We start from the raw sequence: 139,727 nt of genomic DNA, 5'->3' as shown, positions 1-139,727 counted from the left end.
GCCAGCCTTACAGGCCAGGCAACAATGACACACACCTTTAATCCCAGAACTAGAGAGGATATAAAATGGGAGACAGCTCTCAGGCTCAGTCTCATTCTGACATTCCAGGAGGCAGGATTGCCATTTTGGACTGAGGAGTCTGGTTGTTTTGCTTTTCTGATCTTCAGGTTTAACCCCAATTTCTGTCTGAGTTTTATTAATTGTGCCTCACATTCTGGTCCTTGTGCTTTCTTACTTTGTTTTGTTTTGTTGTTTTTGTTTGGTTTGGCATAGCTCCGGCTGCCCTGTCTGTAACTTGCTCGGTAGACCGGGCTGACCTCGAATTCAGAGACCCATTTGCCTCCGCTCCTAAGTGTTGGGCCATCACACCCAGCTGCTCTCTTTTTGCTTAAAAGATACAATCTGAAAAACTGCACGCAGCAGGCTCATGCACCGGCAAACAACTCACTATCTCTTGAAGGGTCCTGGTTATAAGTGCAGTGCAATCTTTCCAATCTCCTGGCTCCAAGAGCTCCAGGAGGCAGCAGTCAAGACTATAAAAGAGAAAGAAAACCACTGAAACTCGCGTCGCCCCCATGCCCAACTCCACCCATTAGTAATGGGGTGTGCACTAGGCAAACGCTGTCCCACCGAGCTACAACCTAGCCATCGGCCTTGAGCCCAGGTTGACCTCAAACTTTGGATCCTCCTGTCTCAGCCCCACCCCCATGCTAGAGCTATGGTACATGCTATTATGCTAGAAGCCAACATTTTTACTTATTTTTATTCTTTTGAGTGTTTTCCCTACATGTGTCTCTGCACCACATTCATGCCTGGTATCTGAGGTCAGAAGAAGGCATTGGAGCCACTGGAACCAGGGTTACAAAGATTGTAAGCTACGATGTGGGCACTGGGAACAACCTGGGTCCTGTGTAAGAGCAGCAAGCACTATTACTGCTGAGCCATCTCTCCAGACCCCTGAACTTTTGGCTCTCCTGTATCTACTTCCTGAATGCTGCAACTACAGACACCAGCCCATGGGTCCAGTCCCACCCTACTCTTATTTTTGCCGACATTTTTATTCCAAGTACCTATGCTCCAGCTCCAGCTGAGACCAGATAACTCGTGAGAGTCAGCTCTCTCCTTCCACCATGTGGGTTCTGGGCATTGAACTCAGGCCACCAGGCTTGGCAGCCAAGTGCCTTTAGCTACTGAACCACCTCGCTGGTCCCCCGGGTTTATCTTTGTTGGGTTGTGACCAGAGCTGTCCAGAGCAAAGAGCTCAGATCAATTGTCAAAGCACAACCCTTATCTTGCAACTTTCTTCTCACAGGGACCCTAACTTAGCGTTCTTCCCCTTTCTCCATTGCAGTACTGGTATGTTAGGAACTAGAGCGTCCAAGTTAGCCAAGTGAGGGCTGCTACTGCTGTATCCATGACACCGTCTTACCAATCACCAGCAATCTCAAACAGTAAAGATAAATATTGAGGGGCAATCTGGGCATCCTATGCTGACACACGGTAGCTGGTTGCCCCCCTGCTGCAGCCTCTCCCCCTGGGCGCCTCAGGCAGTGTTAGCGCAGACCTAGAGGGGAAGGAGGCCATGGGTGGGAACGGAGGGAAGCCAAGAGGCTGTGTCCAGCCCCACAAGCTGGCCTCTTTCCCCAGCCTAGAGGGAAAAGGTTCCACTTGCCCGGGACCTTGTAGTTACTCATTCAATAATAGTTCAGAAGTCTCAGCTGAACAACAAACAATTCAAATTTCAGGATGTTTTTCTGAAAATACATTTCCTCCAGCTGGTACCCAACTGTATTTATCTGTTCTCTTCCTCACTTTGAGACCCTATCCTTGCAATTCTCAGAAAACATACAAAAATAAAAATAAATGTAGAAGTCAGACCAATGTACCAAAACTATAAGGAGTTCCATTATGTTTTTTCTTGTTTTCCTTTTTGTTTTGTTTCAAGACAGAGTTTCTCTGTGTAACAGCAGTCTTGGAACTTGCTTTGTAGACCAGGCTGGCCTTGAACTAGAAATCTACCTGACTCTGCCTCCCTCCCAGTGCTGGGATGAAAGCTGTGTGCCACCACCACCCGGCTCCCTTATATCTTCAAGGGATATTGATAAATGAACTTACAACAAATACCAAAGTAAGAAACAAACACAATACTAAATATCCATACCAACTGTTATTTATTGCTAGGATTTAAACTTTATTTAAGTGTTGGAGAAGCAGGAAAAGACACCCACGGAGGCAGGGAGCAGTCTGATCACTTACAAAGTGCCACAAGGTTGGTAAATGCTGGGTGCTAATAACTGGAGTACTCTTGACAAAAAGGCGGAAACACTGAGTGCTCAGTGCAATGCAAAGAACAGCACACTCAGACAGCTATAGAAACACTCAAAGGGGACCGAGCTCTCGAAAACAAATGAACCGAACTTTCAGCCAACAAGCGAACTTACTTTAACACATTGGCCTTGGGTGAACTAGAGCTTCAGTTAATTGGACTAGAACCAAGTCAAACCATCTTGTTCTCTCCAGCTTCCCCAAAGCCTCGAGCTGTAGGGCTGTAGCAGATCCAATGCACGATCCCTTTAAGAGGTGGGCCTCAAATGATAAACTACTGCTAGGGAACTAAGTGTAAAAGTCACCTGAGAAAAAAAGGGGTTGCAGAGGGGGCTGCACACATGGATACAAATGTATCCACATGTGCTGGGCTAGGGCTAGAGGGCTCAGTGCACTTAAACCGCAGTGGGGCTAGCCTGAAGCTTCCTGGACATCCCACCCAGAAAGTATCACACACAGAGACCTGCTCATTATGTCTAGCAACTGAGAAAAACAGCAACCAAGGACAGGCCCTACTCAGCCTCCCCAGGTCCCTGAGAAACAGGCAACACAGGCAGCAGGCCCCCCAGAGCTGGTCCCCATCCCAGCAGACAGACGGGGAGCTCTCTAGTCTTTAGGGAGACAGCCGAGAAATGACTCATCATAGAGTCCAAGGCTTCCAGCCCTTCCTGCACACAAAGACTGGACACTGTGGGAAAGGCCTGGCTGACCCCTTTCCGTTGGGTACAACAGACTGGGGGTGGTTTCTGTGATGCCCCCTCGTGTGATCCAGCCAGCGCTGGAACGTTGCTCGACTTCTACAGAAACATATACTGGAAATATACACCAGAACCTGATGTTCAGAAAGTACTGACACCGCCCATGTGTCCTGGGGCAATCGCGGCAGCACAGGCGGCACACGACGAAGGCCAGTCCACCCTCCTGGCCATCAGAAGGCTCCTCCACAGCCTATTTGGAATGTTAGGATCTTTGGGTCTCTGGCCTTTGGGGCCTCCCCAGAGACCTCTTCACAAGGATTGCAGAGTGCATTCCTCGCCTCGGCTGGCCAGGGCATTTCTCCACAGTGGTGATGGCAGCAGCAGAAACTACAGCTCAGATATAGTTGGTAGGGGGCTGTCGGGCATTGAGTCGCTGCATGTGGCAGCCATGGCAGAGCAAATGTCCATCGAGAGGGAAACAGCAGCAACCTTCCTCGTCACTCAGCTGCATGCGGCAGTCCTAAGGAAGAAGACCATTAGTTCACAACAGCCCAGGCTTCCCCCCACACTGAGGCCATCTTGGGAGTCTATCCTGCTCAATGTCAGACTAGCCAATGACTGGGAGATGGTGGCCAGGCAGGGAGGGTGGAAGCAAAAACCCAAGAAGCCCTCTCTGCCTGGACACCAGGGGTCGCTGTTGTTGCAGAGATAATGGCACAAGCCCCACCTCCAGCAGTTAGTTCACTCTGGGGAAGCCACATTCAAAACCACATCAACAACCAGGACCAGGAAGAGTAGCTACTAGAGGACAAGAGAGATTGGACACAGGTCACAACAGTGTCCTCCATCACTTCCACAGATGCCCAGTTCCCCTCCCAAACCCCAACTTCCCTCCATCAGCCCTGAACACCCATACTGACCTCACAGTGGTAGCACTCAAAGTGATAATCACGGTCCATCGAGATCACCCTCACAATGTCCTCACAGCCCTGAAACACGTAGAGCCCCACGGGGGTGAGTGCAGCATAGTGTCCCCGAAGTCACCGTCCCATCCACAGAAACCCTCCCGCTCCAACAGGCAGATCCTACAAAGGCCTCTCTGCAGTTAAATACAATCCCATGTAGCTTTGAGATGTTTTAGCAGCTCCTACCAGAATGCACCCCTAACCACAGCACTGCTCCAGGACAGGAGCCTCCATGCGTTCGGCTCTCCCTCTATATAGGGGCAGGGCCTTCCCTACTCCTCATGTGTGTAGAGAAACAGGGAAACGGGGAGGAGTGGGGAAAGACATGGCTGGGCACAAGTCAGTCTAAGAAACAGGCCTTTGGCTTTTCTCCTAGGCATACCTCCTCCACACACAGCTTAAAGAATCTCTAACCCCATTTTTACCAGCTGAAGGATAATTTCAGTCCCTGTATCTGGTGACCTTGAGAGCCTTGTTCTCTGGACAGGGACAGAAGATATGGAGCCCGGGCCCAGCAAGACTATCGGACATGCCTGGGTCCGGAAGTTTAGGTCAGGGTGGTGACCCCAAGAGCAGAGTCACACGGGAATCTTCCGGAATGTACATTCCTCAGAAGTACCACTTCCCAAGGGAGGCTAGGCTGCATGTCCCCATCTCTTCCCAAGAGGCAGCAGTACTGGCTGCCCTGTGGAACTCAGACACACTGACCTCCGAGGGGAGAATGGGTTGTCCACAGGCTGCACATTTTGGGGCATAATTTCTGAAAGAGAGAATCATGATCAGCTGAGGCTGAGGGATCCCTGGGCCCAGGACCACATCTTACCGCCCCCCCGAGGGCAGACTCACTTGTGGTAGTCAGTGACGCAGTACACCTGGTTGGAGAAGTCCACTGTGAAGGGGACGCCATCCAGGCACTTGTTACAAACGATGCATCGGAAGCAGCCTGGGTGATAGGATTTCCCCATGGCCTGTAGGATCTGGCTCGCAGGGTGGGAGGAGGATCAGTCTCCGTTCTGTCTTGGGCTTCAGCTACCCATTATGTTCCAACCCCCTCCTGTCCTCCTAGAAGAATGCTACATAATTTGAGGGGACCAAGGAGTCTTAAAATAAAGGCAGAAAAAAAAATCCTAACAAAGGTCTCAGAAACTTCCAGGCCTGTGGATTTCTGTTATTTCTTGGAGACAGGGCCAAATGTATCTTAGACTGGCCTTAAAAACTGTAACCGAGGATGACCTTGAACTCCAGACCCTCTTGCCTCACTTTCATAAAATTGAAATAACAGGCATGCGTGTACCACCATGTCTGGGATGTACAGTGCTTAGGAAAGAGGAACCCAAGGCTGTTCACGTAAGGCATTCGCTCAACCAGCACAACTGCCACCTCTGGCCACACCTAACTTTTTATTACAACTTGCCAGAATTTTTATTTATTTTTTTTCTAACCCTTCCCAGGTATCTACTAGATGGCCATAGGTAGGAATCACCAATCTAGCCAGGCAGTGGCAACACACTTCCTTAATCCCAGCACTTGGGAGATAGAGGCAGTGGGATCTCTGTGAGTTCAAGGCCAGCCTGGTCTACAGAGTGAGTTCCAGGACAGGCTCCAAAGCTACACAGAGAAACCCTGTCTCGAAAAACAAAACAAAAATCCAGGGTTTCGAGCCGGGCGGTGGTGGCGCACGCCTTTAATCCCAGCACTCGGGGGGCAGAGGCAGGCGGATCTCTGTGAGTTCGAGACCAGCCTGGTCTACAAGAGCTAGTTCCAGGACAGGCTCCAAAACCACAGAGAAACCCTGTCTCGAAAAACCAAAAAAAAAAAAAAAAATCCAGGGTTTCTCTGTATAACAGCCTTGGCTGTCTTGGAACTCACTCTGTAGATCAAGTTGGCCTCGAACTCACAGAGCTCCACCTGCCCTCCAGCCAGTAGCTGGAGGGCAGGTTGTGTCTGTACAGTTGGGGGCGGTGTGGGGGAGGGTGGGGGTGGGAGTTGGGGGAGAGACAGATCACAGGCCCAGCAGGGTGACACCAGGGTTACAAATTTGCTCTCATGGGCAGAGGGGTAGCAACGCAAGACAGGACTGGGGACGAACGGTGAGAACATGGATCACTAGTGATAGGGTCCCTCAGCCGCCTTCTCTCATGCTTACGAAGCCACTTCTCCCCTCATGGCCAGGTCTCAGCTGAGGTGCCTTTCTTACCTTCTCTAAAATCAAGTGGCCGCAGACACAGCACTTCTCAGCTGCCTCCTGAAACCCTGAAAACTGGAGAAGGGACAAAAGGTGTCACCAAGATGAAAAACAATGGAACCCAACCCAACGGGTGGGCCACCACCCAAGACTGTCCCAGAGTCAGGCAGAGCGACACTCCTGGCTCACCAGATAATCTTCTTCACAGTAGACAGAGCCGTTGACGCTGTAGAAAGCCTTGCAGCGCAAAGTCCGTCCTAGGAACAGCAGAGAAGCCTAGGTTTGGGGGCCCTCAGGCAGAGCTTTTCTGCCTCTGGTCCCTGCTCCCCAGTGCTGCAGAAGACAGCTTTCCCTTCTAACTGTCTAGTCTTCCTTCCCAGACAAAAACACCATGTGCATGTGGAGACTGAGGCAGGAGGATCAAGAGTTTAAGGTCAGCTTGGCCAAAGAGGAAAAAAAAAACCATACAGTACAATTCTAATTGACTGTGGTCTCATTGTAGCCCCAACAACTTTTCCCTTTTTTCTTTTTTAAAGATTTTTATTTATTATGTATACAGTGTTCTGTCTGCATATACTCTCCAGAAGAGGACACCAGATCTCATTACAGATGGTTGTGAGCTACCATGTAGTTGCTGGGAATTGAACTCAGGACCTCAGAAAGAACAGTCAGTGCTCTTAACCTCTGAGCCATCTCTCCAGTCCCCCGAACAACTTTTCTATTCCCTGCTCCTCTAGCTCCTGCTTTCCCACACCTCCTCAGGGCCCAGTACACAGGGAGCCACTTGAGAGCCCAGCCAAGGTCAGGCAGGCTGGTGCGCTCAGACCAGGTTGATTTATTTGCCTGAGCACCCTTCCCAGACCTCGCTCTCTGGGACCTCTAACCTAGGTTCCTTTGTTCCCATCAGTATCTGGCTCTCACATCTGTCTAGCTCCTTCCTGCCACTTGCTGCCCTATGGCGGTCAGGACATCTGGGAGTTATGGCTTTGTATGGGAGCTCAGAGGAATGCAGGCATCTCCGGGGTCAGAGGCAGGTGGATCACTTCCCTTCAGACCACCATCCACAGAGCTACCCCCATACGGTCTAAGTGGTCACAGATAAGCAAGGTGTGTGGGGGTGGGGGAGGGTTCCGTCGGCTAGAAAAGCTCACTTAAATGACTTGGGAGAAGAAAGAAGAGGACATACCCGGAAGAGGCCCAATGAAAAAGACAGCCAGAACAGCCCAGAGAGATGCAGGCAGAAGCTGGGGGAGGAAGAGAAAAGCTGAGCGCTGGAGTCAGACGGCAGAGATAGGAGATTACAGGGTTAGCCAAAGAATCAGAATGGGTAAGCAGTGGAGAAGGGATAATGAGAGGTGAGGGAGGGTGTGGTGGGGGGAGCACCCCCACAGAGGGCCTCCTGAGCTAACAGCATCGGCAGACATTCCTGGAGTGTGATGTCATCAGCTTGGCATGGCCTGGTGGCCTCCACTCTAGTGAGGTGGCTGAACTCTGACCAGCCAAGAGAAAACCCTCCCCCCCCACCAGCTACCCATTCCCCCAGCCCACACCCGCCCTTCCCACATTCCAGTCTTTCACCGTCGCCCCAGGCAACTCTGCTGCCCAAGACCAAACCTCACCGAGGAGAGGTGGGGCGGGAGCCCAAGGCTGGGCCAGCAGGGAGGCACAAGAAAAAGGGAGGTTTAGAGAAGAGAGGAGGCTAGAAGACAAGAGAACTCCAAAAAGCAGACCCAGCTCAGGGAGGGAAGTCAGGTAGCACTCAGACAGGCATGCAGGAGCTAGGGCAGCTGCGTACCCTGACAGGTGTTCCTTTCCATGAAAGGGTCCAGCGGGGGGTGGGGCGGGGGTAGGGGGTGGGGGTGAGGGGGTGAGGGGGTTGCAGCAGGTGCACTCACCACAGGAGCAGCAGACAAAGCACTGGGTGTGGTAGAGGCTGTCCAGGGCCTGGCAGGCGTTGCTCTGCCCGTAGATGCCTTTGTTGCACTTGATGCAGGTGCCTGCGAGGGAAGAGCTGGTCAGTGGCTCGCCCCCAATTCCTCAGCACGGATCTAGGCACCCCAAGCTTGCTCAAATGCGCTTGACTGACTTGCCAAAGGACACAGCTCCCTTAGCGTTTGAGAAGAGAGGGTGATCAGAAACGGGACGCAAGCTCGACTTGTAGAATGCTTGCCTCCCGTGTTAAAGCTCAGGTTCCACCCCTGGCACCAAGGAAATGGCTATGATAGTTCACAGTGCAACCCAGCAGTCAGGAGGCAGAGGCGAGAGGGACCGGGAGCTCGAGGTTACTTAGGCTACACAACAGTTGAAACCTATGTTGAAGCCACGAGACCTGTTTGAGGACGAAAAAGAAAGAAAGGAAAAAATAGGCAGATCTTCTTAATTAGTGGAAATTCTCTGAACACTTTTTTTGCGCTTAGCACAGAACCTAATCCTAAAAAAAAATTGTTCAAGATGCTTTGTTTTTTTGGGACAAGTGCGCGAGAAGCGGCGGGCGATGGAGATGCCAGCACACGGGTTCAGCGGCACCTGGAGAAACTTCCAAGCAATCCAGGCCCACGAGGTAAAAACTTCAGTTTTTACCACCCATAAAACTCGATCTGGCCCAGCAGAGGGTCTTTTGTGCCGGTGGGCCATGTGAACAATCCTCTAGGGAAATCAATAAAAACACAGTTGAGGCTTCAGGGGCCAGGAATGTATAGGATGGGGCGGGGGAGTGTGGCAAACAGTATCACGGCCTTCCTGACACGTGAATCAGGGCTTAGCTGCTCTTCCCCGGGACTCTCCACTAACATGCATACACCTGGCTCTGGAACCAGCCTTTCCTGGGTGTGTTCTTCCTTCCCTCCACTCCCCAATTCCAGGCCCATGACTGAGGGCTAAGACCTGTCTTTGGGGAGCAGATCCCAACGGGCCTGCCCCACCTTTCCCCCTCGGCACACTGCCACACTCCCTGCCTGTCGGGGCCCATCCCAGTCTTTGCCCAGGGGGTTTGGGAGCTGGTGCGGCAGCTGCAGCAACTGATGGGCCCGGGCCTGTCCTGTTCCCACCCTCTGGCAGCTGGGCAGTGTTGAAGCCAAGAGGGCCCCTAACTAGAGACAACAGTAAAAGAAGGCCAGTCTACTGCAGGGGTTCTGTCAGCAGCAACCTGGCCTCATCTCAGTTCAAAAGGTGTTCGTTCTCCTTTCTCATGACCAGAGGAATGGCCAGTCTACTGTAGGGGTTCTGTCAGCAGCAACCTGGCCTCATCTCTGAGTTCAAAAGGTGTTCGTTCTCCTTTCTCATGACCAGAGGAATTTGCCCAAGAATGCCATGCCGGGGGGTCCCGTCAGAGCCAGGACACTGTGGAAAGAGGAAGCTGCTCGGGCACGTTTGCATCACCTCCGCTCACAGACCATCCACACCTAGCGTCTTCCTGCCATTTTACCGTGCTTTCTGTGGCTTTCTTTGGGCTCTGAGGGTTTAGCCAATGAGACTTCTTTTCCAACTCTCTCGTGGGTCTCCAAAGGAAATTGTTAAATGGACATCGCCACTGTTTACCTTGAGCAAAGTGATTTAGATCATCTGCTCTGCCCCCCTTTCCCGAGTAAGTCAAAAAGTGTGTGTGTGAGCGCGCGCGGCAGCGCGCTGAGTTCTCAAGCCCTTCCAGCCTACCTCGGTACTACCTTTGAACTTCTTCACAATTCTCCTTCTCTCTGTTCGTATTTCTAACCATGGGGAGGGGGGTGTGGAACAGAGGGTCCCTGGAAAACCTGAGAGCCCCAGAGTCAGGAGTGAGTTTCCTCCCGAATCAAATCAGAACTGCATCATATAATTCAGTAAGGTCTGTGGAGTTTGATAAGACCTCACCGCCTAGCTTTAACAACCGATCACTACTTCTTGAAAGGAATAGTGGAGAGAGGCTGTGGCCAGGTTTCCTCAACAGGAGCAGGGATGTAGAGTTACTTCTTCCTGAATGATGGTCAAGATTAGGGGGTACTCAAAGTCAGGTAATGCTTGGTAGTCACGCAAAGCAGGTATCTATCCAGGGGTAATGGTCTCCAAGCGGTCATTGATTTTGCAAGACTTCCGGAGGCTGGGGAAAACAGGCTGATAGGTACTCGCTGTAATACCGACATAAAAGTATTCCTAACATTGGCCTATTTTAAAAGGCCCCCGGCACACACCTCCACCACCAGGACTAGGGCGGACGGGACAGGGGACAAGACTTGAGTGCCCGCTTTCCATTCTAGGGAGTTCAGGCCTCCCACCCAGATTCCATTTCCCCGACAGCAGCCACGACTACGCCGGAGCTAGCAAACGTCCCCCAACGCGAGCCCAAGCTCCCCACCCCTCCGCCTGGCGGGCGCCGCCCACGACACCTGGAGCGCCAGGGCAGGAGTCGGCACGCACGCGGCCGCCCGCCCCGCCCCCCGCGCATTCCCTAAATTCCTACGGGCGGAGCACGGAGCGGGTGGGGGCGCGGCACGCCAGAGCTTGCAGGAGCTCAGCCGCGAGGGGGGCGCGGGAGGATGCTCTCCGGGCCCCGCAGCGCCTCCTCCTTACAAGGCCTCCTACTGCGACAAGCCTAGGTGCTCCGACGCTTGGGGAAAAAAAAAAAGAGACTCCCAAGAAAATCAGAATTGAATTTGTCAGGGATCAGTAGCCCGGTCCCATTAAAAACCTGGCAGGAACGAGCAAGTGTTCTAGGGTCGGCCCTCTTCCATCCCTCTGGCCTCTTTTCTAGTCGGGGGTCTCCGCCTGAAACCCCCGGCCACTGGCAATTTGGACCGTCGGGGTGTTGGGAAACCGCATGTGTTATCGGGTCTCTCGGGTCCCTAGCCTCATCTCTCCAACTCACCAAAGTAATCTTCTCTGGCCTCTGGCTCACGCATCCGGGCTCGGGAGGCCTCTGGAACGAAGGGACCAGGGGACTCCTCCAGACCCGACGGCTCAATCCCCGAGAGTTCCCCACGGGCACCGGCTTCTCGCCCACCGTGGGTAGCCACCGTCAACCGCAGCAATGCTGTTAGTTCATCCTGGTAACGGGCCCCCGCGGCGCAGTCCCCGTAGCCCGTAACTGAGTGCCGTCCGGGTTGTGCCCCACGTCTCTCCAAGGGCCCCGCTGTTCCCACCACGGCTCCGGCTAGTGCTCCGGGACTGCCCAGGGCTGGGGGGTACGAGTGGCGGCTCTCCTGGCAGCCGAACCCCACGGGCCGATGAGCGCACAGTCGGTCGAGGGCGGCATGGAGCTCCGGGTAGGCGGACGGAACCCCTCCAGAGGAGTAGCCCGCCGGGGCAGTAGTCAGGGGGAGGCCGAACAGGCACGGCCCCGCGGGCAGCGGGCTCCCGTGGCGCTGGTCGTAGCCCATGCTGATGCCGCTGGTCCGGTTGCTGCACGGCCGGCTACCTCCGGCTCCGCCGGGCCCCGCCCCGTCCAGCAGCAGGCTGCCCCGGGGACTCGACGGCTTGCTCGCGTCGCTGGCCGAGCTACTGGCGAAGCTGGAGCGAGGGCTGAGGGCCGGGGCCGTGGTCTCCAGCCGAAAATCAGGAGGCAACGACGGAGGTAGCGGCAAGGCTCGAGTGGGCGGCGGCCCCCCAGGAAAGGACCCTTCGAAGCGCTGCGCCTCAAAGGAGCCGCGTGCGTTCCGCTCGGCGTCCAGGGACCCTGGCTCCCTGGCCGGCTCCAAAGGCTCATCCCCGGGCCCCCCATTAGCTCCTCGGTGTCCTGATTTCCTAGGTCCCCCCAACCCACTCAGGCGCCCCTTGCCTGCTCCGGCGGTCCCATCAGACCCAGACCGGCTCGCTTCGCCCTTTCTGCGGCCGAACTTGGCGCTGCCGGAGTCCGAGAGTCTCAACTTTTCTAACAGGCGACTGGCTTTCTCCCCTAACCGCTCCATGCCCTCGGATCTGGGGCCTGCAGCCCCTTCCCCGCCCGGCACGCTGCAGCGTTAAGGCCCAAGGCCGGGCTTGGGTTCCCCGGGTCTCGGATTCCCGGGGTGCAAGAGACGCACGAGGGCTCAGCGGGCGGCCCAGGTGCCGGGCTCCCGCGATCCCGAAGCATGCCCCGGCGAGAGGGTCCGCTCGCGGCTGGCAGGGCCCACGGCAGGCAGCAGCCGTCCTCTAGTCCACGCGTCTGCTCGTGCCACCGCCCGCCCGCCGGCCGGCCCGCCCCCCTGGCTCTCACTCGCCCCGACCCAACTTCTCCAAACTTTTGTCTGCCTAGCCGGATCTACTTTCAGGGAAGGGCGGAGCGCGGTGTGCACCCGGGGTTGGAGTGTCCGCGCAAGGATTTCTGCATCACAGGAAGGACACTGCCTCCGAGGTGGAGGGCCGCCGGCAGGACGTGAAAAGTCAAGGGGCAGACTGGGCAGCTGCGACCATAAGATTCAAGAGTTAGAACAGGAAAGAGTTTAGGGGATGAGTGAAAGGGAACTCTTTGTTTACAGTTGGAATGTGCGGAGGGGCACTGTGAAATGTATCCATCACTGATGGGAAGAAGGGGCTTGTTCTACACAGACATCGCGACGTGAGGACTGAGGGGGAGATGGAGTGAGATGGCACAGGATAGGGAGCTAACCATAACAGGAAGATGAGAGGAGGCTATAAAGGAGGCTCAGAGACCTGCGTGTAAAGATAGCTCTGAGAGGATATGAATCACAGGCACGAATGTGGGAGCTGCAGGGACCGACGGATTCTTACAACAGGAAAAGGACAAGTTGGTCCTGAGAGCCTGAATGACACAGATAAACTACAATAAAAAGAACTTTCTGGACCCACGGTTCTTTGATGGTGCAGTGGGAGGATACAAGATTTATGTGCTCATGTGAAAAGGTGCAGAGAAAATGATTGGGGCTGATCCCTGCCTCAAGAGGGACAGAGAAAGATTTAGTGTGTGCTAACAGCACGGAGGAAAAGGTTTAGGACTAATGCACTCTTAAGGGAGACCAGAGAGAGAGAGAGAGAGAGAGAGAGAGAGAGAGAGAGAGAGAGAGATAAACTGGGAGAGACACCCCTGGTGTTGGGAAGTTAAACTTTTGGTAAATATTTTAGGTAGCTAGAGATCAAAAGTATGATTTTCAGGCAAGCATACACTAACTCTGATCCTCCCCCATGGCTTGGCCACAAGAGGTTGGTGGGGAAATGTATTAACATAGGGGGAATAGAAGATTTAAGTGATCAGGGTGGAAAGGAGAAAGAGGAGATAATGACCAGTAAGAATAAGGACAGAGAGCTGGAGAGATGGCTCAGCCGTTAAAAGCACTGGTTCACTTCCCAGCACCCACGTGGCAGCTCACAGCTGTCTGGCACTCCAGTTCCAGGGAATACAACAGTCTCACACACATTCATGCAGGCAAAAACACCAATGCACATAAAATAAAAATAAATATCTGCCAAGCATGATGGTGCACACTTTTTTTTTTTTTTTTTGGTTTTTCGAGACAGGGTTTCTCTGTAGCTTTGGAGCCTGTCCTGGAACTAGCTCTTGTAGACCAGGCTGGCCTCGAACTCACAGAGATCCGCCTGCGATGGTGCACACTTTTAATCCCAGTACTTGGGAGGCAGAGGCAGGTGGATCTCTGTGAGTTTGAGGCCAGTCTGGTCTACAAAGATTGTTCCAGGATAGCCAGGGCTGTTAAACAGAGAAACCCTGTCTTGGAAAAAATAAAATAAAAAAGACGCACTTGATTAAAACTGAACACCAGGCAGTTGATTTTTACCCAAAATAGTGTATGGGAGGGTAAAAGATAGGAAGTAGTGAAAAAATTCCCTTTCTTTGCTTTTTTTCTTATAAGAAAAACATTTGAAGTTGTTTTTTGTTTGTTTTATTTTGTTTCATTTTTCTCCTTTTTTTTTTTTTTTTTTTGGTTTTTTGAGACAGGGTTTCTCTGTGGTTTTGGAGTCTGTCCTGGAACTAGCTCTTGTAGACCAGGCTGGTCTCGAACTCACAGAGATCCGCCTGTCTCTGCCTCCCGAGTGCTGGGATTAAAGGCGTGCACCACCACCGCCCGGCATTTTTCTCCTTTTGAGACAGGGTTTCTCTGTGTACCTCTGGCTGCCCTGGAGGTCATTCTCAAACTTGGAGATCTACCCGCCTCTGCCTCCCAAGTGCTGGAATTAAAGGTATACACTACACCCAGCTTCCTTTTGTATTTGGTACTATGAAGATTACACACACACAAATCAATCATATTATTTTCATCTAAATATTTTGGACATCTTATATAATTTCAGTGACCATAGGAATATATTTACAACACTTAGAAGTCTGAATCAGGAGAATGACTAGGTTGAGGTTGGTCATTCTGGATTATGTAGTGATTTCTAGGACAGCCTAGGCTACCTCTCTCTCTCTCTCTCTCTCTCTCTCTCTCTCTCTCTCTCTCTCTCTCTCTCTCTCTGTCTCTCCTCTCCACACACACACACACACACACACACACACACACACACACACAAATAAGGCCAGGAAGGAGGCAGAGGCAAGAGGATCTCTGTGAGTTCAAGGTCTACCAGACTTACACAGCCAGTTCTAGACCAGCTAGGGCTACGCGGTGCCTCAAAACCACATCAAACAACATAGAAAGCGGGAAGGTGGTTTCTTTGTAAAAGCTGCATTTTCTCCCACAGCTCATTTCCCAGAGAGTCAGCCTGTCCCTGGTCAAGCCTACAGCTTTTCTCTCATCTTGAAAATTTCCTCCCAGGCTGGAAACATTAGGAATGAGGTAACGTATCAGTTTGCAACCTGTTATGAGCAACCTCTTAAAACCAAGATAAGGGCGCCGGGCGTAGTGGCGCACGCCTTTAATCCCAGCACTCGGGAGGCAGAGGCAGGCGGATCTCTGTGAGTTCGAGACCAGCCTGGTCTACAGAGCTAGTTCCAGGACAGGCTCCAAAGCCACAGAGAAACCCTGGCTCGAAAAACCAAAAAAAAAAAAAAAAAAAAATTAAAACCAAGATAAGGGCCGGGCGATGGTGGCGCACGCCTTTAATCCCAGCACTCGGGAGGCAGAGGCAGGCGGATCTCTGTGAGTTCGAGACCAGCCTGGTCCACAGAGCTAGTTCCAGGACAGGCTCCAAAGCCACAGAGAAACCCTGTCTCGAAAAACCAAAAAAAAAAAAAAGAAAAGAAAAAGAAAAAAAAAAAAAAACAAGATAAGGGTCCTACCCCACCCCCCTCCAGACAGAATGAGGATTTGGGTTCCTCCAGGTGTCTCTGAGCTGTATGCACACCTCTAATGTTTACAAGTTTTGGCCTTTGGGAATGCAGTTGAAAGTAATTTATTGTTATTTAATTGGTTTTGTTTTTTAACTATTTTTATTTTATGTGCATTGGTGGTTTTTCTGCATGTATGTCTGTGTGAAGGAGACACTGAGCCATCACTAAGCCATCTCTCCAGCTTGTTTATTTTTTTGAGAGTCTCTCTATGCTATCCTGAAATGATATGTAGATCAGGCTGCCTCAACCCACCGAGGTTCTCCTGTCTCTGCCTTCCAAGTGCTGATTAAAGTCACCCCTGGTGAAAGAGGAAATTTATTTATTTATATAAATATTTATCTATTTTATGTATATGAGTGCACTATCTGCATGTATGCCTTTATGCCAGGAAAGGCATCAGATCCCACTATAGGTGATTGCGAGCCACCACGTGGTTGCTGGGAACTCAGGACCTCTGCAAGAACAACCAGTGCTCTTAATCCCTGAGCCATCTCTTTAGCCCCCAAAGAGCGAGTCTTAGGAAAAGTTTTGAAGCTCCTAAAAAGACCCACTCAAAGGTAATAGTGGGGACAGCCGAGACAAACAGCTGTTCACGGGGATAACAGGAAGCAGAAACTAGTAAAAGGGCAGTGAGGTGCCCTGGTGGGGCGTGGCCCAGTAGTGCTCATGACCTCAGGAGGTCACCCTGTGGTCCAAACTGGTGCTGGAGCGCCACAAGCCCTCTTCTACTTTTCATTATCAATTTTTGGTGTGTGTGTGTGTGTGCGCGCGCGCACACACACGCGCGTGCGTGCGATCTTGTTTTGGTGCTCAGGTGAAGGACATCAACAGCTCTCTTGCTATCAGGAAGGTCTTCCGGTTCTCCGGCTTAGCAGCAGAGCCAGTAAGTCATCCACAGGGCCCTTTGTTTCTGATACAGGATTTGGTTGTTGCAAGCTGTCTTTAAATACTAAATCCTCCTGCCTCTGCCACCTGAGTGCTAGGATTACAAGCATGTGCCACCAGGCCTGACTTCTTTAAGCCTTCTCCAACTCCCAAACTACATATACAGATGGCTTATTAACCCAAATTAAAAACTCAAATAACGCCAGGCGGTGGTGGCGCACGCCTTTAATCCCAGCACTAGGGAGGCAGAGGCAGGCGGATCTCTGGGAGTTCGAGGCCAGCCTGGTCTACAAGAGCTAGTTCCAGGACAGGCACCAAAGCTACAGAGAAACCCTGTCTCAAAAAACCAAAACAAAACAAAACAAAAAAACCTCAAATAACTAGCCAGGTGGACCCTGTGTCAAGAGGGTCATAAGTTCAAGACCTGCCCAAGCCATGTAATGAGACCTCATCTCAAAATAAAAAGTAAAGAGAGAAGCCGGGTGGTGGTGGTGCATGCCTTTAATCCCAGCACTCGGGTGGCAGAGGGAAGTGAATCCCTGTGAGTTTGAGGCCAGCCTGGTCTATAAAAAAAAGTAAAGAGAGTGCTGAGGGTATAACTCACTTTGTACTTGGTCCGAAAGTCAACCTCCAGTACCACAAAAACAAGCCAATGACAATCACCCCACATTCATGCTAATGCCTCTACTTGGCAGCCTCAAAAGTACCCAATATTTTTGTTAACCCGGGGCCTCTCCTGGCCGCCTGCAATCACTCTCAAAACTCCTGCTGAACAAGAGCCTTAAACTGCTTGGCTGCCTAACGTAGAAACCTAAGTTTGACCCTATTCTCTCACTCCGCACCGCACCTCTCCCTCTAACTATTATTTTACTTAATGTGTATATCTGCACACCTTGTGCATGCCTGGTGCCCAAGGAGGCCAGAAGACATCGGATCCTTTGAAACTGGAGGGACAGGCAGTTGTGAGTTACCATGTGGATGCTGGAAAATGAACCTGGGTTGTTTGGAAAAGCAGCCGGTGCCAACTATTGAGCCATCTCTTCCTTCTCGACCTCAAACCTGACCCCGTCCTGTAAGTCACGTCGTATGGACTCTGCTTCCTAAACATGTCAGTTGTGGCCGCCACCACCTTTACAGCTAGGCTACCGTCAAGGCTTGCTTCCTCCAGCCACGCGCTACCCTGAGGCCATGTGATTCTTACACATAGAAATGATCGTCTCACTTCCTGACTTTAAAATTTTCTAGCCAGGCCGGGCGGTGGTGGCGCACGCCTTTAATCCCAGCACTCGGGAGGCAGAGACAGGTGGATCTTTGTGAGTTCGAGGCCAGCCTGGTCTACAAGAGCTAGTTCCAGGACAGGCTCCTTAGCTACAGAGAAACCCTGTTTCGAAAAACAAACAAACAAACAAAACTTTCCAGCCAGGGCTGGGGACATAGCTTGTTTGGGGAAGTATTTGCGTAGCGTGCAGGAGGCTCAGGGAGTTCTCACTGCTCCCTCAGCTCCTGTCTGTAGATGGCATAAGCTCTCCAGACTCTTGGCTCAGCATTGTGCCCTCCTCAAACCTGAAGTAGAAGGAACCATTGCCTGCGCTCACTCCTGCTCTGGACTTTTGTACTGATCTGTTTAGCTTGTTCTCCTGGCCTTTGCCCCTGCCCTGTCCTAGTTAATGCCTCCCCTCTTTCAGGTCTTTAAACATCACTGTCTGAGAGGCCATCCTCAACTGCTAAAGTACGTTAGCCACCCAGCTGTACACCACTAGCGTCCTCCGCCCTCCTCTGTGAGCACCCTTATCAGAGGTTTTCACCTGCTATCCTGTTGCCTTGCTTCCTCACTGTACAATGAAACCTAATGATCTGAACCCAGCAACTTTGTGTCCTTGGCCCTAACACAGTATATGACACCTAGTAAGGAACCAGCTTGTGGCTTTTGCTCTTTGGAGACAGGGTCTCATATAGCCCATGATGGCCTCAAATTGACTATATAACTGAGGAAAACCTTGGTCTCCTGATACCATTCCCTTTATCTCCCCAGGGTCCATCTCTGGTTGGTTGGTTTTTGTTTGGTTTTGTTTTGTTTTTCCCTGAGACAGGGTGTCCTCAAACTTGTGACCCTCCTGCCTCAGCCTCCCTCTTGCTGGAATTATAAGCATAGACGATCTCAATCAGTTTTAGTATTTGCTGCACGACAAAATGAGTTTAAAGCCATTTTACTTCTTAATCCATCTGTAATGCATGTGCGTACACCTTCCTCAAAATACAGCTTGGCCGCCAAGACTGAGAAATAGCTACAAAACAGCGTGTGCTTGATCACAAGAATGGAAGAGAAGCTGTCAGTGAGACATGGGAGTGGCTTTTTGCTTGTTTCCTTGTGTTGTTCTTGTTTTTGTTGAGAGAGGGTCTCACTGTCACTGCATAGACCAGGCTGGCCTGGAACTCACAGAGACCTGCCTGCCTCTGCCTCCTGAGTGCTGGCATTACAAAAGCATGTGCCACCATGCCTGGCTTGTTTTAGTTTGCTTGTTTTGCTTTTTGAGACAGGGTTTCTCTGGGTAGCCTTGGCTGTGCTGGAACTAGCTCTGTAGAGAAGGCTGACCTTGAGCTCACAGAGATCCCCCTGCCTCTGCCTCTTGCATGCTGGATTAGAGGCGTGCAGTACCACTGCTTGGCTTGGGCTTGTTTGTTTTTTTTTTTTCTTTTTTAGAGACAGGGTTTCACTCTGAAGCCCAGGCTAGCCAGGAACTCACTATTATAGCCCAAGCTGGCCTTGGACTCACAGCGGTCCTCCAGTTTCAGCTTCCTAAATGCTGGGATTCTAAATATAAGTCACTATGCCCAGCAACAAGAGAAATGTTTAAATTTTAATTTTATCACATGTAATATTGGAATAATAAAATTTTCTCACATAATCCAACAAATAATAACTATCATTTAAAAAATTCGAACAATAACTAGCACATCTAGACCCTAATTCCAAATAGCAGTAAACCCATATTCCCTTGCTCAGAAGAGAAAGCCCATGACTGAAACCTCCCACCAGGGGGCAGTATTACCCTGGCTGGTCTGTTCTGCTTCCAGGTCAGCACAGGATCCGCAGTGTTTCTCCTGAGCTGTAGGTACAATAAAGGGGGCGGAGGGGGGGGGTGAAAGGGGAGCAAACAAAATCAGAGATCGGGACATGTATCAAGGCCTCGCGTTTCTTTGGCCCATTCCCCTTTCCCATCCCAGGCTCCTCTGAGGCACTGTTTATACTTAAGGAAAAAGCATTTCCGGGTTTGCCATTGGTGCAGAGGGGCGGGGCCTCTCCCCTGCCTTCCACATGAATTCTGCTGTCTCACTAGAGTCTCTGGCTTCCACTTCGAGTAGACACTATGAGAAGCAGGAGGCACCTCATTTTTCTGAGCCAGAATGGTGTGTGGAGAGTGGCAGGAGCCAGAGGCACCCTTGTTAGAGACTGTATTCATCCTTTTCCACCTTGATTTCAATGAATGAGTTCAAATCAGGACAGGAGGTCTTGTGAGGCTGTTCAAAGGATGGAGAGACAGGCCCTTTCTCGTTGCCTCCGCCTCCTTCCTCTTCTTGGAAGTTGGGATTGTAAAGTTCGGGTGGAAGGAGCTGGGCTTCCACAGAAGGCAGTCTGTCTGAGGGAGGCCCATAAACACGGTTGGCTTTGGTGCCATGCTTCGAGTTGGCATCCAGATGGTAGCAGAGCTCTGTGAGGCGCTGGGCCCTGAAGCGGGGAGAGCGGGCCACCCACACACCTGGCTCACTGAGACTGTCCTCCTCATCGGACATCAGCTCTTCTGTCACAGCCTTCCACAGCTGTTGGTCCTCGGGGCCGAAATGCCTCATGATGCTGGATCGGTTGGCAAAAAGCTACGGTAAGACCCAGAGCAGAGATTAGGAGGACAAACAGACTGTGGGTTCGTAAAAAGAGTTTAGGTTGGGAGAAGGGACATGTAAAATCTGTGTCTAAATGTACCCAGTCCTCAAGTCAGATCTCTGTGCTAGCTCACCCTCCATCTGTCTGTCTGTCTACCCTCCAGTCTGTCAACCGTATTCTCAGCTTCTCTGGCATACTCTTCACATTACAGTTTATTCGTATCTAGGCTAGAGTTTTAAATCTCAAAAGGAAGGCCTAGAAACCTACCCGGTATCGGCGACTTCGAAGTTTCTTCTCCTCTTTTTCCTTTAGGCCTTTGAAAGGGTTGAGAGAGTTGCGGTACTCTCGCCTTTTAGTAAGGAAGTAGGCCACACAGGCTCCTGGGGGAATGAGACAACAAGAAGCAGGACCTTCAGCCAGGCAGAGATGGCAAATGCCTTTAATTCCAATACTTGGGAGGCAGAGGCAGGCAGATCTCTGTGAGTTCAAGGCCAGCCTGGTCTGGAAAGTGAATTCCAGGACAGGCTCCAAAGCTAGAGAAACACTGTCTCAAAAAACCAAAAAAAAAAAGAAAAGAAAAGAAAAGAAAAGAAGGAGGAGGAAGGAAGAAGAGGAGGAGGTTGAAGAAGAGGAGGAGGAGGAAGAGGAGAAGGAGGAAAAGGAGAAGCAGCAGCAGCAGCAGGGGTCCTAGCCCCCACACTGCTCCCAAGTGGAAGGTTAGAATCACCATTTGGCAGGCCGGGCTTTTAATCCCCTTGGATTCAGTGCCCTTTGCCCACCTTCATCTCCAAAACTAACTCCTGGGGCTGGAGAGATGGCTCAGAGGTTAAGAGCATTGCCTGCTCTTCCAAAGGTCCTGAGTTCAATTCCCAGCAACCACATGGTGGCTCACAACCATCTGTAATGGGGTCTGGTGCCCTCTTCTGGTCTACAGGCATACACACAGATAGAATATTGTATACATAATAAATATAAATAAATAAATATTTTTTTTAAAAAAAGAAAACAAAACTAACTCCTCCCAAATATCCCTCACCGCAAAGAGATGACTCCAACTGCCTCTGCGCATCAAGTCTACTGCTCTCCTGCCAACGAATCCCTATAGCTGCCGCAGGGACAGGTGACAGAGAGGAAGCAAAGCAGAAAACTCAGAGCATAGTGTTTATTTTCGAGATTTAATTTTATGTGTATGGGTGTTTTTGCCTGCATGTGTATCTGTGTACCACATGTGTACAGCGCCCTCGCAAGCCAGAAAGGGGATCAGATCCCCCTGGAACTGGAGTTACAGACTGCTGTGAGCTGCCATGTGGGTGCTGGGAATTGAACCCATGTCCTCTGAAAGAGCAGTGAGTGTTCAACCACTAAGCCATCTCTCCCAGGACATAGTACTCAGGGACATCCTGATGACCCTGGGCCATCCCTGGAAGCACCAATCAGCTCCCACAAGTTGTCCTCTGAGTTATACATGCGCACTATGGAGGATGATTACACACGGGCATTTGTATGCACATACAATACACAGACGAAATACATACATGTAATACATTTTGTTTTGCTTTGGTTTTTTTTTGTTTTGTTTTTTAAGTCAGGGTTTCTCTGTAACTGTCCTGGGTGTCCTGGAACTCGTTCTGTAGACCAGGGGATTAAAGGTGTGTGCCACCACTGCCTGGCATTGTAATATGTTTTTTGTTTTTTTTTTTCGAGACAGGGTTTCTCCGTAGCTTTTGGTTCCTGTCCTGGAACTAGCTCTTGTAGACCAGGCTGGCCTCGAACTCACAGAGATCCGCCTGCCTCTGCCTCCCAAGTGCTGGGATTAAAGGCGTGCGCCACCACCACTCGGCTGTAATATGTTTTCTTTTTTTTTTTATTTTTAATTTGTTTTTAATGACTTATTTAACTTTATTTTATGTGCATTGGTGTGAAGGTGTCAGATCTCATGGAACTGCATTTTCAGACAGTTGTGAGCTGCTATGTGGGTGCTGGGAATTGAACCCAGGTCCTCTGGAAGAGCAGTCAGTGCTCTTAACCGCTGAGCCATCTCTCCAGCCCCCTGTAATATGTTTTCTTAAAGGAGTGGGGCTGGAGAGATGGCTCAGCAGTTAAGAGAACTGGCTTGTCCTCCAGAAGACTGGATTTGATTTCCCAGCATCCACGCAACAGGTCACAGCCATCTGTCCTTTCGGTTCCTGGGCATCCAGTGCCTCCTGACCTCAGCAGGCTCGTGCACACAGAGATATGCATGCACACACTCAGATGTGCAAACACATGCAGCATAAAACAAAGAAATATAAATTTAAACAACAACAACAAAGTCAGCACACCTTTAATCCCAGTACTTAGGAGGTGGGTCTCTGTGAGTTCAAAGCCAGCCTGGTCCACATAAACAGTTCTAGGACAGCAGGTGACAGAGTGAGACCCTGGTCTAAGAATAATAATAATAATGATAATAATAGCCTGAGTCCTGACCTCATATTCATTCAGTCCCTATGGAAGCACAATGTGTAAGAGAACTCTAGTCCTTTTAGTATTATCAGTCCAAACTGAGTAGGGGAAGAAGGCAATTTGAAGTAATCCTTAATAAATTCTAGATGAAAACATTAACAATAAGGTTTTTAAATGCACAAGCACTATTTTCTTCTCCTTCCTTCCTTCCTTCCTTCCTTCCTTCCTTCCTTCCTTCCTTCCTTCCTTCCTTCATTTTTTCATAGCTCAAGCTGTGCTAGAACTCTGTATATAGCCTAGATTGGCCTTGAACTTGAAGTGGTCCCCTTGTCTCAGTCTCCAACCCTGGGATCACAGGTGTGAGGCACCATAATTAGCTGCCATGTGCTATATTAATACCATCTCAACCATTCCCATGCCTCCTCCCTCCCAGAAAGAGCCGGGGAGTAGAAGGGGCAAGCAGAGAGCATGCGCAGAGGGAAGGCGGGGCCCCTACCTTTCAGCTCCTTATCTGTGTAATTGTGGGGACTGGTCATCAGTTCCTGCTTCAGCTTTTCCAAAAGGAATTTCACTACTGAAATATTCCAAGAGGACTTAATGCTGTCACAGAGGAGGAAAAAAAATAATAATAATAAGGCAGACAACTTTTGAGGAGCCAGAGGAACCGGACACACCTGGACTGAATGAGCTTTGTTGCGAACTCCTTGGTCTGACAGAAGCCAGCAGCCACCCCCAAGCCCACTTCCCTCTCAGCACAGCACCCGGTGAGCTGTTTGTCCTCGAGAGCCCGTACCTTTCAGATCCATTGAATCTCTTGTCATTGGTGATGTGGTTATGCACATTGTGGACCAGTTTCTAGGGGAGGGAGAAAGAATCAGGTCAGGAGTAGACAGGAAAACTTTCCTGTGGTCCCCGTATGTGGGTTCTTCTCTGTCCCAACCACACTATTTCTAGTTCCTAGGCACCATTGTTTTTTGGGTTTATTTGTTTGTTTGTTTTGGAACTCACTTTGTAGACCAGGCTGGCCTCGAACTCACAGAGATCTGCCTGCCTCTGCCTCCCAAATGATAAGATTAAAGGCATGCCACCACCACCCGGCTTCTAGGCACTTGTCTTGGTTAGGTTTTTATTGCTGTGGAGAGACACCAGGATCATGGCGACTTTGAATTGTGGTGGCTCCCTACAGTTTCAGAGGTTTAGTTCATTATCATCATAGCATGGAGCTTGGCAGACATGATTTTGGTGACATCTTGATCAGAAGGCAACAGGAAGTCAACTAGGAAACCTCAAAGCCGGCCCAACAATGATGCACTTCCTCCAACACGGCCACACCCACTCCAACAAAGCCACACCTCCCAGTAGTGACACTCCCCGTGAGATTGTGGGAGCCGAACACCTTCAAACGGCCACAGCACTATTGTTTAATATGTCCTTTCTTGACCAAAGAGCTATCTAAGGCTGTATAATTTTAGCTTTTCTTTTTAACCAAAGTGTCACATACCCCACGCTGACTTCAAATTTCCTGTGTGGTCCTAAACTCCTGCTCTTTGTGCCTTTGTTACCTGAATGCTGGGATTATAGATGTGCCACCACATCCCTATAATCTGTGTTTCTTTGAATATAAGTGTATTCTGAAATTACCTATTAAACCCAGTAGTCATGTGTGTTGGCACATGCCTTTTTTTTTTTTTTAAGATTTATTTATTTATTTTTTGATTTTTCGAGACAGGGTTTCTCCGAAGCTTTTTGGTTCCTGTCCTGGAACTAGCTCTTGTAGACCAGGCTGGCCTCAAACTCACAGAGATCCGCCTGCCTCTGCTGGGATTAAAGGCGTGCGCCACCAGCGCCCGGCAAGATTTATTTATTATGTATAGTGTTCTGTCTGCATGTATGCCTGTGGGCCAGAAGAGGGCATCAGATCTCATTCCAGATGGTTGTGAGGCACCATGTGGTTTCTGGGAGAACCATTGGAGGAGCAGTTAGTGCTCTTAACCACCGAGCCATTTCTCCTAACCTCAGTATCCAGAAGGCAGAGGCAGGTGACTATCTGAGTTTGAGGTCAACCTGGTCCTCAGGGCAAGTTTCAGGACAGTCTGGAAAGACAATTAAAAATTCTTACAAGTCTGGGAAGTGCACACATGAGTCTTGACAACAACAGAAATGGAAACTGGAAAGCGCCCTGGACACAGCCAGCACTTCCCTGGACACGGCCAGCACTTCCCTGGACACAGCCAGTACTTCCGTTCCTTCCTTCCATGGCACCAAGCAGCTGTTTTCCTCATACACATCTATTCCCTTGCTTTCAAAAAATGTATGGCTTGACTTAATTGCACATGTTTGTGTGTATGTGCCTGAGTATACGTATGTGCATTACATGTATGCAGGAGCCCACAGAGGTCAGAAGAGAGAAAAGATCTCCTGGATCTATTGTTATAGATGGTTGTGAGTCATGTGGGTATTAGGAATCCAACCCACACCCTCCGTAACCCTGAGCTGTCTCCCAGCCGTCTGTCTCCTTCCTGAGCCAGTTATTCTAATTGGACATTTGGGGGAGAGCAGGATCTGATTATGTAGCCCTGGTTGGCTTGGAACTCTCTATGTAGTCTTGGCTAGGCCCAAACTCATAGACATCCACTTGCCTCTGCTTCCCTCGCACTACCACAGTGAGCCTATGGCATATTTTTTTTTTTTTTTTTTTTTTTATTTTTTATTTTCGAGACAGGGTTTCTCTGTGGTTTTGGAGCCTGTCCTGGAACTAGCTCTTGTAGACCAGGCTGGTCTCGAACTCACAGAGATTCACCTGCCTCTGCCTCCCGAGTGCTGGGATTAAAGGCGTGCGCCACCACCGCCCGGCTGTTTTGCTTTTTTGAGATAGGATCTCTCTACATATATATCCCTGGCTGTCCTGGAATTCACTATGTACGGTCTCAAACTCACAGAGATCCACCTGCCTCTGCCTCCTGAGTGCTGGGATTAAAGACGTGCCTGACCCTCAAATGAACATTTTTAGTTTTATGGGAGGTTGGAGAAATGGCTCAGTGGTTAAGAGCACTGACTGGTCTTCCAGAGGTCCTGAGTTCAATTCCCAGCAACCACATGGTGGCTCACAACCATCTGTAATGAGATCTGGCGCCCTCCTCTGGTGTGTGGGCATACATGGAGGCAGAATGTTGTATACATAATCAATAAATAAAAAAAAATAAATTAATCTTGAAAAAAGGGGTGGGGGTCGCCGGGCGGTGGTGGCGCACACCTTTAATCCCAGCACTCGGGAGGCAGAGGCAGGTGAATCCCTGTGAGTTCAAGGCCAGCCTGGTCTACAAGAGCTAGTTCCAGAACAGCTAGGACTGTTACACAGGAAAACCATCTCGAAAAAGCAAAAAAAAGGGGGGGTGGGGGCCGGGCGGTGGTGGCGCACGCCCTTAATCCCAGCACTCGGGAGGCAGAGGCAGGCGGATCTCTGTGAGAGAATCGAAACACTAGCTGAGGACCTGGATTCCCCAGCACCCACAAGTCCAGACCTGGGGATCCGGCTCTTTCTTTTGTTTTTTTGTGGGCACCAGGCTCACATACGGTGCACATACATATATGAAGGCAAAATACTTTACCACATAAAAACAAATAAATCTTGCCAGGTGGTGGTAGAGCACACCTTTAATCCCAGCACTTGGGAGGCAGAGGCAGTCGGATCTCTGAGAGGCCAGCCTGGTCTACAAAGCGAGTTCCAGAAAAGCTAGGACTGTTTCACAGATAGACTCTGTCTTGAAAAATCAAAGGAAAAAATAAAAGAAAGAAATCTTTAAAAAACTGAAGTCCAGCCGGGCGGTGGTGGTGCACGCCTTTAATCCCAGCACTGGGGAGGCAGAGGCAGTCGGATCTCTATGAGTTCGAGACCAGCCTGGTCTACAAGAGCCAGTTCCAGGACAGGCTCCAAAACCACAGAGAAACCCTGTCTCGAAAAAGCAAAAAAAACAAAAAAACAAAAAACAACCAACCCCCCCCCAAAAAAAAAACACCAAAAAACAAAAACTGATGTCCAATGCTGGAGAGATGGCTCAGTGGTTAAGAGCACTGCCTGCTCTTCCAGAGGTCCTGAGTTCAATTCCCAAGCAACCACATGGTGGCTCACAACCATCTGTAATGAGGTCTGGTGCCTTCTTCTGGCCTGCAGACATACACAAAGACAGAATATTGTATACATAATAAATAAATAAATAAATAAATAAATAAATATTTTTATTTTTATTTATTTATTTTTTTTGGTTTTTATTTTTTTCGAGGCAGGGTTTCTCTGTAGCTTTGGAGCCTGTCCTGGAACTAGCTCTGTAGACCAGGCTGGTCTCGAACTCACAGAGATCCGCCTGCCTCTGCCTCCCGAGTGCTGGGATTAAAGGCGTGCGCCACCATCGCCCGGCTAATAAATATTTTTAAAGAAACAAATACTGAAGTCCAAATGTAAGCAGTCACAAAGGAATAGGTGAACAATTTCATAGAAAGTGAGACATGTGACTTCTCAAAGAAAGAAGAGGAGTTACCTGTCTTTTAAGACAAGGAGGTTGGAAGAGATCAGGTGATAAAAAAAATCCAACCAGGCTTGAAGTACAAAGGGAAAGTACTCTAGACAGTAGAAACAGTAGGTGTTAGGACTGTAAAGGCTGCTGGCTCATCTGTCTCCTGAGTGAGCTAAAAATAGTCTTCCCCTAGGGTGGCTGGCATCCGCACCATTCCAAAGAGTCAAGGATACTGGTCTGGTCCCTGGGGTCCACAGGGTCCCTTGCAGCACATACAAATAAATCTTTTTGTTTGTTTGTTTGTTTTTTGAGACAGGATTTCTCTGTAGCTTTGGAGCCTGTCCTGGAACTAGCTCTTGTAGACCAGGCTGGTCTCGAACTCACAGAGATCCGCCTGCCTCTGCCTCCCAAGTGCTGGGATTAAAGGCGTGCACCACCACCGCCCCGGCTCTTTCCTTTTTTGAATGCATTAAGAAGGGCTGGAGATAGGCTCAGTAGTTAAAATCCCTTGCCGCTCTTCCAGAGGACCCAGGTTCAGTCCCTATACTCACAACAGCATATACCTCTGGCTCCAGGGAATATACCACCTTCCGGCCTCTGACGATTCCTGCACACATGTGGTATACACTCACATACATACAGATACAATTGAAAAACATTAAGAATCTATATTAAGATCCAGTTTTGACAGGTGGCAGTGGCGCACACCTTTAATTCCAGCACTAGGGAGGCAGAGGCAGGCGGATCTCTGAGTTTGAGGCCAGCCTGGTGTACAGAGCAAGTTACAGGTCAACTAGGGCTAATGTAATGAGCTCCTACCTCTTATTAATTGATTAATATTTAACAAACTCTAACTGCTACTAAATAAATAAGTAAATAAACTCAGAGTGTGGTGAATAGAGTGGTGTATATGTTTATAATTCCAACACTTGTGAGTTCAAGGCCAGTCTCAGCGGTGTGTAGTGACTTTGAGGCAACTCTGAGTGTCACAAGATCCTGTTTCAAACAAACAAAACAAAGCCCCCAAGCCCCACAAAGCTCTTGCACTCACAGTTGATCCAAGACGCAGAAGAGGTCTCCCAGCCTCTACACTATTGGCATGTTGAGCTGAAAGGTACATTGTGGAACATGCCATAGAGTACCTGGTGTCTACCCATTGGATATAAGCATTCTCCCTCTGCCTACCGACCGGCGATAACAGTCTAAAAAGTGGCTACTGGTTATACCTGTCCCTGGAGGGCAGCTCCTTCGAACTGAGAACCACTCCCCCACCAGTTAGTTCTTCATGGGCCTCTCAGCCTCTCCAACAAGATGGCAGGTAGTCTTCCTAGCAAGTCCCTTCTTCCTCCAAGAGCTTTGTGGCTGGGCAGACGGCACTAAGTTTGGTGGCTCAGTGCCTCTGTGGGGCTTGACACTGCTTCAGGACAAGCTAGCTTTCCCAGAGAAGATGTCCCTCATCACTTACCCTGCACACTGGCTAAAATGTGACCCTTTAGTGGTCAGTCTGCTCAATCCTTTAAGATCTTCCCATCAGGACTACGAGAATACTAGAGAGATAATTCTCTTCTCTTTAAAGGGGAGACACCATTCTATCTAGACAAGCCTAAAAGACGAGGCAATGGAAAAGGCTCTGCCCATGCTCAAGGTTATGGAATAATGTCTCTTTTAATCCTCCCCATTCCAGTAGGATTTAGGACACTATTCATTCTATTTGGAGGCTTAAAGTCAACCCACTCTTTCAAATTCAAGAAAAAATGATTGAAACTGAGCTCACTTACGGAGAGCACCAGATCACGCTTACGCCTGGAATTTTTCTGCCCAGTCCCACGGATCCTGCATGGGGAGCCGATAAATCCCATAGAACGGCTCAGTTCCCCAGTGCTGCCCAGGCCCGACTCTTCCAGGGCGTTGTCCAGTGATGCTGAACCGAGCATGTCCTCGGGACGGGTTCCTGGGAGCTTGGCTCCATTTTCTGGTCCTGTCTCTGAGGATGCCCTCTGGATAGCCAGCTGTGTGGCTGGTGAAAGTTGTTTGGCATAAGCAGGGACCAACACTCGTTGTATAGCACCCTCAGAGGCTACATAATCGTCCGCCATCTAAGAACAAGAAGAACAGTCTATTAACAGCCAGGCAGAGGGGGACCTGCTTAACCACCATTCTCGGCCAAGAGTAGTGCACAAAGCAGAGGAGGAGGCCAGGTCAGCTGTCTGTCATGTCGACGGCTTATTTCCCTGGAGTCTATGAGAACACCAGGCAAGTCGGCAAATCATTCCTTTCCCCATGTTGGGCGTTTTGCCTGCGTGTATGTCTGTGCACCACATACATCCAGTGCGTGTGGAGGCCAGAAGAGGATGTTGGATTCCTGGAACTGGAGTTACAGACAGCTGTGAATCGCCATGTGGGTGCTAAGGACTTGAACCTGGGTTCTCTGGAAGGGCAGCCAGTGCTCTTGGCTCCTGAATCATTTCTCCAGCCCTGGGCTGATTGTTCTCATGTGAACAGGCCCTGTACTGTTGGGTTGTTATCACAAAACAGCTTCCGTGAACAAGGCATGCTTTGACCTTCTCTGTGAACAGTTACTTATGGCATATTCTTTTTTTTTTTAAAGATTTGTTTATTATGTATACAGTGTCCTGTCTGCATGTTTGTTTACACACCAGAAGAGGGTATTAGATCTCATTATAGATGGCAGTGAGCCACCATGTGGTTGCTGGGAATTGAACTCAGGACCTCTGGAAGAGCAGTCAATGCTCTTAACCACTGAGCCATCTCTCCAGCCCCTAATGGCATATTCTTTTTTTTTTTTTTTTTTTGGTTTTTTCGAGACAGGGTTTCTCTGTGGCTTTGGAGCCTGTCCTGGAACTAGCTCTTGTAGACCAGGCTTGTCTCGAACTCACAGAGATCCGCCTGCCTCTGCCTCCCGAGTGCTGGGATTAAAGGCGTGTGCCACCACTGCCCGGCTTGGCATATTCTTGAGTATAAGAAATGTATCTTGGGGAGCTGGAGAGATGGCTCAGCGGTTAAGAGCACTGACTGCTCTTCCAGAGGACCCGGGTTCAATTCCCAGCACCCACATGGCAGCTCACAACTGTCTGAAAATGCAGTTCCACAAGATCTGATTCTTTCACATTAATCCTTCACATCAATGCACATAAAATGAAGTTAAATAAATCGTTAAAAAATTATTAAAAAAAATGTATCTTGGGGGGCAATTGGTGGCGCATGCCTTTACCTTAATCCCAGCACTCAGGCTGCAGAGGCAGGTGGATCTCTGAGTAGTACAGGGCCAGTCTGGGCTACAGAGCAATTCCAGGAGAGCCAGGGCCATCAGAAAACAAAACAAACAACAAAAGAAATTTATCTAGCTAAGCGCTCTGTCTGAAAGTACGGGGAGGGGGACAGGAACAAGAAAACTGAACAGTAACTACAATAAAAAGGGGGAATGAGAGAAAAGATGAGAGCAAAGCAGGGAACCCCAAAGTGAAGAACCCCTAGAGGGGATGTCACACACACAACAGACACCTCCCCTACCCTCTAGCTCCACGGAGGGGCTGGTCTGGACCAGGCCACACCCCACAGTCTCAGCCTTAACATCCTGCTGAAGCCTGTGGGCTGAAGGACACAGAGGGCAAGGAAAAGGGGGGCGGGAGCAGACGGGGAGAAGGAGAGGAGCAGGGATTTTTGCAGCCAAGAAAACAAAACAGTGAGAGTGGGGGAACCACACACGTACAGAAAGACGCGGAGGAGGCAGCTGAGATTTACAGACCCGTGAGCTGCTCTCCCTACTGTGAAATCTAAAAGCTAATTCCATCCTGTCAGCTTGGAAGCCTTCCCTGCCTGAAAGCATCCCCAGTGCAGAGCACTGCCTGGCCTGGGTGTCCTCCTGTTTCCTGTCTCAGGCCCAGGCCAGGCAGGCAGAGTGAGGAACAGTGACCAGGACTACAAAGCGAAGCCTTTAGAAGAGCGACAGCCAATTGCTATGATAGGCTAGTGTCTAGGGGAGAGGTCTGGATGCTCGTTCCTCAGAGTCAGCAGATGGGCTGGGACTTCCCACCCTCTCGTTCTCCCTGTGTGTTTGGATCTTTACTCTTTACTGGGTATTGTTACTGTGTTGGGGCCAAAAGGGAAGAGAGAGGGCAGACAGGGAGTAGGGAGAGCTGAAGACTCCCCTCCAGCTGTTGACTGTAGTGCATCTGTAATTCCCTATCTCTGTGATCTCTGCCATCCTTCGGTCTCCTCCACTTCCCTGAGTGTCTTTCTGCAGTTCTTCTATGTAGTCAGGCTTTCCTTCTTCAGATGGCCCCTGAGCACTGAAAAACTGAAACAGTGCTGTGTATTTCTGTCTTTTTTTGCCCAGAATATGCTCAATTTCCATCCTCCTCTACTCTCTGCCCCAACCTTCTTCTTCTTATTATTATTTTTTGAGACAGGGTTTCTCTGTATCTTTGAAGCCTGCCCTAATACTAGCTCTTGTAGACTCTTGTAGCCCAAGCTGGCCTCGAACTCTCAAAGATCCACCTGCCTCTGCCTCCCAAGTGCTGGGATTAAAGGCGTGCGCCACCACCGCCCGGCTGCCCCAACCTTCTTAAAAGACATATTTTTACTATTTTTAATTATGTGTATGTGTGTGGATATGAACATGTAAGCGCAGGTCTCAGGAGGCCAGAGGCATTGGATCCCCTTGGAGCTGACTCTTATGAGCCACCTGATAAGGAAGCTGGGAACTGAAAACTCAGGTCCTTTGGAGAAGCAGTGGAAAAGCGTTCGTAACCACTGAGCCATCATTCCAGACTCCCCTCAGCTAATTGTTATTTTGTTTTATTTTTCTTTTCGGGGGGAACAGTATCTCTACATTTAGTTAGGCAGGACTGGAACTCACCATGGCCCAGGCTGGCCATGGACTCATGACGACCATCCTGTCATTGCCACACCCCACCTCCATGTCCCTACGGGTCCTCTGTTCCTTCTGTTTCTGTTTGTTTGTTTTTTGAGGCAGGGTCCCATGGTCCTGGTTGACCTGACTCACCATGTACATCCTGATGGTCTTCAGTTCACAGAAATTCATCTGCCTCTGCCTCCTGGATGCTGGTATTAAAAGCAAGCGATTAAGCCGGTGGTGGTGGAGGTGGTGGTGGTGGTGGCACACACCTTTGATCCCAGCACTTAGGAGGAGGCAGAGGCAGGTGGATATCTGAGTTTCAAGGCCAGTCTGGTCTACAGAACTAGGACAGCTGGGAGCACACAGAGAAACTCTGTCTCAAAAAATAAAAACAACAAACAAACAAAAAAGTAAGGGATTAGAGGGGGCTAGAGAGATGGCTCAGTGGTTAGGACCTGGGTTTGCTCTCAACACCCACACTGAGGGGCTAGTTAACGTTCTGTGACTCTAGCTCCGGGAGATCTGCCGCCCTCTCCTGGCCTCCCCCTGTGCCTGCACTCACGTCCACACTGCCCCCATACATGTGTAATTAAAAATTAAAAAACTGAGTCTTGAGAAGCAATTAAAGGTGTGTGCCACCACCTCAGTATTCTGCCTACCTTTTGCTCTGTCTTTCCCCAGATAAAATTCTCTTGGAAGCAAGCATGCTGGCTTCCACCTGTCATGCCAGCACTTGGGAGGCATTGTTCCAAATCTGAGAAGAGCAGGGACTACAGTGAGTTCTAGGCCAGCTTGAGCTAGAGAGTGAGATCCTGTCGGTCACTGTCAGCAGCAGCATCATCAAATAAACAGTACCTCCTCTTCCCACATAGATCTACCTTTCTTTTTTCTATTTTTATTTTGCTTTACTTTTATTTTATTTATTTTGTTTTTCAAGACAGGATTTTCCTGGCTGTCCTGGGACTCGCATTGTAGACCAGGGTGGCCTACAACTCACAGAGATCTACTTGCCTCTGCCTCCAGAGTGCTGGGATTAAAGGTGTGCGCCACCACTGCTAGGCTTAGATCTACCTTTCTTTTATGCTCCTTCCTTACTTTTTTCTCCTTCTTCAAACCCCACAGTTCCACTTCTTCCCTTTACCTGCCTTTAGTATCCTTATTCCCCCACCCCGCAGCGCGCTCCACCCTTGCCCCTCTTCCTCTTCGCACTTCATCTCTCTTCTGAAGCCCTTCTTGGCAAAATGAAGGCCTTGATAAAACATGAACAAGCCGTCTGTGCATGGCAGGCATTCTCGCCAGGAAAGGCGGAGCTGGTGGAGCAGCCGAGACTGCTGTGGAAAAGATGCCGTGATGGAGCTCTTGAGAAGGTGGGAAGCACCACGTCACTTCCTGCACCAAAAAAACGGCCTCCTGCCAAAAGGCTCAGGGTGGAAACAAGAGTTCAGGCTATGATATTCCTGAAAGTGAGGGAACTTGGTGGGCGCTCTTCTGTCTTATCACGGATACAGGTGAAAGAATGGGCTAAAGAGTCAAAGAGAGGAGGGCATACGATTCATTATCCCCACTGGCAGATCAACCACACAGGGGTGAAGGGGTACTTACGGGGTTGAGCAGAGGGGCTCCCTCTACCGCAGCCAGAGCACATCCCGGGAGCCGCAGATCTCTCTGGGGGGCTGTGAAGAAGCCCAAAGGCCCCTGCCCCACGGTGGAGGCAGCCCCCAGCTGCCGCAGCTCCTCGATCACCACCTGCACACCACTGCCCACGCTGTCACACTCCTCCTCCATGGCAGAGAGTGTCTTGCAGGCTTCCCCCGGACTCCCCTTGAGCAATCCAGGCTCCTCGGGTGGTGGGCTGCGGGCCCGGCTCTCCCCATCTTCATCGGCGGTGCACACTTTCCCCTGCCGTAGCTCACCCACTTCTTCCTGGAGCTGTTTTAACAACTCGTTGTTGGAGCGAGCAAGACCCAGGGCCGCCTCAGCCAGACCCACTGCCTTGTCCACCCGCTGGTAGATAATATGCAGGAGCTGTTCAGTGCTCTGAACCGCCAGGCCATGTCCTGTCACTGTGATAGGGGTGCTGGCAGGAGGATTCCCACCCTGAGAACCCGAGCTGCCCTGGCTAGTCTCACTCTTACAGGCACAGCAGCAGCATCTGGCTTCATTGCCACTGGGTGGGGTGAAGAGAATGGTGGCGCTGAAGGACATAGCTGACGGATGCAGGTTACTAACTGGGTGCACTTGGCTGGACAGCTTTACCAGGGTTCCGGATAACCGGGTACACCGCCGGACAGTCTCACAAGCGTTCCAGATAACCGGGTACACCACCAGACGGCCTCACAAGCGTTCCAGATAACCGGGTGCACACTGCCGGATGGCCTCACAAGCGTTCCAGATAACCGGGTGCACACTGCCGGACAGCCTCACAAGCGTTCCAGAGATCTGGCCTTCACCAGGTAAGCAATGGCCTCGAGATTCACTTTCCCTTCTCATGGAAGGTAGTCAGCAGGGCTGAGGCTCCAGACTCTGGGATCTGTGGAAGCTAGTGGATGAAGACACTCAAAGTCCATGGTTGCTCCTCCTCAGCCTTCTGATGGCGGGGCTCGTGCTTCCCAACCAGTCTTCACTGAAAGAGAAGCAGAGCAAAGACTCTGATGAGTACAGGTTCAGAGAATTCGAGGCATTCTTGCACCCAAGCAAGGACCTCTCCAACCACACCCACCCCCTCCCACCTCCCTCATCCCCCACTACAACCCAGGTGACAGAAAAGGGAGGACACCTGGAAAGAAGAAAAGACCACGGAAGAAAATGAAGACCTGTTTCCTCCTTTCCTCTCCGATTCCTCTGACTCCTCTACTAGCAGTATGGCGCCCTGGTGCTAAAGGGTGAACTGTGTCTCCACGGGCCACACTAAGCTTTCACGACAAGAGTCTCCTCCTTTTTGTTTTTTTTTTTTTTAAAGATTTATTTATTTATTATGCAAACAGTATTCTGCATGTATGCTGCAGGCCAGAAGAGGGCGCCAGATCTCATTACAGATGGGTTGTGAGCCACCATGTGGTTGCTGGGAATTGAACTCAGGACCTTTGGAAGAGCAAGCAGTGCTCTTAACCACTGAGCCATCTCTCCAGCCCCCCTTTTTGTTTGTTTTTGTTTCTTTGGTTTTGTTTTTAGTTTTTCTTTTAAACTTGGTTTTGATTTTGGGGTCGGGGAGGGCAGGTTCGAGGGGACAGAGATAAGTGAGCTCCGAGTGCATGATGTGAAACCCACAAAGAATCAATAGGAGTTCAAACAAATTCATCTTGGGCATGGTGAAAAGATGTCCTCGATCCCAGTCAGTATTCAGGAGGTAGAGGTAGGTGGGTCTCCGTGAGTTCAAGGCCAGCCTCGGCTATGTAGCTAGTTCCAGGACAACTAAGGATATATATTGAAACTCTGTCTCAAGAACAACCCCCAGAACAAGCAAATTAGAGTTAGGGTTGATGTCAGTGGTAGGAACAATAACTATAATATTACCAAGCTGCTATTTGTCAGTATTCATAGATCTCTGTAGGTATTTTTATATGAGCAATCTTTTTTAAACTTTTAAAATTATTTATTTGTGTGTACATGTGTGTATTGAGGCTGGTAGCCTTCCTTGGGAGGCAGGAGAGGACAGTGGGAGCATGAGCTGAAGCTGCAGTTAGTTGTGAACTGCCTGATATGGGTGTGGGATGTGAACTTAGGTCTTCTAGAAGACTACAGTGCTCTTAACCTCTGGGCCATCTCTTCAGGCCCTGTTATAATCTCTATACAAATAAAACAGGCAGAGATGAGAAAACTGGGATTGGGAAAAAAGGAATTGAGTTGGGCTTGGAGAGTCCTGTAGTTTCACCACTAGGGAGGCGAAGACAGAACAGCCATGGTATGACCAGCCTTGAACGTGGAGCAAGTCTGAGCAGAACAGCCGCAGTCCAGAACAGTCCAGAGTAAAAGTGACCACTCAGGAGGCAGAGGCAGGTGGATCTCTATGAGTTTGAGGCCAGCCTGGTCTGCAGAGCGAGTTCCGGGACAGCCAGGGCTACACAGAGAGACCCTGTCTAAAACAAAAAAACAAAACAAAAACACACGTATACTAAAGACAGCAGCAACAATAACCACCAACACCAAAGCCAAAAAACCCACAAAAAATGAAAACTTCACCTCTACGTACAACAGTTCAGGGAGAGGCCGTCCATCATCTGGACCACCCTTTCCTCCCAAACCACACGCATTTTTGTTCAGACTAAATATATCATATTTTGGCAGTTCCTCTGCTTGCTTTCTTCTCATTCCGAGTCTGAATTTTCTACATGATTGAGTTTACCTCCAAACTATGAAAAATAAAAGGTTTCTCACTATTTAATCACTAGCTGGGTGTGATTTGGTATTCTTCGGACATATGGTCTTACAATGTGCCTTTGACTCATTCAGGGTCAGGATAGAAATGAACTTTCTTAAATGTGATAGGCAATTCCTATCATAACCTTCACTCTTGGAAATAAAAAGGAATTCATCACTTAAAGCTCCTCCTCAGCTGGTCAGCCCTGCTGCCTCCATTTCGAGGAACAAAATGGTCTTCTTAAAACCTGTTCCTATGAGAAACGAGTTACCACACAACAACCGCAAATGAGCAGTTACCATAAAATACACTTTCTCTATAATTTAAGAGTGACCAGTCTAGGCCGGGTGGTGATGGCACAAACCTTTAATCCCTACACTCTGGAAGCAGAGGGCCAGCCTGGTGTACAGAGGTAGTTTCAGGAAAGCCAGGAGTACACAAAGAAACCTTGTCTTGGAAAAACAAGCAAACAAAAGGGTCTAAAGATCTACAAGATATCTAAGACTTCATTACCAGGCACAAAACAGAGAGGCTGGGCAGAGCCTCGGCTCCTACACTAAAGCCTTCCTTCCGGGTAATCTGAAAACTGCACTCTCTTCCTTTTCTCTCCTGAGAGAGGAATTTGTGTGTGTGAGCGCGCGCCCGTGTGTGTGTGTGGGGGGGGGGGGGTGCCTTTACCCTTCATTCTTTTGTGACAGAATTCAGCATGTAATTCCTTTTTCCTTAAATTTTTTTTTTTTTTTTTTTTTTTGGTTTTTCGAGACAGGGTTTCTCTGTAGTTTTGGAGCCTGTCCTGGAACTAGCTCTTGTAGACCAGGCTGGCCTCGAACTCACAGAGATCCGCCTGCCTCTGCCTCCCAAGTGCTGGGATTAAAGGCGTGCGCCACCACCGCCCGGCTTAAATTTTTTTTAAATAAGTGTTTGCCTATGTTCATATAAGTGCACCACAGACATGCCTGGTGCCCAAGTAAGTCAGAGTGGGCATTGGTTCCCGTGGGACTGGAGTTACAGATGCCTATGAGCCACCATGTGGGTGCTGGGAACTGAACCAGAGTCCTATACAGCAGCTGAGTCAACTCTCCAGCTTTTACTGGCCTGGAACTACGCAGACCAGGCTGGCTTCAAAACCATGGCAATCCTGCACTAGCATCTAGAGAGCTAGAGTTACAAACACTATGCTCTATTTGTCACAAGAATTTTCAAGTCAATATGGCAGTCTTTAAAAAAAAAATTAACAGGCTATAGTGCAGCGAGGTAAGATTAAGATTTCCGTTTCCCTAGAATATACCTGATATTGAGGACTTTACTGTATTTGTGGAGAAACGGAAAAATGTAAAACTAACTCCCAGGGCTTTTATCTCGTGCACACAGCGCCTTCAGTTAATGGTGGTGTTCAGTCAAAGGTGACCCAGACGGGCGCAGGGGCTGCAAAGCATTCCCAGGGAGGCAGCGCAGCTCCTGGCCGGGGTCTGCCCGCCCTCGGGGACTCACGAGTGGACCTCAAGGACAGCCCAGCCCACCCGGAACCCAGCTCCACGCTTCCAGGACCGCTCCACCCGTGTGCCGCAGGCGCGCGAGAAGGCGTCCGTGTACCCGCCGGCACGCGCACACGAGTGGGGGCACCGCCCCGCTCGCCCTCCGGCTCGCGCTGATAGGCCACTGAACCAAAGGGGTGCAGGACCAGGGACGCTATTGGCGTCAGTTCCCTGTCACTCAACTACCCGGGAAGGGAGGGGCCTTCTCAGGGAGGGACACGACCGGGAGGCTTTTTCAAGGACGCCAGGCGCCATTTTGGCTGTTTACTCGCTTTTCTGCTCTACAGTTGCGTGTACACGACCGGACCGAAGTACGGAGGCCGCAGAACGTTTTCATACATTTGGCCGGGCTGATTTTGGGTTCCTGCCTGCCTTAGTTACAGAGCTCTCAGATAATAGTTGCAAAGTAGCATTTCCTTCCTCCTTAGTTCACTTTGCATCTTTTACTGTTAGATTCTCAGCAAAATCTATAGATTTGCTTTGCTTTGGTAAAAGTGTCATACCAAACAAGCCAATCCACGGGAGGGAGGGATTCCTAGGCGATGAGCCTAGGCTGCAAGATCCGAATGCCTAAGCTGCCTGGCAATTACTCTTAAGGAACTACGTGGTAGGTGACAGCCTGCCGTGGTGCCTGAGACTTTAAAAGAGTAGCATAAAAATTATCATCGTTGCTGTGATCATTAAGGTCCATAGAATCTTTTACATTTCAAAAAAATGCAAGTCTAAACTTGTGGAAGGTCTTGTTGGGAAATAAAAATGAAAATGCACTTAGTATAAATAGAAAGTCTATAGAATCCAAGCAGAGCCATTTTCCTTATGAATTTAAGACCCGGTAGCAGTTTTACGCAGATGTTGTTTAGGTGTTTTTAAAGACTCTGCATACAACACTTAGCTAAGAGGTCTGTAGTGAGAACTTGGACTTGACTCTCCCGGTTACATCTGTGACGTTCCCTGATCTCTCTGCATACACTAATGTTTTCACACAATCTTCAAATACAGACTGAACAGAGGTATATCCTGTAAAACTCCCGATTAGACCGTCACACCACACAGCTGCCTAGAAAGGGGATGCTCTGCCCCAGGGAAAGAGGACTTTAACGCACTCTTTTCCGAAACTTGTGAGATATGGGGGAAGCTTCGCATTTACAGAACAAAATTGCGTTGCATTTTTTATCCCTCCTATGTTTTGTTTGCCTCCTCTTGCCCCTCGGCCCCAAACAGTAACTGAACTAGACAATTCCCACCCCCACTTTCCTACCTCTGGATTTTTTCAAACAAATCCCAACCAATAAAAGTCCACTTTGTTAAAAAGCCAGAAAATTCCTCGTTGAACATCTCTCTCCAAAACTACTGGCAGAGGCCAAAATATACACAGCTGTACATTTAAGAACGAGAAACAGAAGGCAAAAGCACTTACAAGCCATTGCAGGGGGGCTCGAATAACCGAATAACTTCCCTACCATCATCTGCCAGGCAGACTGACTGCATGCTTTGGGGCAATTATTTAATTATTCACTAATCTGAGCAAAAAAGGAGCAGAAAATAAGGTAAATTCCAATAGGATGGAAGTTCTTAAGTCAGTCAAGAGCAGGATTTCCTCTAAGCTTTACTTGGCATATGAAATCCTGTTTTGATCATATTTGGAAACACAAGAGGAAAAAAAATACATCGTAGGGTTTGTTTTACACACATAAAACCAAAGGAAAACACTTGAAAAATAAAATCTGATATGGCACATATACACATACTTTACATATACACAAAAATAATCTTTATGAAGTGGTTTGCTTTAAGTACGTGCACACACACACACACACACACACACACACGTCCTCATGAAATTCAGTGTGCGAGACACACCGTCAGAGGGCTTTCCCTTCTCTCCTGGGAAAAGTGTTCCGATTATAATATCCCAGTATATTAAATCTATTGGTTTTGCACACTTGCCACATCCTCGCCAATTGGTTTTGGTTCTGAGGGAGTGTGTGTAAAACGCATGCCGAACGGCTTTGTGAGGGCGCCTCAAATCTCTCTGTTGCCTGTGGTAAAAATTTACATTATCCCTTTAGCCCAATTAAAAACAAATCTATACTTCCCCAAGCGACTAAAATTTAAAATCCTTCAAGCACAAAATTTACCAGTCCTTAAAATGTGATAGCAAAAAGAAAAAAAAATTCTCTGTAAATTTGTCTGGAAACGGTTGCACACGACCATCCTGCTTCTCAACTTGGTATATTTTTAAACCTTTACCAGGAAAAAGAAAGAGAAAGAGAGACAGAAAAAGAAATGGGGAAAAGAGCAAATTCCCCTTAGCAACAGTTTCCTCACCCAAGCACTGCCACAGATCTCTATTTAAAAAAAAAAAAAATCTGAAAACACACGCAAGATGAAGGAGAAAAAAAATGGAAAAAGGATACCCGAAGGTCGTATGGCTCTTTGTATTCGTGTGTGTGCAAAAGAGGAGGACTCGCGGAGCCGGAGCTCGCAAGCCCCGCCCCTTCCCGGACGCCCGCCCGGATTGGCCGCCGGCCGCCCCGCCCGCAAGCACACGCGCCGCGCCCGAGGCGTCCGCCCGGGGGGCCCCCGAGGGCCGCGGGCTCGCGGACCTGGCCGAGCTGCGGAGTGCCCTCCCCTATCTCACCCTTCACCTTTCGTGTCTCGCTTTTTCCCTGTAAAACCAGACCCAGAAGAACAGCCCTGTGACTGAGCGCCTTCTCACTTTGCCAAAGTCAGCGAAGTAGCTCCTTACCTGTGACCTTCTAGACTGGGATTGAGCGTCAGAGTTGGGGGCCTGGGCCTCAACCCTTGGTTTCCCAGGGCAATGTCTCTGGGTCACACATGTTGTCTAGCAGCCCGCCTCTACTTGATCACTGATGAGTGTAACGCTGTCTAAGTGAAAGGCAAAGTAGCCTTACACCGGGCTTTACACTTTGGGGCTTGTTTTTTGTACAGCCCCAGCTAGATTCGGTCCCCTACTGGGCTAACACCATAGTCTGAAGAAAACGAAATGTCTTCCTGCATGTAGATCCTTGCTTAAACCTGGATTTTAAGTAGCCCATAAACTGGTCTCACTGCACCTTCTTGTTCTAAAACGCTCGCACCACACACATACACGCACACGCAAAACGTAAAACACGGATATTTATTGTGGGGGCGCTCGCGTGCCGCAGCGCCTGTGTGACTGTAAGGAGACAATTGCAGGAGTCGATTCTCTCCTTTCCACCTAGTGGGTCTAGAGGATAAAAGCCAAGTCTGCAGGTTTGACGCAGGTTTGGCGGCCTTCACGAACTGAGCAAGCGATGTCCCGCACCGGGCACTAAATTCTTTTGGTTGTTGTTTTGTTTTGAGAAAAGGTTTCACTGTGGATCCTTGGCTGTCCCAGAACTAGCTCGGTAGACGAGGCTGGCCTTGAACTCAGAGATCCACCTACCTCTGCCCCGCCCCCAAAGCTAGGATTAAGGTTTGAGCCACCACACCAGGTACCCCCTCCATATTAGTCCCCAAGGATAACGTCAAGTCCTGCTTATACCTATTTATTTTCTTTAGTATCTGAACCCATGGCCTTTCTCAGTCTTCCTGGGACTTCCTGTCTTCCCCACCTCACTTGAACCCCTCACGTATGAGTTTATATAAGAAAATGGGAAGCTAGGTATGGTGGCTCAATCTTGTAATCCCAGCACTTGGGAGAATGACAGGTTTACTGTCACCTGTTCGAGGCCAATCTGGAAGACATATTGAATTCTTTTTTTTTTTTTTTTTTTTTTTTGGTTTTTCGAGACAGGGTTTCTCTGTGGCTTTGGAGCCTGTCCTGGAACTAGCTCTTGTAGACCAGGCTGGTCTCGAACTCACAGAGATCCGCCTACCTCTGCCTCCCAAGTGCTGGGATTAAAGGCGTGCGCCACCACCGCCCGGCGACATATTGAATTCTAAATCAGCCTGGCTACTTGGCTATGGCAGAAGATTCTGTCTTGAGAGGAAGGGAAGACTGGAGAGATGACTCATTGGTTAAAAGCACAGCCTGCTCTTCCAGAGGACCCAGGTCTGATACCCAGCACTCGCATTGCAGATTACAATCACCTGTAACTCCAGTTCCAGACCATCCAACACCTTCTAGCATTTGTGTACATGGTACACGGATGTACTTGCAGGCAAAACAATCACAGACATAAAAAGTAAAAATATGGGGACTGGAGAGATAGCTCATAGGTTAAGAGCACTGACTGCTCTTCCAGAGAGGATCCAGGTTCAATTCCCAGCACATACATGGCAGCTCGCAGCTGTCTGTAACTTCAGTTCTAGGGAACCCAACACCACACAGACTTACATACTGGAAAAACACCAATGCACATAAAATAAAAGTAAATTTAAAAATAAAAGCATTAAAAGATTAAAAAAAAGACAACAAAAAAAGGGCTTAGTTATGTGTGTGCTATGTTTGGCCACGAGATACTGAGGCATTAGGAGAAAAGACATTTGAGCATCCCAATAAACTGTTCAAAAATATCCAAAAAAAAATATCAAAACGGGCCAAGCAAAATAACACATGACTTAAATTCTAGCACTCAGGCTGCAGAGGCAGGTGGATTTCTGTGAGTCCAAGGTCAGGCTGGCCTACTGGGGAGTTCCAGGACAGTCAGGGTTATGCAATGAGTCCGTGCTTCAAAAACAACAACTAGCCTGGCAGTGGTGGTACACAGCCTTCATCCCAGCACTAGGGAGACAGAGGCAGGTGGTTCTCCGAGTTCTAGGCCAGCCTGGTCTACAGAGCAAGTTCCAGGACAGCCGCCATAGAAGAGCAAGAAAAGGGACTACAAACTACAAACCTTTCCACTTGGCAGGAGCAATGTTGACACGGCTTCTCGCAGAGCATAAGCGACTGTGACAGTGCGGGGCGGCACACACAGAGGCATGTCATTATGTGTGGCTACAATGTATCTGTCTCCAGGGGAACACGTTTCACAGTGCATTAGCGTCCACTCTCTGCTGCGGTTCTCAGTCTTCTTACCCCCTCTCTACCCTGAAACCCTTGGTCCAGCTCTGCCCGCCAGTGTCTCTCTCCATCTTTGCTACATCCAGGTTACTTTCCTGTCCTTACCTCTGATGTGTCCCTAGGTCTAGCTTCCTTTTCCGCCCTCCATTATTTCCTCTGTGACAGGAGCTGTCCGGGTGCCTCACAGCGAGTGGTGACCGCCTCTTCTTGTTAAGATCTATCTGCAGTGCTTGCTTATTGACAGTTTCTTATTTAAACTTTGTGGAGTGGGGCTGGGGAAATAGATCATACAGAGCTTGCTGCTTAAGCCAGATGACCTGAGTTCCATCCTTGGCATCCCCACACAAGGCTGGGCATGGCTTTGTACACAGAACCGCAGCCTTGTGGAGGTGGAGGTGGCAGATCGCTAAGTCAGCCCTAGGAACCTGATCTATGAGATACTAGTGAGAAAAGCGGGGTGGCCAGCTCCCAAGGGATGGCTGCTGAGGCCGATCTCTGGCTTTGCATGTATGTCCACCTGCATGTTTACACCCTTCACCAGTACATGGGCTCACACACACTGAACAAACAGATTCTGTGGACTAAACTACTACTTTTTGTTTGTTTGTTTGTTTGTTTGTTTTGTTTTTGTTTTTCGAGACAGGGTTTCTCTGTGGTTTTGGAGCCTGTCCTGGAACTAGCTCTTGTAGACCAGGCTGGTCTCGAACTCACAGAGATCCGCCTGCCTCTGCCTCCCGAGTGCTGGGATTAAAGGCGTGCGCCACCACCGCCCGGCCTAAACTACTACTTTTATTGTTTTGCTTTTTTTCTTTCTCATAGCCTTGCTCATGCTAAATAAGCACACATTCTCCAACTGAGCTACACCCTTCCACTCCCCAAAGTGGATTTTTTTTTTCAGTTAGAGAGAGGGATGGCGTGGAGAGATGGCTCAGCAGGTAAAGGCACCTAATAACCCCAGCACCCAGACAGTGAAGGAGGGACTCCCCAGCTGTCCTCTGACCCACTTCCACAAGCGCACTATGGCTTAGGAGCCCACACACACTAAGTCCTGCAAGTTGCCCTCTGACCTAAACCCATGCGCACACAGCACACACACACATATGCACAAATTAGTTTTTGTTTATTGTGTGAGAGTGTGATACACAGCTGGTGTGGAGGTCAGAGGACAACTTGCGGGAGTCAGTTCTCCCTTTCTACCATGTGGGTTCCAAGAGGTTCCAACTCAGGTCATCAGCCTTGGTTCCAAGCACCCAATGAGCATCTCCCAGGTCCCCAAACATTGGTAAAGCAAGAAAGCAGAGCAGGATGGGAAATCAAGTAAAGGCAAGTACCCTGGGGGGGGGGGACATCTGATGAGACTGAATCCATGGATACTTTAAAAAAAAGAAAAGAAAAAGAATTATTTTATTTTGGGATGGGAGGTGGGGAGAAAGGGCATCATATCCCCCGAAACTGGGGATATGATGCCTGTAAGCCACCATCTGGGAGCCATCTCCCTGGCCTTGAACCCATGACTATCTTCTTTCTTTTAAATAAACGAGGTCAGCAATTCAAGTCTAGTGACAGCTTACCCGGAACGAGGCAGGGCTGAGCACCTAGTCAGGTCAAGCACCTAACTCAAAGGCAAAAGCTCCTGGGAGAAATGAGTTGAGTTAAATAAACCAAGAAGCTGATGTGAGTAGAATTTCTTCTGCCTGACCCACTAACAAATGCTAAGCAGATATTTTAGGTTGTTTTTTTTTAAGCTTTGGTAGGGCATAGCCCCTGGAAGCCAGCACTTGGCTTTGAGGCCTGGCCTGGTGGAGCCCTGAGGGATGAGGACCATCACAGGCTAAGGAGGAAACAGGAGGAGCAGCCTGGGTCTGGGAGGAGGGGCAGCTGCCCCTGGGGTGGTTCTGGTTGCTGTGTTAGCACTTTCTTTTTGCCTACTATACTTGAGCTTTCCCAATATGATTCTGGCTTCCTGAGGAAAGCAGAACTTATTAAAACAAGCAAGAAACAAACACAAAGCCGTGGAATGCTTGATTGCAAGATATGTATATTTTAAATCATAAAGATATGTATATTTTAAATCATAAAGATATGTATATTTTAAATCATAAAGATATGTATATTTTAAATCATAAAGTCCTTGTATCATATGGTCAGTGCTTGCTAGTCATTTTTATTCTGGTATTATGGCCCTGGCAGGAGGGGAATCTTCTAAGAAAACAGCAAAATAAGAGGGAAAAAAAATCAAAACCACCGAATAGTATCCACTAAAATAGATTGTGACTGACCCAGTACTCTAGTCCCTCTGGGCACAAGAGGAACAGCCCCTTACTCCTCTCACTCTCATTTTCCCTGCAGAGCCCCCTTGTCTGCCTCACTTCGGGTTTATTCTCCATGCGACCTCTTTTGCTGCCACTGTTTCTGAGACAGGGCCTCATGTAACCCAGGGTAGCCTCAAACTTGTTCCATGGACAAGGGCAGCCTTGAACTCCTAATCCTGCCTCTACCTCTCAAGTGCTAGGAGACAGGGGGACACAAGGGCTCCAGGTTTCATCTCTCCTCTCAATTCCCCCCAGCATGCCACGTGGATTCTGTGGGCCAGAATCAATCAGTTGTTTTACTTCCCCTCAGAGGATGTGACTTTCCTGTCCCCAAATGGCTTTGACAGTTTTCTCATTTGCTAGCTGAGGAGGATATCAAGAGACATTGACCTTTCGGTCAGTAATGTCAGTAACTGTGAGGCCCCACCCCCTCCGTGGTCCCCTGCAGCACTCTCTACCCCCACAGCCCCTGCCTGTGACGTGGAGCTGCCATAAGGCACTTCCAGTCTTTACCCCGCACTGCTTGCAAGCAAGCGAGAGAGTGCACAGACCTCCAGGAGTGCTTGCTTTTTTTTTTAATCCTGCTTAGACCCCAGACTAACCCAGAGGACTCAGATTTTGGTGACACTGAGCTATATGTGGAGGGAAGAAAAATGTCAGCCGTCCCTTCAAGAGCCTTGTCTCTCGGAAATGTGAACTGCCACGAGAAATCAATCTTTCAGTTATTACGGCAATTTCTCTTCCATCTTCCTTTGTCAGGCCCGCTGTATCAGGAAGGAGTCTGGAGAGTCCCTGAACTGGTGCATGCAGTCAACAGCAGCGTCTCCCCCAGCGAGAACAGACAGGTGTACAAGGGTGCTACTGATGGCATAGGAAGCAGCATCTTTCATTGTTTTTAGATGTATGTATATGACTATCTTTCCTACAGAGATGTATGTGTACTGCCAGGTGTGTGCCTAGTGCTGGCAGAGGTCAGAGGAAGTTGGGCCTCCTGGAACTGGTATTTCAGATGGTTGTGAACCACTATGGGGGGGGGGGTGCTGGGAATTGAACCCAGGTCCTCAGAAAGAGCAACCAGAGCTCTTTACTACTGAACCATCTCTCCAGCTCCGAAAATAACAATTAAAAAAATTGTATTTATTTTTATTTCCGTTTTGTTTGTTTTCTTTTTAAAGATTTATTTATGTATGTGTATGATTACTTTATCTGTGCATATGACTGAAGACGGAAGTGAGCACCAGACAGAGATCCCATCATTGGAAACCGTGTGGTTTCTGGGACTTGAACTCAGAACCTCTGAAAAAGCAGGCAGTTCTGTTAACTGCTGAGTCAACTCTCCAACTGCTGAGTCAACTCTCCAACCCTGTGTGATTATTTTCAAAACAGGGTTTTTCTATGTAGCCGTGGAACTCACTATGTAGACCAGGCTGGCCTTGATCTCAGATATCTGCCTGTCTCTGCCTCCCAAGTGTCGAGATTAAAGTCGAGTTTTGGTTCTGGTAGGGTCTCTCCATACAGACTGAGAGATCCACCTGTCTCAGCCTCCCAAGTTCTTTGATAAAATGAGTGCATGATTCCACTTGGCTAACATTTTATTATTATTATTATTGGTTTTTGAGATAGGATTTCTCTGTAGCTTTGGAGCCTGTCCTGGAACTAGCTCTTGTAAACCAGGCTGGCCACAAACTCACAGAGATCTGCCTGCTGCTGCCTCCCGAGTGCTGGGATTAAAGGCATGCACCACCACCACCAGCTACATTTTTTTTTTTTTTAGAAACTTATTTATTATGTATAGTGTTCTGTCTGCATGTATGCCTGCAGGCCAGAGGAGGGCTCCAGATCTCATTACAGATGGTTGGGAGTCACCATGTGGTTGCTGGGAATTGAACTCAGGACCTCTGGGAAAGCAGTCAGTGCTCTTAACTGCTGAGCCATCTCTCCATCTTGGCTAACATTTTTTAACTGTGTATGTACATGTAGGTATGTGCATGTGAGATCAGGTACCCTCAACACTAGAGGCACTGTATTCACTGAAATGCAATAAGCTGTAAACCGCTTGATGTGGGTGCTGAGATCTGAACCAGGTTCCTCTGCAGGAATAGCAAGTGCTCTTAACCCGAGTCCCATCTCTAGCCTCATAGAACTAACAAACTTGCTTTACCTCCTAATTTCTTTCCAGAAAACCTACCAATTGACCTCCACTAAATGGGCTTTGTACCACAGATCTGGGTTAGAATAACAGATGTTCCAGAAGAGCATACACGGGTCTACAGGCTTTTCTTTTCTCTCCTCCAGGACTCTGCACAGATTGATTTATAGCCAGGTGGTGGCAACACTGGACTTTAATCACAGCTCTGCAGAGGCAGGCGAGCCTCTGTGAATTAGGCCAGTGTGGTCTACAGAGTTCCAGGACAGCCAGGGAACCAGGGAATCACAGAGAAACCTTGTCTTGAAAGACAAAAAAAAAAAAAAAAAAAAAGAAACACAAAATTGACTTATTATTGTTTTTTCAAGACAGGGTCTATTCGGCCCTAGCTGAAGACCAGGCTGGCCTCAGACTCAGATCCAACTCCCTCTGCTTCCTGAGTGCTGACATTAAAGGTGTGCACCACCACCTGAGTCGATTTGTCTTTATTTATTTATTATGTGCATTGTTTTGTCATGCATGTCAGGTCCCCTGGAACAGGAGTTACAGACAGTTGTGAGCTGCCATGTGGGTGCTGGGAACTGAACCCAGGTCCACTGGAAGAACAGTCAGTGCTCTTAACCAGTGAGACATCTCTCCAGTTCTATTTTTTGTTTTTTTTTTTTTGTTTTTTGAGACAGAATTTCTCTGTATAACATCCCTGGCTATCCTAGAACTCACATTGTAGACCAGACTGGCCTCAAACTCATGGAGATCCACTTGCCTCTGCCTCCCAAGTGCTGGAATTTAAGGCATGAGCAACCATCACAGGCTCTATTTATCTAACTATTTATTTTTGGTTTTTCAAAAACAGGGTTTCTCCTCTGTGAAACAGTCCTGGCTATCCTGGAACTTGCTGTGTAGACCAGGCTGGCCTCAAACTCAGAGATCCAATTCCCTCTATCTCAGGAGTGCTGAGATCAAAGATGTATGCCACCACTACCCAGCTGTTTGGTTTTTTTTTTTTTTAAGATTTATTTATTGGGGCTGGAGAGATGGCTCAGAGGTTAAGAGCATTGCCTGCTCTACCAAAGGTCCTGAGTTCAATTCCCAGCAACCGCATGGTGGCTCACAACCATCTGTAATGGGGTCTGGTGCCCTCTTTTGGCCAGCAGGTATACACACAGATAGAATATTGTATACATAATAAATAAATAAATATATATTTAAAAAAAGATTTATTTATTATGTATGGAGTATTCTCAGTATTGTTTGCATGTGTGCCTGCAGGCCAGAAGAGGGCACCAGATCTCTTTACAGATGGTTGTGGTCACCATGTGGTTGCTGGGAATTGAACTCAAGACCTTTGGAAGTGCAGGCAATGCTCTTAACGGCTGAGCCATCTCTCCAGCCCCTTGTTTGTTTGTTTTTTTTTTTTTAATCTTTTTTCCCCCCCGAGGCAGGGTTTCTCTGTATCTTTGGGGTCTGTCCTGAAACTAGTTCTTGTAGACCAGGCTGGCCTCGAACTCACAGAGATCCACCTGCCTCTGCCTCCCGAGTGCTGGTATTAAAGAAAAGCATGCACCACCACTGTCTGGTCTACATTTATTTTTATTTCAAGACTAGGTTTCAGTGCTAGAGAGATGGCTCACTGGTGAAGAGCACTTGCTGCTCCGCACCTACAGGGCAGTTCACAACTCTCCCAGTTACAGGGGATCTGATGCCCTCACGCAGATACACAGGTAAAACAGCAGAGCACATAAAATAATAGATAAATCATTAAAAAATGTAAAATAATTAAAAAAAAAAACAGGCAGTGGTGGTGCACACCTTTAATCCCAGCACTCGAGAGGCAGAGGCAGGAGGAGCTCTGACTTGAGGCCACTCTGGTTCACAGAATGAATTACAGGCCAGCCAGGGTTACACAGAGGAACCCAGCCTTGAAAAACCAAAAGGAAAAAGAAAAAAAATAAAAGTTTCATGGGGGGGGGGGCTGGAGAGATGGCTCAGAGGTTAAGAGCACACTGGCTGCTCTTCCAGAGGTCCTGAGTTCAATTCCCAGCAACCACATGGTGGCTCACAACCATCTGTAATGAGATCTGGCGCCCTCTTCTGGTGTGCGGGCATACATCGAGGCAGAATGTTGTATACATAATAAATAATCTTTAAAAAAAAAAAAAAGTTTCATGGGGGCTGGAGAGATGGTTCAGAGGTTAAGAGCATTGCCTGCTCTTCCAAAGATCCTGAGTTCAATTCCCAGCAACCACATGGTGGCTCACAACCATCTGTAATGGGGTCTGGTGCCCTCTTCTGGCCTGCAGGCATACACACAGACAGAATATTGTATACATAATAAATAAGTAAATAAATATTAAAAAAAAGTTTCATGTAGCTCAGGCTGATGGGGAAACTATCAACCAATCACATCTAGTTAGGGTGTGGCCACCTGGAGCCCAGGTAGAAAAACCAGGAGATGTAGGTGTGTGCTCTCTCTGCGTGGTGCCCTCTGGAGCTGCTATCGGATTTCGGAACTCCCATTTTTTTTTTTTTTTTTTTTTTTTGGTTTTTTCGAGACAGGGTTTCTCTGTGGTTTTGGAGCCTGTCCTGGAACTAGCTCTGTAGACCAGGCTGGTCTCGAACTCACAGAGATCCGCCTGCCTCTGCCTCCCGAGTGCTGGGATTCGGAACTCCCATTCTTATAGTGTAAGTTTCCCCTCTTTAACCATCAAAGTATTCCTGTTACTCTTGAGCTAGCCTGGTTACTTATTGTACCGACCTAATTCGTGACATCAGGCTGACTTCCAGTTTACGATGTAGCTGGGAATAGCCTCTACCTCCCAAGAGCTGGGATTAGAAGCCCACCACTACACTGGTTTTTATGTGCTGCTGGGGTTTGAACCTAGGGCTTTGCAAATGCTAGACATTCACTCCACCTCCTGACCTACATCCCCAGCCAAAATAGTCTCATTTTAAAAGTACAGTCTGTTTGGGTCCAGGCTCGGTGGTTCCCAGGCTCCAGAGACTTCACGACAAAATGCATCTCCCAAGGCACAAGTCATTTATTTCCCGGACTCTCTTCTCCAGTCTCACTGATTCACAATTTCCCTGAACTTGACAAACGCAATTAACAAGGCTCCATCAGTTCCTAAGGACAGCCTCATCAATCAGAACACAAACTGCACCCTGCTGAGATGGGAGAAGAGCCTGCCTGCCTTCTAAACCAGACTATGACTAACTGGTGGTCTTTTCTTATATCCCACCTCTGTTTGCTGCCACCCTGAGTCACAGACCCCCTCAAAGCTGGGTGTGTGGAGTCAGTTTCCTGTGTGCTTAGCAGGGACTTTCCCACCCTCTCCCCTCCAGCCGCACATCCGTCATCCACACACGGGGAGACCAGAACAGCATCACCAAGGCTTCCGCTTCGCCCATGTGTCCACTTTCTTGGGGCTCAAGCCTTCCCTTCCCAACTCGTTCAAGATTCCAGATCTGGCTGAGTGTGGTGGCGCACACCTTTGATCATAACACTTGGGAAGCTGAGGCAGGTGGATCTCTGTGAATTCTAGGCCAGCGTGGTCTACACAGGGAGTTCTAGGAGAGCCAAGGCTGTTACACAAAGAAACCCGTCTCTCCAGGTGGGGGTTATCATTCTACACTGTGTATGGCATCCTCCTGCCCCACCCCTCTGTATCTTTCCACCTCATCAACTTTTCATCTGCACAAACTGAAGCAGGAAGCCTCTGCCTCCTCCTGCCGCTCTCTTGCCTCGCTATTAGCTTCATGAGCGAGGACATTATGTATGCAGCAGACACGACTCCGCACCACTGTCTCCTGTAATTACAGTGCCTTCTCTCCCACCGTCCTGGCTCGTTTGACTGTAAAGTGCTTGAAGGACGGACAAAAGATGCGACAGAGGCCGGGGTTGAAGAGTAGTGTAATTTTAGCATCCAAGAGAGTAAAACAAACAGCTAATGCATCCATCAGGAGCCCATCAACTGTGAACACACAATGTTTCAGAGCTTTACAAGAGGTACTGAAATAACTGTGGGCTTCACTATGGAACGAGTGCTATTATTTATTGTAACCAGTAGGAGCTCCCAAACAGGTGCAGATGGCCACATCCGCTTTCCTTCAGAGGACAGACTCATTATATTTGTCGTGTAAGTCAGCGACATTGTCACTGGAGACACGGATCCAGCCATCCTCCCGCACATGGTAGAGGTTGACTGAACCTCCAGAGTAGGCATCTCTGTAGGTGGCTTGGTAGATGGCTCGGCGGGCCAGATCATAAGCATCCTCCACTTCTAGGTCATAGGAGTAGCCTCGATCCATGACCCCATAAGCATACACGGAGCCAGAACCCACTGAGAAGGCAGTTCCAGAGATCCGGTTCCCCTCACTGTCTACATAGTAGAGGCCTGGAAAAGGAGACGAGGTGAGTAGGGATAAAAGGAGAAAGACCATCATTTCCTTGCTATCTCATTCATCTTCCAAGGCAATTTCTCATCTTCTCAACAAAGATGTAGCTCTGCAGAATATAGGCCTTGCATGTGCAAGGTGGCCTTGGGTTTGATTTCTATTTACCAACACACTCATGCACACACACACGCCACCACCAAAATGGAATCTCAGCACACTTGGGCAGTGTAGGCAGGAGGACCAGGAGTTAAAGGTCAGCCATAATTATGAATTGAGTTTGAGGCTAGCCTGTGCTACAGAAAATCCTGTTTCAAACAAAACAAAATGGCTGGAAAGACTGTACTGCAGCTAAGAATACTTGTTGCTCTTGCTAGGACCCAGGTTCAGTTCTCAGTACCCACAGGGTGGCTCACAAGTGTCTGTAACTTCAGTTTCTAGGGACCCAACGCCCTCTTCTGGCCCCCTTAGGCACTGGAAGTGCAAATGGTGCACACACACACATGCAAACACACATATGCATATACACACATGAAAACAGAAACTCACAAGCGGTGCACATACACACATGCAAACACACACGCATATACACACATGCACACACACATGGAAACACTCACATGCATACACATACAAGCAAACACAGAAACTCACAAGCGGTGCACACACACACATGCACACACACACATGCAAACACTCACAGAGAAACTCACAAGCGGTGCACACACACACACATGCAAACACTCACACACAGAGAAACTCACAAAGAAACAAAATAACTTTTGTTCTTTTGGGTTTTTTTGAGATAGGGTTTCTCTGTATAGCTCTGGAGCTTATCCTTGAACTAGCTCTTGTAGACCAGGCTGGCCTCGAACTCACAGAGATCTGCCTGCCTTTTCCTTCTGATTGCTGGGATTAAAGGCATATGCCAGCACCACCGATAATTTTTTTAAAAATTGGAGAAAGACAGAATCAAATTTCCTGTTGAGCTCCCCAGAGGGCAAGCACCATACCAGCCATCTCTCCTCCATTATACAAACCATCCTGCCTGTTCTACGGGCAAGTCCAAAAGGCAAGAGTGCTGGACAGCCCAAACACAGGACCTTCAGGCATGGTGGAAGGTAACACTTAAAATAGAACCTCAGGGCTGCAAGGGAGGGCTCCTTCTAGGCCAAAGACTAAATGAAACAGAGACGGCAACTATACAGCTGAGTGTTACCACCAACACAGCGACAAGTGACCGAATGTAATGACCACAACACTTAAGTGGTACCACTGCCAAATACTGAGAAATAGTTTGGGAATTTGATATTTACTATAAACCAATTCCACTAGCTTTCTATATTTCTGATTCGATCTCACTGTCTGGCCCAGGCGGTCCTGGTTTGATACAGCTTAGGCTGGCTTTAAACTCTTGACCCTCCTGCTTCAGCCTCCATAGGGCTAAGATCACAGCTGTGATCACTTGGCTTCTCTGTTGTTTAAGTTAGGGTCAGTGAGGTACTCAGCATGTGACTGCTGTTTACCGCCAGGCCCGAAGGCCTGGGTTTATTCCACAGAACAAGGGAGCCAACTCCCGTAAGCTATCCTCTGAACTCCACATGTAGGTGTTGGGATGGGTGCTTTCTTGAACTCACATACACATAAGAAATAAAAAATGTAACTTAAAATTTTTTGGTTTCTTTGTTTGTTTGTTTGTTTGTTTGTTTTTCGAGACAGGATCTCTCTGTGTAGCCCTGGCTGTCCAGGAACTTGCTCTGCAGACCAGGCTGGCCTCAAACTCACAGAGACCCGTCTGCCTCTGCCAACTTAAAATTTTTAAAAATGGGGTTGGAGAAATGTTCTATGGGTAAGAGCACTGGCTGCCCTTGCAGAGGTCCTGGTTTGGTTCCCAGCACCCTATGGTGGCTCACAACTGTCTGTAACTATATTCCAGGGGATCCAACACCCTCTTCTAGCCTCTGAACACTAGACATGCACTGTGGTGCAGACATATAAGCAGATAAAACACCATGTAAAAAGTTTAATATAAAACATATAAGAGGCCGGGCGGTGGTGGCGCACGCCTTTAATCCCAGCACTCAGGAGGCAGAGGCAGGCGGATCTCTGTGAGTTCGAGACCAGCCTGGTCTACAAGAGCTAGTTCCAGGACAGGCTCCAAAACCACAGAGAAACCCTGTCTCGAAAAACCAAAAAAAAAAAAAAAAAAAACCATATAAGAGGGGGCTGGAGAGATGGCTCAGAGGTTAAGAGCACTGCCTGCTCTTCCAAAGGTCCTGAGTTCAATTCCTAGCAACCACATGGTGGCTCACAACCATCTGAAATGAGATCTGATGCCCTCTTCTGGCTGCAGACACACAGAATATTGTATACATAATAAATAAATAAATATTTAAAAAAAACATATAAGAATATATTAATATATATGTACTCATGAGAAATTTTGAAATTATGTGTGCAGCTCACTTTCTTGTCCTGTTAGAAAATGTGAGCTTGCCAGGTGGTGCACACCTTTAATCCCAGCACTCGGCAAGCAGAGGCAGGTGGATTTCTGAGTTTGAGGCCAGCCTGGTCTACAGAGTGAGTTCCAGAACAGCTAGGGCTACACAGAGAAATTCTTTCTCAACCACCCCATCCCCCGCACTCCCCAAAAAACTGCCTAGAGTTTATCTATTCAGTCAACTGAATTCTCAAATATAGCTGTTTTCTAGTCCTCACTGTTTATTGTATGGGGAAGAAGGAAAATGTGCCCATCGCTGTATATTGCTTTATATCCACTACACTCAACCATTGTGACAGCTCACTCAACCAACTGAGAGATGAAGAAACAGGCTAGGAGAAAAGGTAACCTGAGGTCAGCTGACTGAGACAATGAATGACACAGCAAGTCTAACTCCATGCCCTTTCCTACACAGCACAATGCCTACCTTACCTTGGAGAGGGAAGGAAAAGCTAAGAACCCAGTTAACACACACATCCTCAGCATCCACTAAAAGCCCTTAATTCACCTATCCATTTAGCCCCGCCCCACCGCAGGGTCCACGCCAAGGAGCACATAGATCCAACAACTCACCGGGGCCTCTCTTGTCCCAGCCACAGATCATGGTGCCCATGGACAGCCCCATGCCCTTGTACTGATACACCATGTTAGCAAGAAGCTTGGAGGCTGCGGCGACAGAGATGCGTTCCTTATTGCGAAGCTCATAGATTCGACACTGCCGAGCCAACAACCGCTCCCAGAAGCTGCAGTCGGCTGCACCCCCAGCCATGGTGCCCAGAAGGTAGGGGTTGATCTCGATCACTTTCTTCACGGTCTGGGAGGCAATGTAAGCACCTGCTGTGGCCCGGGAATCTGCTGCAACAATGACTCCATGGCGAAACTGATTAAAGTCAGAGAAAACACAAAAGAGGTCACATAAGACCACAAATACTTCCAATACTTTTTTTTTTCAATACTTCTTTTTGTATTAATGTAAAACCAGAATATCTTTCTGTATCTTTTTGGATTGTGTAATCGAGTCCACATATTAAATGTCATTTGGGTTTAACAGCAATCTCTGATTTGAGAATAACCAGATTACTCACTTCAATGACATAAAGACTCCCCTAAGAGCACTAGGAGTTAGCTCAGTGGTTAAGAGCACTGTCTAGTCTGTTCTTCAGGGTCTAGTTCAATTCCCAGCACACACATACACCTTAGTGAGTGCGCACAAACCTTATTTACTTCTCGTTCCAATGAATCCGACGCCCTCTCTCCCCTCTGCGAGCACTACACACGTAGTGAATACACATAAAGGCAAAACACACAGAAATAAGAATAAATCGGCCTGGAGGGATAGTGCAGTGGTTAAGAGCACTGTCTTCTCTTCCAGAGGACTTGGGTTCAATTCCAAGCACCACATGGCGGCTCACAATTGTCTGTAACTCCAGTTCCAGGGGACCTGATACCTTCACGCAGACGTACATGTAGGCAAAAACTAATGCATATGAAGTAAAATAAATTAAAATATAAATGTATCTTTAAAGACTCGCCGAAGAGCCACAGCTAGTTATTTAGAAGTGGCACAGGGACCTTAATTGTTTGGCACCCACTACAGTAGTGCCCGGACTTCATCAAGCTCCGGGGAGGGGACCCCCAGTTTGCAAAACCTTTGGTGAACCGCTACAACAGTTTTCTCTCCGCCGCCACGGTTCGCTGTTACCGCGGCTTCCCTTCTTGAACAGGGACAAACGGGGACGCCTGGGAGCCAACCCAGACAGTCCCGGTCTCCTTCCCTCACCGCCCCTTTTTCAAGATTATCAGACAGCGAAACCGCTAAGGGTCGGGGTGAGAGGACCGAACCTCCGCCCGCCTCGGTTCTGGCTGGGATGCCCCGAGAGGCGAGAGCCGCAGGGCGGCTGGCTGAGCACCTTGAAGGCCAGGGTGGTGGTTCCATGAAGCATTTCGATCCTCGGCTCCTCGGGGACACCCCAGCCGGGCGCAGCCAGGCTCAGCCCATCAGCGGGACTCCCCGGACCCAGGTCCAGCAGATCTGCGCGACCTCCGAGTCCAAAATAACCATGCTGGTTCACCGGCAAAGGCCGCTGTAACACGCTAGCAAGCGCCATCTCTAGTGAGGGCAACAGGAACTAACTCTGAGACCGCCTCCGAAGAACGGACGGGCAGCGCCGCCCCGTCACAGCTTCACGTCCCAGGAAGTCTATAGGGAGGGGCCATTTTTACTCCGGGCAACCACGCCTCCACGTGCCTGCGCCGGGCTGATTTCACCCAGGAAGGGCGGAAACGAACGCTAAAAGGATGCGATTACCGTTTTTTACTTTGGTCATCGAAGTAGTACCCACAGAGTAACTTCAGATTCCTAGAGAGTGGTTGCTACGTTCTCGTTGAGTGAGGGCCATCTTTGAGAAGGGCGTGACTGCTTGAGAATCCAACCTGGGTTCTGGCGTTTGGTCGCTGCCCAGACCCAGGTTCTGGTTACACGCTGCATCTGTTTCTAAAAACCCTGTTAACGAGGGGTTGCCATTTTTTTTTAAGGTCACCATTTCCAATTCTGGTCAAAATAATTTTTTCCAGGCCATTTTCTTATGGTATTAATTCAGCCACATTAGTTTGTGGTAAAAAAGACACCTCCTCGGTGACACAAGCCTTTAACCCCAGCACTCCGTTGGCAGAGGCCGCCTGGTCTATGAAGTGAGTTCCAGGACTGCCAGGGTTACCCAGAGAAACTGTCTCAGAAACAAACAACAGCACTGCTTCTTTTTAAATAACATTCATACCACAGCTGTTTCTGTGTTTTTGTTTTTTGAAATGGTCATATTCTATATCCTCAAACTTAATTATGTGGCCCAGCCTACCCTCCAACTCTACAGGATCTCCTGCCTTGTCTCAGAATTATGGGATTGCAAACCTGAGCCACCACACCAGGGTCGCTATTCCTTCAAAGACTTTTGTTTTATTTTTTAATTTTTTTTGTGTGTGGGGGCGGACAGTGTCTCACTATATAGCTATGGCTTGGGCTGGAACTTGCTACCTAGACCAGGCTAACCTTGAAATCATGGTGATCCTCCTGCCTCCAAAGTGCTGGGATTAAAGGTACTCACCTCACCCTGCTGAAAATAACCAGTTTCTAAGATTCTCTTCCATCTTCTTTTTTTTTTTGTTGTTGTTGTTGTTGTTTTCGAGACAGGGTTTCTCTGTGGTTTTGGAGCCTGTCCTAGAACTAGCTCTGTAGACCAGGCTGGTCTCGAACTCACAGAGATCCGCCTGCCTCTGCCTCTCAAGTGCTGGGATTAAAGGCGTGCGCCACCACCGCCCGGCTCTCTTCCATCTTCTAGTGAGAATTTTTAGTAATAGATTGCCTGTAAGGCAAATAAAATAAAGATTAAAAAACAAACAGTTTGGTTAATTGAAAAAGTATAGTCTCAGTTTAGTGCCTACTTTTTTATTTGTTCTTTTATTTTTTCAAGACAGGGCTTCTCTGTGTGTCTCTGGCTATCCTGAAACTCACTATGTAGACCAGGCTAGCCTTGAACTCTGACTCCCAAGTGTTGGGATTAAAAGCATGTGCCACAATGCCTTCCTTCGCATCCGACATTAAATCAGTAGTAATTGACATGTGAGAATCTGAAGAAGAGTTAAGGGTCCATAAAGATGTAGCCGGAGATCCGACTGCAGCCTGCCAAGATTGGCTTCATCAGGAACAGGCGATGTTTCATGGCCTCTTCTTCCCCCACCCACCCTTACCGCTCAACACTTTTGGGAATGATAACAAGTCAGGAAGTAGGAACGTGCACGAAATGTTGCTTCCTGCTTTGTGGGTCTATGAAGTCAGCGTCTAGCCTTGCTTGTTGGATCCAACTATCAGTATCTAAATTCAGTATCTAAATTCCTTCCATGCCCAGCTCGGGCCGTCCTCTCTCATAGCATTTCCATGTGCAGTGTTTTCCATGCTGAAACCTGGCAACCTTTTCCAAATCCTACAGCCAGAGGTAGAACATTTTTATCCGTCTCACACTTAGGTAGTGGAGGAAATGCAGGGTAGGGCTTGTGAGAGGACACAGTAAGAGAGCTGGAACTGACTGCAGTTTGGAGCCCCAGCACTAAGCTAAAAAGCTGGCTGTGGGCATGAGCACCCATAGCCCCAGTGCTGGGCAACAGCGACAAGTAGACCCCAGATGCTTGCTGGTCAGCTAGAGGGGGAGAAAACCAGCATTTTAGGTTTGTTGAGAGACCCTATCTCAAAGGAATATGGTACAGAGATAGAACAAGACATGGGTTGGGGCTGGAGAGATGGCTCAGTGGTTAAGAGCATTGCCTGCTCTTCCAAAGGTCCTGAGTTCAATTCCCAGCAACCACATGGTGGCTCACAACCATCTGTAATGAGGTCTGGTGCCCTCTTCTGGCCTTCGGCATACACACAGATAGACTATTGTATACATAATAAATAATAAATAAATATTAAAAAAAAAAAAAGACATGGGAATCTGTTCCACATGGACCCCTATGCACACACCTGCATGTTGTTTTTCCTCCGGCACAGAGATTGCAGCTCTAGAGTTCCTGACCAGCTTCTCACACAGCCACCTGGCAGGACTTTTACATCCCACCGGATCCTCCTGGTGATGCCACCAAATGTAGTGTTTTGTTCTGTTCTGTGTTTTGGTTTTTCGAGACAGGGTTTCTCTGTAGCTTTGGAGCCTGTCTTGGAACTAGCTCTTGTAGACCAGGCTGGTCTCAAACTCACAGAGATCCGCCTGCCTCTGCCTCCCAAGTGCTGGGATTAAAGGCATGCGCCGCCACCACCACCTGACAAATGTACTTTTTACTAAATCTCTGTCAGTCTGTTTATCAATAAGACTTGGGAGTCAGAGACTGGGGGTGAAAACCTGCCAGCTCAGAGAGGTTGAGGAGCAACTGGCTGACCTTCACTCTTCTCTGGTGTTTCAGAAAGAGGGCATCCTTCCATTCCACCACACTAAAAAAGACCACCATGCTTAAAGTCCCTCCCTACTACTTCCTGTGTATCTCTACCCATCTTTCTGATACCCTCAGACTCTCTATGATTACTTTCTATCAACTAGTTGCTGGCTCTGCCTCCTGACACAAGGCTGATTTTATATAATTAACACAAACACAAAGTCAGGGTTCACAGTGTGGTTGAATATCCCGCAACACATGCGCAGCCTTCCACACACCCCTGCCACACACACAGGGAAAAAGAGAATGCAAAGTTCCTGTTGCGTGTGTGTTCTTTGCAATCACTTCTGTAATGTATCTAGTCCTCTGACTGCTTTGAATGGTTTGTCCTTCCTTCCTTTCTTCCCTTTTTTCTTTCTTTGTTTTCTTTTTCTTTCTTTCTTTCTTTCTTTCTTTCTTTTTTTTTTTTTTTGATTTTTTCAAGACAGGATTTCTCTGTGTAACAGCCCTGGAACTCTCTCCTCTCTCTATAGGCCAGGCGGACCTTGAACTCAGAGATCCACCTGCCTCTGCCAGTGCTGGGGTTAAAAACATGTGCCATGACCACTGCCCAGCTCTTTTTCTTTTTCTTTTTTTAAAGTTTAAACTGGGTGTAGTGCTTTAAATCTTTAATCCCCGAACTTGGAAAGCAGAGACAGGTGGAACTCTGTGAATTCAAGGCCAGCCTGGTCTAGCTAGAAAATTTGAGTCCAGCTACAGTTACATAATGAGACCCAGTCTCCAAAACAAACAAAAAATTTCAATTCCTTATTATTTTATTTCTCTCTCACCCCACCTCTCTCTTCCCGTGTGTGTGTGTGTGGGGGGGCTGGAGGTCAGAGGACAGTTTGCAGGGGGCATTTCTGGCCATCTACCATGTGGGTTCTGAGAATCGAGCTCGTTTTTAGACTTGGTGTCCGGAGCCCCCACCTGCTACGCCATCTTGCCAGCTCATCTTCAGTGTCTGAGTCCCTAGGTCCTGAAATGCTCTCCTGAACTAGTTTCCTGGTCCTAAAGGTTGTCACTCTGAATAATTAGCTGGAGACTCAGTCTGCTGTCCTGCAAAGATGTCAACAAGTGTTCTAGTTCTGAGGTGTTGAGGTCAGTATAGATACAGATCCGCTGAAACAAGTGATGCAAACGGTTTTGATAAGGAGATCTGGGGTCCACTCGGGTTCCATTGCTCCTCAAAATCAGAGCCTTACCAGTGTGTTTGCATGTTGCATGCCATTTCCTGGAGAGATACGAACAAATGTCTATCACTCCACATGGAGCACCCCGACGGACCAAAGAACTAGTCACCCAGGTCTAGCATGGTGACCCAGTGAGCTCACATGTGGTTACGTAGAGGTGCCTGACTAAGTGGTTACTTATAGGAACTTGGGCAACTTATGGAAGCTATACTACTAAATAATAGTCTCTTTCCTCAACAGCTGTTAGCTGGGGGCTGGAGGCATGGCTCAGCAACTAAGTGCACTGACTGCTTTTACAGAGGATCTGGGTTCAATTCCCGGCATCTACACGGTGATTCAGAACCACTCGTAACTCCAGTTCCAGGAGATAACATTGCCTTCATCTGACCTTCATGGACACCAAACATGCATGTGGTATACATACTAAATGCAGGCAAAATGCTCACACATAAAACAAAATGAATAAATTAGTTTAAAAAACACATACACAACTGTGAACTGCTTACTGTCCCTTTGGGAGAGTCAGAGCCTGGTGTGTGCCCCCGCCTTGTGGTCTCTTCAACACTGTTTCCCTTTCTAAAGGGAAGTTAGTGGGCTCAGTCTTGGGAGGATGTCATATGGACAATCACATCTACTCTCATTCAGGAAGGCAATAGTTGTGTCCTGTCCAGAGGACAGAGTTTCACACCAACACTTAAGAAGTAGAGGCAGGAGGATAGTGAGTTTGAAGCAAACAAGGGCTACTGAGGGAGTTGAAGGCCAGCTTTATCTACAGAACAAGATCCTATCTCAAAATCAAAACAGCATCCCAGCACTGATGAGGCAGAGGCTGGGAGATCTTTGTGAGTTCAAGGCCACCTGGTCCACGCAGCAGCGAGACCCACCCTGTCCCAAAACAAAACGTAAAACTCTGGGTAGTGGTGGTGCACACCTTTATTCCCAGCCCTTGGGAGGTAGAGGCAAGTGGATCTCAGTGAGTTCAAGGCCAGCCTGGTTTACAAAGCGAGTTCCAGGACAGGCTCCAAAGCTACACAGAGAAACCATCTAAAAAAAGGGGGGGGGGGTGCTGGAGAGATGGCTCAGAGGTTAAAAGCACTGACTGTTCTTCCAGAGGAACAGAGTTCAATTCCCAGCAACCATGTGGTGGCTCACAACCATCTCTAACAAGATTTGATGCCCTCTTCTGATATGTGGGCATACAAGCCAGAACACAGTACACAATAAACAAACAAACAAATAAATAGATAGATAGATAAATAGATAAACAAACAAACAAAACCCACAAGAAACAACACCTCCCCCCAACAGCAGCAATAATGAGAAATACTGGGTGTGATGGCACATGCTTGGAAGGAGAGTTCAAAATGAATCTTATTAACTAGTTAACTACAGGGTGAGTTTCGTGATGGCTCAAACTAAACAGAGGCACCTTGGCTCAAATCTAAAACCAACCAACCAAATAAAACAAAACACTGAAATCAACCCCCCTCGTCAAGCCACAACTTTACATTTTTAAGCTCGTACTGGGGAAGGATTTCAGGATGCATGGCACTTAAACCAGACATTGAGGGATAGGATTTAAATGCTGGAGACAGGGGGAGCAGAAGTAGAAAATGTGCTAGGAATAGAAAGAAAAGAGATTGTGGTGGATGGATTTAGACTGGCCTATAGGGGACTGTTGTGGAATATACTGTAACTAGGCAAAGACGGGTTAGGTTTTTTTTTTCCTCTCTGTAAAATGTATTTTTTATTATTTATTTATTTATTTCGTAAAGATTTCTGCCTCTTCCCCCGCCACCGCCTCCCATTCCCCCCCCCATGGGTTACGTTTGTTTACATTGCATTTGTTCAATGATGTAAAGAGGTGTGGCTTAATCAAAAGCTGAACAACCAATAACTAGGCAGTGGAGGAACAGGCAGGGAAGCTGGGCAGAGAGAATAAACAGGAGGAGGAGAGAATGAGAGGAGAGAATGAGGGAGAAAAAGGAGGTGATGCTTGGGGCCAGCCAGGCAGTTACCAGCCAGAAAGACATGGAAAAAGCAGTAAGAACAGGATATACAGAATGAAAGTAAGGTAAAAAGCCTCGAGGCAAGATGTAGAAGATGGACAGGTTAAACTAAGTTAAAAGAGCTAATGGGACAAGCATAAGCTAGGGCTAAGCATTCATAACTAAGAAATCTCTGTCTCATGGTTTGGAAGCTGATTGTCCAAGAATGCCTGCTACATTTGGCACCCAATGTGGAGCCCCAAATGCTATTTTCCCTTTACCACAGTGGCTGTCCTTTAAACTACAGGCCGCTGGCTACTAAGGCTTAGCCTGGGTGGATTCCATTCCCCCAGACGGCGGCTGTTTCTGCCGCTGAGTAGCTTTAACTAAATCTCCATCATTCTAATAAAACTTGAAATTCAAAGGCTAGGGTGAAAACCTGCAAGCTCAGAGAGTTAGAGTAGCAACTGTCTAGTTTTCTCTCTTTGCTGGCTTCTTCTTCCTCCTTTCATACCACCCCAATAAAAAATTTATGCTACTGCCAGGCGGAGGTGGCACACACCTTTAAACCCTGCACTCCGGAGGGAGGCAGAGGCAGGCAGATCTCTGAGTCTGAGGCCACCCTGGGCTACAGGGTGAATTTCAGGACAGCCAGGGCTGTAGCACAGAGAAACCCTGTCTCCAAGAGTCAAACCCAAACCAACAAAAGTCACACTACACTTCTCCCTTCTACTTCCTGTCAGCTAGTTACTAATTCCGCCTCTCTGAGCCAAGGATAATTTTATTTAATGCAAATGGAATGAATCTTTACATAGTTAAACAAATGCATCGTAAACAAATGTAGCACATCTTTACCTAGTTAAACAAATATTCCACAACAGTGAACTTATTTTTTAATTTTATTTTATTTTCTTTTATTTTTATTTATTTATTTATTTATTTTAGATCTAAAAGCATTTATTAAAAGGGGAGAAAGGGAGGGAGGGGGAGAGAGAGACAGAGAGAGAGAGAGAGAGAGAGAGGGAGAGAGGGAGAAGAGAAAGAGAAAAAGAGGGAAAGAGTCAGAGAAAACACGTGCGTACGCCGCCAAAGAAACAGAGGAGAGAGAGGCAAGATTATTTTTACTTATTTTTTGAGAAAGAGTTTCTCTATGTAGACCTGGCTTTCCTTGTACTCACAGAGATCTGCATGCCTCTGGAGTGTCCACTTCGGAGACCATTCAGTTGTCCCGGCCCAACTTGATGATGGCATGAGGTAGGAGGATTTCACTCCATTCCTACAGAGAATTGTAATCTGAAACTGCCACCCAGACCCAAATAATCACAAAGAACTTATATCAATTACAACACTGTTTGGCCAATGGCTCAGGCATATTTCTTGCTAGCTCTTATATCTTTTTTTTTTTTTTTTTTTTTTTTTGGTTTTTCGAGACAGGGTTTCTCTGTGGCTTTGGAGCCTGTCCTGGAACTAGCTCTTGTAGACCAGGCTGGTCTCGAACTCACAGAGATCCGCCTGCCTCTGCCTCCCGAGTGCTGGGATTAAAGGCGTGCGCCACCACCGCCCGGCTTAGCTCTTATATCTTAAATTAACCCATTTCTATTAATCTGTGTATCACCATGAGGCTGTGGCTTACCAGTAATGTTCTGGCATCTTTATCTTTTGGTCGCTACACGGCATCTCCCTGACTCTTGCCTACTCTCTATCTCTGTTCAGATTTCCTGCCTACCTTTACTCTGCCAAGCCATTGGCTGAAACAACTTTATTCATCAGCCAATAAAAGCAACACATATACAGAAGGACATCCCACATCAGAGAGTCTGAAACTTTGAAGTATTTTTAAAATTTTTATTTTGTGCATGCTAATGTTTTGCCTGCTGTGTGAAGGTGTCAGATTCCTGGAAACTGGAACTTCAGGCAGTCATGAGCTGCCATGTGGGTACTGGGAATTGAACCTGGGTCCTCTGGAAGAGCAGCCAGTGCTTTTAACCACTGAGCCATCTCTCCAGCTTCCTATAGTATTTATTTTAAAAATTATTTGTTTGTTTGCTTGTTTATCTGAGGTAGAGTCTTTTGGCTGGTCTGGAACTCACAAGCCTCCCATCTTAGCCTGGAATGCTTGAATTGATAATAGGTATATACCATTACATATAGGTGCCTCCTTCAGATTATTATTTTATCATTTTTGTGATGCCAGGTTTGGGCATCTAGGCAAATACTGCACTTATAAGTTCCAAGGATACCTAGGAAGGCCATCTTTTGAAAAATGAACAAATTATTTACTTGCTTAGCAAGCCTGGCAACCAGAGTTTGAGCCTTAGAACCCACATTAAAAAGCCAGATGCCAACACTCAGGAGGCAGAGGCAGGCGGATCTCTCAGCTCAAGGCCAATCTCGCCTTCAGAGTGAGTTCCAGCATATGTCAGAGTGTATAAAGTGTATGTGAGCATGAGGTCAGAGACAACCTTAGGGCCAGTTCTCACCTTCCACCTTGGTCCTCCAGGCGAGCTGGTTCTCCTGTCTCTGCTTCTCTTCTCGCCATAGAGATGATGATTAGAGATGTGTGTCACTGCATCTGCAAGACAGGGTTTCTCTGTGTAGCTCTGGCTGTCCTGGAACTCACTCTGAAGGCCAGGTTGGGCTTGAGCTGAGAGATCCACCTGCCTCTGCCTCCTGAGGGTTGGCATCTGGCTTTTTAATGTGGGTTCTGAGGCTCACTCTGGCTGCCAGGATTGCTAAGCAAGTGCTTTTTTCTACCTACTAGTGACCTTCCCAACCTAGGAATGCCATCTTTGTGTGCAGACAGAAGGCTTTCGTGTTCTGGCACTCTACCCCTCAGTATCCTGCTTTTCAGGGAGGTATTGAAGTCTTCTCCTTTTCCCTTTAACAGAAACTCCCGTCTTTTCTGTGTTCAACACAGTCCATGTTACACCTACATCTTGCCATGAGTTGGAAGTCTTTGCTTGCCTAATGTCCCACAGCAAAGCCAAGGAGGATCCAGCCCCCCCCCCCCCCCCCCCCCCGCCCCTAGTCCCTGCTGGGCAGATAGAGGTTGACAGACAGGAGACTCTTGGGTGACTGATAGGTGGCGTCTCCCCAACACAAGACCTCTGCAGGCACATTCTTTCTCCTCTTGGCAGTTCTCTGATGTGGGTGGAGATGCTTTACCAACCAATCCAGAAGCCTGACTTGAGATCGGGAGCAACGAAGCCTCAGCTCACAGTCTCGCTTACCAGTTCTGGCTGTGGTCCAGCTTCTCAACGGCGTCCTTCTCCCCTTCTGACCCAGGCCTCAAATGCTGCCCGACTCCTTCCAACTTACACTCAGCCTCAGAGATGGCTCTGCAGGATGTCTGCAAGTGGCAGGTCCCTGATACCCAGGGGCTATCCCCCCATTTGCATGAGGCTGGTGGCTGGGCTGTGCCTCGGGGCTGTGACCCTCAAACCTTCCTACAGATCTATGGCCCCAGACTGGCTCATGGCACCACCACCCTGGCTTTTCGATTCCGTCACGGTGTCATCGCCGCAGCTGACACTCGTTCCTCCTGTGGCAGCTACGTGGCATGTCCAGCCTCACGAAAGGTCATCCCTGTGCATCGGCACCTTCTGGGTACCACCTCTGGCACCTCTGCTGATTGTGTCACATGGTATCGGGTACTACAGCGGGAGCTGCGACTTCGGGAACTGAGGGAAGGTCAGCTGCCCAGCGTGGCGGGCACAGCCAAACTCTTGTCAGCTATGATGTCCCGCTACCGGGGTCTGGATCTGTGTGTGGCCACAGCCCTGTGTGGCTGGGACCACTCTGGCCCTGCCCTCTTCTATGTCTACAGCGATGGCACTTGTCTGCAGGGAGACATCTTCTCTGTGGGCTCTGGATCTCCGTATGCCTATGGTGTGCTTGACCGTAGCTACCACTATGACATGACCATTCAGGAAGCCTATACTCTGGCCCGCTGTGCTGTGGCCCATGCCACCCACCGCGACGCTTATTCAGGGGGCTCTGTGGACCTTTTCCACGTTCAAGAGTCTGGATGGGAGTATGTGTCCCGCAGTGATGCCTACGTACTATACATGGAGCTGCAGAAAGCCCCGGGCTTGGAGCAGAAGCGGGAGCGGAAGCAGGAGCAGGAGGCGGAAGTCAGTCAAGTCCGCCCTGGGCCAGCCACTCCACAAGATGCTGCAGGAGGTGGAGAACTCTTTGTGGAGCCAGAGGAGGCGACAGCAGAAGACGACCGGATAAGAGTGAAGACTGAAATGATTTGAGAAATGACAGAACCTGGGAGACCCAGACAAGGCGGGTAGGTCACGGAATGAGGCTGCCTTAGCGAGGCTGGTTCTGAAGCAGCCTCATGGCATCTGGCTCTGGCCTTTCTGGGTTGCCTGCTCTTTTTGTTTAAGTCCCTATCCTTTCTGCCTCCCAGAGCTATTGACGTCTCTGCCCGACCTGCCCTGAGGATGCTCAGATGGATGGCATCGCCTCTTCTGCCTCTACTCTGACTCTGCCAACACACCAACTGCCCTGCTATGTGCTAGGCTATTTTTTGCCGTCCTGTCCCAATCTCTATTCTCATTTTGGTCCTTATTTGTCTGAGTGTTTATCTCTCTCTCTCCTGGTCACTTCTCAACTTGGTCAGGCAGGCCAGACAGGAGAGAGCAGCCTCCTCAGAAAGACTTAGAAACCCCAGGGCTGCATGACAGTCTTTGGAAGCATGATCCTTTATGGAAGCTGGATCAGGTTTAGGGAGTTATTGGACTTCCCAGGTTATAGTAGGTGACAACATTGCAGAGCTTAGACATGCCCAAGCCTTCGTGGGTTCTCTGTGCATACTTCCCTCTGTCCTGCCTCCCACCCACCCCCCCTTTTTTTTTTTTTGGATTTTCGAGACAGGTTTCTCCGTAGCTTTTGGTTCCTGTCCTGGAACTAGCTCTTGTAGACCAGGCTGGACTCGAACTCACAGAGATCCGCCTGCCTCTGCCTCCCGAGTGCTGGGATTAAAGGCGTGCACCACCACCGCCCGCCCCCCCCCTTTTTTTTTGAGACAGGGTTTTTTTCTGCCTTCCTTGCAAGCTTCTGGGGAATAGGTCAAGCCCCTGCCTATTGGCTGGAGATGAATGAACTCCAAGGAGCCAATGAGCTAGGAAGGCGAAACTGCCCACTCCCAGGCTTATCTTGCTGTGCCAGCCAGGGCCTGAGTCCTGCCCTGTAGACCAGCCCTGCTCTCTACCCCCACAGACTTCTCCCAGTTTCTTTACTCCAGCCTCTCCTGGTTGCTCCCTTCAGAGGATTAAGACCAGAGTGGGGATGCTATGCTGGTGGTGCCAGCTAGCACGTCTCCTGGCCCTCCTGGCCTGCTCTGGCTTTCTGGAGGGCCCAGCCTTGGAGATCCAGGCCTTCAGCTCCAGGAGCCAGTGCCCTCTCCCCAGAATGGTCAGGAGGTGGGGTCTGAAGGAGACACTTTTCTCTTACCTCTCCTGAAGCCTCCAGTCCTAAGACTGACAGCTGTTTTTTCCTCTTCCTTGATCATCTGCACTTCAGAATTCATTGGCCTTAGACTTACAGACTCTGAACTGAATTTTCCAAGCTCTGGAGATTTGGAAGGAACGTCAGGAACTCCCAGAAAGAACAGAGGATTATTGAGAGTTTCCAGTGCGTAGAGACTAGCTTGCCAGTCAGGGTGGAAATCCAGCTGTTGTTGGCCTCCACAGCAGCCTTCGTCTCCTACAAACTGCCCAGCCTTGGGGAGGTGTGGGGCTCCAGAGGTGAGAACTGAAGGTCAGGGACACTTGGGACCTCCTGTTCCTGGAGGGGCACAGGGGGAGGGGCAACTTCCGCACGGGCATGAGTGGGTTTTACGTCCGGCTATGGGTTTGTGATTCAGCATAGGGATCTGCACTTGAGCGTGCCAGGTGGGCATGTGTGGTGACTAGGGAAGAGAAAGGAGCGATACTTGAATGAGAGCAGCCTCTGCAGCCTATGTGGCACAGTGACAACCTTCCCCCCCGATCCCCTGTTCCCGGCTTTGTACGTCTTGCACAGTAGAAAGCCACAGAAAAGAGGAGCTTGGGGCTGGGATATGCATCAACCCATAGCTACTCCTTACTCCCCTGGTCTGTTTCTAAGGCCTTCAGACAGTGAGCAAAGGCAGGCACAGAGGAGTAGTGTGGGACCTGTGATGGATATCTGAGCCCAGCCAGAGGCTGCTGTGAAGAGTGTGTGTGTGTCTCTGTGTGTGTGCAACCCAATCCTCTGAGATGCTCTGTACCTCTCTTCCCAGGCTAGAACCCTGAAAGAATAAGGCTTGCTTTTTGATTTTTTTTTTTTTTTGGAGTCAGGATTTTTTTTTTCTTTTCTTTTTTTGTATCCTTGGCTGTCCTGTCCTGGAACTCACTTTGTAGATCAGGCTGGCCTTGAACTCACAAAGATCCACCTGCCTCTTCCTCTTCAAATCTGAGCTATTCCTCCAGTCCCACGTTCCTTTAATTTTTTAATGCATTCATTGTTAGAGTGCCTCGGTAGGGCTGGTAAAACTGGGCAGGCATAGCTCATGTCCCTTCTGAATGTGCCCTTCTCTACCTGAGACTGCCCCATGAGTCATTTCGTTCATTGTTCCAATACATTTTTATTTAATTTTTAGAGATAGGGTTTCTCTGTAGCTTTGTAGCCTGTCCTGGAGCTAGCTCTTGTAGACCAGGCTGGCCTCGAACTCACAGAGATCCTCCTGCCTCTGCCTCCCGAGTGCTGGGATTAAAGGCGTGCGCCACCACCGCCTGACCCTGTTCCAATACATTTTAAAGGTTGAAGCAGCTATCAGAGTGAGCCTAAAGGAGGACCCTGTCCTCTCTGGTGTCCTGCTTTGGTTGCTGCATCTTCAGTTTCTCGAGGTCTTGGAAGGATAGACACCTGCTTTTATGCAGGCCTTTTAATGCAACTTCAGCAGAGTAAATAACCAGCAACGGAGAGAGGGCTCTTGGCGTCCCACCGCCTGCTTGTTCTAAGTCAGCAATTATGGAAGGCGTGAGAAGCTTTGCTCCCAGCTGTGTGACCTTAATGTCAGCCCTCAGGGATGGAGGCAGGAGGCCTGCTGTGAGTTCAAGGCTAGTCAGGGTTGTACGGTGAGCTGCATTGTGAGACCCAGTCCCTCTCTCTCCCACGAAAGTCACCTTCTCCAGCTGCCAGCATCACACAGTTAGTAGGAAGTGTCACAGAGACCTGCCGGGACCCACTCACTCCGGGAGCCTGAGACCTTCCTGGAGAAAAGGCCTGAGACTTGTGCTGTTCCCCGAGAAGACGCCTCCTCTGCCTCAGGAAGTGAGCACTGAGGATGTTGGCAGACCCAACTAGCTGCCACCCCACCGATACATTCTATCCCTTAGCTATTCACATCCTGCTTCTCTGACTGACATTCCTCTTTCCCTCTTCCTGGTCTCATGTTTCCACTCATCTGGTCCCTTGTTCACTTTCCTCTTGCTAGTCCCACAGGGTCATTTCTTGGGACGTGGGACTGGAGAGTTGCTGGTGGGCATGGGGACAGCCATTATTCTTCTGCTCCTCCAATGGAACGGTCCTGACACTCCTATCTCCTCGGAGATAAAGTGGGTACCTCTAAGAAGGAATGACCTGGGACCAGAGGGCTTAGATCGCTGCCACCCTCAGCACAGAGGAAACTCTGTCCAGAAGGCTGAGTGCAGAAACAGAAGCAGGCTCCTCCTTTACAAAATAAAGTGTTTATTATGAAATTAGAGATGGAAGCCCCTCCCCTTCCTCCCTTTCCCCTCTTCCCCAGCTGCCTCCCCTTTCTCTCCCCTCTCCCTTCCCTTGGGGCCTAAGAAGCAAACACGATGCCCAGAGCTGGAAGGCCCAGGGCAGGCTGACAGCTGGGCAGAGCTCCAGGGAGGTGGCCACGCGGGGGCTGAAGCTCTTGCCCAGGGAGGTGAGCTGGCTCCCTTCTTCCTTCCGCTGGAAGCCAGCGGAGCCAGGATGAGGCATGAGTGATGGATGGAACCATGCGGGCAGGTCTATGAGGAATGGAGAGTTGGTTTAGAAGCAGGGTTGGAGGAGCAGCAGTGGTCCTCCATCCGCCCCCACCCCCCAGTCCTATGTAGTCCACGGACAATGACCTGGAACAGAGCATCTCCTGCAGAAGGGTGGGGCAGCTGTGGCTGGAAGATTCTCTTGCTTTTGGGATGGATACCAGGAAACAAAGAAACAGAACCAACAACAAACAAACCAAAAAGCCAGGGACTTAAGAAGGGAGGAGGAACATGTGTGTAGGAGACAGAGCATGTGTGTGGGCAAAGGAGACAGTCTGAGAGCGATTAGAATTACTAGACAAAAACAGCCACAGAGTCACAGTGAGAACAGAGGTTGGGTCAGTTATAAAACCCAACCCCCGACAGTGGAGAATCACAGACAGGGATCTCTGGAGAAACACACAGACCGACTGAGGAGAGGGAGGTAAAAGGGAGGGTACCCGGGGGACGGAAGGAGGGACAGACACATGGGGCCCCTGGGCTTCCCCCACCTTCCTGGACCCCGTGGGGCTCACTCAGAGGGCCTGTGTGGGCTGCCCCACCGCAGCGCGGGAGCCACAGGGCCAGGGCTGGCCTCAGGGGGCTGGGGGCTCTTTGGCCCCATACAGCTCAGCCAGAGTGCGGAAGAGTGGGCCCCAGTCATCCATTGGCTCAGAGGGGTTGGGGACACCGCCAGCTTCGCTGCCGGAGCCCAGGGAGCTGAGCGAGCCGCAGGAGGAGCCTCGGCCCTCATAGCCATACACCTGTACCGAGTCGTACGGAGGCACACTGGGGTCCTCGTCCGCCTCGTGCAGCCGCAGCGCCAGCAACTGTGCCACATCGGCGGGGCCCGGTGGCCTGGGCTGGCGTGGCGCTCGGGTCCGTGGAAGCACGTCGCGGCGCACCGGCGGCCCTGCTGCTGCTGGAGGAGCAGCTCCGTCTGGGTTCTGCAAGGCTGTGATGTCAAAGGCCTCGGTATCCTCCTCTCCACCGCCCTCGTCGTCATAGGTGATGATGTTCTCACGGACATCCTCCTCCTCCAGTACCATCAATGCTTCCTGCTTCTGCCGCCTCAGGGCCACGAAGAGCACCACCAGGGCTGCACAAGAGCACACAAGCCACCGAGCCAGCTGGTTCCCGTGAGGGGCCAGGTGAAGGCCGAGGCGGTGTGGCCAGAGGTTGCAAGCCCTAGATCTGACATTTGGCAAAGGTTGCTTTGATTCCTGCCTTAACCCTTTATTTGCTTTGTGTGAATTTACGTGGAAAAAGTTTTATCTCCTTAGTGTTCGAAAGATTAAAATGAAACATTCATGATGTGCCCAGCACCACACTTGACGCCGAAGAGCTCTTTACCTATATAAGGCTGGTTACTATCACGGATATGAGACAAAACGTTTTCTCTTGGACTTATCAGGCAGTAGAAAATCCTATGTCTAGACCTGCTTCCTCCCTCCCCACAGAACAGGCCTAGATACCACACCTTGTCCCACAGTGGCCTCACTCACCAAGTAGGGTGCCCATACAGGTGACAATGGCAAGCAGGGCACCAGTGCTGAGACCAGTTGGTGAGAGCTGAGCCTCGGGCCAGCAGGATGCCATGGAGCCATCCGGCCGGCAGCGACACACACTGATAGTGACCGTGGCAGTGCTGCTCAGGGCTGGCTGTCCCCAATCCCATAGTTCTATAGGAACCAAGTAGGGGGCCTGGCGGGGTGGAGCAGGGCGGGAAGGCAGCAACAGGCTGGCAGAGCCATCTGTGGGGAAAAAAAGGTGGTTGGGGTACCTTCCTGGAGGGCTGGTCCAGCCCACACAGCCAGCCTCCCAGGCAAGGCTTATGTAAGAGCAAATAACTGTACATGCACACCTACCTTCTGTTGGGCAGATGGTTCCACAGGTGGGGCAGGGGTGTGGGAGGGAGAGGAAGGAGACAGGTATGGGTGTGGTTGCAGAAGGCCACCCACCTCGGTTGTCCCGGACTGTAAAGTTGGCATCAGGGCCCACAGGACCTTGAAGGGAGACTTGGCTACTGTTGCCAACTTCGTCTCTGTCTAGAGCCCGGATGACCTGAATCAACTGAGAGGAAGTGGAAAGCCCTTTCAGTGGAATGGCTGCGGGAGGCCTTGGGCGTACAACCCATCTATGTCGGCTGCTTACCTGGCCAGGGGCTGCAGAATCACACACAAACATGTCATAGGGCTCAGCCAGATGGGGAGCATTGTCGTTTTCATCCAGGGTCTGGATGGCCACTTGCACGCGGGAGGATTGTGCAGAGCTATCTGAAGCCAGAATACCAACATATGTACACCATACATACACATACAACATACATGGTTTAGAGGCATAGATGCAACACAGCATGCATACAAAACAACATGAGATAACGTGTAACACGGGAGCAGCAAACCTTGTTAAAGTGGGTGGGACTATACAAATGCATATGTGTTCACGTAGTAAGATATGTATATTATACGATACACATGCAAAAAATATTCAAAACTAATGATGCACACACAGCAACTCATGCAAGATAAACACAGCATATGCATAAATAGAAGTAGAAAAGTAAGCAGAAAGCACACACAAGGTGTGCAGATATAAACCATGGAATATATAAACAGTCATACTGTAGATATAGTAGGTGGGTGTTAAAAACAAATCAAACACACACAAAGCAGATACGAACAGTGAATGTGGCATTGACCCCCATCCAACCCTGGCCCAGAGACTGCGTTTTCATGCACAAGCAGAATGGACACACACACACACACACACACACACACACACACACACCGTCAAAGGTCTGGGAAGCTGTCAAACAGCAATTTGTATCACCAAGAGTTGACCTTCGTGGTCTACGGGTACAGAGCTTAGGCCCCACCCTGCGTGTCTCCTCACCATCGTCTTACTTTGTTTCTCTTGTCAGGGTCATTTGAGAGAGAATGCTGAGTGAACTGAGCTTCCTCAAGGATGGGGGAGCTGGCTGGTCGTAGTGAAAGGGGCTGAGGTCACAGGTTGGGGCAGGGCAGGCTATGTGAGCTGCCTGGCCCTAAGGACACGGAATGATATGGGGTCCAGTCTGTCGTCGCAGTAAGCTCCTAGCCATGAGCTCCTAGCCAATACCAGGGTGGGGGTAAGAACGGATTTGGCAAGAGTACGAGAAAACAGCGGACACACAGAGCTACATAGAAACAAGCAACCAGACACAGTGCAGTAATGTATGTAATACACACTCATACACATAAACTCATCTCTACAGACACGCATGCAGCTACAGATACTACTGCCGGAGAGACCACAGCCGCACAGACGAACAAGTGCAAGTACATATATTCAACACTCGTGAAAAGCAGGAAGTCAGAGGAGATAACAGTTCACCCTGCAAACTGACTGGCCATTGAGGTTCTATGTGAGTTTGGAAAGTCAGTTAACTTCTGTTTAGATGAGTTTCCTCACTTGGGAACAGGGCACTAATCATATCTCCCTAATCAAATTGTGATGATTGAATGAGTCAACCCGTTTTTGGTACTTAAAATAGTACCTAATGGACAATAAGCAATAACTGTTCCACCCACAATTACTCATGTATACAAAGTATTATCTATAGCTACTTGTGTACACCACTATACACATTCAATCACATGCACAAATACCATAAACATAATAATATAATTCTATGCAAACACTAAAGTGTGAGCACATATATCATTATAGACATGTGGTCTCAAGTACATGTGTGTATATGTACATATATATAAATATATATATATTCATATTTAAGGGTCTCGTGCACTTCAGGTAGGTTGCTCTTGAAATGACTGTCCTGCCTTAGCCTCCCTAGTGCTGAGATCACAGGTATGTGCCACACAGCTGTATACTTCACACATATGAATTACATCCATTCCTGAGTACAGGACCCTATGTACATATACAGACAGCTCTGTTGACATGTGCTGACATCGATATATACACTCATAATGCTGATGTAAATTCAGAAACAGCGGGAACGCAAGCAATGGGGTATAAGGTGCTACTTACAGAAGGCTGAGAGGTTTTCCTGTCTCCCCAGGGCAGAGACCTGAATCAGGTGCTGCTGACGGTAGTGGGGGGCACCAGAGAGGCTGCACACATGGGGCCAGCATGCTTCCCCTACGTCAGTGTGTGGGGGCAAGTCCCTGCAAACTTCCTAGAAGGGCTCCCTTTTGGGGGTTGCTGACACACTCCCACATAGTCCCTTTCTGAGCAGCGTGTTAGCACACAGGCTGGGAGGTCTAGTTCTGGGGTTGAGCAAATCAGTGAGGCAGAGTGTCAGGTAGGGAGACTGTGTAAGTAGACCTCTATGCCAGTCTGAGGGTGCCCATTTCATGAGGCTCCAGGCCAGGGGTCAGGAACTGAGCAGACGAGGGTGCCACGGCTGTCACTACCCTTCCCCACCCACATTCAGGGATGGCTCTCTGCCAGAACAATGCTGGCTCCTCAGGGCCCAGGACTCCTCACCCAGCTCTGTGGCCAGCACGGTAAGGTTGTGCCAGACACGAGCCTCGCGGTCCAGGAGCACAGCTGTTCGGATAGTGCCATCTTCGGGCTCAATGGAGAAGCAACGCTCTGGATCCGAGTAGGGGAGGATGGAGTATCTAGGGGAAATGGGACTGATCTGGGGGTGGCCGCCTTTCCCCTTCCCCTTCTCTCCCCTCTGCTGATCTGGTTGAGCTGAGCTGTACCAGCCAATCAGTGCCATCGGTCAGGCTGGAGTTCCCTGGGAGGCCCTAAGAGTTGGGGGGACTGGACTGGATAGGCGTGGTAGACAAGGAGTAACACTACCTGTGTTTCATCCCTGGTCTGCCTCAGACTAGCTGTGTGACCTTGGGGAAACCATTTGACCTTCTTTAATCAACTGCAAAATGGGAATGACATCAGCACCCCTGCCCAACGGGGCTGTGTCAGGGATGCTAGTCTGGAGGGTAGAAGCAGGTTCACGAGGGAGACCATGCCAAATCTGGAAATCCACTGTCACTCACATGGCCTCTAAGACAACTGGTGACGATACCTACTTTATAGGGACATTGTGGGAACTAAATGCCACGGACTGGGCAAAAGGTGAAGCGCCTGCTCAACAGAGATCCATTCATCAAATGAGATGCCATTTGCTTGTACTGCCACTAGGAGGCGCCACTCCAAAGAAGTGGGTGGAGAGCAGGGCTGTGGTCACTGAGGCCTCCAGCTTTCCCCTAGCACCCAGGCCTGCCGACCAGCAGCAAGCTGGCACAGGAAGTGAGACCTTCGCTAAGGGATATGATTTGCCGTAAAGATGCCACATCCCGGGACTAGCCACCTCCGTGGTCCTTTCCGGAAGCCTTGTCCCTCCCCAGCTCGCGGTCCAGCTAACCTGATTGGGCTGGCGGGGGAGTCCAGGTCACTGGCTGAGACCCGGCCCACCAGGGTGCCGGGAGCTTTGTTCTCAGGTACTATCAGGTGGTAGGTGGCCTGGGTGAAGACAGGTGGCTCTGGGGCATCCTGCACAGCCACTCGCACCGAGGCCACGTCCTTGAAGGGACCCCGCCGCAGGTAGGCTGGGTCGATGAGTGTGTTGGTGGCTTCTACGCGGAAGGTGTAAGAGCGGCGGGTCTCGAAGTCCAGGGGCTGTGATGAGGGGAGACAGAGAATGACGCACTGGGAACTGGGGTGGGCCCACCTCACAGAGGCAGAGTCGCTTCACCCTGTGCATCTAGTGCCCTGGAGAGGTGTGGCCTCAGAGGTCACAGTGGGAGAACACTGCAGAGCGGCTCTAAGCCCCACTGTAGACTTGTTAAGTAACCTTGAGACACTCACTTTCCCTTCTAGCTTTCAGAGCCTCATCTAAAAGGTACCATCAGTATGACCTCCATGCTCTAACACAGGGGTCCTAAGTAACGACCCAGGAAAACTAGTTAAAAGTTGGCCAGTGGGTGGGGGAGGAGCGAGGGGAAACTGAGCCTGCAGTGCAGGTCTTTTGTTTTGTTTGTTTCTTGGTACTGGGGATGAAATCTTGGCCTCTGGGGCATGCTAGGCAAGCTCCTACCAATGAGCTTTCTGCCCCCAGCCGAGTCTGCGGGTATCAACAGATGGAAGGCTAACCTTCCGGACAGTAAGGAGCCCGTCCTGACCCTGGGAGTCTGTGCTGATGCTGAAGGCCTCTGATCCTTCCCCATCCAGGATGCTGTAAGCCATTAGGGCATTGTCCCCTAGGTCTGGGTCCTGGGCCTTAAGCCGGCCCACCAGGGTTCCAGGTCCAGCTGTCTCCACCACAGAGAACTGGTATAGACCTTAGAGGAACAAGGAGGAAGATATGTTCTTAGAGATTCGCTAGCCCTCCTGACCTCCCCCAGCAAGTCCTTCCAGGGTCTGGCTGGGGTGGGACTGGGGACGATGGCTTCTCTGGAAGCTGGAGGGGCAGGGCAATCAAAGGATTGTCTGGGCACAGAATGGCCCTCTTACTCTGAGGGAACTTGGGGGGGTTGTCGTTGACATCACTGAGGGTGACTGTTACTGTAGTACTGCCTGACAGCCCCCCCATGTGGCCACCCATATCCTTGGCTTGGATCACCACCAAGAACTCCTCTTGGGTCTCCCGGTCCATGTTGGGGATGGCTGTACGAATCACTCCTAAGGGAGAGACACTGGGTCAGGGGTGTTTGTCCCCATGGCTGCCCCACAAGGTTCCTGGGTCCATTCTCACCAGTCTGGGGGTCCACAGAGAAGAAAGGCAATCCATCCAGCACAGTGTAGACGAGTTTGGCGCTGTTCCCGTAACTGGGATCATCAGCATCGTGGGCAGTCACCTGGATTACGGACGTCCCTGTGGGAGATTCCCCGTAGCCCATTCAGCAGCAGCAAGGCCAGGAAAGAAGAGTAGAGTGAAGAAGGCTGAGTTAAAGGAGTTCTAGGGTGGACAACAGGGCAAGAGGGGGCGAAAGAGCTCCAGGAAACCTAGGCCATTCAGAGCTGCGGTGCTCACCAACGTTAGACATCTCGGGCACTGTGGCATGATAGGGCCCAAGGGGAAACACAGGCGGATTGTCATTGATGTCTTGCACTTTGATGATGAACTCTGATGGGGGCTCCAGGGGGCGGTTAGAGGCGCGGTCCACAGCTTGGGCCAGTAGAACATACTGTGCTTTCTCCTCGCGGTCCAGGCTCTTGGTCACATGGATGTTGCCTGTGGCCTCATCAATCACAAATACAGTGCCTGCCCCCTCCCCAGTCAGCAGGTACTTGGTGCGGCCCTCACCCCGGTCAACATCTGAGTGCAGCTGTAAGAGTCAGAGAAAACGGCAGGAATCTCTGAGTGCAGAGCCACGGGTTAGAGTCTAGGTTTGGGTTGAGTGTTAGGAAGGCTAGGGGACCAAGGTCATGGCAGAGTGATGAAGGTACAGAGCAGGGCCTGACAGACCAGCCACCGTACACATGGGAAGGGCTGACCCTTACCTTGCCGATAAGGACAGGCTCGGGACCAGAATATTCCTCAATGACAAAGAACTGGTTCCAGACCCAGCTCCTCCGGGTCCGCAGTGGTGCAGGACCTGTGTGTCCCCGGGACCCTGCCCAGGCTGGGACTGGAGCTGCCAGGCGCCCCATGCAGCCCCAGCCACCCAGCCAGGCCAACAGGAGCCTCACGAGGCCCCACATGTTTGGAATCCAGCCAGGGCTCTTGTTCACTGGCCCCAGGTGCTGCGGCTGGGCAGGGCCAGGTGGCCCATGAGCTGGGTGGGGAAGATGCGTTGAGGCTACCCCATGGATCCACACCTGTAGGACAGGTAGCTGCTCAGGATCAAGGAAGTCTAAATCCTACTCCTCTCCCAAATTAGATACTGAAGCCCAGATCTCTGAGAAACCAGACATCCACTGCCCAGAACCCAGCCCAAGACAGACAACCGGATCCTTTCACCTAGCTCTGCCTGGATTCACCTCCAGCCCTCCAAGCCCATAAACCTCTTGAAAGCTGGGGAGGAAAAAGCAGAGGGGATGGATGCTAAAGGACTTGGAATTTCAAATCCTGTCCTGTCCTTCTACCTTGGGCACACAACTAGGGTACTAGAGAAGGTAGGTGGGCTAACAGAGAAAGGGTTTAAAATTAAGAGGTTGTATTCATTGACACGTAGCCTTCCTTACCCACAGGGTCAGGCTGAACGATAAGGAGTGCGCCCAAGTCAGGCTGGGACTTAGACCCCCCACCCCCAACCCCACCTATCCAGACTGTCCCCAGCCCACTCTGCCAGCTGCAGTCTTTAGGGGGAACTGGTCTAACGGAGCAGAGTGGGGCAGAATTGGAAGGATTGGGAGCAGGGCTGCAGGCAAGGAGACTGAGAGGTGAGGTGGAGGCTGACCCAGGGGCCAGCGACAGTGGGCTCAGGGCTCTGGATCCAGAAACAGGGATGATCAGGCAGACGGGGAGACCAGATGGGAAAGACAGGAGAGAGAGAGAGAGAGAGAGAGAGAGAGAGAGAGAGAGAGAGAGAGAGAGAGAGAGAGAGAGAGAGACGCAAAGGAAGCAGCCTTGGTATCTGAGAGGTAGCAAGCAAGGAGTCCTAGGTACTAGGCATGGGAACTGGAAGGGGCAGAGGAGTGTTCAGGTTATGAGTGTGTGTGTGTGTGTGTGTGTGAGATCAGGCCTCGGGAACTTCATTCTGGTAGAGTAAGCTACCAGGAGCAGTAGAGGGAGGGAGGGGCTGCGGGAAAGGAGCTAGAAAGAGAGGACCCTTCCCATTCTCTCCCTCCTCTTGAAGGGGCCCACGGTCAGGTGCCCCTCCTCCTCGCCTAGAGCAGACACACACCTGACAGGCCGTTTGTTCCCAAGAGAAAAGAAGCCAGAGGGCAGCAGGGGACCAGGGAGGCAGGCGGGACGAAGAGAGAAGGAGGGAACCAGAGGAGTAGGAAACAGGATAGCAGGAGAAGAGGAGAGGAGAGGACAGGAGAGCGGGAAAGGGAAAAGAGAAAGGCAGAGGAAGAAAAAGGCAGAAGAGATGGGAAGAGACAGGACAAGAGGGAGAGAAAAGGGGCAGAGAGACGGAAGGGTGAAGAGAAATCAGGAGAAGCAAAAAGGAGAGGTGTGTGGGAAGGGAGAGAGCAGAGCGCGGGAGAACCGAGCCGCTACGGCTCGCAGCCAGAGCGCACTGCAAGCTGCGGGCCCCCCGCTGCCCCCGCCAGGATTCCAGACCCGGGCAGGCGCCCTTACCTGGTACTGCCGAGGGGCTCGGGACTGCGAGCAGTACCCCGCCCGCCTCCGTTGCTGGCTCCCGGGGGCGCAGCTCCAAGCAGATCCAAGCCGGCGCCGCGGCTCTGCTGCAGGTCTGAGCGGCCCCGGCGAGAACAAGGGAGCGAGACGGAGGGGGCGGGGGAAGGAGGCTCCGCCTGCGGAGGAGAGGCGGCTCGCGCGGGAGAGGAGAGCCCTGCCTCTCCGACCCTCCCCGGCCAGTCCCCGCCCCCGCGGCTCCCGGGCTGCGGGGCGCATACAGATGTGGGGCACGCTCCTGGGCCGGCCCGTAGCGCGGCAGGGTACACACACGGGCAGGACGGCCAGGCTATTGCGAGGGCCTGGCGGAGGGCCCAAGCACAAATGGCCAGCACGGCACCTGCAGAGGCACACGTGAGGTGGGGCCCGGGGAAAGCACTGCGGGAGACCCGGCTTCTCGCTCTGGGTTGGGGTGCAGCGGCGAGGCTGTTGCCTCGGGTTCTTATGCAGATCACAACAGCGAATTGAGTCGGCTAGGGTGAGTTTAAGGACGCAGAGGCAGCGGGGGTCTGGGGAGGTCGCCAGGGACAGGGGCACGACATCGATGGGGAGAGAATCTTTTAGGGAAGCTCTTTGCAAGGATCTATTCTTGAGTACTTGCGCCCCCTGGTGGCACTTATGGAAAGCATCTTGAGGGTGACCAAATGCCTAATTGTGCAAGGGGCTGGGTAGCGGACCCTGCCAGCTGTTGGGGCCCTACAAAGGAAATAGGACACACTTTCCCAGCTTTGGGTCGAATAGAGCCAAAGCGGGGATGAGGATTCTGGCGGCTGCTCCAGAAGAATGCAGAAGCCCAGCATGCTCAGAGCCATTCAACCCCTTTCACCCAGACCCCAAGGAAAGGCACTCAAACACTAGTTAAAACTAAGTCAGATTTTTATTTTCCATAGACCACATCATTTAATAATAAAAAAAATAAAAATAAAAATTGAACAAAAGGAAAAGGTGATATAAAGTGGAACCAGAGGGCAAGAGGCTGCAGAGCAACAGAGACTGGGAACTGCAGGGGCCCTGGGACTCAGGAGGAGGCTGATTCAGCTCATAGGTGACCCAGTCCCGGCCCCGGCTGTTCCCAAGAGGCTGTGCGAGAGTACCCAAGGGAGGTGGAAAGCAGAACGGAGGGAAAATAAAAGGTCTGGGGCACTTGGCTATTCCCATTTCTGGCCAAACCCTTCCCTCCATAACCTAGCTCTTCCCTCTCAACACTTAATGAGAAGAAAGGAGAGGGCTAAGTTCCAAGAGATAGGTTGGGGAGAGATTGCCACTGCTCCATTTGGTATGTGGGGATGGGTGGCAGTTACAGTTCAGCACTGAGCAATGGTGTGAGACCCTTGGTTCCAGGGTGGTGGTGATTGTACCTATCCCTCTGTGGCCTTTAACCTCCCCCGGCAGAGTGGCAGGTACCTGCAGCTCTCCTAGTTTTTCTCAGCTAGCGGCGCCCACCCCGGTCCCGTACAGGTGTGCTTCGACTCCGGCTTCTGCTGTGGCGCTTGGTGTCTCTGCGATCCCTCTCTCTGCCTCGGTCTCGGTCTCGTTCCCTGTCCCGATCTCGGTCACCCCTATCCCTCTCTCGTTCCCTGTCCCTTTCTCTCTCCCTGCTGTGCTCTCTTCGCTTCTCCCGTTCTAGCTGTCGGTTCCGTTCCCGCTCAGCTTCCTTCTCCCGCTCCTTCTGTTCTTCTTCCTCTCGTTCCTTTCGCCGCTTCTCCCGCTCCTTGGCCCGTTCAGCCTGCTCTGCCTCCTTCTGAACAATCTGTAGTCAGGCAGAAAGGGCAGAGACAAAGTGCATCATAGTCCTGTCTGAATTGGTCCCACTTTGTGTATCTTGCCCCAGTACCTGAATTCCTAGCTCAGGCACTGTCAGTTTTGCTGTTAAATAGGAAAAGAGCAGGCATGGGGGATGGGCTGTGCACACCCCCCCATCCATGTGGGGCCAGCACCATCCACGTGCTGTCTCTTTGGTATTTCCCCAGCTTCCGTCAGTCTAGATGCAAACAAATCTGAGTAGCATTAAGCCCAAAAATTCTCCCAAATTTTAATTCACATTAAGGGGTCAGCAAGACAGCTCACTGTATTAAAGTCCTTGTTAAAGTCCGACAATGGAGTTCACCCCTGAAACCCATAAAGGTAGAAGGAGAACCAATCCCACAAAATTGTCTTATGACCACCACCACACCCCCTTCCAACATACACACACTAACAGAATGCTTTAAGTCTCATGGAGAGCAATTCTAGATACTGAAGATAGCAGAAAAGACTTGTATAAAGAAGACTTTATAAAACATACATTTCTCAGCTAATCAATTAAGTTCCCAAGAAGTGTGGGTAACACAGCCAGCTTCTTGACACCCACAAGTGGCCACCTTCACTTTCCCTACAGCACCCTTAGTGGCTCGCTCTCTTCATCCTCATATTGTCTCTCTCTTCTCTCTTCCAAACAGGGATTCCCTGTAGCTTTGGAGCCTGTCCTGGAGCTAGCTCTTGTGGACTAGGCTGGCCCCAAACTCACGAGTTCGGCGGTGGCTGTTTTTTAAGGTCAGCTTTCTGCAGCTTCACTCATGCCCACCCTCCCCACATCAATGCCAGGGCCTACTCATCTCCTGGGCATAGCAACCACTTCTAGCTTTGCCACTGCTCAACAAAGGCGACCACTCACCTGGCTTTCAGTCAGTGGGAGCCAATAGATGCAGGGAGCTGCCTTAGTCTTACGGAAAAGGTCATCCAGCAACTTGGCAGGTGGCTCCTCCTGAGCCTTTTCTGTGTGGGAGGAAATCACCATCAGATGCATAAAACCCTCCGACCCCACCCACCTGGGTCCCTGTCCCTCTAACCAGGAGGAGACACGAACACCCTACCCTCCTAAGTACCTTTCTTCTCACTCTTCTTTTCTTTAGATTTTGCACGCTCTTTGCGGCGGCGGTCACGGGACCGTGATCGGGAGCGGGGACCTTCTCGAACTTTGTCCCGATCCCATTCTCGCTCAGACCGAGTTCTCTCCCGACGTTCCATTTCTCGTTCCCGTTCTGCCCACTGCTCCCGCACAGCCCGTTCCTGCTCCCGTTGCTCTGCCCGGGGGTGGGGTGGTGGCTGGACTGGGGGTGGAGGTGGGGGGTGCAGGGGCCTTGGTGCTCCCTGATCCTCTGTCTTCGTTTCAGAAGGCCGATCAACCAGGAGTCCCCGGTGATAGTCCAGCTGTGGGCAGAGGGACAAGGACAGTCAAGACAGAGGTTAAACCATTTCCAATGAAGGAGTCCAGTTACCAGGGATGCAAAGAGAGGGAAAAACCACAGTATTGGTGACTGCAGGTTTGCTGAAGGTCTCAGAATCCACCCAATATGGCTGCCTTTGCCCATTCCCTCCTTTTCCTTAGGTTTCTCACCTCATCTTGCTCAGCATAGTCAGCACAAAGGAATTTGGGGTTGGACTGGGGCCACTTGACCCCATGAAGAGCTGTGCGGGTGGCAACGGCCTCCTCTACTGTTGAGTACTGGTAAGGAAGAAGCAGAGAGGCATGGTGTATCATTAGTCCTCTCCACTTGCTACAGTGCCCAAACTGCTCACAAAAGTACACACCACAAACTGAAGAGTCAGCCTCTTTGCTCACCGTTACAAAGCAATGAGATTTGATCTTGTCAATCCAGAAGGCCTCTTCTACTAAAGTTCCTGTCCGCCCCAGTAACTCCTTCAGCTGGCCTAAAGTGAAGGGACGAACCTGCCAATGAAAATGAACTTTCAAGGTCTTAAGGAAGGCAGCACACCTATACATCCAGCACTAAGTATCCAGAGCAGGGCTGGAGATATGACCAGTGGTTATTAGCACTGGCTTCCTTTCCAGAGGACCCGGGCCTGAGTCACAGCACTCACACATGGATGCTGAGAACTTGGAGAGCATTAGGCTCGTAACTGCCGAGGCTCTCTCTAGCTCCTCCTACCCAGTGTGATAACCCTAAAGGAAAGGAGCCCACAATAAGGAACAATGACTTACCAAGTTGGAGATATGGACAATGTTACTGATCTTGCCCCTGGGTGGGGAGGGCACCTGGGCAGTCCGGACTGGGTCATCAATTGTAATGGAAACTCCAGACTTCTGCTGGCTAATGGACCTCCGGGTTAAGGTCTCTCCTAACGTTACTGAAAAGAGAGCGCAGAGCAGTTTTCAGGAGTCAGTCCTGCTGGCTCACGGCTCCCCTCCTTTCATTCTCTACTCAGCAGCCACTCTCCCATCCAGATGTGCCAACTTGCAAGGGCAGACCGGTCTCCTTAGTGTGGAGACTTGAACATCAGACGACTCAAACCCAGTTCCAAGCAGTACCTGGGAGATGCCAGGCACAGAAAACCTTTGACATGTAAGGCAGAAGGCGCCAAATGCCCAAATGGTTCCTATGTGGTCCTCAGAGAATTCAAACACCTCACCCACCTTTCTTCACTTCATGCTCCACAGGTGGAGGCAAGGCCACCTCTACTGACACCTGGGGAGGTGCAGAGGGTTCTGCTTCAGGCTCCTTTTCTTCTTCCTCTTCCCTCTGCCCATTCTCCTGGCCCTCTGCAGGCACTACCTATACAGACAGGAGAAAACAGAGGTGGTCGGTCACCACACTGGCACATTCTCTTCAGACTCTGGCTCCCACAGAGACAGCAGTGGCATCAACTTCACACATCCCGTCCACTGTGGGGCGTTATTCTCGGTGACTCCCAACTCTTGGTTTAAGGCAGGGTCTATGAAGTCCTGGCTGCCCTAGAGATCCGTATGTGCATCAGGCTGGCTCTGAATTCAGAGACCTGCTTGCCTCTGCCTTCCTGGAAATAAAGCCATGTGCCACTATGCCTGGCTAAAAAACTTTTACTGAAACAAAAACAAACAACATTTAACTACTTGTGTGCCCACACGCACAGAGGCAACGGCCCCCGAGGAAGTCAGAACAACTTTCCGAGCCGATTCATCTCTACCACATGGGTCCTAAGGAGTGCGGTCATGCTTCTCAGTAGGCCCTTTACCCACTCACTGAACAATCCTGCTGGCCTGGACCTTGTTTTCTGCATGAGGGAAGACGTTAAAGTACTATTTGAGGCTTTAGTTTCAATTTTGGTACTGAGGCGCGAGCTGCTCAAACCAGAGTAATGAAGAGTAACGAACTGGTGCGGTTGTGCTCTGTATCTGAACCCAACCCTCAGCTGTCTGCTCTTACCCACTGCCTCACTCCTGATGCTGGGGTATAGTACTTTTACCTGAGTGACAGTTCGGCATATTTTCAGTCCTTTGTCGTGGGTTCCATCGTCACCATTCCGCTCTGTCTCGTCCTCAGAGATCCGGGAGTCGTCAGCATGAAGATCCACAACAGCCTCCTGCCCCGCCAGGGGTTTGATGTCGGGGATGAGGCTCTGGGACACAGACAGCCCCGCCACCCCGTTACACTGGGCCCATGTCTATCCCCACCTGAACACATCGCACCCCCTTCCCTGCCCCCCACCTCACCTTGAGTGACTCGGTAGTGATGCTGATGGAAGGTTTCTTCTGCGTGGTGGCGGTGCTGGCTCCCCAACGACGCTTTCGACCAGGCTGGCCCCCCTCTGTGTCACTGTTTCCGGCTTGCACCCCCTTGGTAGCTGCTGTCCCCAAGAAATAATAGGACCCAACAGTTAGATGACCTCAGGCTCCCTGCTAGCTCAAACCATAACACTTAAAGTTAAGAAAATACTCTCTTTTTGGGGGGAGGGGTGGGAGAGGGCACTAAGGAACTAAGGAAGGATGATGTTTCTTCCTCATAGATGGGAACTATTTGTCTGTCAGAAGCAGAAGGGGGCACCTGGCTGGCTGAACCCAGCGACACGAGTACACTGCAAGACTATATTATATGATATATGACCTTCTATGACCATCTAATGAAGTTCTGCAATAGGTGTGTGAGCGGGCATGATGATACAAACCTTTAATCCCATCACTTGAAAATGTAGAGGATTATCTGTGAATTCAAAACTAGCCTGGTCTATACAGCAAATTCCAGGCCAACCACCTGAGTTCCTCAGTGGGAGACAGTTAAAATGACTGTAAGAAGCAGTCATTTAAAGTATAAAATGGTAAGCAGTTTTGGGAGTCTAACTACAAATTCAAGGTCAGATACCTGAAAGAACAATATTCCTCTAAGAGCTGGGTGTGGCAGCACATGCCTGTAATAATCCCAGCTACCTGAGAGGATGTGGCAGGACTCAGTTTGCGGCCAGCCTGGTCTATGTAGTAAAGACCTTGTCTCAAAAATCAGTACAAAGAGCATAGATTGGAAACCATCTGAGGCACAGCACTCTCCCTAAACGTGGCGGGAGCTGAGGAAATTGGTGTGGTCTGCTTGTCTAGCTCGGGCTAGGTCCTGGGTCAACCTTCAGTAACACACCCACACCCACAGGTAATTGGAGAAACAACAGGATTGGCTCAAAGGGGGAAAAAGAAACCTACATGTGTAGGGGAGGCAAAGACTCACTAGGTGGAGGGGATAGGGGAGAACTGCCCCCTACCAAGAACGCTATTGGGAAGAACTGGGATTCTATTAGTCTGTGAGTAGTTTTTATAACTTTTGCCAGGGATTTGGAGCTAGACTTACAGACAACGGAGATTTTCCTCTTGAAGGATTTGGGCATCGAACTCTGTATGGAGAAGATAAGGAAGAGAGAGAGAGATACCCCACAGAGAGGGGGGAGGAGGTTAAATGGGCAATTTTAGCATAAATGCCAAAGACACACAGAGACAGAGAGAAAGAGACACCAACAGATAGAGACCAAAACAGAAGCAGCAAACGGCAAAAAACGAAGCAGAATCAATGCGAGTTAGAGGAAAACTTAAAACCAAACATTACAGGGAAACTCGTCTACTTCACCTCACACCAGCGTATTAGCTTTACCAGAAATAAGCTAGAAGAGGAAGTCAACCTCCCAGCTGCCTAATTCACCCTTTTTTTTTTTTTTTGAGACAGAGTCTCACTACGTAGCCTAGGCTGGCTTCAAACTTGTGGCAGTCCTCCTGCCGCAGCCTCCCAAGCGCTGGGATTACAGGCATGAGCCACCATGCCCAGCTTTCTCCCTCTTCAACTGGATCTAAGGGATGAGGAGATCAAAACTCAATGAGCTACACCCAGACCTGGTGTACCTGGGTCCTCTCAGGTCCTTTCTTGCTAATGTGAAAGATACGAAAGAATCAGCTCTTGAGATGGCAACTTAAACTTTCCTTTACTCCCAGACGCACAGTCTGACATCTTAACAGGATGTGGGGTGCTTGCAAAACACCCAGACCAACCCCATCATGGAGAGCACTACAGTAGATTCATGGAAGATGAAGCTCCAGAGTCAACAGCTAGCAGAGAACTGAAAACTATCTCCTGGGTAAGGAGGTTTTGGTAAAGGGCAGGCAGCCCCAGGGGAAGTCTCAGCACCTCTAGCCACCACCCTTACTCCAGCAGAGCCTTAACGCTACCCTTCAAATAGGGTTCAAACCTCAGGGGCTCTGGCCAAGGGTCAAAACCAAAATCAACCCAAGAGACAGATCTGGGCAAGTCTCTTCCCAGACACTCAGTGGGAGTAATAATACAGACAGAACAAAGTATTGGGGGGGGGGGGGGCGACGACAACACACTTTTAGATTTAGGTGCTTATTTCTGGAAAAACTAAGACTACCCTCCCTACCACCCACCCTTCTAAAGGGTAGGGCAGAACCCTCTTATCCTTCCCCCACCCCCCTCAGCCCCGCCTGTGTCATCTAACCAAGTCTCCTTGGTCTCTGTTAAGGACCAGCCTGACCCCTAGCTGGGTTGCTCATGATGGGTAAGTTAGTGAGAAAAGGGGGGGGAGTCAATTAAAACAATAAAAACACGAACCAAATAAATAAACCCAACAAAAAAAAATCAGAGAAATAAAGAAATGAAAATAACAGAGAAAAGAGGAAGTAGAAAATAAAGGATAAACTAGGATATGACAAATGTTCCAGGTACCATCTCACACCTGGGATCTTCAGTTCAGCCAATCGCACCTCACTGTGTACTGTATCTAGTCAACCGCCGGTCCAATCAGAATGAGCCCTCCCTGCTAGGCGTTGTGCAATTGGTGGGGGGTTGGGTTGGCAAAAAAGGTGGGCGCACGGCGTGGTAGTCAGCGCGGCATTGCCAGAGTCCTCCCAGGGGCGCAGGGGAGGCGGGAGGGAAACGTGTGGGGGGACGCTGCCCAGTTTCCAAGATGTCAAGACAGTTCACTGGCGATGGCCAGACTCAGCGAGGGGCAGAGGGGGGAATGGGGACAGAACATCAGTCCTGGCCCTGTAGGGCATCATCTTGCAGTCCCTGATGAGATGGCCTGTGAGTAGCAGGAATGCTCCTTGCCTTTTATGAGGCAGGCAGGACCCTAGTCCACCAGTGGCAAGCTGCAGCAAATACCACCACCCAATACTTGGAATCCAGGTGATGACTCCAAAGTCCCTTCCTCCTCTGAATGTAACTGGGGAGGGGTCCTTTCACCGAGGAGGATCATGGAGCCTCTGATGAAGGTAGCCCGGGAAGGTAGTAGATGAACTTCCCCAGGACCTGGAACACATTCGGCAGAAAGATCGGAATATGTGTCTTCTGGGTTGTGGTTGGCATCTCCTCAGGGACTCCAGCTGAGACAGTGGTTCCAGGCAGGTGGATGAATGAGTCCCTGCCTCCAGGGATAGAGAAGTTGGAGCAACCAACATGCTGTTGCTCTTCGCCAGGGACAACAGGGACCATAAGAAAGTCCATTTGATGAGCAAGTGGTGACACATGGGTTGGGCTGTCATCAGCTTTAAATCCCTGGGGTACAGACCCTAGACTTCTCTGCAGGGTTCCTAGTCGGCACAGCTTAAGCCATGAGTCCCACTCAGTGTTTACAGCACGGCACTGTGATCACAACACGGACTCTCTTAGGTTTCTTGGTCCCTAGATGGGAACCCAACAGTCTGTCGCAAACAAGGCAACCCACAGTCTTTGATAGGTAAGGGCATGTGGGCAGGCGCCCCAGCACTGGCACAAACTCTTCTTGGGGTGTCCCAAGTAGGGAGATGATTCAAGTCCACCCCTTTCCAAATGCTTTTGTTTTCTCAATACGAGTCTCTCCACAACAGTGCTCTTCTTAGCCCCCTGATGTAAGCAAGACAGGGAGGCAGAGGGGCCCATCACAGGAGCCCATACACATGCCCCCTCTGGCCAAGACACCTGGATAGCAGACTCGGCTCTGATTGGGCGGCTCAGTAGCAGCGGGTGGGTCCAGAGGTAGAGGCGGCATCAGCGATTGGCCAGTTGGGCAGGGTTATATTTTACGGGCGGATTACCGTACATGAGGTACTTGGACAAAGTTTTACGGGGAAGAAGGACCTTGTAATAAATAATATTCTGCACATCAAATCACTTTCACCGGCCCCCACCCCCGCAACACACACCAGAGAAAGGCTACACACACAACAGCCCCTCCCACCCTACAATAATACCACTCCCAAACCCAGCTAATTCTATCTCTTTAAGAGCCAAGAAGACTTCGCTGGCTCCAATGTGGGAAACCTCTTGAATTGGGTACAGGAAAAAAGGTAATATACACACACAAAAAAAGGAGACAGAGGAGCCTTATGGATCACCCCAGTGCTGGCTTATAAGAAGTGTACCTCTGTAATGAGACCACTGGGGGGCAGAAGAGCAACAAAAAATTCCTCCGCATGGTTGATCTGGTAAGAGCCACCAAAGGCCACTAGGTGGCGTTGAGTGCCATCAAGCCTTTAAAAGGGAGGGAAAGCTCAAGGAGTTAGCTTCACGTGAGCTTCAGCAGCAGGAAAAACTGTGCCTGGGCTTCAGAAAAAAGGACCATTAACAGATCTGCAAATTATGAGTCTGGTCTGCACTACTTCCCATGTAGGGAAAGGAAATCAAACAGCCCTGTCCCCATCACAAGGGGTATCCCTTGCTAAACCAGCGAATTCTCCTGATCCAAGGCCCTGCCTTGTCCCCTCTCAAGTCATCCCACTGTGTAAGAGGGACCACTAGGATGCTCTAGTCTCCCTAGGCCCACGTTCTGCCCACCCACCCCATCAGGTGGCTTGGCTAGTTACCTCTTTCTTCTCCTCTTCTTCAGCACTGCCCTCTGGGCGGTCATCATTGCTGACTTGGTCTGCAATAGGCACAGGAGGCTCTGGAACCTCATTTTCAGGTCTGTTTTCACTTGTGTCCATGGTCACTTCCTCCTTCTCTTCACTGACAGGATGAAAGAGGTTGAAGGAAAGGGCAGGAGAGAATGAAGGGGAAGAGAGAGCAAGATGTTAGCTTTGGCTATAAAATCTCAGTGTCTCCTTACTTGGGTGGGATTGTAATAGCTGCCTTTTAGATCACCCTAGAACTTGGCCAGCACAGGAAAGTGGGAATGTTTCCCTTGGGGAAAAAGCACAGATTACAGTGACCGATCATGGCCACCTAGTACCCGGATGGGACAACACTGCTCTCTTCATGTGGACACCCAGGACCCAAGAGTTCTCAGGTACTAACTCCACAGTTCTCTTGCCCAAAACAAACATCTTCCTTTAAAAAGTCCTTCAAAAGTTACTTCGACTTGTCCATCGGCCTGTGGTCTCCCTATTCCCTAGTCACAGGCACCTTTACATAAGAATGTAAAGGAAACCTGGTTCCTTTATTACAACGGCATGGCTGTAGCAAATGATCCTGGCCTTGTGTTAAATCAACGATCTAATAAGCAAGTGCCTCATAGTCCACAGATCTGGAGACACCAGGTACAGAGAAGGGCGAGGGGCTACAAGGAGAGTGCAGGGTTGGGAAATACAAACCCTGGGAACCCTGAAACTGCTGAGCAAGTATGGAAGCTGGAAGAGTCAGGCCAATTTTACCTGCTCACAGTAAACTGTTCTTACATTTGACTCTTCCCCAGTCTCTCCCACTCCCTCATTCCAACTTCCAAGAGATAAAAAGAGCAGTCCTCCCATGTCAGTACATCTCCTCCCCTCCCCCCAAACATGGAACCCACTCTCCCACAAGTTAGCACCCACTTCAGACAAAGAAATCCAGAAATTCCATTAGATAAAATACCTTCCTACCTTTCCGTCACCATCCCTAACTTCTAATTACCCCTGCCCCACTACTAGGCTTAAAAAACAAAAATCAAATCAGGATGGTCAGGGGCCCAAGTGACAGAGAAGGAAAACCAAGCCTCCCCAGGTCAGTAACTAGTATCGGAAAATCCAGAATTCCCAACAGGCTATCTGACATACAAGGGGTCAGAAAAGCCTCCCTAGGGTAGGCAGGGAGAGATGCAAAACTGAGGGGGAAGGGGAAGTCAGGATTGGGCCCCCAGCTAACAGGCCCCCACAGAAACACGTGATTTGTCCGCTTAAATCTTGAAGAAAGGCTTATCAAAAGCCAAACCAAAACAAACGACCTATTTCTTGGAGAGGGCAACTGGGGCCAATTAGAAACCAAGCAGGAAGGACAAAGGGAGAAAGCGGAATGCCTGAAAACAGATCAAAATGAAAGACAGTGAAAGCCATGAGGAAGCTAGGGAGGCAGGCGGGCTGGAGGTGGGGAAGGACACATGGGGATGCGAGGCTCTCACCCTTCTTTGCTGTCTGATAACATGATTTTTTTTCTCCCCCTGGAAGTGCTGTTTATCCCTTTCTGGAATGGAAGAAATAACAAAAACCAAACAAAAAAATCCTAAAAAAATTAAAACAAAAAACAAAACTCCAAACCAAACAAACCACCTTCCTTGCCCCGAGATCCCACCACCGCTTCCCAGCCACCCGATCCAGAGAGAGAAAATCAAGATGCAGCAACTGGGGATCAAAAAAAATGGTAAATGGAAGGGGAGGTGGTGGTGGTGGAGCGGGGAGGCTAAAATAGATCTGGCTTTTAAGAGATAAGCGTTTAAGTCCTCACGGCAAACCCCGAGTTCAGCCGGATGGGTCTCTCTGGAAGAAGAGGAGAAGAGGGCCAGGCTGCTGGTAGTAGCTGGTTCTATTGTATTGGCGAAGCGGCAGCGATCAGCCGGAGACATGCAGGGGAGCCATCTTGCCACTTACCCAGCAGCCCGTGTGTGCGGATGGGGGAGGGCCCTGATGCAGCAGGGGAGGGGAAAGAGGGAGGGAGCTGAGTGAGCAAGGTTCTTATCCTCTGGCAGGCCACGGGGAGTCAACTGGCGAGAAGCTAGGCCTTTTCCCTTCTTTTCTCAGGTTACCACAGCTACAGAGAAACGTCTAGTGCTAACGGGGCCAGGGTGCTTTCTCCCAGACTTCCCAGAGGGCAAAGAAGGGGCCAGGTGGAGAACACACAGTTACAGCTGCCTGATTGAAGGCAGATTAAGTGAAGTCAAACAACAGAGTTGGGAATGAGAAATGATTAAAAGAAAAAAGATAAAGCCAAAGTGGAAAGATTTTTAAAAGATGACCAAAGTTTCTATTCTGCCCTCAGAACATCGAGACACATTTTTTTTCTTAATGTGCCCATCACTCTCCAAGCTAGAGAGCTCTGATGCTGCTCACCCCCACAGTGACTACAGGTAACCTGTCTGTTTCAAATGAATGGCAGAGGAAAGTGGATAAACCTGGGAGAGCTCCTTCTCCAAAAGAGAAAAGGATGGGTGTCGGAGGGATAACAGATGCGTGTTCCCAGTCTTTAACAAGGCTGCTTGGCCCTGAAATTGCCTACAACTCTTAAGGCCTAGAGGCCTTGCACTGCTAAAGCTGGAAGGCTTCTGAAGCAGACAAGACACTGGAGGTGATAGGTGTCACTTGGACAAGGGAGGGTGAGATTAGCTGAGCACAATGAAACTGGGAGACACCCAAAGTCAGTAATGATGGGAATCTTCACAGATTAACTATCAAGTCGGAAGCAGACCTGAACAAAAGATGCATTCCTGCCAGACTCGGTGGTTCAAAACTACAACCCCAGGACTTGAGAGACAGGTACAGGAGGATTGTTAAAGGTTTGAGACTAGCCCGTCACAAAACAGCAACAACAAACAAAAAGCACCCCACTCCGTAATAGCAACGCAACACTGAAGAGACTGGACAAGATCATTTGCCAATCAACATGCACTTAACTCCTCTCCCTGATGGCAGACAGAATTGTAGCACCAGAACAGCTTCTCAGAACTTGTCTGTAAGTTCTGGAGGAAGGAGTGTGTATGTATGTACGCGCGCACCCTGAACTCAGAGACCAGCCTGCCTCTGACTCCAGAGTTCTGGGATTAAAGGTGTGTGATCAGGGCTTTTAGATAGGAACGGAACTGTCTCCGTGCTGTTTAAAATCCTAAACTTACTGCCAAAACAATGCATGCTGAAGTGATGCTTATCTATTACTTTAAAAGTTCCCTTTTACACAGTGATCCCCTGCTCAGAAGGTAAGGCAAGATCCTGGATGGGGTTAAAAAAAAAAGGGGAATCCAGGAATCTCAGACCTTTTACAAATTGTGAGCAGCCAAATTCACAAATTTCTTCCATCTTCTGTAAGTGTTGCTAATAATACCCACCTCAGGGACAGTGTGAGCTCTGTGGGGTCTGGCTTGGCTGATGTTGCAAATCTAGATAAGACTATGTAGGAAACACAGGTAGAGGTAGCAGTCACTGGCGGTACCACATCTCAAGCTTTTTTTTTTCTTAATTCAAAGGGTTAACATCCCATCTGATGTTAAAACATTTAGTGATGGGATGATAGGTTTTGACAATACCTTTATCACTCAGAATAATAATAATTAGGTTAGCCGGGCGGTGGTGGCACACGCCTTTAATCCCAGCACTTGGGAGGCAGAGGCAGGCAGATCTCTGTGAGTTCGAGACCAGCCTGGTCTACAAGAGCTAGTTCCAGGACAGGATCCAAAACCACAGAGAAACCCTGTCTCGAAAAACAAAAACAAAACAAAAATAATACAGCATATATAGTGAATAAATCTTTAAAAACAAAAAACAAAAAAACAAAAACAAAAAACAAAACCCACTATATAAGTACTTTCTCCCTGCCCCCTCCCCCCAGGGTTTCTCTGTGGCTTTGTTCTGGAACTAGCTCTTGTAGTCCAGGCTAGCCTCGAACTCTCGAACTCACAGAGACCCACCTGCCTAGGATTAAAGGTGTGCACCACCACTGCCCAGCACAAGTACTTCTTAATTACAGTGTAATGATAGTAAAAAAGGGGTACTTCATAAATATTTGTTGATTTAAAAGACTTTGTTCTCTGTTTCTTCATGTATGTGTGAGGGGTGGGTTCCATGCACATATGTATGTACCTGTGTGAGGCTGCATGTGGAGTCAAGAGGTTAGTTGGGAATCATTTCCCTCTTCTACATTATTCATTAAAACAGGGTCTCTTTCAGGAGGCAGAAGCAGGGGGATCCCTGTGAGTTCAAGGCCAGTCTGGTCTATAAATTGAGTTCCAGGACAGTCGGGGCTAAGACACTGAGAAACCCTATCTTGAAAAAAACAAACAAAACAAAAACAAAAACCTGGGTCTCTCATTGGGCTGTGGTGGTGCATGCCTTTGATCCTAACAATGGAACTAGTGTAGGCCCTGAACTCAGAGAGACTTCCAGCCTCTACTTTCTGATGCTGGGATTAAAGGCATGCACCATCACATCTGTGTTGTCACTGGAACTTTTATACATACATACAATATGTATATGTATGTTTGTTTGTTGTATGTATGTATGTTTTTTGAGACAGGGTTTCTTTGTGTAGCCCTAGCTGTCCCAGAACTTACTCTATAGACCAGGCTGATCTTGAACTCACAGAGATTGGCTTGCCTCTGCCTCCTGAGTGCAGGGATTAAGGTGTGAGCCACCACCACTCAGCTAAGATTTGTTCCTTCTATTTTTATCCACACACATACATACATAAATGCATGTAACAACAATTTATGAGAGAAGAGGTCATGAATTTATTTTTTTTCTGAAACAGGGTGTCTCTGTGGCTTTGGAGCCTGTCCTGGAACTAGCTCTTATAGACCAGGCTGGCTTTGAACTCACAGAGATCCGCCTGCCTCTGTCACCCGAATGCTGGGATAAAAGGTGTGTGCCACCACCGCCCGGCGAGGCCATGAATTTGAAAGAGAGCAAGGAAGGGTATATGGGAGATTCAGAGAGAGAAAAGGGAAGGGAGAAATGATGTAATTATAACCTCAAAAAATGAAAGAAAAATAGACTCATTATTTCATGTGTATAAGTGTTATGCCTGCAAGTATGTATGCTCACTGAGTGTGAAGGGGGCACTGAAACCCCTGGATTTACAGATGGTCATGAGCCACCATGTGTCTAAGAACAAACCTGGGTCCTCTACAAGAGCAGCCAGTGCTCTTAACCTCTGATTCATCTCTCCAGTCCCTTCTATTTCCTTTGATAAATTTTATGGGATCCAAGAATTTGTAAGACACTATTTTCAGAAAACAAGGAATCCTTGAAACTCCCATATTTTTTAGACAAAAGGCATCTTTCTCTTTCTCCCCCTTATGTTAGCTCTTGAACAAAAGTTTCTGACCTGTAAAGTTGTACTGGGAACAGGAGAGGAGACAGGCAGGGATCCACAAGCAAGCCCCGGGCAAAGCATCACAACTCAGAAGAAAAGGACAGAATTATTTAAATATTAACATATTACAATATGAACAACCCAAGAGAAACCAATGGAAAAGGCCATTTCTATAGGTATGTATGTTTAAACTTTAGTTATTATAGAAAAATCCTAAAATGCTATGGACCCTAGATGAAAACTTAATTAAGAAATAATGAAACCTGACAGTATGATTTGGAGGGTTTATCCTTATATACAAACTTCTCAGTAAAGAAACTCTGGTATCAAATTTATGCTATTTTTATTTAAAAAAATACACCATTTGGGATACTGGCATCTAAGTCTCCCTAGGAGCATCAGACTGTCAAACTGGTTTAAAATATGTCCTTCCTTTTCTCAAGCACAAGGACAAATAAGCATAGGTTGCTACCATTGACTAGGTTTGTGTATACAGAAGGCTGTATTTAGAAAAAGTCAGTATATGAATTCACTACTGCCCATCACCTTTTATTGTACCCTCTGACATTTTTTTTCCTCTTTAAACTTGGTCTTAGTACATAAGCCAGGGCCAGCCCTTCAATACAGGATCTGGGACGGCAGGTGTGCACCTCCACTGTTTTCCTTGCAAGCAGAGCATATTTATGTGGTGTGGGCTCATGTGTGCATCATGCTCTCCAAGCTTTTTCATGTAGACACCGGGGATCAAACTCAAGTTCTTATGCATACAGCAAGCATTTTATCAACCAAACACAAATGCTCTCTCTCTTTTCTATCTCTCTAACCCTCTACTGTTTTTTTTTTTTTTTTTTTTTTTTTTTTTGGTTTTTCGAGACAGGGTTTCTCTGTAGCTTTGGAGCCTGTCCTGGAACTAGCTCTTGTAGATCAGGCTGGCCTTGAACTCCCAGAGATCCGCCTGCCTCTGCCTCCCGAGTGCTGGGATTAAAGGCGTGCGCCACCACCGCCCGGCCTCTACTGTTTTTAATATAAAAGGAAAGCATTATTCTTTTGCTGTAGGAGACTTTTTGCTATATCCACCACAGGCAATTTTCAGAAAACAAGGATTCCTTGAAACTCCCATCTTTTTTAGACAAAAAGCATCTTTCTCTCTCTCCCCCTTATGTTAGCTCTTGAACAAATGTTTCTGACCTGTAAAGTTGTACGGGGAACAGGAGAGGAGACAGGCAGGGATCCACAGTGAGCTTGAACACAGCTTGAACAAATTTGGACCAAGGACTCCCAAATCCTTGCCCTGAGCAAGGAAAACGACACTACTACCACTCCACCACTACTCGTCTTACAGATAGGATGCCCGGAGCTCTCTATGTAAACCAGGCTGTCCTCAAACACACAGCAACACCCACCCCTCTTCCACCTCTGCATGCTGGGACTAAAGGGTGTGCCATAACACCTAGCTCACTTCGTACAGCTAGACTACCGCCCACACAGTCAGAATCAAACAGGTTTAAACAACAGGAGTAAGAATGGTCCTTCAAGTAAATTCTAATCTTTGCCTAATACTTCACTGTTTTTGTTTTTTGTTTTTTTTTTGTAGTCAAATGATGTTGAAACAAAAGGAAAACCAAGAGTTAAGTCACCAATGCTCTTTGCCACTTAATATTTTTAAAAGAACCCACTTTCTAAGTTGGCAAGGGCGGCTCTAGAACATCAGGCTGCTAAGATCAGGAGTGCTGCCAATCAATCAGTTGAAATGTAGGAAACCTACAAAATTTATTTACCAAATTCTAGGTCAGAACAGTGTAGGGCTTCAGCCTGTGAACCCATCTTTTTGTCAGGCTGTTGAACAGACTGCCTACCACAGATCCAGACAACAGACAATTCCATTTGTCCAAGTCATCTACCCTGTCAGAATTAATACAACTGGATTATCTTAGCCATAAAATGAAGGTCAAAATCACCTCAAGGCAGTGAAAAAACTCTGCATATAACTCCAAGCTTCATGTGCTCTGCAATGGAATGGAAAAATCAAATCCAGAAATAAAGGCATTTCTCAAACAACAAAAAAGTCTCTCTTTACCTAGGATCTTGCAGATATTTAAAGGTGTGCAAGGAGCTCTGCAGATGCTACTTTCCCGCATGCACAGTAAGCAGTTCTTCAAGGGGGGAACAAGCACTTTCAAACTGCTCATGTGCACCTTCACGGAATGGGCAAGACCATATTACGACTGAGTGACATACAAAGGAAATTCTGCCCCACTTTGTCACAGACGGTGTAAACTGGGGCTCTGAATACCTTCCAGAGTCCTACAAGTTTCATTTTTATGGACCTAGAAGAAAAACCCTTTCCCAAAGGATGATGAACCCTGTCTCACAACAGAAAAACTAAACCTTTTCAAAAGGAGTAAGTTTCTGGTTTCTGAATTTAAAAAAAGGGCCACAAGATGGCAGCAGAGATGAGAATATGAGCAAAAATGTAGCAAAGCTACAACAGCAGAGAACTATCATTAGTCACGGGAACTGAGATTAGCATACCACTTGCCTTCCACCCTCCAAACTAGAGTATTGGAAGATCTCTTAAGTGTGATCAAACCTTATATATAGAACATTTTCCAAAACAATCCAGAATTCCTGATGTTTAAAGTTAAGCAATTTTACTATTTTTATACTTCATTTTTCATGAGAATTTGAGATACTGATGTCAGAAATTCTGGGTGAGCGAGTAAGTAAATAAATACATACATAAATATTTAGAGATGGAATTTCTCACCATAGCAGGCTGGCCTTGAAAGTTACTATGAAGCCAAGAATGACATCCGATCCTCCTGCTTCCACCTCCAGTGTGTTCCACCATGCCTCTTTTCTTTCCTTTTCTTTCGTGAGGCAGAGAATTGGTACTTATCCCAGGCTAGCCTTGACCTTTCAATTGTTCTACCTCAGCCTCCCCAATACCGGGATTGGAGGAGAGCACTGGGGTGTGCACACGACACCTGTCTTGCTTCAATAACTTAATTTACAATACAAAGCTCAGAATAATGATTATCTATTTAACTACAAAATTAATGAGACACGGATATTTCTTTTACAATTTAAGTGCTAAAAAGCTCACATTAACTCTAAGAACAGTGTCTTAGAGGACCTCCTATTTGCTGTGCTGTGCTCTTAAAACACCGACTGGTACAGGCTGCTCACCAAAGTGACAGGCAGAGATGAGGGAAAGCCATGCTCCTATGTGGCTAGTCTTCTTTTTGGCTTTGCTTTATGAGGCAGGGTATTGTTATGGGGTCCAAGTTGGCCCTAAACTCACAATCTTCCTGCCTCAGTCTCCAAATGCTTGTGCCACCATGCCAAGATTTGTGTGACTTTTTTTTTTTTTGAGACAAGGTCTTTCTATGTCACCCTAGCTGTCCCATAATTTCTTATACAGACCAGACTAACCTCCAACTCAGTAATCTGCCTATCTCTGCCTCTTGAGTCTGAGATTAAAGGCGTGTGCCATTATGCCCAGTCTATAGACAAGACTTGCCATTCAAGCACTGGCCTGGAACTCACTATGTCAACCAGTTTGAATTCAAACTTGTCACAATTCTCCTGTCTCATCCTCCTGAGCATTATCTGTGCCTATTTATTCATTTTTAAACAGCATTTCATCTAGCTGCTGTCAAATCTGCCATGGGACCACTGGAGTTTAGTCCTCTTTCGCCTACCTTGAAAAATGGGATTACAGGTACAAACTGCCATGTTTAGCTTTAAGAGCCTTCTTTATCACACTGGGTTCTCAGGCTCAGATAGAAGAGCCTGGTGAATGTGATTAGGACACGGAGTTAGGATGCATTAATCCCCCATTCTGTTGTTACAGTCAGGTGCCTAACTGTTAAAAGGAGCCACCTATTTCAGCTCAAAGGTCCCAGATGTTTTCTAATCCTGGATCACTATTTTCCAAACCACTTTAATGTTCTGCAAGTTGAGGTCCTACTATGGTGACATTAAAGTCTGGCCTCTGTCCATTAAAACTCTGCCTGCGTGTTTAAAAGAAAACAGGACTGCTGAGTCAGAGAAACCCTCGTGCGTAAAGAATGATCCCACACTTGATGTTCCTTGTTATATCTTTACTTACACAGTGTGAAGAATCCTTTCTGATTCTGGTAGATGAGAGATCTGAGTCTCTGAGGTTTGAGGCTGTGTGGCAGCTGGTGGCTCTGCCTCTCCAGCTTCACACTTCTTTGGGCTCCCCTGTTAATGGAGAGCAAAAACAAAGCAAAGAATTTAATCCTGCTAAGTTCCTTTTTTTTAACCCGGAGTTAGTAAGACAGGACAGGACACACATAGTACAGGTAGGACAGACATTCACATATGACTGTCTTTGTTATTTTACCTTGAACTCACAAAAACGCCTGCCTCTGCCTCCCAAGTACTGGGATTAAAGGCATGCACCACCACTGCCCAAAGTCAATGCCTTTTTTCTCCTCCTCCCTCCTCTTCCCGAGACATGGGTTCTCTGCATAGCCCTGGCTGTCCTAGAATTCATTCTTTGGACCAGAGATCTGACTGCTTCTGCTTCCCTAGTGCTGGTGTTAAAGGTATGCATCACCACTGCCCCTAAAATAATTGTTTTATTTGATTCAAGTTCTCATTTTGTAGCTCTGGTTTTTTTTTTTTTTTTTTTTTTTTTGATTTTTCGAGACAGGGTTTCTCCACGGCTTTTGGTTCCTGTCCTAGAACTAGCTCTTCTAGACCAGGCTGGCCTTGAACTCAGAGATCCGCCTGCCTCGGCCTCCTGAGTGCTGGGATTAAAGGCGTGCGCTGCCACCACCCGGCTGCAAAACCCTGTCTTAAAACGCAAAAAGAAGTCTGAGGGACATAGATCAAGACTACTACTTTCCTAGTATGTGTAAGGTTAGGGGCTCTATATTTAATACTACGAAAGGCTTTCTATAGGGGCTGGAGAAAAAGTTAACATATATGAGGCCCAAGTTCCATCCCCAACACTGCAACAACAATAAAGAAAAAGAGAGACAGACAGACAGACAGACAGACATTCTATTCTAGTAATCATTTTACTAGATTAAGGATGAGGTACTTGGGATTAAACCTAAGGCTCCCTGCTTGCTAAGCATGCACTCTACCTACCACTGAGCAAATACTTCCAATCCTCAGTACCCCAGAGCCCTTTTTCTGAGACAGGGTCTCAGCTGGGCGGTGGTAGATGTAGATCTTTATTTCCAGCACTTGGGAGGCAGAGGCAGGTGGACCTCTTGAGTTTGGGTTACACAGAGAAACCCTGTCTCAGGGAAAACAAACAAAACCCTCCCCAAAGCCACAAGAGACAGGGTCCCTCTATTATGCAGCTCTGACTGTCTTGGAACTCACTAGGTACACCAGGCTGGCCTTGAACTCCGAGAGATCCACCTGCCTCTAACTTCTTAGTGCTGGGATGAAAGGAGAAAATTCTTTTTTTTTTTGAAAGAACCAAAAAAAGGCCTCCCTTTTGGGGCAGATAAATGGAAGGGTCCCGAGGAAGAAACCTAGAGATGAAAACTCCACTGCTAAACTTTACACAGAGCTTTGGCTAACCACGGAGTTAAGAAGGTCTATGTATACAATATGGTGTGTATACCCACATGCACATAAAATAACTATGTTAAGAAAAAAGGGCAAGGCAAAGTCCGGGGAGCTGAAGAGATAAAACTCTTGCAGCTCTTGAGCTCTTGTTGAGGACGAGCATTCATTTCCCAGCACCTACACGCAGCTCACAATCATCCTTAGCTGTAGTTCCAGGGGACTGGATGCCTTCAACTCTCTGTATTCTTGTAGTTCAAATACATTCATTCAGGCAAATACTCACATTAAAACAAATATTAAACAAGGTCAGTGAGATGACTCAGTTGCCAAGGACCTGAACTCCATCCCTAAAACCACATGATGGAAGAACCAAGCTCGTCCTCTGACTTCCACGTGTGCCATGGCACACATGCTACCCTGCCCGCCAAGCTAGCAAAAAAAAAAAAAAAAAAAAAAAAAAAAAAAAAAAAAAAACCCAAAAAACAAAATTAAGAAACATCCTCGACCCTCTGCATTTCTTGACTCTTGTCCAGCATTGGCACACACCTGTAATCTCAGCACTTGGGAGGCTAAGACAGGACCGTTTCAAAAACACTGAACAACGGGGCAATGCAGTCTAAGGGGCGGGAGCAGCCTACCTGCTCAGGCTGTAACTTCTGGATCACACGCTTTTGCTCTGGCTCAGTCTGGCTCAGATGCCTCCCCCGGACAGAGGCTGAGGACGTGGGAGTCTTCTCCTTTGGTTCAAGGACCTGTAGCTGTGGCACTGGTGGAGCTTCCTGACCACAAGAGGGATCTTTGGTTTCAGTGTAGCTGGTGTTGCTGTCTCTGGAGACTCCAGGGCTCAGAGACTAAAAGCATAAAATGAAATGGGGAGATGAGTATGAATGAATGATGCACTGACTTTCCCAACTTTTGCTCACCCAATCCATATATACTCTGAATCTCTTTTATTTATTTTTTTGATAAAGAGACTTAAGTAGCCCAAACAGGCATTGAATTTGATATGTAGCCTAGGACGACCTTTAACTACTGATCCATTAGCCTCTACCTCCCAAGAGCTAATACAGTTATGGGTTACAAATACTTGGTCTTCCTCTAGATCTTTTTGTCTCGTGTGTCTACTGTCATTTAAGTGAACAGTGTCCAACTACTTACTCAACAAATTTACTAAGTTCCATTCAGGGACTAATGAAAAAGCAGTGTATGCAACATGCTTTGTAATCAAAGGGGTTCAGAATGACCAGAGAACCCAAGGACCAATGTACTGACTCTGTAACGAAGGGGAAGTAAACAGTGGAGGCTAAACAAGGACTTTCTTGTCTTTTTTTTTTGTTTTGTTTTTTGTTTTTTGTTTTTCGAGACAGGGTTTCTCTGTGGCTTTGGAGCCTGTCCTGGAACTAGCTCTGTAGACCAGGCTGGTCTCGGACTCACAGAGATCCGCCTGCCTCTGCCTCCCGAGTGCTGGCATTAAAGGCGTGCGCCACCATCGCCCGGCTGTTTTTTGTTTTTTCGAGACAGGGTTTCTCTGTAGCTCTGGCTGTCCTGTAACTAGCCCTTGTAGATCAGGCTGGCTTCAAACTCAGAGATCCTCCTACCTCTGCCTCCCGAGTGCTGGGATTAAAGGCCTGCGCCACCACCACCTGGATAAACAAGGACTTTCTATTCTTGTTAGAAATCGTTACATGTTATTCTGGGTTTCAAAACTAGTAGAGAGGAGACAGGATTCTCCACACTCACCTTTCTGCTGCTGCTTGATGCTGAACGGGAACGGGATCGGGACCGTGACCTGGACTCTGATGTTGACCTGGAGCCCATCTTGGGTCTATCATGAGGGCTGGCGTGAACTCGAGCTTGGGATACATCTCTCTGTTTAGATCTTGGAGATGACTGTGGGTGGGAGGCTGAACTGTCAGGTGAGTGAGATCTGGACCTAGAGCTGGAGGATGAAGGTGAAGAGGACCGGCTAGAGGACGAGTCGGCTGATTGTTTCAGATCATGGTCTGGGAAGAGAGTGGGGGGCGCTCTTCTGTCCCCCTTCTGTTCCGAAGACTGCTTTTTCATAGGCTCCTCAGTGGTCCCTTTGGTGGGTACTAATTCCTCTACAGCTGGAGGGAGGGGGTGAGCAGATTTTTCAGGTTCAGTTTCAAGACCTTTCTGGGCTGAGTATTCAGACAGTGAGCTTTTCTGAGCCAGAGGCAGGACACTCTCAGCTGGCACTCTTTCTGCTGGAGATTCTGCTTTGGACAAAGGAGACAGGCCTCTTACCAGATGGACAGGATGTGGAGACATTATCAGCTCCCGACTTTCAGGATCTGTATTACGAGGTGATAACTGAATGAGGACAGGGGGTGCTGGGCCTTCCACCGGCTCTCTCTCTTCCTCCTCCTGGAGCTGTATGTGAGTTGGAGGAGATGATGCTTCCTTGGTAAGCAGCGGTGGGGGAGTTTCTTCTTCACTGGCTATCTGCTCTGGCACAATAGGGGTCTTCTCTAGGTCTTCGGTGAGTGGAGGCGGGGAAGGAGACTGTGATCGTTCCTCCAAGCCTTGTGAAGTCTTTACCTCATTTGCTTCCTGAAAGGGAGAAACTACTTCTGTGTCTTTCTCTTGCTGCTGTCTGGCCAGGTGACTTCTTCTAGCTTCTTCCTGGGATCTTGTAACTCGCCCTCCTTTCTCTAACCCATCATTTTCCTGGGATGTTATGAATTGGGGTTTCTCTTCTACCACCTTTTCTGGTTTTGCTCTGGGAATCTCTTCTCCCTCTTCATCCTCAAACTGTTTCAGGATTGATGCCTCTGCCTCTCCAGATTTCTGTCCCTCATCTACCTCTTCTTCCTCTTCATCGTCATCATCATCTTCTTCCTCCTCCTCCTCTTCTTCCTCCTCTATTTTTAAATTTCGATCTACTCTGACCCTCAGGTTTCTAGATGGTGTTTCTTGATCCTCTTCTTCCTCTGCAGCTTGGCTGCACTCAGAGAGTTTAGCTGCTCTTGCCTGAAAGAGAAGATATACAATGGTTTCAGATATACTCATTCATAATGAATGAGGAAAATGAGCACCTCTGAACCCCTAAGCAGTCATCTCTCCAACCCTAAAAAGAGCATCTCTTAAGGTATTCTTAGGGGAGAGAAATGGAGGACACACCTTCAGCAACCACTGCTGACATGGGTTCCCCAGGGAATCAAAGCAGAGGAAACAAAAAGAGCACATCATTAGAGCTGCTTCTGGTTTGCTTTTTATGTACTTTAAAAAGATTTACTTTATTATCTATGTAAATGTGTATTACCTGTGTGAGCACAAGTGCTGTCAGAGGGCATCAGAGCTACTATGTGGATGATGGTGCTAGAACTCAAATCCTCTGGAAGAGCACACAGGGCTTTAACTGCTAAGCCATCTCGCCAGCCCAAGCTTTATAATTAATTCTTTTTGGTATTTTTTTTTTAATTTATTTATTATGTATACAATATTCTGTCTGTATGTATGCCTGCAGACCAGAAGAGGGCACCAGACCCCATTACAGATGGTTGTGAGCCACCATGTGGTTGCTGGGAATTGAACTCAGGACCTTTGGAAGAGCAGGCAATGCTCTTAACCTCTGAGCCATCTCTCCAGCCCCCCTTTTTGGTATTTTTTTGAGACATGTTTCTAAGTGTAGCTTTCATTGTCCTGGAACTCATTCTGTAGACCAGCCTTGAACTCACAGAGATCAAATTGCTTCTGTTTCCCAAGTGCTGGAATCAAAGGCATGTGCCACCACCATGTGTCCCTAGCTTTCAATTTTTTTAAAGGTTTATTTTATGCGTATGAATATTCTGCTCATATGTATATAGTTACACCGTGTATGTGCTCAGTACTGGAGGAGGTCACAAGAGGGTGTCTGATTCCCTAGAACTGGAGATAAGGATGGTTGTGAGCCACAATTGGCGTGCTGGGATCTGAACCCAGGTCCCCGCAAGAACAACCACTGGGACATTTCTCTCCAGACTCAAGACTCTTTTATGCTTTTCGCAAGTGGATGGAACATCCAGCAAGCAAGGGAGAACTACCCTATTGTTATTCAAGACCTATCACACAGATATTCTTCTCTTTTCTTTGCTTTGAGCTACAACACCACATCTTGCTTCTCACCCTCCTCTTTTTCTCTCTCTTCTGAGATAAGTCCTCATTATGTTATCCAGGATGGTCTCAAATTCAGAGCATCTGAATTCTCAAGTGCCGAAAATACCAGTGTGTCACTGCCTTCCACCGTCCTACCTTTGCAGTCAATCACAGTATGGTTGCACTTCCCCACTGTTCTTCCTTAACATTATTTCACATATTTTTCAACTGCTCTATTAGCTATTATTAATGCAGTCATATAGTTTTAATTATGTCACATCTTGTCTTATTATACATTTAAGAATATAGCCTAGCCTAGTAATTTTCAATATTTAATTTTTAAAATTTTTTAAAAAAATTACATTATTGGGCTGGAGAGATGGCTCAGCAGTTAAGAGCATTGCCTGCGCTTCCAAAGGTCCTGAGTTCAATTCCCAGCAACCACATGGTGGTTCACAACCATCTGAAATGAGATCTGATGCCCTCTTCTGGCCTGCAGGCAGACATACAGACAGAATATTATATACATGGAGCTAAAGAGGACAACTACATGGGCATTGTTATTCTCTTTCTACTATGAGGGTCTGAGAGAGTGAAATCAGGTTATCAGGCAACTTTATTCATTGAGCCCTCACATTTACGTTTTGAAAAACCATATATTACTATGTTCACATCAGGCATGCATGGCAGCCTGTTGTCTGTAACTCCAGCACTTGGGAAAATTAAAACAGCAGGATCCAGTGAGACTCTGTCTCAAAAAAAAAAAGGAAAAAAAAAGTTAAAAATGTATGCATTTTCTCAGAAGTCTGAAGGCCAGAGCACATCTAAATAACAAAACGGCAAGAGCAGCGTGAGAAAGATGGCGCCACAGCCATCCAGAGACAGTCTGTGATGGCCGACATAGCCACAACACTGCGGGATTGGATTACCTGTCTAACCCTGGATGATCGTCTTTCTCCTTTTCTTGTTTTCTCATCATCAGATTCACCTTTTTCTTCAGAAAAAGAGGAGCTCTTTCCTACCAAATGAAAGAAAATCAAGTTACATTCATGATCTGAAAACCCTGATTCATAACTTTCTAAAATTCAACCAATCATTATCTACAAGCTGTTCATGAATACATTTCCACATACAGGCTCACAACTACACAAGTCCCAGGGGTTAGTTGGTTGGTTTGTTTGTTTATTTATTTATTGTGTACACAATAGTCTGTCTGTGTGTACGTCTGCAGGCCGGAAGAGGGCACCAGACCTCATTACAGATGGTTGTGAGCCACCATGTGGTTTCCAGGAATTGAACTCAGGACCTTTGGAAGAGCAAGCAATGCTCTTAACCGCTGAGCCATCTCTCCAGCCCCCAGGGTTTCTTTTAATAACTGTATGTTTAGGGATAGTTTAAGACTGCAAATGACTCAGAAGTTAAAGTAACTTCCAGGAACTTTAAAGTGTCCAGCAGGGGAACAGAAATACAAAATGCACCTATTTCTATAATGTCGTTTGGTATTCTGAAGCAGAACTTGAGAGTTTACAACTCTGAGGCCTGGAATGGTCATTTACACATACTGACAATGTCAGCCCTCCAGAGGTTGAGGCAGGAAAAATGCCATGAGTTCAAGGCCAGCACAAGTTGCTACATGTTGAGTTCCCAGGTTGTCCTGGACTACAGTGTGAGACTGTCTCAAAAACATAAAACCACGCCGGGCGATGCTGGCGCATGCCTTTAATCCCAGCACTCGGGAGGCAGAGGCAAGCGGATTTCTGTGAGTTCGAGACCAGCCTGGTCTACAAGAGCTAGTTCCAGGACAGGCTCCAAAGCCACAGAGAAACCCGGTCTCGAAAAACCACACACACAAAAAACAAAAACAAAAAACAAAAACCAACAACAACAAAATATAAAACCAGGAAGTCTTCATTGCTTTGTATCCACCTAAAAAAATTATTTTATGTGTATGTTTTGCTTGCACATGTGTGCAAGTTTTCCTCTTGTGCCTTTAGAGGCCAGAGAAGACATCAGATCCCCTAGAGCCAAAATTCCAGATGGTTGTGATACACCATGCAGGTGCTCTGAACTGCACAGGTACCTCTCCACCCCCTATTATCACTCTTGAAAAGTCTGCCTAGTACCATTATTTGTTAGTAACCCCTTACCCAAAACACTGGGAAAGAAAACTCAGAACCTTGTGCATGTGTAACAAGCACTGTAGGGGGCTGGACTCAGCAGTTAAGAGCTCTCGCTGCTCTTTCAGAGGACCTGGGTTTTATTTCCGGCACCTGCACGGTGGGTTACACTCATCTGTAACTCCAATTTCAGGAGGTCTGAAACCCTCTTCTGGCCATCCTGGGCACCAGGCATTTAAGAGGTGCGCAGACACACAGGCACACTAAAGTATCTATACATATAAAAAGTTAAACCAAACTCTACCTTTAAGCTATATCCCTTCTTTTGGCTTGAGATGAGGTACTGTTATGTAGCCAAAGCTAGCTTGGATCATTCTGTCTTGAATTACTGCATGCTACAATTTATATGTGTGAGCTGTGCTAGCTCTACTGCTAGGTTTGATCAATCTATTATGACTAAATATACCAGTCAATCTGTATAATCATAAACTCAAGAAATGAGTAAGAAAAGAAGTTAGGGCTACAGCTCAGCAGTGTGGAGCGCTCAACCAGTTAGGGCTACAGCTCAGCAGTGTGGAGCACTCAGCCAAGTGGCAAAGACCTGAGCCAAAGCCCCCAGGGATTAAAAAATAAAAGATGTCCACTGACAATTAATTCAAGCTAAATGAACAAGGCTTTAGAACTGGGTCCTCCTGACTATGTTTTGCACATTGGAGTTCAAGGTAGAAATTTTTTTCTTCCTTGCAAGAAAAAGTTTGAAAATTACCAATCTAGACCATGCAAGTAAATCCACATAAAACTGGGGAAAAAAAAGTTTCACTATATTCCACAAATGAAATTACAGAAAATTCACTTAAGCAATTTAAGTCTCAATATCTTAACTAAGAAAGAGAAGGGCATGAACTGGAGTACTAATTCAAGTACTAGGTTGAATTAGAAAACAGCATGGGGCATGTGACTGGAGAGGCTGGCTCAGCAGTTAAGAGTACTGGCTGCTCTTTGGTGGTGGTGGTGTGGTGCTGTGTGTGTGTGTTAGATTTCCAGAAATCAAATGGTAGCTCACAACCAGCTGCAACTCCAGTTCCAGGGGATCTGATGCCCTCTTCTGACCTCCACAAGCACTGTAATGTGGTATAGACACATATGCAGACAAAACACAAATACACACAAAATAAAACTTAAAAAACAGCATAAGGATGGGAAGGGAGTATTTACTAGAAAAATGGGTGGCTTATGAGGACAGTGCTTATCTAATAATGCACAAAGCTTAGGTTTAATGTTCAATGCGGTAAGAGAGCAATGAAGATAACTACATTTCAAATAATTAGTTAAAACAGGCTTAACTTTAGTTTTTTTCTTTCCTTTTTCTTTGAGAAAGGGTTTCTCTATGTAGACCTGGCTGTCCTAGAACTTTTTCTATAGATTCAGTTGGCCTTGAACTCAGAAATCCAGCTGTCTCTGACTCCTGAGTGCTAGGATTAAAGGCATGCGCCACCATTGCCTGGTTTGGACTTAACTTTAATATAGTATAAAAGGCGTAAGTCTGGGCTAGAGATAAAGTTCAGCCTGTTGAGCAGACACAAAGTCTTAGTTTAGTCCTGACCACCAAGACGCCCACTAAGAAGAAAGGTTAAACCACACAGAAAGCATGACCTACACAAGTAGTATTTAAACTAGTGTTAAATAATTCTAATGGTATAAGCTCTAACCCAGGATCTGCTGTTGTCTCGAGATAGCAATAATCTAAAATGAACTAAGCTTTGATTGTAATAAAGTCAAGCTAAAACTAATAAAACCAAGACTGTAAACATTTTTATAAAATTTTATTCCACGATTACTTGATTAACCGGATCTCTGAAGTGATATAATTTCATACTAGAGTAAATAAACACTTGGAATAAGGTGTTTGTTTTTCTAATAGGATCTATGTGACAAACAGAGACTAGAGTCTAGACTCTTGCAAACATTTGAGGCATCTTAAGATATTATTGGGGGGGCTGGAGAGATGGCTCAGAGGTTAAGAGCATTGCCTACTCTTCCAAAGGTCCTGAGTTCAATTCCCAGCAACCACATGGTGGCTCATAACCATCTGTAATGGGGTCTGGTGCTCTCTTCAGGCCAGCAGGCATATACACAGACAGAATATTGTATACATAATAAATAAATAAATATGTAAAAAAAAAGATATTATTGGCTGGACTACACAATTCATAATTCAATGATCTGGAATAGGTTAAATTATAAAGTAAACAAAGCTAAAAGAAGAGATAACTGGGGCTGGAGAGATGGCTCAGAGGTTAAGAGCACTGACTGCTCTTCCAAAGGTCCTGAGTTCAATTCCCAGGAACCACATGGTGGCTCACAACCATATGTAATGAAACTGGTGCCCTCTTCTGGCCTGCAGAACACTGTATACATAATAAATAAATCTGAGAGAGAGAGAGAGAGAGAGAGAGAGAGAGAGAGAGAGAGAGAGAGAGAGAGAGAGAGAAGAGAAGAGATAATTGTTTCTCACTCAGTGGGGTGCTCACGTCCTTAATCCTGGCACTAATGCAAAGGCAGGTGGATCTGTGAATTTAAGGCCAGTCTGGTCTGCAGAGTTGAGTTCAGGACAGGAAGATTTACTTAAAGAAAAAGAAAAAGGAGAAAGAAAGAAAGAAAGAAAGAAAGAAAGAAAGAAAGAAAGAAAGAAAAGAAAGAAAAAAAAAACAAAACAAAGCTCCTTTGACAAAAAAGAAAGAAGTTAATTTATCTTTTAAGCAAAAACAAGGTCAGGTATGGTAACATGCTTCTAGACTCCCAGGACCTGAGAAATAGAAGGATAAAGAATTCAAGGCCAGCCAGGTGGTGGCGGCACACACCTTTAATTCCAACACGGGAGGCAGAGGCAGGTGGATTTCTGTGAGTTTGAGGCCAGCCTGGTTTACAAAGCGAGTTCCAGGTCAGGCTCCAAAAAGTCACAGAGAAACGCTGACTCGAAAAACTAAAAAGAATTCAGTCACCCTGGACTTCATGGTGACTTCAAAGTCATCTGAGATGGTAAGACTGAGCTACTAAGGAAATGTCTAAGAACACAAGGGTCAGAGCTGCAGCTCATCAGTACAGCACTTGTACATGGTACAGGCTCTGGGTTCAATCCCTAGCACTATTAAGAAACAAAACAAAGCAAAACAAACAACAACAAAAAGGCAATAAAAAAGCTGTATATAAAGTTGGCCAGAGATAAATGTCTTTGGAGCCAAAGGCAAGTTTTATTAAGTTGTAATTTACAAATTAAACATACCCAAGTTTAAGAGATTTATTCTTCACCTAATGTAAACTATAGGTTAGTCTAATGTACATTATGGTAGTAAAACCTCAGTAACAGGATTCTGGATAATTATTTCTTTGGAAGCACTAGGAGGTCACCAAAAAGATCTGGGAAAATAGGTAAAGCTGTTCAGTTCTGACAATCACTTTGATAAAAGTCACGAAAACTCGAAGGGATCAGAATGAAACAAGCAATCACTAACAATACAAAACATTTGGAGGTGGAGGGTAGTGTCTTAATTAACTGGAAGGTGTTACCATGTGATCCCAGCCTGACAGCTGGTATCTTTTATTATCAATACCTAACCACATGAATGTTTAAAGTCAGATGTTAATACATGTAGACATTGAGCACTTTACCCAAAGGCAAACCCAATGCTACCAACAGGCTAATAATAAAGGAAATTTAAGGCTTGAAAAAAAGTTTCTCATTTCCAAGATGTCCAAAGCCAGAAGCCTTCAGAAGAAAGGGAAAAGTGGCTGCTAGACAGTGAAGGAGGCATTAATATGAAGACTATATAAGGGCATTTAGGAGAGTAGTTTGGGGGCTGTTTTGGGATACAGAGAATTACTATATATCTCAGGCTGACTCCAAATTCTCCATATTCCTGTTTTAGCTTCCTGAGTGCTGGGATTAAGTAGTTTTATTATTATTATTTTTAATCTCCGACAACAAATCCCTGGAGAGGATTTACAGGACCCAATTTAGGCAACTGGATCACAACTACCAAAGTACCCTTATCTAAACATAAGCAGCAACAATAGGGAGCCCCAGCAATGATGCCAAACTTAAATTATTACTCAGCCTTCTAAGGAATTTGTTTGCAAAATCCCCCTCAGCATCCAGACTGAGAGAAAAAAAGAGTAGGGCTACAAACTCTGTAAGAAAAAGACAGGGTAAAGCACTGAGGGCTGTTAAAGATGTGCGATGGAGAGTGCCCATATTTTAAGATGTGTTTTCCATCTTAGTGAAAGTGCCACACATGCCTTTAATCCCAGCACTCAGGAGGCTGAGACTGGCGGATTTCCGTGATTTCAAGGCCAGCCTGGTCTACAAAGAGTTCCAGGACAGCCAGGACTGTTACACATTGAAACCCTATCCTGAAAACTAAAAGGATGTTTTCATATTTTTCCTTGACTGAGTTCTTAAAAACAAACATCTAATGGGGCTGAGAGATGGCTCAAAAGCACTTACTCTTGCAGAGGACCCAGGTTCAATTCCTAGCACCTAAATGGTGGCTCACAATCATCCACAACGCCAGTTCTAGGAGATCTGATTGCCCTCTTTTGATTTCTGTAGGGACCAGGCATACATGTACAAATATATACATACAGACAAAACACCCTCATAAATCTTAAAAACAACAACAGCTGAAGCCAAGGACAATGGCACTGGGTTTTGATCATACTGCATGTACAGGCTTTGTGGGAGCCTAGCCTGTTTGGATGCTCACCTTCCTAGACCTGGATGGAGGGGGGGGAGGACCTTGAACTGCCCACAGGGCAGGGAACCCTGACTGCTCTTCGGACTGGAGAGGGAGGGGGAGGGGAGTGGGGGAAGGGGGAGGGAAAAGGGAGGCGGGGAGGAGGCGGAAATTTTTAAATTAAAAAAAAAAAAATCCACACAAAAACAACAACAACAGCTGTGCAGTGGTGGCAGCGCCTTTAAACCCAAGCGGATCTTTGTGAGTTCAAGGCCAGCTTGATCTACAAGAGCTAGTCCCAGGACAGGCTCCAAAGCTACAGAGAAACCCCCGTCTCGAAAAAATCAACCAACCAACCAACCAACCAACCAACCAATCATCTTCCTGTAGGAGTTTTCTTTATAGAATATAAGAAAGATTACTAGAATACAACTAACGATCCTAATATAACAGTGGAAAACTATTCTTTTGGTTAATTATTTCTACATCAAATTAGTCAAGGAAACTAACTGGGAGATTAAGAAGAAAAAAGATTCACAGAGCAGGATCCAGGAATTCCACAAAACATTCTACAAAAACAAGTAAGTGCCAGGTAGTGGTGGCTCATGTCTTTAATCCCAGAGGCAGAGGCAGGTGGATCTGAGTTCAAGGCCAGCCTGGTCCACAGAGTGAGTTCCAGGACAGTCAGGGTTACACAGAGAAACTGTCTCGAAAAACTAGAACAATAAATAAATACCAAAACCAAACAAACAAGTGAACAAAGCACTTAGTATTACTAGTGATTAGGAAAACATGCTACTAGAAAACTTATTCCAACCAAAATCTTACTACTAAAGAGTACATCAGAAGAGGCAATGGCCTTTCTTCAAGTATCTACATGGAGGGTGGTATGGCTGCGCTCTATCAGCCCTGACTCCGGGTGTTCCCTGATTTGGGGATAGAGAATGTCAAATCTATCATAGGCCAGTAAACTATAACAATGACAGCTTGCCATTTGGGTTTTCCTTTTTGTTTTTCAGAGTCTTGTTAACCAGACCCTGCTGCCTGGCTACTTACCACACGGTGCAAGCTGATCTGGAACTTGAGGCAATCCTTTGCCCAGCCTTCCTAGCCTGGAGTTACAGACCTTCACTACTCTGCTGTCCTTACTTCTTATATATATTTGTGTGTGGGTGAGCATGCATGCTATGGCAGGTGTGTGGAGGTCAGAGGGCAGCTTGTGGGACTTGGTTCTCTCTTTCCACCATCTGGGTTCTGGGACCCAAACTCAATGAACTTGTCAGGCTTGGCATCAAGTGTTCTTCCATATCAAGCTCACCGTCACTCCCACATCTGTTTTGCAGTGTTTGTGACTGAACCCAGGACCTCATGATACTAGACACATGTTCTGCCACCGAACTACATCCCCAGCCCTGTACCACATTTTCATATTTTTTTAACTGTTGAGAATTAGATTTTACTGGCCAGCTTGGTCTAGAGAGCAAGTTCCAGGTTAGTTAAGAATTATATTTTACTTATTGTGTGTATGTTTATTTAAGTATGTGGGTGTGTACATACCACAACACAATGTGAAGGTCAGAGGGTAACCTTTGGAAATTCTTTCCTTCCATTTCATGGGGCCCAGGGAATCAAACTCGGGTTATTAAGTTGGTAACAACCATCTTTACCCATTGAGCCATCCCATGGGCTCAACATCATCATCATCATCAAGACTGGGCCTCTCTACTAGTCCTGGCTGTTCTTGCACTTGCTATAGAGAAGCAAGTTTTTGAACTTAAGAGACCATCCTGCTTCTGCCTCCCAAGTACTTGCCACTATACCCAGACTTCTTTATTTTTTTTTTGTAATATGAGGCCTTGATAAATTGCCAGACTGGCCACAACACAGAAACCTTGTGAGTAGCTGGCATTGAACAAGCGCCACCATGTCTGGCTGTATCGTATCTTTAGTGAGATGCATATCCTAGCCAAGATTAGAAGAAAAGTCTCCGCGATTAGGAGAAAAGTCTCTGGCATAAAATACAGTGGAGAGCACTGAAGGCAATTGTTGACTGTACTCCACAACTGACTAAATTCCTGTTTTTTAATTTACTTTTCACCTCTTTTCCCCTCTGGGTAATTTTTTCCTCTATCAATTATAATTATAGGTAAAGTTCTGCTGAGGATCTAAACCACAGAAGACTGGTTATCCTCTCAAAATGGCTGCTTTTGAAACCTATTCTATGTAAGGACACACTGTTCACTTTCATTTCAAATTACATTTAGAATGGAGATGTGTGTGTGTGCACACAGTCATGCACCAGAGGGCAACCTTGGGTGTTTTGAATGCTATCCATCTTGTCTTTCAAGAAAGGATCACTAGCTGGCCAGGAGCTTGCTGAGCAGGATAGTCTGGTTGGCCAATGAGCCTCAGGGATACCAGTCTCCTCTTTAGTGCTGGGACCACAGGTTCACCATGTATTCAGGTTTTTTTTTTTTTTGGCGTAAGTTCTGGGGCCCACATTCAGGTTCTCAAGCCCTTGATTGACCGAGCTGTCTCCTAGTCCCCAGGAGGTCTTTCTCAAAAAACCACAGGGAATTACAAAAAAACAAAACAAAACAAAACAAAAAACCCAAAAGTTCCCTACTTACCTAGAAAAATTTAAAAGTTCCTATTTACTGGCTTGGCAATAAAGACTTCTATAATATTATTTCAATTTATATTTTAAGTTGTATTTTAAAGTATTTTTGAAAACGAATAACTTTACCCTGGTGGTATTAGTCTAAGTGTATTGTTCCTCCTTTAAAAATACCACAGCAGCTGGAGACATGGTCAGTTGTTAAGAGTACTTGTTACTTCTCTCCCAGGACACACACTGGGAGGCTCACATCGCCTTCAGTTCCAGAGTAGGATTCTCCTTCTGGCTTCCTCAGAAACCTACACACATCTTAAATATACTCACACACACATTGAAAAAACTGCAGTACTCCTATCTTTATTATGTCTTTGTACCATTCTAAAAATAATCCTTAAAATACGTGGCAATTTAAACTCTTACTGATTTCTAAGGAGTGTTTCAAATCTATATCTCTGCCATGAGGCAATCTCTAATTACTCCTCCAGTACTGAAATTGTTCACTATTTTTTTAACTTTATGTATGTAAGTGTTTTGCCTTGATGTATGTCTATATACTATTTGTGTGCCTGATGCCTGTGGAGGCCACAAGAGGGTATCAGATCTCCTGGAACTGGAGATACACATGGCTGTTAGCTGCCCTGTGGATGCTGGGAATCAAAACTCAGATCCCCCAGAACAGTCCCAGATCTCTCACTCTGATGATGTTAGCACTTGAGAGGCAAGGAACAGAGACCTCAAGACTAAGTTTAAGCTGGGGCTACACAGCAAAACCCTGTCTTAAAAAACAGAACAGCCGGGCAAAGTGGTATACACCTTTAATCTCAGCATTCAAGGGGCAGAGGGAGATGAATCCTTGTGAGTTTCAAACAGCCTGGCACATAGCAAGTTCCAGGGCTACAGAAAGACCCAGTTTCAGAAAAACAAAATCAAAATAAAACAAAGGGCAGACAAGATGGCTCAGTAGGTAAAGAGACCCTGAAATCATGGAAGGAGAGAGTCAACTTAAGTTGTCCTGACCTCCACCTGTGAGCCGCGGCATTGGTGCATCCAAACACACACACTAAATAAATGAATGCAATTTTTTAAAAAAACCCTATGGAAGAGGGTTAAAGAGATGGCTCAGTGGTTAAGAGCATGTACCACTCTTCCTGAGAACCCTAGCTTCGTTCCCAGCATTCATGTCAGGTGGCTATACCCCCTGTAATTCCAGCTCCAGGGGATCCAATGCACTCTTGTAAACAGACCTATACACAGATACACATAATTAAAACTACAAAATAATAATCTTAAAAAAAAAGTATGGTATATGTGTATCACTTGTGTCATATACTTACTATCTTTCAGTTTTATGTGCAATTATTCTCTTTACCAACAGACAATACATGTACTAACATCCAATATACTCTAATAACAGAAATATGTATCCAGCAGAAATTCCAATACATATTTCCATGACTTTGAGAGTGGTGATAATTCATTTGTAAGAGACTCTCTCTCCCTGTCCTTCTGGCTTTACAATCTGGGGAAAAGAAGAGCAGTAAGGAGCCGAGTGAACCAGTCAGGCGGTGGTGGTGCTCATCTTTAATCCCAGCACTCTGGGCAGGCGGATTTCTGTGACTTTGATGCCAGCCTGGTCTACAGAGTGGGTTCCAGGACAGCCAGGGCTACACAGAAAAACCCTGTCTTGAAAAACAAACAAACATACAAACAAACAAACCAATTGAAAATTGACTACTTCCCTATTTGGGGAGAAAAGAGGTCCCCGAAGAACTTTTTAATCACTCCAAAATTGTCAGTGCTAAATTTAAAAGCTTCCAAGGGGGCTGGCAACACGCATACATGCAGAAAGAAAAGTGACTACAGCCAGCAAGAACTGAGACTAAGTCTAATGACCCGAGTTTAATTTCCAGAACCCACATGGTGCCAAGAACAAACTCCTCCAAGTTGTCCTCTGACCTCCATACACGGTCTGACCCCAAATGTAGTAAGGGAGGGTGGGCTACAGAGATGGACTGTTAAGAGCACTGGCTGTTCTTCTGGGTTCAATTCCAGCACCCATATGGTGGCTCACAACAGTCTGTAACTCCAGTTCCATGGAATCCCATACCCTCTTCTGAACTCATGGAGCACAGACAATCACAAAAGCAAAACACCCATACACATAAAATACCAAAGGGACAGAGCACTTGTCTAACATGTGCTAGGCTCTGGGTTTGATCCATAAACAAAGAAATGTATTATCAACAGAATTTTCAGCTGGGTTTATAGCTTAGCTGGTAGAGTACTTACCCATCATGCACCAAGTTCTAGGTTTGATCTCTCTAGCACTGAATAAAGCAGAATGTGATGGAGCATACCGTAATTCCTGTTCAAGGGTAACTCCTGGTTACTCAGTGAACTGGAAGCCAGACTAGACTAGACTACATGTGGTTCAAAAAAAGGGGCAGGGAGAGTTGAATGGCTGTGCATGCTTTAAACCCAGTGCTCAAGAGGCAGAGACAGGTGGATCTCTGTGAGTTCAAGTCCACTCTAGTCTACAGAACAAGTTCCAGGACAGCCAGAGTTACCCTGTCTTGAAAACAAAATAAAACAGGGATGGTGGTGTCTCAGTGGTTAAGAACACTTACTACTCTTACAGAGGACCCAGGTTCAGTTCCTGGCACTCACATGTGAGTTCACAACTACCTTTAACTCCAATTCCAGGGCATGTAACGCCCTCTTATAGCTCCCCTGGGCACCAGGCACACATGAGATGCACACACATACATGTAAGCAAAATATTTATACATATAAAATAAAAAATAAACAATTACTAAAAATTCCCCTCAAGGACTGAGACTAGGATCAAAGAAGAGACACTAATAACCAACTTAAGACCTTACACACAACAAGCCTCAAAGGTCCTTCACTTTTTTTTAACCTAGTATTACTATCACATGAAAAACTTAATCTTACTTGAACCAATTATACAAATTAGGTTAAAGTTCTTTATACTATGTTCACAAAACAGTCTGCATTGCTTTTAACAGCACTCAGTATAACTGTATACATAATGATTTTATCAATACCCATCTATTTACTAGACTGTAAATTTCCTTATGACAGACATCTTTTCCTCTAGTATATTCTGGGGCCAAGTACATACCTGGTATATAACAGGCATGTAAACAGTAGATGTCAAATCTGGGAGTGGTGGCTACATGTGTACATACAACAAAGAGATGAAAGTTGTGACTGTTGCTGAATTCAGAGATGTATGAAAGACGGAAAAGGTACAGAGAAAAATCATACTAACTGATAAGATACTGAGTAGTTAATATGTAAATAAAACCACATTTTAAAAAGGACATAACTTCTCTAAAAACAGACATCAAACATCAGCTTTACAGAACTTCCTCGAACTTTCATGGAGGCTTATCATGAAAGGAGGCATCACTACCTCCCCCCACCAACTACGCAAGATTGACAAACAGCGCAGTGGGGAGGGAGATACGTACTGGGCGATTGTCTGCTGAGTTCCAGCTCTGGTCTCTCCAGGCTGCTCTGAAAGTCAGGAGGCAGCAGGGAAGCCACTCCCTCAGGATGGATCATCTCGTCCTCCGACTCAGCTTCTGCAAAGTACACAGTGGGTCGGGGCAGGGTGGGAGTGAAGGGCTCAGCATGTGGGATTTGTAGGAGTGAGGGACGGCAGGCAAAGTTATAGATACAGAAACACATACCAAAAAGAACACTGAACAAAACTGAGCGCTAAGCTCCACCTCATCTAAATGGTGGCATGACTTCCAACTCCTCTTCTACTCGGTCAAACTAAGCATCTCTTTCCCTGACACAGGCAAACTGTAACTCATCTGGCTTCACAAAATACTGAAAGTAGATGAGCAGCAGTCTCACCCGACTTATCCCTGAGATTAGTGAGACCCATCCACTTGGTATCAGAGATCAAAGCAAAGACCGTGTTAGAAGTGACAGCCGGGCTTACCTTCAAGCTCTGCAGCCTCTCGAGCTTCACGTTCTAGACGCTGCCTCAGGAGCTCCTGCTGCTTTTCCAGATACTGCTTGATGAAACTGTTCTGGCTCATCTCCTCCCCAATCTGTGCAGAGGAAATGGGATAAGAAAGTCTAAGGGAGGCAGCTATTAGGTGATTAGAAAAGTCTGCATGCAGGTAACAGATACCTGAGTCATGAAGAGATACAAAGATGTTTTTCTAGTTTTAAAGATTTTTTTTTCCTCATGGGAAAGTGACATAAAAATATATTTAGACAGTTAAAGCGTACAATCCAATGTGAAGTTCCATAGCTTCACAATGGCTATTCTAACTCCAGAGAAGCCATGGTAATGTACATACTTTGGGTATGGTTAATTTAGCTACATAACATTTTTATTTCCAAGTTTTTTCTTAATAATAAATTGTTTTAATTATTGAAAGCTTTTAAAATTTACTTTACGTGTATGGGTGCTTTGACTGTTTGTGCAGCACATGTGGGCAGTTCAGAGGAAGGTATCAGATGCCCCGGAAATGGATACATTTACCTCTGAGCCACATGGACACTGAGAATCAAACCCAAGTCTTCTGGAAGAGCAGCCAGTACTCTTAAATACTGAGTTACTGCTCTAACCCACCCCCACCCCTTTAAAAAAAAAAAAAAAAGAATGCTTTAAAATGTTTATCACAAATTTAAGCTTAGTATGTTAAAATGTTTTAAAAATTATTATGAGGGCTGGAGAGATGGTTCAGTAGTTAAGAACGCTGGCTGCCCTTCCAGAAGACCTGGGTTCAGGTCCCAGCACCCACACGGCAGCTCACAAAGGTCTGTAACTCCAGTTCCAGGGGAATCCCGACCACAAAGACACACATTCAGGCAAACCACCAATGCACATAAAATAAAAAAATAGGTCATTAAAAAAATTTACTCCTTAAAAAAGATTTAAAAAATTAAAAATAAAGCCAGGCAGTGGTGGTGGCACACGCCTTTAATCCCAGCACTTGGGAGATAGAGGCAGAAGGATCTCTGTGAGTTCAAGGCCATCGTGATCTACAGAAGACAGCCAAAGCACTCAAAGAAACCTTTCCTTAAAAATAAATAAAACTAAAAATGATTATGAAATATTTTACTAAAAGCAACAAAAGCAAATTACCTTATAAAGAAACGTGAATTTATTTAAATAATTTCTATAAACAGTAAAATCTGATAGTTTCTAAACATGTAAGACTTTTCTCTTTTAATGAGAGATTAAAAAAAGAAAACAGTCTAAGAAAGTATACCAGGGAAATGCAAAGAAATTCCATGGAGCAAGTCTACTCCATGTATCTGGATCCAAGAAACATAACTCTTGGAAGATTTATCTTTCTTCTTCTTTTTTTAGGTTTTTAAGATAAGAGTTTCTCTATGTAGCCCTGGCTGTCCCATAACTCACTGTGCAGGCCAGGCTGGCCTCAAATTCAGGGATTCACCTGCCTCTGCCTCCTGAGTGCGGGGATTAAATGCAGGAGACACCACCACCCAGATGGAAGGCCTTTTCTAAACCATTCTATACTAAACATCAGAATAAATAGCACTATGGCAAAAAGAGAAACTACGTCAATATTTTATTTAAAATATTCAGTCCAAAGAGTAATGTTAGTGAAGAGATAGAAAAAAGAATTTTTGGGACTATGCTTCTTTTGGAAAGTAGGTCTCTCTACATAGTCCAGGCTGGTGGCTTCCAACTTGAAATCCTTAGGCGTTAGCACCTTCAGTCTGAGTAGTATAGGTGTGCTATCACAATGGATCCTCTTGTTGGCCCCTGTGTGTATGGGGGAGGGAGGAATAATACCTAGTGCCCTACCAGTAAGCTATAGCTTCAGCCCAAATTATGCCTTTTCATCTAAATTTTTATATAAATTAGAATTTATCTAAAAATAACCTACCATTTTCCTTAAAAATAAGAAGAGTAGGCATGATGCATGCCTTTAATTCCAGCACTAGAGGAGAGGCAGAGGCAGGCCAATCTCTGTGATATCCACTGTGCAGGCCACTCTGGTCTACAAAGTGAGTTCCCATCTCAAAAAAAGATAAATGCCAGCCGGGCAGTGGTGGCGCATGCCTTTAATCCCAGCACTCTGGAGGCAGAGGCAGGTGGATCTCTGTGAGTTTGAGGTCAGCCTGGTCTACAAGAGCCAGTTCCAGGACAGGCTCCAAAGCCACAGAGAAACCCCTGTCTCGAAAAACCAAAATAAAATAAGAAAAGAAAAAGAAAATAAATAAAGAAAAAAAAAAAGATAAATGCCAGGCTGGAGAGATAGCTCAGCAGTTAGAAACAACTATTGCCCTTGCAGAGGACCCAGGTTTGGTTCCCAGCACCCACACTACCACCTGTTACTCCAGTTCCAGGGGACCTGACCTCTACAGACACCAGGTACAGACACAGTGCACATGCAGGCAAAACACTCCTAAAAACAAAATAAATAATTCTCTACAGAGTAAGTTCTAGGGCAGTCAGGGCTGTTACATAAGAGAAACTGTATCTTGAAAAACCAAAATAAATAAATAAATAATTAAACAAGTTTTAAAAAGTAAGTAAATCTGAGAAGAAAAAGTCATAGCTTCTTCAAAAGATCAAGCTCCACCAACCCAGAAAAAAATTTTGTTACATATCTTAAAAGTTCAAGTGCGGGGCTTTAGAGATGGCTCAGCAGTTAGGAGCACTGGCTGCTCTTACAGAGGACCTGGGTTCAAACCCTGGAACACAGTGGCTCACCATCACCGTTTATACAGTTTCAGGTTTCCAATGTCCTGACACCTGAGAGCATCAGGCATACACAAGGTGCACATACACAAATGTAGGCACAACACTCACCCACACAAAATGAATATAAAAAAGCATAGTATTGCCAGGCACGCCTTTAATTCCAGCACTCCAGAGGCAGAGATAGGTGAATCTCTGTGAGTTCAAGGCCAGCCCAGTCTACAAGAGCTAGTTCCAGGATAGGCTCCAAAGCTACAGAGAAACCTATCTTGAAAACCAAAACGAAAACAAAACAAGCATAGTATTTAAATGAAATTAAGAGACCAAAGATAGGAATATACATTCAATACTTGAGACACTTATAACACCACTTCCATTAAAAGATAAACAAAATAAACCACAGAAAGGGGAGTGCAGCCGGGCGGTGGTGGTGCACACCTTTAATCCCAGCACTCGGGAGGCAGAGGCAGGCGGATCTCTGTGAGTTCGAGGCCAGCCTGGTCTACAAGAGCTAGTTCCAGGACAGGCCCCAAAGCTACAGAGAAACCAAAAAACCAAAAAAAAAAAAAAAAAAAAAAAAAAAAAGAAAGGGGAGTGCATGTGGCTTTTTACCACGAGAGGAGCTGAGGCCAGAGAGCTGCCATAGTTTGAGGCTGGGTTACAGAGAAGTCCCTGCCTCAAAAACTCCAACCAAATAGCTTTGTTTGCTCTGAGTAAGAAGTTTTTGGCATGCCAAGCACTGTAGCCCATATCTTTAATCCCAGCACTAGAGAGGTGGAGCTAGAGGCAGAGGCAGGGACAGGAGGATCTCTGGAAACTCCAGAGTAGCCAGGGAAATGCAGAGAGAGCCTGCTTCAAAACAACAACAACAAAGTCAATCCAGGGTTAATCCTTCCCCCCATCTATAACACTCCCACATCATTCTTTCTGTCCTTCAGTTCTCTCTTTACAAGTCTCCCTCAAGTCCTTCTTGTATGTCTTCAGACCTCCAAAAAAGGCAAGTCAATCCAATACTTCTGATGTTTTCGATCATATTTTCTAAAAGTAAATACTTATTTTCACCTACAGTATGGGAGTCTCTCAGTACTCAGTGGACACTGACGAATTGTTGAGTTCCAAGAGTAAGGAAACAAGTATGTTTCCTGCAAAATCTTGGTTAATACAATCAATGCTTCAAAGTCTAAAATGATCCAAAAATACAACTGTGAATTGACTATTCTAAGTAGTTTCTTTTTAAAATTGTTTTTTGAAGATTTATTTATCTATTCTTATTTTATATGTATGACTTTTTAAACTACATGGATGTATGAGCATCACATGTATGCTTGGTGTTCAAAGCCAGAAGAGGATATGGGATGCCCTGGAACTGGAGTTAAGGATGGCCGAGAGCCATCATGTAGGTGCTAGGAACAGAACCTGGGTCCTCTAAAGAGCAACAAGTACTCTTAGCTACTGAGCATCTCTTCAGCTTTGGGTATATGCACGCATACCTTTAGATGGATGTGTGTATGTGTGTCTGTGTGCTCAGCCATGTTCTTGGAGGTCAGAGGAGGGTTGGCTCCCATGGAACTGAAGTTACACATGTTCACAATGGAGGTGCTGGAATCAACTCTAATTTGAGTCAGAGTGACGAGCACTCCTGAATACTGAGCTATCTCTCCAGCCCCTTACACAGTTTTTTTTTTTTTTTTTCCCATGCTTGTTAACCTCAGAAACCTGACTAGATTATGAGACTCAAAGCTTAATGAGGTATTAACAAGGGAACAGAAGATTTTCCACAGTATCCTGGGACCTCATCTAGTCCTGGGCCCAGTCACCATTGCATTTTCCTTTAAGTGTATGGCATATTAAATGAAGGAATGTTTAAAAGATGAAAAGCATTCTAATAGACGATATGGTCTAGACATTTATATTTTGCTTTTAACTATAGAATATTGTCTTCAAAATAAAACATATGTAGAAAGCTGGGGGCAGGGCACAAGTGCGTTATCCCAGCACCAGGGAAGCTGGGTAGGAGGACTGCCCGGAGTCTAAAGTCAGCATAGGCTACACTGGGAGCTCCAAGCCATCATGGCTGCAGAGATTCTGTCTCACTCTTCCAAAACAAAACAGTAACAACAAAAAAGCATAAAGTGTCTCCGTCCAGCTATCAAGGCAGAACAGGTGCATAACTAAGAGCTGAGTCCAACTACTTTTCCTACTACAGGTGAGGAAATGAGGCCTTCAAAAGTTAAGTTCCTTGTCCTACGTGACAAAGGTTTCAGGGATGTCTAAGAGTAACTGTATATAGTTAAGCAGCTAGCACTAGAAATAAGGAATTTTTAATACAGAATCAAATTCTTAAAAAAAAAAATGTCAGTAAGAGTTGTTAATAACAGGTATTTTATTTCACATCCCTATTCAAAGACAACTTTTCCCCAAACTAATGGCAAATAAATGACTTCAGATTCTTGTGGCACACTTCATCAGAGCTATACTTTTTGGCATGCTACACTGCAAGTATCCAAAATTATAGCTCCTCTGATATGGTTTTTTTTTTTTTACTCTTCATGCAAAATTAGTCTTGATTAGAATTCAACTGTCTGAAAGCTGGAGAGAGCTCAGCAGTAAAGAGCTCTGGCTGCTCTTGTAGAGGACCCAGGTACAACTCAGCACTCACATGGTGGCTCACACCTGTCTCTAACTCCAGTTCCAGAGGACTCAGCATACTCTCTGGCCTCTGTGGGACCCAGGTATACACACAATACATAGATATATATGCAGGCAAATCGCTCATACACATAAAATAAAAATGAACCTTAAAAAAGAAAAAGATAGCAACTGTCTAATACGAGAACACTTGCAATAAAAATAATTTAAGAAAATACTGCTTCTGATAAGCATGGAAGATCCAACACCTTCTATTTCCAATTTTCTCCAAACAGCCCATTCTATCTAAACAAACCCTTTTTCTTACCTGTGAATTTGGCTGGAATGCAGCATGGGGTGTTGAGTGTTTCTGTAAATTTTCTAGCATTAGAGCCTGGCATAAAGAAGAGCAAAAATCAGAAACCAGGAGGGGGGACCAAAAAGCAGCCCAGATTTCTAGCTCCCCCACAGCCTTTTCATTATGTTAAATCACTTAAATATACATTTATAGCATACTCCTTTCATGGAGCTTAAAAGGCCTTTACTAATACTGTTCTCATGCATCTTCATGAGACCCTTAAAGGTAGCCATGGTTACCGCTCCCAAATATACAGATGTAAAATACAGGCACACAAAGAATCAGCGACCTGGCTATGTCATTAAAAAAAAAAAAAAATCAGCAAAAGTGACAGAATCAGTACTAGAATCCCAATTATTGTCTGCAATTTTGAATAGGAGCCACTTTAAATCTGGTAATACGGGGCGGCGGGGTGGGGGTGGAGGGCGGCAATCCAAATACTCAAACAAGCTTTAAATTACATGAACCCGTGAGGCTGCTGATTAGGATCGGACTATTACTTGGTTAGTTATTCAGAACTAAAACTAATTGAACGGGCACAATTTTCAGCAGAGTGACATCCAGACTAATCAAATGTATTAAAAATTCAAAAAGAAATTGACCACAGACTTTGTCATCTGTGGCTTGGCTTAATCCACATCCACCCACAAACTGTCAGCTTCAGGATAAGCAACGGTCTGTCAACTCAAACCCTGAACTAACCTCGTCCCAATCCGTACCATCAGCCATGTACCCTAATGAACTCTAACTACACAAGTCCATCTCCCCTTCCCTCCATCTACATCAAACCGATACACAATATGGTATACCTCAGGACGAACCCATTCTCATCTACTCAAACCGATACGAAAATCCCTGCCTAATCTGTCTCACCTCTTACACTAATAGTCACCAAATTCTTATCCAGACTGCTTCTCGATTCCCTATAAATTAGACACCCGTCTTTCACCAAGTCCTTCCTTCTATCAAGGTTTCCCTTCATCCAAGGTCTTAATCTAATCAAGCGGACATTTTTACCCTACCCCATGTGTATTATTGCAGCTAGAGACACCAACCCTATCCGCCCAACTGTACCCCTAACTCGGACCCTGCCCTACTCGCCCCCTTAAGGCCAGCCACACCGGTGGTTGTAGAGGGATTTAACTCCTTCTGCAGCGCATGCGCCGAAAACACAGACACAAACAAGGAGGGGGTGGGGGAAGAAGGAAGGAGCTTAAGACACTCCGGGAGAGTAGCGCGCACCCTCCCATTTTGGGCTCGCGCTGCTGCCGTTAAGGCGGGAACCGGCGTTATCTCTATTCCAGCGCAAGCCACACCAACCACCGTGCGCGTGGATCTGCAGGCTCGCGCTGGCGGCCTGAGAGAGCTCGCGCCGAGCCCGGACATTGCGCCTGCGCCGCGGCGGAGACTCGTCTCTACCGGGTCCGCTCCCCTCCGACACCTCGGCAACGCTGACTTCTCACCCCTTTGAGCCGCTTGACCAGGGCACTCTTCTGCCCGCTCTTGGCTAGGCCTCGCTGCTCCAGTGCGGCCTTCAGGTCGGTCACCCGCAGAGCCTGAAGAGGCTTCCCGTCCAGAGTCACCTCCTCCAGCTCCGCCATCTTGCGTGAGGTACTCGGGTCCGTCCCGACGGCTTCGGGCATCTTCGGTAATTTCCGCTAACGCCCTTCGAACGTACCGAATTGGCTCCGCCCACTGCCATAGTCTACTCCTCTATTACTGCTCAGAATTCCCCGGGTTCCTCCGGAACTGTTCGGTCGTTTCCGTCTCCACATCGGTACCAATCGGCTCTTTCTATTTGTCCAGCCGCCGCCCCCTCCCTTTTTGCGTTCAGGCTCGTTTGTTTTCGTCTTGCCGAGGCTTTGATCGAATCTATTCGGAAGCCCTCGAATCGGGTTTAACCATAATCGGAGATATTCGGCTATCTTCGGACCTGGGGATGAGGCGCTGGGGCACTTGGGTGTTTGGGGCTGGTTTGAGACCGGAAGTACGTGGGTTACTGGGCTGGCTCTGCTTAGGGTTTTCAGGAAACATGGAAGAGACTGCGGGAGTTGGAGCTGAAAGACTCTAGTGATCTCTGGGCGCCCTTTGAGAGGAAAGGGGAGGTAACTAACAGGTAAAGAAGTCCCTCCTTGTCCAGATAAGATTTGGTGTCTGTCTTCAGGTTTCCTTTTGGGGAACCCTCCTGCTCCCGTGGCGAAACTCCTGTGGTCCCGCATCCTCGACCTCCTCGCCACTCGGTCTGAGGAATACTTGGGGGCTTGCGGCTTCCAAACGTGGGAAAAAGTAGCTTCCCGGGCAGTAAACTTATTAATGACATTGAATTTAAGTTTACCGTTGAAGCCATGTGGCAAGACCCTGGAAAAATTCTCTTTCCCTGAAAAAGAGAAGTTTTAGAAAGAACTTATCCCTTAGGGTCTCTTTGAAAATGCAGTCACCCTGAACCGGGACTTTAACTGGTCTTTAGGGATTCCTTTCTTTGTCGATACAAATCATCCAACTTGAAACAGAAGGAACAGAAGTAATAATTTAGGTCATAGAGGGTTAAAGGTTTTCGTAGTTAGAGATACAAACTGTAGGACATTTTGGATGAAGTTGGCTGGCACTTGATGCATGAGCACATATAGGTATAAACCACTAAGGAAAACGGTTCAGAGACACATGTGCACCAGTATCTCCCTTCCTTGACTACCTAAGTCAAGAAACCAAAGGGACCTTTTTCAGAACCTTGCAAGTGTAACTTCTGATTTATCAGCTATTACCTTCCTTGAGGCAAGGCCTTTACTCATTCTACACTGAATTTATTGGTGCTGTACAGAATTTATTAAGGACGTCATAGAAAATAAAAACAATTCTGACAAATTTCAGAGGCTGTGTACACATTGCATGGGAGGCTTTTGGCTCACGGATGTCCCCACACTGTTGATAACTACAGAACAGTCTGGGAGCAGTTGCTTGTACCAAAGTTTATAAAACTATGCACTTTGATTTTAGAGTGGATAAATGTGAACCTAACCTGAAACAGAAGTAGGAGAGATAGAACAAGTATTTTTTGTTTGTTTTGGTTTTCAGAATAGAGTTTCTCTGTGTTGCCTTGGCTGACCTGGAAGTCACTCTGTAGACCAGGCTGGCCTGGAACTCAGAGATCCGATCTGCCTGCTTGTGCCTTCCAAGTTCTGGGATTAAGGCTTGCTTCACCACTGACCAGCTTGCTTTTATTTTTAACTGAGTATCTGTGTCTGTCTGTGGGTGTATGCGTGTCCCACAGACACTGAGTGTCTGTGTCTGTCTGTGGGTATATGCGTGTCCCGCAGACACTGAGTGTCTGTGTCTGTCTGTGGGTATATGCATGTCCCACAGACACTGAGTGTCTGTCTGTCTGTGGGTGTATGCGTGTCCCACAGACACTGAATGTCTGTCTGTCTGTCTGTGGGTGTATGCATGTCCCGCAGATACTGAGTGTCTGTGTCTGTCTGTGGGTGTATGCGTGTCCCGCAGATACTGAGTGTCTGGTCTGTCTGTGGGTGTATGCGTGTCCGGCAGACACTGAGTGTCTGTGTCTGTCTGTGGGTGTACGCGTGTCCCGCAGACGCTGAGTGTCTGTGTCTGTCTGTGGGTGTATGCGTGTCCTGCAGACGCTGAGTGTCTGTCTGTGGGTGTATGCGTGTCCTGCAGACGCTGAGTGTCTGTGTCTGTGGGTGTATGCGTGTCCCACAGACGCTGAGTGTCTGTGTCTGTGGGTGTATGCATGTCCTGCAGACGCTGAGTGTCTGTCTGTGGGTGTATGTGTGTCCTGCAGACGCTGAGTGTCTGTCTGTGGGTGTATGCGTGTCCTGCAGACGCTGAGTGTCTGTGTCTGTGGGTGTATGCGTGTCCCGCAGACGCTAGAGGCAGTGCTCTGAAAGGACAGGAAGTGCATTTAAATGCTGAGCAATCGTCTCCCCAGCTCCTCAGTCGGTTGTTTTAAGATTATTTGTAGTGGTGGCTGGAGATCCAACTGGTAGAGTGATCTCTCAGCATGCCAGGAGCCCTGTCTATTCCTAGCGCCCTGGGAATGGTGTGGTGGGCTGTCACCATTCAAGGCCATCCTTAGCTATGTGTTCAGCCTAGGCTACCCGAAAACTAGAAGAGATGTGGGGAGAGAGGCTGTGGGTGGATGTGTTGACATGCCTGTAATCTTGAACACCAACTCATGGAAGGCTGAGGCAAGGAGCAAGATTTTTTTTTCTAAGATTGCTTGAGGTAACCTCTAACAATGATTACTCTACTCTTGACCCGGAAACCTCTACCTCCAAATCATTCAAACCAAGAGGTTAGGTGTCTGTGTTCACATTAAAACACATGTGAAATTGCCCAAACCATCAAGGCCTTATGTACCTAAAGAGCTACCAAGTACCTGAAAGATGTCCCTTTAAGGAAACTGACTTTTTGGCAGTATTACAGTAGAGTTGGTAAGAGTAGGGCTAGACTTGTGGTTGGTGGTCCCCAAAGAGTGCTGAAGTTTTGCTACACATGCTTGAAAATGCAGAACTACAATCTTTGAAGTAGATACTGTGGTCACTGACAATATCCAGAGCAGTGCACCCAAAATACGGTCAGATTAATCCACGTGTGAGCTTGCCTGTCACGTCAAAAGGATCTTCACTCTTGAAAAGGAACTGTTCCCAAACTGGAGGATGGGCTACAAAGAACAAAAACATCTCAGGAGAAACTAATACTAATAAAAACTTCCAGCATGTGAAGAACTTTAGCATCAAATAAATGTAAATAAATGTTAATGAAATAAGCCAGGCGGTGGTGGTGCTTGCCTTTGATTCCTGCACTCGGGAGGCAGAGGCAGGCGGATCTCGGTGAGTTCGAGACCAGCCTGGTCTGCAAAAGCAGGACAGACTCCAAAGCTACAGAGAAACCCTGTCTCGAAAAACCAAAAAAAAAAAAAAAAAAAAAAAGAAAGGAAAGAAAGAAAGGGTCCTGTTGTTTTCCTCTAGATTAAATGAGTGGCTATCAATTGGGTGCACTAGGGTTTGCTGCTTAGGAGGTTATGTTTGGATTGCTCTCTGCCATAGACTGTATTAACAGGTTTGTTTGTTTCAGGATGCCACTGGGATCGTCATCTTCGTCAATGCCACCATCCTTCCCTTCTGTATTACCTTCGGTGCCAGATGACATTGCCGGCTCATCCCCTCCTCCAATGTCTTACATCACTTCCCAGGAGATGAAGTGTATTCTTCACTGGTTTGCCAGTTGGTCAGGTCCCCAGCGGGAACGTTTTCTACAAGACCTGGTAGCTAAGGCAGTGCCTGGAAAGCTGCAGCCTCTGCTGGATGGTCTGGAGCAGCTTAGTGTATCTGGGGCAAACCGGCCACCGTGTATCTTTGAGTGTCAGCTAAGGCTTTGGGATCAGTGGTTTCGAGGTTGGGCTGATCAGGAGCGCAATGAGTTTGTCAGACAGCTGGAGGTCAGTGAGCCAGATTTTGTGGCAAAGTTTTACCAAGAAGTAGCAGCCACTGCCGGTAAAGACTGATAGCCAATCAGATCAAGAAGATAACTATGTCTGATCAAGCCAAAGACCATGACTATAGTGACAATTGAGTGCAAGTATGTCACTTAGAGATTTGCCTGACTGCTGGGGTAGTGGTGTGCACTTTTCTCCAGCACCAGGAGGCAGAGGCAGCCTAGCCTACATATCAAGTTCCAGAACAGCCAGTGCTACAAAGAGAGACCCTGCCTCTGGGGAAGAAAATTGTGTGAACTTCATGGTGAGTGCCAGCACTGTTTTTAACTTAGCGCTGCACCTGGACTCTGTAAATGTCATCTATTTAGACAAATCTGGTTATGGCACGTACCTGCTTTAGCAGGAGATGTCTAAATTCAAGAATTTAATGACTTTTGTTACTGTAACTAAATGAACCTGTATTTTATAACTCAGGCCTATTGCTGGCCCAGATAGCTGGTTTTACCGCATTCACCCAACTCTAGTATAAAATGTGATGCCCCAATTGTTGGATTTTCCAGTGATGATTTAATAAATTAAGGAAAATCAAGAGAAGAAAATAATTACTTGATCCTTTGCATTGTTTGACTCCAAAGAGCAATGAATGTTAGATAAACATCAAATAGCAACCTTTTCTAAAGCGTGTGTGATGCACTTAGAGCTGGTGGCAAATGTTCCTGTTCTGCCATTGGTCCACAACAGTCTGAAAGTAACTGATGCTTCACAAATTAAACTGTTAATTTGTGGGGGAGTATCAAAATAAAGGAGAGTTCTTCACCATAAGACTCCACATTTTAAGTATGGCAAAACTATTGAAAAGTTGATATCCTGGCAAAGAGGCATTCTGAGGAAAGTAGAACAGGATTTACAATAAATAGATCTTCATTTATTTTTAAGTGTGTGTGTGAGGGCCTTAATCCCAGCACTCAGGAGGCAGAGACAGGTAGATCTCCTGAGTTCAAGACCAGCCTGTTCTACAGAGTAAGTTCCAGGACACCAGGGTCTACACAGAGAAACCCTATCTTGAAAAACGAAACAAGCCGGGCGGTGGTGGTGCACGCCTTTAATCCCAGCACTCGGGAGGCAGAGGCAGGCGGATCTCTGTGAGTTCGAGACCAGCCTGGTCTACAAGAGCTAGTTCCTGGACGGGCACCAAAGCTACACAGAAACCCTGTCTCGAAAAACCAAAAAAGAAAAAAAAAGGAAAACAAAACAAAAACAGTAGAGGGGGCTGGAGAGATGGCTCAGCAGTTATGAACATTGGCTGCACTGGCTGCTCTTCCAGTGGTCCTGAGTTCAATTCCCAGCAGCCACATGGTGACCCACAGCCATCTGTAATGGGATCTGATGCCCTCTTCTAACATGCAGGCGTACATACAGATAGAACACTCATACATAAATAAGTACTAAAATTATGCAGTTCTGGATGTGTTCATATGTCTGTATATGGGTGCTCATGAGCTACATACAATGTGCACGCAGAAGTCAGGACAACTTGTAGGAGTTGGTCTTCTCTCTTCACTTAGTGGCTCCTTAAGAATCAAACTCAGGTAAGTGACTTTACCCATTGAGCCATCTTGCTGGCTGGCATCACACCTGCACATGTATCTCTCACGATGATTAAGTGGTAGATGGTCCCACTTGGAGTGTAGCTCGTTTCTGATAAGCCACAGTTCCCAATGCACCCACCAGAATTAGCAGCAGTAGGCAGAATCCCGTGGGTAGAAGTTGGTCAGTCACAGAAGGGTTATGGTCCGAGGAAGTCAACAGCCTAGGAACAGGAAAGGCACTGTTTGTCCTGCAACAGTTATGGAATGGAAACCTGTTTGGATCAAGCACTAGGGCAAACAACCCAGTAAAAGCTGATGTTGAACCCAAAACATGGGTATGAAACCAAGGTCCAAGTCTCCAACAGCTTAAAGTACAGAAAGGAGACCCTAATGGTAATGACAAACTTATGGGAAAACTGCTTAAGAGATCTGTGATGGTCCACATTTACCATATGACCCAGTACTGAGGCAGGAGGATCAGAAGTTCAAGATCATCCTCAGTAAGTTTGAGGCCAGCCTGATCCTAAATGAGATCTTTTTTTTTTTTTTTTTTTTTGATTTTTCGAGACAGGGTTTCTCCGTAGCTTTGGAGCCTGTCCTGGAACTCCCTTTGTAGACCAGGCTGGCCTCGAACTCACAGAGATCCGCCTGCCTCTGCCTCCCGAGTGCTGGGATTAAAGGCGTGCGCCACCACCGCCCGGCCCTAAATGAGATCTTGTGTTTAAAAACAAACAAAACAAAACCCTACAACTGGGGAAGCAGAAGCAGATGAATCCATAAGTTCAAGGCTACCCTGGTCTACAAAGTAAGTTCTAGACCAGCCAGGGTTATACAGTGAAACCCTGTCTCACCCTCCCCTGCCCCCACAAAAAAACAAAAAAGGTAATTGAAATTCCCAAGTTCTAGGGATTGGGTCCTATTACGTTTGATGGGTGCAAGGTGATGTTGGGCATCTTTACTGATAAACATAGCCTTGTCTAGAAAAAGGTATGCATAAATGCATACCTAACAAATGTGAATTCAGGGGGCTAGAGAGATGGCTCAGTGGTTAAGAGCACTGTTCTTCCCAAGGTCCTGAGTTCAATTCCCAGCAACCACATGAGCTCACAACCATCTGTAGTGAGATCTGAGGCTCTCTTCTGGCATAAGGTTACACATGCAAATAAGTAAATCTTAAAAACACAAATAAGTAAATCTTAAAAACACAAACCCAAAACAAACGTGATTTCAAATGTCTGAGAGCAGGGGCATGAACTTACTTGCTGTATTCTGTGGTAACGATGGCTTCTTCATAGTGTACTTGGAGGGGTTTCTCCTGAAGAGTCAGAGTCAGGGTCCTGTACAGTGTAGCAACGGAAGGCCCTTGGCAGCCTGGAGACTTCCACATACTCACAGTGAACACCAGACTCGAGGTGATGGCTGGGCTGTGAAAATAGCACCTGAACAGACAGAGATCACTTAATGGAGGAGGAGTGCTTGAAAAAACATCTAGAGTTAAGTGTAGTTAAGAGGGAGGAGAGCAGAGTGCAGAGGAGAGTACGGAAGAAAGGACCCAAGCATTCTCTATGGCCCATTGTCTAAACAGGTGGAATTGTCCCTTTACCTGCTTGTGCCACCTCTTGTCACCAGAGCCTGCAGAACCACCTCAGCCAGCTCTTCTCTTTGTTCTTTCCCCAGAGAGTAGCCTGGGGTCCCAGTTAGCCCTAAAGACAGCTGGAATAGCAGGTTTGGGGTTGAAAAACTCCTCGGTGGAGAAGTGATGGCACTGGTACCTTCGTTCCTCAAGCATAACCGGCCTTGAGGACAGTAGAGAAGACCATAGTATCCAGGTATCTGCAAGGAGATGGTAGGGTGTAACCTACAGCCTCGGGTACTCGTTTAGGGCTACCTTCTAGGGAAACTGGCCCAGTCGTGGGCTAGGGAGACAATGGGGGAAAAAAGATAGGTGGACCAGAGGCTGAAGATACAGCCCAGAGATTGCAATGCCCCACATTTGATCCCCAGCACTGCTAAGTAAATACATATAATATAAAAATTTAAGATTTCAAAAACCAAACAATATTAGGCTTGGTGGTTCATGTCTGTAATCCCAGTGTATGGGAGGCTAAGACAGGATGATTGCTACGAGGATCGTCTGGGCTGTGTAGCTAGTTCTGGGCCAGCCTGAACTACAGAGTAATACTCTAAGAAGCTAGACAGTAATACCAATCAATCATTTCCCAATATTTCTGCCTGTGTGCTCCGGCTACTCTTAAAATTCTCACCTGGCCCAGGCTGTGGATCTCTGTGAGTTTGAGACCAGCCTGGTCTACAGAGCGAGTTCCAGGACGGAAACCCTGTCTCGAAAAAACAAACAAAACCAAAAAAGAAGAAAAGAAAGGAAGAAAGAAAAACTCTCACCTGAATAGCCTTTCCAGGAAGGCAGGGTATCCACGCTGATCCCTCCACCTGTACTTTGTATGCTCCCTGGTGTGTGCATTGATGAAGATAGCAACGGCCTGTGGGAGTCACCGAGAGCTGGCTGCCCTTGTCTTTGGAGAGCACTTGGGAAGTGAGGTTGGCAAGGAAGCAACGGCTGTAGGGATGGTAGATCTCCCCGAGGGGGTTCTCTGCTCCTGCAAGGAGTCCATTCTCCACCTTCCAGCATTCACTCTGAAGTGTAGGGAAAATGGCAGGCTAGTGTAAGGCCATAGAGGTCGACTCTTCCTGGGCCTGCTTCCTCTGTTCTGTAGTCCACTCACCCCACTGGCTAAGGGTTTGTACATGCGGCAGCCTTCTAGCGTTGGGTCTGAGGAGCAGCTTCCCTTGTCCAGGTGCAGGTAGTGGCAGCCCAGCCCACTGTGTGGAAGCGATAATTAGAGAGATGACGCTGGGATCACCGATAGCTGTACAGTCCCCTGCCCACTTAACACACACCTGCGGGTGCAGAAGAAGTCTGAGGACCCATTGCTGCATGTGCTCACCAGGCCAAATCCTACACCAGAGCCTGCTTGTGCGATAAGAAAAGAAGGCACACAAGACGAAACCTCAGACTGACCACAGTGACATACAACTTTGATTCTAGCCCTTGGGAGTAAGAGCCAGGAGGATCTCTGTTAGTTCAAGGCCAGCCTGGTCTACAGAGTGAGTTCCAGGACAAGCAGAACTACTCAGCCAGACCCTGTCTTGGGGGTGGGGGGGGGGATAACACCCCATCCCTCAGCACCAGCACTGCTTACAGTTTGAATTACACCTTAGGAGCGAATAACTCCAGACTGGATCCTGCCCCAAAGCTGACTTGGGTTGGAAGTGTTGCCCGGCAGATCTCTCTTGCCTCTTACCCTGACCCCACAATAGCTGTTCTGCAGCGCTGTAGTTGACTTGATACCAGCCTGAATCTTCAAAGGCAGCGAGCGTTACTGGGTCAAGTCGACTGCGCTGGGCACCTTCGAAGGTAGCCGTCATCACAGAGCCCTGGAACAACCTGGACTCCCAGTGTGAAGACAGAGAGCCCTGTTGGGTAAGGCAGCAATTAGTTGGTTGCTATTTGGCTATTCCCTGTTTCTCTCATCATCCCAGGGTGTTATTCTCACCTCTTCTTCCAAAGGAGCACCCAGCAAAGCGCCTGGTACACCCAAGTGCTTGGCTAGGCTGTGGCTAACAGCTGGGGTGCTGAGAAGCAGTTGTCCCCACTCATCTCGCCTTGTCACTTGTTTCCTTGTAGAACAGTTCTCTCTGGCTGGCTTCGAAAAAGGAAAACTTAGGGAGGGTGACGTAGAATCGAAAGGTGGTGAACTTCCTCTGGTCGACATTACAGGAAGCCCACTCCCTCGTTCCTCCCACTTACCACTGAGTTCTGAGGGGCAATCCCGCCATTTCTTGAAGAGCTCTCCAGAAAAACCCAGTGCGTGGAGCAGCTCGTGTAGCGTACCCTAAGAACAAGCGGTTGCAGAGTGGGGGGGGGGCTCTGTAGCAGGACTCTAGCCCCTCTGCATAACCAGCTCTCTGTAGAGCCTAAGGCATCTCCTGTTCCACCTTCAGTAGGTTCTTCCTGGGAGGCTGCCGCCCCGGCCCCATCCCCCGCATCCATCTTGCAGTAGTCACCATGACAATGTCACTATGGCTGAGGCTGGGGCTGGTGAGATGTTGGGCACAGTAGACAATGGTACCAGCGAGGGGCCTGTCTTCTGAGTCCAGCTGGCAGCAGGCGGCATAAGCTATGACGGAGGGCTGCAAACAAGAGAAGGTAGCACAGAAAGGAGGAGAGGGAGGCAGTACAGCTGGATGGAGCCTTTCTGAAAACAGGGAGCAGGGCCTCTGGAGAGCACTGGTGGGGTGGTGCCCTTGTGGAAGGTTCTTAGCCCCAAATTCTAGCTTTGTCAGCATACCCCAAACTGCCCCCCCAAAAAGCACAACTCAATAAATAAAGCTGCTTCTATTTCCATACCCCTCCTTACAAAACTTCAGATTAAGAGAGGGAAAAGGGGTGGGCTTGGAACCTCACCTCTTTGTGACACTTGGAAGTGTGGGCTACCCGCACATACAGGAGAAAATCAGTGTTTTGGACTCCGGGGCCGTCTGGTTGGATCAGCTTGGGCAGACCATGCTCTGGCCACACAGAATAACCGCGCAGGTGGGCATCAGGTATCTGTCAGGGAATGAAATCTCGTATAAACTTAGCAGATGGATAGAAACTGGAAGCTAGGAGGAAGGAGATAATGTGGGCTGTCTCAGTACCATCGAGGTAGCCAATTGGAACTGATTGCTAGCTGAGTGTGTATAACTCAGAGCACCTAATAGCATGTGCAAGACCTGGGCTCAAATTCAGTTAAAAACAAACAAACAAACCCAGAGTTGTGCCCCTAGCCACCAGAGCTCTGCTTTAACAGATCTGAGGAGAGTTGGTGGGAAGAAACTAAGGAATGTACATTATTATGAAGAACAGGACAAGAGGACAAGCTCACGTATCTGAGATCAGTTCCTTTTATGTGCTGAGGTATTAGGGAAGTCTAAGTAGGTTAGAGACCTTCAGATCCTTAAGACTGGTGACTTGCTCTCACCTTTGCCCCGAGACAACTCTCTCCTTGGTATCCTGGGTTCAAGAGGCTACACCTGTCCAAAAAAAAAAAAGTGTAGAAATGAACTGGAGACATTTTCTAGATGTCTTTGAAGAAGACATTAACAGTGACAAGCTCACCTGTGGTAGTTTGGAGTGTCTGGGTCTGCCCAGATGGCATGGCAGTATCGTGTGGGGTCCCGACTCAGAAGCAGAGGTCCTTGTACTGGGGTGACTTGAGACAAGAGGACATTTTCATCTCATCGTCTGAGTGCAATTCCTTTTCTGTGATGGACTCTTTGTTTTGGACCTCTCTGCCCGTCAGCCTTCTGTGATCATTCCTGACTCCTCACTTACCTGCAAGGATACTCTGAATTCTTCGAGTGGTCTCTCTCAGTGCAGCCAGGGCTCGAGATGCCCCTCTCATTTCATCCGCATCAGGAACCCAAGCTTCGTTGGATACAGGATCTCTTGTATAGTAGTAGGTCTGGATTCTAAGGGGTTGAGGATCATGGGACTCAGGGAGAGGAAGGATTGAGGAGCGGGAGTGTATGGGCATTTGGGAGAAGTGGGGCCTGAGAAGGCGCACAGTCTTCTGGGTCTCCTCATGCAGACATCTGCTTGTGGCTACCCCAAGGAGGAGTAGCAGCTGCATCTTCACTCTGTGTCTCCACAGCCAGCCCTGGGTCCTGCCCGCTGTGGCCAGGTCTTGCATTTCCCTTCTCTCTGTATTCTCTCTCCACACTCCCGGAACCATTTTTGCTTGCTCTCTGAGGAGCTGGAAGTTGTTAACTAAGTCTCCTTTCCTACTAGGAGGTAGGATATGGACCACAAGGACTAGGGCTGTCTCCTCTAGGGTGCCAGAGGTAGAGAGCTGGGAAAGTGTGACTCTGAGCCTTCAGTTTACTTTCCCAGAGAGGGCCTACCCCACTTTCTCAGTGGGAAGTCTTGAAGTCTCCCCCAAGACCACAACAAAAACGTGGAGGCCATGGATGAGGAATGCCAGGGGGCAGTCGTTTTTGTTTTTGCTGTTTTTCATGGATGCCTGCCATCTCCTTAGAGGTGAGCAAACAGGTCTTGCCCTTTACTGGGCCAGCCTCTCACTAGGCTGTGAGACTTTCAGGAATGTTCTGCACCTGTGTAGTACTGCCAGCTGGTACACAGCAAACAAACCAACCAGTACCACCTCCTCTGGGAGGCTGTGAGCTAGGCCTGAGAGGCTTCCCAGAACCCGCTCACTCACTGACAGGAGGGGGAAAATAACTGTCAAGATGGGTGTAATAGGGGTTCAAAGATATTCTGTGGGAACTATTGGAGCCCTTTGTTTCCTCGGCTCCCACTGTGCCTTTCTGAACTGCTTCCCCTGGTTGGCCACCCTTCCTCACCATGGGCTAACCCCCACTTCCTGTAGTTACTCTGGGAAGTCTTTCTTAACATCTCCAGCCCAAATTCCACACCCAGAGGTGGGAGGGAACATTTACAGGAGCTCCCTGACCTTCCTTGTACCCCTGTCAAGACCTGCTTTTCTCTAAGTACAGGCACACGCTCTCCCTGCTCACTGAAACTCCAAGAAGAAGCCTACTTCCTGTCAGGTCTTATGAGTGCCTAACTATTATTTTAGCTTCTTTTTTCTGTTCTGTAGTTAAGGCCTCGAACTTGTGACCCTTTTGCCTCTGCTTCCCAAGTGCAGAGATTACAGCCTAGCACCTTCCGTGTCTGCTCCACTAATTCACTTTGAAGTCAAGGGATATAGTCACATATGTTAAAGCAGAATATCTAATTAATGACAGGGAAGGATTAGAGTCTATTCTTATTTTTATTTATTTATTTATTTTTTTGGGGGGAGCAGGATCTCACTGTGTATAGCCTTGGCTAGCCTGAAACTCTCTATGCAAACCAGGCTAGCCTGGAACTCACAGAGATTTTCCTGCTTCTGCCTCCTGAATATAGGAGTGTACCAAAGGTGTGCACCGTCATAACCCACTCAGGACCAGAGTATAAAGGGAACTTCTGGATTCTCTGGGAAAATGAATATGGGCAGGGTTTCTCTGTGTAGTCTTGGTTGTCCCGGAACTCTTTGTAGACTAGGCTGGCCTTGAACTCAGAGATTCTTCTGCCACCACCGCCCAGCCCTGTTAATGTCCTTTTGACCAAGTGCTCTGGCACTCCCATTTTAAGGATGAAAATATACTTTAAGGATTGCTACAGGGAGTAGGCGAGTATCTGTAAAGTGCTAATAGTGCCCAGGGCACGAGACAGCTCAGCAGTTCAGACAGTGGCTCTCACCCTTCCTAAAGCTGGGACCCTTTTTTTTGGGGGGGGGGTGTTTAATATAGTTCCTCAAGTTGTGGTGACCCTCAACCATAAAATGATTTTGTTGCTACTTCATAACTGTAATTTTGCCACTGCTACGAACTGTGATGTAAACATCTGATAGCAGGATTCCTGATCCCCAGCTCCCATGTCAGGTGCCTCACAACCATCTGCAGCTCCAGCTCCAGGGGTAACCAGGGATTCTGGCCTCCAGTGGCACTCGTGAGCAAGGAAATAATATATATTATGAGGAGGGGAAGGCTGCGGTCAGAATGTAAAGAAATAAATTCTAAAAAAGAATATATATTATACGGTCTAGGGAAAGGCCCTGTTTTCACTTTCACTAGAAGAAATCACACACACACACACACACACACACACACACACACACGCTGAAATCAGAGAATTTAGAATTTAAAAGATTATTATTACTAGGTGTACAGGCTTGAAGGGACTCTTTTTCTTTGTCTAAGACAAATACAGCTTTCTGCAGCTGTCTGAAGACCTTTCATCTGAAAAACAACAACAACAACAACAACAACAACAACAACAAAACCAAACAAAGCAAAAAGCTCCCACTGAGTAGTATTTGTGTGATGGCTTCAGCCGGCCTGGCCCACGTCTGGTCGTTCTCCGCAGCCACTCCTGTTCTTTGCTGCCCCCATGTGGCCGTGCTGGGAGAGACCTTACCCTGCTGGAGTAGGGGCTGTGGGAGTGGAGAGTGGAACTTGCTCCACCCCAGCAGAAGAAACACAGGGACACTTTATTTTTCCTGCACTGCGTGCCTATAAGTAGTTTATATGACACCTCTCAGGTCAGACAGAGCCTCCTGTAGGATGGCAGTGAACTAGGGCCTACTGTCAACCCTGCATGGAAACGCCTGGAAGAAAAATTCCTTGCCCTGACTTTGCTCCAGATCCAAGCTGTCCACCCACGGGGTTTTCGTTATTCCCCAGAAAGAAGAGAACATTCACACACACACCCCCGCCCCGAGACAGGGTTTCACTGTCATTTTAGAGCCTGTCCTGGAACTAGCTCTTGTAGACCAGGCTGGCCTTGAACCCACAGAATCCACCTGCCTCTACCTCCCAAGTGCTGGGATTAAAAGGCATGCGCCACCCGTGCATGGTGAGAACATTCATTGTCTTCCAACAACAATATTTCTCATCTTTAAAAACAGGTTTTTGTTTTTCTCAGACAGGGCTTCTCTGTGTGATAGTCCTAACTGTCCTGGAACTCACTTTGTGGATCAGGCTGGCCTTGAACTCACAAAGATCTGCATGCCTCTGCCTCCCAAGTGCTGTGATTAAATGAGTGTGCCATCACTGCCTGGCCTCATTTTTTTTTTTTTTTGAGAAGCTATCACTTGAACTCAGGATCCTCCCAACTCTTTTCTTTGAAATT

At 47.8% G+C, this 139,727-nt stretch overlaps 8 protein-coding genes across 11 annotated transcripts; 2 read left to right on the top strand and 6 right to left on the bottom strand.

The window, feature by feature from the left end:
• Positions 1 to 2,182: 2,182 nt before the first annotated feature.
• Positions 2,183 to 12,345, bottom strand: Ajuba (ajuba LIM protein). Its single transcript, XM_057786859.1, has 8 exons — positions 11,011 to 12,345; positions 8,069 to 8,170; positions 6,363 to 6,430; positions 6,186 to 6,248; positions 4,835 to 4,965; positions 4,697 to 4,748; positions 3,944 to 4,012; positions 2,183 to 3,543 (listed from the first exon to the last, which is right to left on the bottom strand). Exons 1-8 carry the CDS (start codon positions 12,047 to 12,049, stop codon positions 3,418 to 3,420), a joined length of 1,650 nt encoding a protein of 549 aa, XP_057642842.1. The 5' UTR covers positions 12,050 to 12,345; the 3' UTR covers positions 2,183 to 3,417.
• Positions 12,346 to 19,004: 6,659 nt separating this feature from the next.
• Positions 19,005 to 40,716, bottom strand: C12H14orf93 (chromosome 12 C14orf93 homolog). Of its 3 annotated transcripts, none has more exons than XM_057786242.1 (7): positions 40,605 to 40,716; positions 33,566 to 34,586; positions 28,863 to 29,180; positions 23,367 to 23,428; positions 23,070 to 23,173; positions 20,399 to 20,511; positions 19,005 to 20,124 (listed from the first exon to the last, which is right to left on the bottom strand). In XM_057786242.1, the coding sequence occupies exons 2-7, from the start codon at positions 34,166 to 34,168 to the stop codon at positions 19,696 to 19,698; spliced, it is 1,629 nt and encodes a 542-aa protein (XP_057642225.1). In that variant the 5' UTR covers positions 34,169 to 34,586; positions 40,605 to 40,716; the 3' UTR covers positions 19,005 to 19,695. The 3 variants fall into 3 exon arrangements, with proteins under 3 accessions (XP_057642225.1, XP_057642226.1, XP_057642224.1); XM_057786243.1 differs by lacking the exon at positions 40,605 to 40,716 and adding an exon at positions 40,273 to 40,302; XM_057786241.1 differs by lacking the exon at positions 40,605 to 40,716 and adding an exon at positions 40,184 to 40,287.
• A 10,480-nt stretch (positions 40,717 to 51,196) lies between these two features.
• Positions 51,197 to 56,329, bottom strand: Psmb5 (proteasome 20S subunit beta 5). The gene is made up of 3 exons (XM_057786183.1): positions 56,106 to 56,329; positions 54,769 to 55,075; positions 51,197 to 51,697 (listed from the first exon to the last, which is right to left on the bottom strand). The coding sequence occupies exons 1-3, from the start codon at positions 56,301 to 56,303 to the stop codon at positions 51,411 to 51,413; spliced, it is 792 nt and encodes a 263-aa protein (XP_057642166.1). The 5' UTR covers positions 56,304 to 56,329; the 3' UTR covers positions 51,197 to 51,410.
• Positions 56,330 to 65,664: 9,335 nt separating this feature from the next.
• Psmb11 (proteasome subunit beta 11) lies at positions 65,665 to 66,591 on the top strand. The gene has a single exon (XM_057785650.1). The coding sequence runs from the start codon at positions 65,665 to 65,667 to the stop codon at positions 66,589 to 66,591; it is 927 nt and encodes a 308-aa protein (XP_057641633.1).
• A 3,620-nt stretch (positions 66,592 to 70,211) lies between these two features.
• On the bottom strand, positions 70,212 to 79,658 carry Cdh24 (cadherin 24). Its single transcript, XM_057786656.1, has 13 exons — positions 79,547 to 79,658; positions 77,800 to 78,117; positions 77,330 to 77,624; positions 77,051 to 77,170; positions 76,810 to 76,977; positions 76,450 to 76,637; positions 75,722 to 75,975; positions 74,833 to 74,969; positions 72,493 to 72,614; positions 72,300 to 72,411; positions 71,844 to 72,092; positions 70,447 to 71,437; positions 70,212 to 70,344 (listed from the first exon to the last, which is right to left on the bottom strand). The coding sequence occupies exons 2-12, from the start codon at positions 77,998 to 78,000 to the stop codon at positions 70,935 to 70,937; spliced, it is 2,349 nt and encodes a 782-aa protein (XP_057642639.1). The 5' UTR covers positions 78,001 to 78,117; positions 79,547 to 79,658; the 3' UTR covers positions 70,212 to 70,344; positions 70,447 to 70,934.
• An 803-nt stretch (positions 79,659 to 80,461) lies between these two features.
• Acin1 (apoptotic chromatin condensation inducer 1) lies at positions 80,462 to 125,706 on the bottom strand. The gene is given in 19 exon segments (XM_057785686.1): positions 80,462 to 81,353; positions 82,257 to 82,357; positions 82,468 to 82,792; positions 82,980 to 83,087; positions 83,205 to 83,312; positions 83,586 to 83,731; positions 84,018 to 84,156; positions 84,827 to 84,979; positions 85,074 to 85,207; positions 86,194 to 86,236; positions 89,691 to 89,832; positions 99,209 to 99,324; positions 101,292 to 101,504; positions 102,394 to 103,647; positions 105,681 to 105,769; positions 117,716 to 117,829; positions 118,198 to 118,309; positions 123,902 to 123,967; positions 125,395 to 125,706. Coding segments are annotated over 19 exon segments (3,996 nt in total). The 3' UTR covers positions 80,462 to 81,032.
• Positions 125,129 to 130,197, top strand: C12H14orf119 (chromosome 12 C14orf119 homolog). 2 transcript variants are annotated; one of them, XM_057785688.1, is made up of 2 exons: positions 125,129 to 125,579; positions 129,026 to 130,197. In XM_057785688.1, the coding sequence occupies exon 2, from the start codon at positions 129,027 to 129,029 to the stop codon at positions 129,453 to 129,455; it is 429 nt and encodes a 142-aa protein (XP_057641671.1). In that variant the 5' UTR covers positions 125,129 to 125,579; position 129,026; the 3' UTR covers positions 129,456 to 130,197. The 2 variants fall into 2 exon arrangements, with proteins under 2 accessions (XP_057641671.1, XP_057641670.1); XM_057785687.1 differs by lacking the exon at positions 125,129 to 125,579 and adding an exon at positions 125,591 to 126,047.
• Positions 130,198 to 131,045: 848 nt separating this feature from the next.
• Positions 131,046 to 136,665, bottom strand: Cirop (ciliated left-right organizer metallopeptidase). Its single transcript, XM_057786811.1, has 14 exons — positions 136,368 to 136,665; positions 136,152 to 136,245; positions 136,015 to 136,066; positions 135,459 to 135,602; positions 135,059 to 135,184; positions 134,802 to 134,886; positions 134,548 to 134,693; positions 134,296 to 134,467; positions 133,892 to 133,961; positions 133,717 to 133,813; positions 133,376 to 133,627; positions 132,579 to 132,808; positions 132,235 to 132,414; positions 131,046 to 131,196 (listed from the first exon to the last, which is right to left on the bottom strand). Exons 1-14 carry the CDS (start codon positions 136,663 to 136,665, stop codon positions 131,046 to 131,048), a joined length of 2,097 nt encoding a protein of 698 aa, XP_057642794.1.
• Positions 136,666 to 139,727: the final 3,062 nt, after the last annotated feature.

The sequence above is a fragment of the Chionomys nivalis genome, chromosome 12 (assembly GCF_950005125.1).
Source record: "Chionomys nivalis chromosome 12, mChiNiv1.1, whole genome shotgun sequence".
Lineage (NCBI taxonomy): Eukaryota > Metazoa > Chordata > Mammalia > Rodentia > Cricetidae > Chionomys > Chionomys nivalis.
The sequence above is the reverse complement of the archived record's forward strand: the minus strand, read 5'-3'. Positions and strand labels throughout refer to the sequence as shown.

Coding starts and splice junctions, on each gene's coding strand:
- Ajuba (XM_057786859.1), bottom strand. CDS start 12,049: ATGGAGCGGTTAGGGGAGAAAGCCAGTCGCCTGTTAGAAAAGTTGAGA. Junction 6,249..6,362: donor ACTGTGAAGAAGATTATCTG/GTGAGCCAGGAG, acceptor TCCCTTCTCCAG/TTTTCAGGGTTTCAGGAGGC. Junction 4,749..4,834: donor TGCGTCACTGACTACCACAA/GTGAGTCTGCCC, acceptor TCTCTCTTTCAG/AAATTATGCCCCAAAATGTG.
- C12H14orf93 (XM_057786242.1), bottom strand. CDS start 34,168: ATGTCCTTCAGCGCCACCATTCTCTTCACCCCACCCAGTGGCAATGAA. Junction 29,181..33,565: donor GAGCCCCTCTGCTCAACCCC/GTAAGTACCCCT, acceptor TCTTGTTCTTAG/ATGGCGGACGATTATGTAGC. Junction 20,512..23,069: donor CACAGATAAGGAGCTGAAAG/GTAGGGGCCCCG, acceptor TCATTCCCCCAG/GAGCCTGTGTGGCCTACTTC.
- Psmb5 (XM_057786183.1), bottom strand. CDS start 56,303: ATGGCGCTTGCTAGCGTGTTACAGCGGCCTTTGCCGGTGAACCAGCAT. Junction 55,076..56,105: donor CCACCACCCTGGCCTTCAAG/GTGCTCAGCCAG, acceptor GACTTTAATCAG/TTTCGCCATGGAGTCATTGT. Junction 51,698..54,768: donor CTGGGACAAGAGAGGCCCCG/GTGAGTTGTTGG, acceptor CTCCTTTTCCAG/GCCTCTACTATGTAGACAGT.
- Psmb11 (XM_057785650.1), top strand. CDS start 65,665: ATGGCTCTGCAGGATGTCTGCAAGTGGCAGGTCCCTGATACCCAGGGG.
- Cdh24 (XM_057786656.1), bottom strand. CDS start 78,000: ATGTGGGGCCTCGTGAGGCTCCTGTTGGCCTGGCTGGGTGGCTGGGGC. Junction 76,978..77,050: donor CTCTGTGGACCCCCAGACTG/GTGAGAATGGAC, acceptor TCTCTCCCTTAG/GAGTGATTCGTACAGCCATC. Junction 74,970..75,721: donor TCCCCCGCCAGCCCAATCAG/GTTAGCTGGACC, acceptor CATTTCCCCTAG/ATACTCCATCCTCCCCTACT.
- C12H14orf119 (XM_057785688.1), top strand. CDS start 129,027: ATGCCACTGGGATCGTCATCTTCGTCAATGCCACCATCCTTCCCTTCT.
- Cirop (XM_057786811.1), bottom strand. CDS start 136,665: ATGCAGCTGCTACTCCTCCTTGGGGTAGCCACAAGCAGATGTCTGCAT. Junction 136,246..136,367: donor AATTCAGAGTATCCTTGCAG/GTAAGTGAGGAG, acceptor TCTTGTCTCAAG/TCACCCCAGTACAAGGACCT. Junction 133,962..134,295: donor ACAGCTATTGTGGGGTCAGG/GTAAGAGGCAAG, acceptor TCGCACAAGCAG/GCTCTGGTGTAGGATTTGGC.